Source organism: Camelus dromedarius, chromosome 28, assembly GCF_036321535.1.
Source record: "Camelus dromedarius isolate mCamDro1 chromosome 28, mCamDro1.pat, whole genome shotgun sequence".
NCBI classification, from domain to species: domain Eukaryota; kingdom Metazoa; phylum Chordata; class Mammalia; order Artiodactyla; family Camelidae; genus Camelus; species Camelus dromedarius.
Window position 1 is genome coordinate 27,572,713 of NC_087463.1, and position 122,077 is coordinate 27,694,789.

At 53.7% G+C, this 122,077-nt stretch overlaps 2 protein-coding genes and 1 long non-coding RNA gene across 7 annotated transcripts; 2 read left to right on the forward strand and 1 right to left on the reverse strand.

The window, feature by feature from the left end:
- Positions 1–38,124: 38,124 nt before the first annotated feature.
- On the forward strand, positions 38,125–63,517 carry KCNG2 (potassium voltage-gated channel modifier subfamily G member 2). The gene is made up of 2 exons (XM_031441693.2): positions 38,125–41,456; positions 62,448–63,517. The coding sequence occupies exons 1-2, from the start codon at positions 40,806–40,808 to the stop codon at positions 63,237–63,239; spliced, it is 1,443 nt and encodes a 480-aa protein (XP_031297553.2). The 5' UTR covers positions 38,125–40,805; the 3' UTR covers positions 63,240–63,517.
- A 2,321-nt stretch (positions 63,518–65,838) lies between these two features.
- On the reverse strand, positions 65,839–107,344 carry SLC66A2 (solute carrier family 66 member 2). Of its 5 annotated transcripts, none has more exons than XM_064480467.1 (7): positions 107,271–107,344; positions 106,530–106,868; positions 101,421–101,554; positions 94,590–94,643; positions 80,669–80,885; positions 68,162–68,264; positions 65,839–66,068 (listed from the first exon to the last, which is right to left on the reverse strand). In XM_064480467.1, exons 2-7 carry the CDS (start codon positions 106,730–106,732, stop codon positions 66,003–66,005), a joined length of 777 nt encoding a protein of 258 aa, XP_064336537.1. In that variant the 5' UTR covers positions 106,733–106,868; positions 107,271–107,344; the 3' UTR covers positions 65,839–66,002. The 5 variants fall into 5 exon arrangements, with proteins under 5 accessions (XP_064336537.1, XP_064336539.1, XP_031297557.1 ...); XM_064480469.1 differs by lacking the exon at positions 65,839–66,068 and adding an exon at positions 66,482–67,860; XM_031441697.2 differs by lacking the exon at positions 65,839–66,068 and having other exon boundaries at positions 66,482–68,264.
- A 762-nt stretch (positions 107,345–108,106) lies between these two features.
- Positions 108,107–111,641, forward strand: LOC135319538 (uncharacterized). Its single transcript, XR_010378218.1, has 2 exons — positions 108,107–109,891; positions 110,792–111,641. It is a non-coding gene; the product is annotated as an uncharacterized LOC135319538 (long non-coding RNA).
- The last annotated feature ends 10,436 nt before the right edge of the window (positions 111,642–122,077 follow it).

A 122,077-nucleotide genomic window follows, 5' to 3' on the forward strand; every position in this document is an offset into this window, starting at 1 on the left:
ACTGGGGAGCCGTCCTGCTGGCCCTGTCCTCTGAGCCACTTAACTCGGGGTGGGGGTCCCGTACCAGGATCCTCGTTAGTCACTTAAAAAGTCTCAGCCTCTCGAAGTGCTGAAAGTTCAGGCTGTACATGCAGCAGCGGCAGCTGGAGGAGGCGCTTTCTTGCTCATTCAGACGTTTAACAGCGTCTGTTTGGTGCACAGGACACACAGCCATGGAGCTGACCCGTCTCTCAGAGGATGATTCTCTCAGAGCAGCCCCTGCGGATGTGGCCAAGCCTAACCCCTCGCGGCCCGGCCGCTCCAGGGTGACCCTGGTTCCAGGCTACCAGCTCCTGGCGGCCTGGGGCGGGTCTGCTCCTCCTTGGCTTCTCACGGGGGATTCGGACAGACACCACGTGGCCGACTCGGTGGTGGCGGACGCGAGGGAAAGGGGGCTGCAGGTTGGGCATTTGGCGGTGGGCTGCGGAGGGACCTCGTGGTGGGACTAACTGTGAATCTGGTTGTAAATGTTGAATCGGAGGGTCCAGCTGGCAGTTCTCAAAACAGGACTGAGGGGCACTTGCAGTCGGGCTGGACTCAGTCCCAGGGGTGGGGGGCTCGCTGGAGCACCAGGTGAGGGAGTGCACTAGGGCATCGATGCCCAGAGGGGCCCTGTGAGGGACGTGTCACCCCCCAAGAGGCTCAGGCATGGTGGCGGACGGGGCCTGGGGCTGCATAGCCCCACAGAGGCACGTAGACGCCCATCTTCTCGCGGGGGAGCCCGGTGGCCCAGCAGGAGGAGGTCCACCACCCTCTGGGGCAGTTGAGGGGCTAGGTTGTGACTTGTGACCTTGGCGTGGCCAGCTGGCATGGGGCTCAGGCCAGACCTGTCCATGGCCGGGCACTGCCCTGCTCAGTGGCCCAGCTCCACCTCCCGAGGACCCTGCAAACTCCTGACACCTTTCCAGAAAGACCTTTTCGTCTAACGGGGCCTGGTCGTGCCTGGGAATGTCCAGCTGAAGCTGAAGTGGTAGACCCTGTCTGAGACCAGGTCCCAGAGTCACCACTTCTTGCTGGAAGCAGAGTTCTCCTCCAGAGCCACTAACGGCGGTGCCATGGACAGATGCCTGGTGCTGGAACGGGCCACGGTCCACTGGGGCTGGTTTGCAGCCCCTGCCGACTTTGTACTGTAAATCTTCCCACGTGGTCCAGTTTCAGATATGACCCAGATGACCCGAGAGACAGGACAGGCAGACAGGCACCGAGTGGTTTGTCCTGTAATGCATTCAGTTCGCGGTCAGCTCACAAAGGTTGGTTTTTAATAACTGCACAGCTGCACGGCCCGCCTGTGTCTGCCCTGCACGAACATTAAACAGCAAAATCCTTCATCAGCGTTGCTCTGTTGCTTGTTTCGTGAGAGATTCTCTGCTCTGCTGGTCCCTTTATAGCCCCTTCAGAGCCTCCCTTCTTTTCATAGAATCAAATAAATGCAGAGCTGGACGGACTTTGGAGGTGGGGTGGCCAAGCCTCTGGAACTTGTCTGCACACGGGTGAATCGCCTGGAGTCTCGTAAACGGAGATTCGGTTAAATGGTCTGGGGCGGGGCCGAGCCCGGCACCTCCAGCAGGCCCGTGCAGACCACACTGTGAGCGGCCCAGGCCCTCATTTAAGATCCAGAGAGTTTCTGTAACTCCCCTGAATCATGCTGCTGGTTCCTTAGATTAACTGCTTGCCTTTCTTCTTACCGATTTATTACAGATTTTCAGCTGTTTCCAGCACACTCACCTGCACACACAGATTAAGCAAATCTCAAGAATGACGGGCAACCCCTCTGCAAACAGAGCCCCCGGGATCCTTAGCTGTGCACTCACATGGTGTGCGATCTGCAGCTCCAGGCTGCGCGGCGGCCACGACCAGGCTGGCCTTTCTCACACTCACCACCAGGCAAGAGCCTGGCCTGCATTTATCAAATAGCAAATGTCCTGGTTCCAGAGCCGAGCAAACACCACCCGGCTGGACACATTTCACGGCAGACCTGAACAGCGCAGGCTCCCCCCACGACCACCAGCTCCATCCTGGCCCGGGGGCCCCACGCCTCTAGTCCCGGGCCCTCCGCTGCGACCTCTCCCCACGGGCAGCCTCTGGTCCAAGCTCACTTGCATCTTCAGCTGACCAGCCCTTCCCGGGCTCTGCTGCTGCTCCGCCCCCTCCCAGGGCAGAGAGGCCTCCAGCCAGATGAGCGCCGTTCGCTGGGGAGGCCGAGGCCCCTCACGATCCCCACCTCCTTTAGGGAACTGGCCACGAGCCTTTCCTGCCTCAGAAGCCTCAGCCAAGGAGAACTGGACCAGCTATCCTCCGAGGAGACCTCTGTGGGCCTCTGGGTGCAGAGGGCCTGCCCCCACCCAGCTCTGCGTCTCATCAGGGGTGCAGACCCTGGGCACATCTGCCACTGTAACGAAGACGATGACACCGGAAGGTTCCAGTTACACACAGGTTGTACCTGGACGGAGCGCGGGGCAGGCCTGTTCCCCGGTGTGTGCTTCAGGACCACACCTGCCTCCCGGGAGACCTGGTGTTACTCTAGAACCAGTGGGCTGTGCGTCTCCTTCTAAATCTAAATTTCCTGTTTTATAACTTGGCCAGAGTCCAGTTTGACAAAAAAGAAAATTTTAAAGCTAGCACCATTTGGCATTTTTTCTCTTGACAGCAACTGTTTCTCTAATTGCTTGGCTGTCTTGGAGTCTCTGGGAGTGTGATTTGAGGGCGTCTGGAGAGCCTTCGTTTGCTGAGCTGCACCTGTCTGGAAAGCTGTGGAGCATCGTTTTATTTTTGGTTCTGGTAACCTCTGGTACGTAGGTGCTGAGGGACGGGAAGTTTTCCGGTCACTCCACAGCAAACATAGGAAAATAAGTGAACAGGGCAACCATTCAAATTCCAGCCTCTGACTTCCAAGTCCCTGCAGTGCTGAGAGAGTTCCCTGGGTGGTGTTTCCAGAACTGCATGCTAACCTAAGGAAGGGGTCAACCATGGGGTGGTCCCCGATGCTGCAGGCCCCCTGGAGGTGGGAAGTCCGTCTTTCAGCTGCTGAATCACTCCCAGCAAGGGGCACAGTGCCCGCACTGGGCGGGTCCCTGAATACCACCTTCGAGAGAATAAATGAGTGCACACTGAAGTGTTCAGGGTCAGCCTTAGCAAAGCAACGCTTCCTGAAAGGCCCCCTTTTCAAAACACTGCCATGTGTTGGACAACGCGGCTTTCAGTCACGCCGGGGCGGCACCGGCTGCGGGGGTGGGAGCAGGCCGTCCTCCCCAACCCCACTTGGCCTGCGTCTCTGTCTCTCCACCTGTCATGCTGACCTGAATCCCCACCACAGCCAATTGGGCCGGCCGGCCAGGGTGAATGGGGACCTTGGGGCTCCGTCTGACACCTGGGAGCTGCAGGCTGAGCCCCTCCACCTCTCCAGCAGAGTGGGTCACATGCCGTTACACACATGCCTTCACATGAAGCGAGGTGTCCCCAGGGTGTCACTCACTTGGCTGTTAGCACAGACCCACTCGGTCCGGAGCCAGACAAGGAGTCAGGGAGGCTTCAGCTGAGAGACGGTGGAAGTGTTTAGAAGAAAGCCTTTAAAACATTCTCAAATAGCGTGGCCTTTCCCCAAAGCTGCTTCCTGCCTGCGCTTGGTATCTTGTTATCAAACAAAGAAATGTTATACCCGACGCAAACTTGGAACCAGCATCCTTGCTGGTTACCAAGGGAGGTTTTTTCTTATGACTCCTCACCTGGTAATTACACTTCCCACCTCCGATAGCAAGTGGGAAAAGCACATCTCTGTGGGTGGGAGGAGGGGCGGGGGGTGTTTAAGGGCAGTAAAAACAGCCTGCAACCAACTGGAGGATAGTTTGCCCCCCAGGCAGCACTGCTCATCCGCAGGCGTGACCGTCCACCTGTGATGCCACGTGGGATGGTGACGTCACTCCGATGACATCGCGGGACGATGTCCCTCAGAGCACCAGCCCTGCGGTCCTCAGAGCTGCAGGAGGGGATGTGACCTCAGCATATGAGTCACCCAGTGCGTCCTTTCTGCGAGGGTCCCAGAGCATTCTTGGAAATACCCCCACCCCAATGCCCCATCCTGCAGACACGGCCTCCTGCCGTGCACACCGCACTCCAGATGTCCCTGGGCCCATTGGGCTCTGTCCTGACCTGTCGTGAAATGACACCTCTCTCTTTCCACCCAAATACAGGGCCCACCCTGGTGTGCACTGCAGGTGTCCCCATGGGGAGGGCCGGGACGAGAGGGAGAGGGTGAGATAAAATGTGGCAGGGACCAGCGGCCGGGACACCAGCCCAGCAGAGCCCTTTCTGTCTCCGATGGGGTCCCCAGCTCTGGGTGTCCCAGCTGAGAGCTCGGAAGACACCGTGCATGGAAGACCACCCTCAGATTGGACGTGAGTACACAGAAGCTGCCACGCTCTGCCTTGTGCTTTATCCCAGAGAACACGGCAGCTGGGAAGTACATAGCAGACGCAGGAGGCCCCAAACTCGGGGCCTTCGTGGCTCCGTCCTCGGAGCGCGGCCATGTCACTCTCGCATCTGTGCGGGGCGGCGGGGCAGAGCACGTGTGCCCGGGAGGCTCCCCAGATCCGGTACCCACACGTCCCTGTGCCTCTCTGCTGGGGGTATCCCTGGGGCGGGGCTGGACCCCTCCTGTGGGTGCAGCTCTGCTCCCCACAACGGGGCCCCGCCTGCCTGCTCCCTGCATCCCGCACGTGTGGCCTGTGAGCATCAGGGTTCTGACACAGCTCCATCCGCAGCCCAGCCCCACCAGTGTGTCCACTGTGTCCACTGTCAGCTAAGAACATTCTAGCAACTCTGCTTTCTGGGCTGGCAGTGAAGAAAACCATAGTTTTTGTTTGGTTTTGTGGTCTGTGGACTGAGCCCCCCGCTGCCTCTGAGAGGGGAGGCCGGGTGGGCAGCCCCAGGGCCCCACAGGCGCCTGAGCGTCTGCACAGACCACTGTGGCTGAGCAGGGGAGGACGGACGGGGGAGGGAACATGCTGCGTCACTGGTTTCACTGTGTTCACGGAGCTAAGAGACATCAGAGTTCACATAGGGATTCTACTCCACCCTCAAGGGAAAGGGCACTTCAGTTTTGGGACCTGTGGAACCCGGCCCACCCACCACCATGGAGATCAGTTCAATGACATGCACACAGTTGCCGGGGAGGCCCCACGACCACGCGTGCCCTCGAGGAGGCCCTGAAGACACTGAGCAAGGCCCGGTCACCCCGAACAACATGCCTGCGTCCAAACACCATCCCGTGAGGGTTTTAACGCCTGTCTCCTTGGATGCCAGGAGGGAGAGGGGGCAGAAGGAGCCTCGCTCCAGGTTTTGCTCCTCAGAGAGCTGTCATCTCAAAACTGGGGCAGAGGCTGATGCCTCTGAGAGAGGCCACCATGCTGGACAGCGCTCAGCGCTTCCGGAGAGTGCGAAGCAAGGGGTCAGGGCCGTCGGGAATCATCAGGGATCCTCAGGAAGATGCAGACGTGCGGAGCAAGGTGCCCTCGGAAAGTAGGCCGGAGCAGAGTCAGCAGACTGTGCGTGAGGCAGCCTGAGGGTGGGGACAGGAGACCAGCCAGGGGAGGGTGTCCAGCCAGCTAACCTCCCTCCCGCCACAGCCCTGCCCACACGGAAGAGCTGGGAACTGAAGCCGCCACTGCATCGCTGCTTCTAAATGCAAACGCCATCCGCTCACGCCGCAGGAACTTGGTGTCTGGCCAGGTGCCAGGTCTCCCAGGTGTGGGGCCATGTTGTTACCCCCAGCCCCAGGAGAGTCACTGACCCGATACCTGCATGTGACAAAGGGCGTGCATCCCCACGGCCTGAATGCCTGCACGTCACACCCGATGCCTCTTTATAGGCGTGGCTCCCCTACAAGGGCAGAAGCTCTTTGCGTCACAAGCGTCTGGCACAGACTTAGCACCTAGAGGGTACCTGAGGAAAGTTCATGCATGAGTGAGAATATATTGTTTTACAAGAAGGTGAAATTCACTGAGGGCAGAGTCCACGCACGCGACAGGGGGTCTCCGTCATGGACCTGGCGCCAGTCCCCCAGGGAATGAGTCTCCCCGGGTGGGAGGCCCCCTGCTGGTAAGGGGCAGGCAGGGGGCTTGGTCTCACAGGGATGAGTAAGCAGGCACTGCGTGTCCCCTCCACCCCGAGAGACGACAATTTCCTCGGAGACACGTGGCGGGTGGGAAGCTACCACGCAGCACTGTTCCCACGCCCTCCTAGGCTGACTCTGCTCCTGCGACAAATGCGGCTCAGCTCTGACCCCTCAGGCCTCGGGGCATTTGACCTGCGGCCACACTGATGGGTCAAGTGCTGGCAGACCCGGCTTGAGGAAAATGGTCACCGAGCTGGAATCATTCAGCCCCAGGAGAAGGGAGGACAGGCTGCATTTGTCACCTGCAACGTCACTATTTTTAGCTCTTACTATTCTCCTTTTTGAGGTTTGAGGCTTCAGAGGACTACTGGAGGCCGTCAGCGGTCAGGAGGGGGCGCTGCGGGCCGTCTCCTATTTTCATTCACGGCAATGAATTGTCAGCCCTGAAATAATGAAAATAAACCGGTTTTGCTTTTTCTATTCCTCGAAACTGTATTTGAGACATTAATAAACTCCCCTCACCTGAAAACCAGAGCAGGCCCAGACGACCTCTGGGAGAAGTCCGAGTGACCTGAAGCTGTCTCAGCGCTACAACAGTCTCGCAGACACGGGCTGAGGGACACGGGGTGAGGACAGTGTGCTCTGCAGTGGGTCTCACCTGGTGACTCTGCTGCCCCTCCCCGGGGACACTTGGCAATGTCTGCACAGTTTTGGTCACTCAGCCCTGTGAACCAAGGCCCTGACGCTCCACCGCTGCACGACCCCAGCCTGACTTGCTGGGAGTTCATGCCTCTGGACACAGGGACCCGTTCAGGGATGGACACAGGGCCTGAGCTAAACCATTCCGATCCCTCCTGGGAGTGTTGCCAGAACTTTCTCTGGAGCCAAAGGGGCCTCGGCCCACATGCAGCACCTGCTGAGAAGAGACCGGAGAGGATGGCTGCACCGGGACCCTGGGCCCCGTGACGCCCTGGAGCCTCAGCTCAAGGCCCCCTGGAGCCAGGCCCCCGGCCCAAGCCGGCCAGCTGTAGGTTAGCTCGTCTCAAGTCCCAGCAGCCCTCCTTTTATGTGGCAAGTGCTCCCAGTAAGAGGCAACTTTCTGAAATACAACAGAAGATCGTTCACTGCTGAACAGCACTCCGGGGGCTGGGGGCTCTGGCCAAGCCAGTCATTCCCTCGTCTGATTCACAACTGCACACGTGATTCTCTGCCAGAACTCGTCTCCTTCCTTCTTCCCATCTTACGAGAGGCAGGCGGACACGTTAGGTTTTCTCTGCGACTCTCCTCTGCTCGCTTGTTCTGTGCTTAGAAATAACACTTTCAATCCTCAGTGTCTCCCCGAGTGGTGAGAGCCGGCTCACAGGGCAGGGCTGGGCCTTCCCGGCACAGACCCCTCCTGGGTGCCCTCAGCTTCTCCAGTCACAGCGCAGGAGCCGGCATGAGGACTGCCTGCGGCTGAGGGCAGGCCCCACGCATCGCTCACTCCCCGCCTTCTATGGCTATGAATGTTGCCCAAGTTCTTTGTGGAGAACACAGAAGAGCTGAAATCACTCAGGCCTGCAGACAAGGGGCATGGCGCTGGCGCCCACGTTTCCGTTCTCAGGGCATCTGAACCAGCCCGTCCGGTTCACGCACCTTCAGACACTCTCCGTTGACACATGACGCACAGTCTCTCGTCCTGCCCACGACCTGACCTCGTGTCCACACCTGACCCACGGGTCGGCCCTGGGGACAACCTGAGGTGGACGCTGAGGGGATTTCTCATCTTTCACTATTATCTCCTGTGAACGTGCTTAGACCCCAGTGTTTCCATCCTCGACTCTTTTCTTCAAAGAGGTTTTCAGGACAGGGCAACTGGACAGTTGGAACATAGCATCTCATTTCACAAGGAACAGTGGCATCTTCTTAATTTGCATTCTTTAGTTGCAAGTGCACTTGAACAGTTTTTCCAAATATTTGCTGATATTTCGATTTTTTGTCGCTTTCATCTTCATCCCAAGGTGCCAGCCTTGAATATTCTGAGGGCAAACAGAGCTGAAACATCCCAAGCCCAGAGCTGACAGCAGCCCCAGTGGGGGACCAGCGCAAGGCTGCATGGGCCCCCATTACAGTCCCCGCAGGGCAGGGCAGGGCAGGGCTGAGCCGCGCGCTCCGTCCCTCCCGCACCTGCAGAGAGGACCCAGGACAGGGACGAGCCTCCTGCTGGCAGGTCTCTCTCTCCCCCAGAACCAGCTGCGACTCGAGGCTGCAATCAGGCCAGTCATGGGTCATGAGGGTTGGGACCCGCTACGTCTAGAAATTCACACTAAAAATCTGTTTGTTCTGAGGTGTGGATGATGCAGCCCTTCTGACGAACAGAGTGCCGTTTTACTGGTCTTCAGTGGGAAGCAGAGGGGTGAGGAGCCCCCACCTCAACTCTCGCAGGAGCCGTGAGTGGAGCACCAGCTTCAGGGCCACGTCGGGGAGCCTGGCTCAGCAGGAGGCACGCGTGGCCGGAGAGTCCACCAAACCGATGCCAGGAAACTCGACCCCCAGACAGCCCGATGCTGCCACGTCACCCTCCGGGTGAAGCCCTTGTCTACCGAGGGAGGACAGAATGAATCTCCCCAAGGGCCGGCCCCCACCGCGGCTCTACAGCCACAGCCCAAGCAGCCTTCACACCCCCTGCTCTTCCCCCAGAAGGTCCCCACGGGCCCGACACTGGTGCAGACCTCACCTGCTGGCCCCGAGGTCTCTCCTGTGGCATTTCTAGTGAAGCCCCTTTTGTCCAGTAAAGGAGCCGTCCCGGGCTCACCGCGCACGCCACCTCTACTCCACCCCCGGCTGTTCAACGCCATTTCACCATGTCTTTTAACCTCCACCTGCCCCATTGCTGCCACCAAACACCACACCTGGACCTGCTCAGGGACTCTCAAAGCTGCTGCGGGAAAGAGAAGGACTCATGATTTTCCATCCACCGCATTTCCCCATGGACCGCCCTCCAGCCAGTCAGTTCCAAAATGGAAGAAGATGGTTTAGTCAATCACTTCCCCTGCACCTGGTTCAAACATTTTTTGATTTAGTTGTATTTGCACAAGAAATATGGCCCATTGGCCGGCAAAATGTAAAACTAAACTTTTTATTCAGAAAACTGCTACAACTGGGGTAAATGACAGGGCCCGGGTCCAGAGCACAGGTTGCGGCACTCCTGTGTGGGGGCGTCCTCTCCTGTTAAACGTGGGGCCAAAGACCTCCCCACCTGGCCCGCCCCCACAACAGTGGAGCCCCGTCCCCAGAGGAGGGGGGCCCCCCATCCAACCGTCTGGCCCTTCTCTGCTTCCGACGGGGTCCACCTGGGGCACCCTTCTATAGGGCCCCTCCCATCTCAGCCACGCCCAGACCCGAGGTCTTCGGGGTGATGGTGCCAGAGGCCCGCCCCTGACCCTGGGCTCAGCGTCTCTGAATCTCTGAATTCTTGGGCAGGGATAGGGCGAGGAGATGCCAGGGAGCGAGGGAGAGAGCTGCTAAGACCCACGATGGAAGGAACCCCAACACCCACCCTGGGAAGCACCGTCTGTGTTCTCCGGACGTGTGCAACCCAGCACCCACCATGGCAAGGTGCGCACACACACACGCACATGCATGCATGCACACGCCTCACACGTGCACACACATGCTCGCACACGCCTCACACATGCACACAAGGTGAACACAGACACAAGCACACACACGCATGCACACGCAAGCTCGCACATGCCTCACACGTGCCGTCTACCCAGAGCTTCGTCTTGCCCTTGACATTCTAAGGAAGGTGTGACCAGACCCCTTCTGGTCCCATAGGAGGCACGGAAAATCCTGGATCACTCGGTGTGTTTCGTGTACCAGGAAGCAGCTCTCCCTGTCCCATCTCCACCGGGGGCTCTGTTCTCTCTGCGGCCGATGCGAGCAGGATGGCCCCAGACTGAAGTGTTGTCAGCACTGCGGGAACTCCTTGTAATTAGCATCAGGCCTCATTAATCCTCAGCAGAGAAAAACGACCCCAAAGCCAACGTGGGAGCGTGCAGCTGGCATCCCTGCCAGGCCTTTGTGGACGCCCTGGAGCCACGTCACCGGGATGGTGATGAGAGGGCAGGCCCCGGACGGCTCGAGGATGGGTCTGCACAGGGGAGCGGTTAACAAGGGTGTCAGGCTGAGGGTATATCCAGGGAGAAAGCCCAACAAAAGGCACCTCTGCCCGAGGCGCTGCACCTCCTCACAAGCGATGGTCGTGCTGCTTATCGAGGGAGGCAAGGACAGGAGGAATGGGACACACTGCAGTCAGTCGTGGGATGGAGGGAGTGAGCGTCGCGGGCAGGGGCCCTGGCCCCCCGGACGGGGTTCTGTGGCCAGGACACCAGCAGGACGGAGGACATCTGACCTCGCAGAGCCTCCACCTGGGCACCTGGGGACACCGGCTCAGACGAAACAGGCACCGAGAGCAGCGTCTGCAGTCGGCCAGGCTCAGAACCCTGAAGGAGGCTGGACTTCAGCACCCATTCGCTTGTTTCTAGCTAGAGGCGCTAGCGGCCATCCCGGGGAGGAAGGCTGCGGGGCCGCTGAGAGGGAGCCTGGGGGGGCGAGAAGGGGGATGCGGCTCTGCTCCGGGCACCTGACGGTGACAGTCAACCTACCTCTGAGGGAGGGAGGGAGGCAAGGTCAAGGGCAGTGGGGACGCGACTGCTCTGGTGTCTGGTTTATTTTTGTCTCATCCATTCCATAACTCTCTCCCGTGTGTCTCCTACACTGCTCCTGTCATTTCTTGCAGAAAAATCTTGGTCTTTGTGTGCAATGGCTCTGACTCATTCATTGTTTTCGAGGAAGGCAGCCGCCTCCCATACAGGCTAGGAAACACCTGTTGTCTGTCACTTACTCATCCAGAACGGCTCCTCGTTCTTTCTGGTTTGTGTGTGCGCGCTGTGAAGGGTAGACTGCAGCTTTCTCCGTGTGTCTCTCTTTCTCTCACTGCTGTCCTGGCCTCTGTGACCTGAGCCACTACTTTCTGCAGACTGAAGATGGTGGGGGGGTTCACGTTTGGGGAGGAAGAATTCAAGGCTCATTTAAAGGCTGAGCCAAGACAGATAAGCCCTGCGTAGCAATGTCCCGGCTCTTGCATCTGGGCCTTTGCCGTCTGAGATCCGCTGCTGCGCAGCAGGGCTTTTCCAGCTGAGTTCGAAGCACCTCCCGGCTGCAGCGCCCACCGGCGCGAGCAAGTTCTTACCGAACTGGGTGAGGGCGCGCGGCCTCTCCCACGACGCTTGAGTGGCCAAGCTCCACTCCGTTCACAAAGACAAGAGAAGTGCTTCTCTTCCGGAGGTCACGAAGCCAAACAATTCAGGAAAAAAGCAGTCACCCAAAACCTTACTCAGTATGCTCTGCAGGGTTAAGCAATTCAAATAATTTAAAATGTTACTGCATCAACTTCGAGGCTGCTTCGGAGAAGCACGACACAAGGGGAGCTGAATGTTGAGTTCACAAGCACGAAGTTGATCGAGGTGGCAAAAGACTCCTGCATCCGTTCCACTGAAGATCTAGAGTAAATGACGAGCCGCTCCCGCAGAAGGGCTGCAGTGCTTACCGGAGCGTTTCGTAACAAGGAGAGCAACACTGAGAAGCGTCACGTGAATTGCTCGCCAAGGCACAGGCTCTGAGGTTCACAGACACGCAGCAGCCCCGCCAGGCTCACCGGCCTCCAGCATGAGCATCTGCTCGTCGGGACGAGAGAAGGACCGGGGCGCAGGAAGTGCCCTCACGCCTCGGATGCTGTCTGAGGACAGCTAAGAGACGCTGGTTGCTTACCTCCCACGGTACCTTTCATCAGAGCTCACCCTAAAGATCCTTGTTTGACCAGATTCACAAAGTTACAGCTGCACCCGTTTCAGAAGCATGTCTGTTTCCGGAGTGAACCGTCGCCCAATCCTTGAACAGCAAAGGCTCCAGGCGAAGGACCAGGGCCATCGGGATGACTTCCTGAGGCAAACGCACCGAGTTTGTTTTAGTTACATTTCAGTAGCTTGCGTCCCTACGCAGAGCTCAAGGATGTCAAATTAAGATAAGGAAATGGGGTACCAGAAACACGCAGAGCTCGGGAAGTTAGGGCTGAGGATGAAAGGTGACGAACAAAGGAGGAGCTCTGAGAAAGCTCAAAGGAGCCACCGCTCCTGTGATGGGAGAGGTTTGATCTATCAAAGCGGGAGGGACAGAGCAGCCTCTGGGAGAGAAACAGATCACTCAGCGCTCGCCGGAACTGTGAGGTGACCGAACACATAAAATACTGCCAACACTCGAGAAAGAAAAGCCAGAGAAGAGAAACGCGGAAAGATAAAGGTTTTCCAGTAGCAGCTGAGTGAACCAGGAAAAGGCCTGCGGTGACTCTGGCAGGAGGAACCACCGGCAAGGAGAGGGGCTGGTCTGCAGAGAGGGAGGGTGGCAGACCTTGAAACAGACCTCTTCTTCCAAGAAGAAGACGAGAAAGAAAAGGAAAGCCAAGAACAGGCAGATAAAAGAACGCAAGTGTCTGGAAGGCCGTCGGACTCCAGCAGCAGAGGCGACGTCTGCAGAACAGAGCTCTGAGCACCTGTGAACCCAGAAGGGGCAGACAGGCAGATGGGCAGATGGACAGATGGACAGACAGCGAGTTCATGCCACCAGGGGCCGGGGGTCTTTGTGGGGAGGTGAAAATGCTCTACCACCAGCTGTGATGGTTGGATGACTCTGTGAACATCCTAAAACCCACCAGGTCACAGACATCAGAGGGATGGATCGCACAGTATCTGAATTCTTTCTCAAGGAAGCCCATTCCCCCAAAAGGGGGGAAACGTATCACCTTATTTTGAAAAGGAGCCAAGAAATGAAAATTCATGAAAATTAAAAATACCTAGAAGAAAACTACTAATTTGGAAAATATTGGCAAAGAAAGTAATTAGACATCTATATTTGCAACAGTATCCAATTCCTTCCTCACTTACACGTTCACAGCGAGCACTGACAGCACTCGTCCTCGGTGCCGGGTCTTGTCCACATCGAGGACAAAGAAGCAAAAGTAAAAACAGCCCTGCACAAGGGTTCGCTGTCTGCAAAGATGGAGAGGCAAGTAAATGCATGGGCAAACTTCCCATTCCTTCAAAGAAATTAAGTTTCAGCTACATTCACCACAAGGATTTTCCACTAATAACATACCAGTCAGTATTTGCCAATATGTTACTATCGTCAAGAAAGTGGGTTAAGCTACACCTACAAGGCTGTTTTGGTAGCAGTATTTTGTAACACTGAAAAACTGGAGAAAACTTGGGTGTCAAATAATAGAGTTTCAGCTAAAGTTTGGTACTGACCACAGATGGAGTTCTGTGTGATCATTTAGAAAGATGTTGGAGCCTGGAGAGCTCTGAGGATGTTCATTCCCTGTTAAATCCATTGAAAATCCAGTAAAAATTATGATGCTATTTTTGTGTATAAACTAACAAAAATACATTTTTGCATTTAAAAGGGTCAAAATGTTTTGGTACCAAAATAGGTCCTGGATAGTAACAGTGACAAAGTCTGAATGGTGGAGGTGCAGCTACAGGGATTTCTGACTCTCCCCTGTGCATTTTTCACGGGTTTACTGGTTTCCCACAATGAGCAGGTACTACGCCTCCCAAACATTTCATAAACGTTTGCTCATTTTGTAAAACAGAAGCTACACAAAAACTCAAATGCGTCAACCAGCGATGAATTTAATGTTATTTAGAAATAACATTACTGCCTCGGCAGCTACAAATATCCATTCTCCTGGGCAAATGCCCCCCCCCCCAACCATATTCTGCTCCGCCTGCTCGGCTCCTCTGCTGACAGATGGAGCTGTCCAAAACGCAGACAGCCTCCCACCCCCAAGCCATCACTTCCAGTGGGAGAGGTGGCCTTTCAGGGATAGGGTGGCCAAGCCTCTCTAGCTCTGATATTCAATGAGTGTTTCTGTGGAGGAAAACACCTTCTCTCCAAGGTCTCAGTGTTCAGGCTGGAGAGGAACATCTCCTCTTTGTAAATGCAAATGAGGGATGTCAGTAATCCGATGCATCACACATGCCTCTGGCAATGCTGGCCCCCAAGAGCAGGCTCTCCTGGTCACCAGCCGAGCGTCTCCAGACCCCACAACTGGCCTTCCTCAGGGCTCGGGACCGCGCCCAAGTGGAGAGCCCCTCGTCTGCCCCTCTACCCTCAGGGCTGTTTTGCAGTGTGGTAATGGGGATTGGAGGGGGCGCCACTGTGTGTGTGTGAAAGCGAGTGTGAGCGCGTGTGCCTGTCGCATCGGTGGGCGCGGTGCGCAGAGCGGGGCCCGCGACTCGTGCGCCCCCGAGAGTTCGCTCCGAGTGGACATGGCCCTGCGCTCCCGGCTCCCAGCCGGGCAGCCGCGCCCAGGGGTCCGCTCGTCCTGGGGACCCGCGGCCGGCGCGAGGGGGCGCCGCGCTACCGCAGCCTGGAGGATCCCCAGGGCCGGGCCGGGCCGGGGGCGGCGCGCGGGGCGGTGCCGGACTCCGCGGGCTTCGGGCTCCGGAGACGCCGTGCTCCGCCCCGAGGAGGCCGCCAGCAGGGCGAGCGGAGCGGTAGCCCGCGGAGTCCAGCCCCGAGGTAAAGTTGAGCGCACGATGGGGCCGGGGGTTTATACGGGAGGGTCCCGGGGCTGGAGTGGGCACCGGGGGCGCGGGGTTCTATACTGGAGGATCCCGATGCAGGAGCGGGGGCGCGACGGGCGCGGGGTCTACACGGAGAGTTCCGGGCAGGAGCAGGGACAGAAGACGCAGTAGAATCTACACCCGAGGGTCCTGAGGCCAGAGAGGCGACAAGGGGTGAGGTGGGGAAAGACGTCTACGCTGGAGTCTTTCGGGGCCGAAGTGGGGACAGAGGGCAGGGAGTCTACATTGTAAGGTCCCGATGGAGGAGAGGGCGGGAAGGGCGTGGGGGTCTACACTCGAGCCTCAGGGGCGGGAGCAGGGCCAAGGGGCGCAGGCACCTGTCCCGAAGCGGCGATAATGCGGCGCACGCAGTCTCCACTGGGTTGCGCGAAGGGCTGGGGGCAAAGAAAATTCCGGGAGGGACGTTTGAAGCGCCCCTCCCCCCTCCGCCCCTGGAGCCTGGGCGGGGCTGAGCTGGGCGCCGCCCCCAGCCCCCCGCAAGGCTCCGAGTCCTCAGCGCACGGGCGCCCGGCCGGACGGGCGCGCGGGTTCCCGCTGCTTCGTGCGCTTTCATGGAGGTCAGGGCGGCTGCGGCCGGAGCCTGGTTCCCGCTTCCGCCCCGTCTGCCCGCGTCTGATCTGCTGGAGCACAGGTGAGAAGAAGGACAGGTGGGCAAAGCGGCGTCCGCGACCCAGGGGGGTGACCTGGGTGGGAGATTAGGGTGGGGGCAACCGAGCGGGGTGGCCGGGGATCTCCCCGGCGCCCGCTCTGGCTTGGTTGGTGGAGCACCCGGTCCCTCCAAGAGGGGGCGGGACGTGGGCGAGCCCACAGCCCGTGGGTGCCCTTTCCTCGCCCCTGCCTGTCTCCCCCGTACACACACGGCTGCGCGAACACGTAGCCCCCCGCGCCGCCCCCCTCCACGCACGTCCGCGCTCCCAGCTTGTCCTTCTCTGGCCGGGGCGCGGACCTGAACAGGGGAGAGGAAGCCCCACTCCGGCAGCCGGGAATTCTGCAAACTCGGAGCCCAAGCCCGCCCTGCACCCTCCAGGCCCTAGCTGAGCCCAGGGGGCTCCCAAATTCGCCCACCGAGCCCAGAACGGACGCTCGGGCTGAGGGCAGAGAGAGAAGCCCGGGGTCCGAACAGTGGCCGCAGGAATGAGGGGGTACGGCACCGAGGAGTCCTGGGCTTTGGCAGGACGAGCTGGGGTCTTCCCTAATGCTTCCCCAAACCTGCGAGTCCGGTGGGGACTCTGTGGTGTTTGCGCTCCAGGGGTTTTGGGTGCCTGGTAGACCCCTCTCCCAGCCTGCCTCTTTCAAGGAGGTTCCTTTCTGGTTTCTGGTTTCCTACTCTTCCAGCCAGGCTCTGGAACTTCCTTTGTCACCCTTGTCACCTTGTAAAAAAGCACACCCAGAGCTTGGTTTGGGCTCCAGTCTGCCTGTGCCTCCCTGTCTCCTCCCCCTCCCGCGGCTGCAGAGACAGCTGGATACTGAGGTGTGTGCTCCAGGCCAAGGTTTGGAGCAAGTGGCTGTTGTAAAGGGGTTCTGACTGTTGGTGAATGTGGCAGTGACTCTGAGGAGGCAGCAGTGTCGGGCTGGTTCACCCCTCAGCCCTGCTCAGGGGCAGCTGTGCTGGGGGGGGGGCGGGTCAGTCAGACAGGTCTTCCTGTCTACAAGAGATGTAAGCACAGACTCCATCTCTGCTAAGAAGTCCGGGGTGGATCCCACAAACCCAGATGGGGTTCACCAGACCCTCACCCCTTCCCAGTCTTGAGGATTGGGCGGTGTATACAGCCGGCCTCTGAAGGCTTCGCTCCAGCTAAGATGCCCAGTTAGTCAACGGGTGGATCTCTCTGGGTTCTCTTAAGCTGAACTGGGGGAGCATCGTGCCACATCTGGGTGTTGAACCCTCTTGCCTGGGTCCCTGCTGCTTACCAACCACACACACACTGGGCCTGATTGCACAGCACTGCCAACATAGACTAGGGGCTGCACCTTCACTGGAGACAGGTTGTGAGAACAACTCTGGTTCCTTCCGAGGCTGGTGCCAAAGCGTTCTGATCCCTTTCCTCTTACAATTTGTGTATTCCACTTTGCAAAAGTTTTTTTATGCCTTGAGATTTCCATAATTTAAGGGAAAAAATTGGGTGTTTTTGTGGGCATGGGAAGAAAAGGAGGGAAGCCAGTGCTTGGCTGGCACCGAGGCCTGAACATGCCAGATGCTCAGAAAATATGTGCTGGTTGATTCATTGTTTGAGTTTAATTAAGAGTTTCTACCCAGGGTATGGCTGGGAGCTGCATTATCATAATTACAGGTGTATGTGCCGTGATTAATAGGTCATGTGGAACATACAGTTTGGTAGGAAGCGATCAAATGTTGGGGTTTGTCCTGGCAAAAACAGGTGGGGTCTGTGTCCTGGGAGGCTGGGCAGCCCCTCCTCCTGCCCAGGTACCAGGAGGGCAGGGCGGGTGCAGGGGCATTTGGAGTGGGAGGTGGGCCTGCACCGCATCGGCAGCAAGCACAGATGTGGAGGGTGGGAGTGGAGGGGAGCAGGTGGAGCAGGCCAGGCCTTGTGGGTGCCAGGGTCAGACCAGCCAGGAGAGGGGCACTGGGGGACCTGAGAAAGGAGGTCGGTGAGCTCTGCTGGTGAGACAGGTCCGGGGCCCGAGAAGGACAGCTGCATGTGTCTGAATATCTGGGTGCCTTTGTCCTGTTGGACAGCTTCATGAGGAAGAGGGACATTTTAGGGCTGAGCTGTGGCGCCCCCCCAACACCTAAGAGTTGACTCCTGGTTGGACTGAAGAGGGTGTCACTGGTAGTCTCGGGCGGCAGGGCAGCGAGGGGCCAGGAGGCAGCGGCTCACACCCTGGCCCTCCTCCGGACGGCACCCAGGACGGCCTGGAACCTGCAGCATCACCTCCAGGGATGGTCAGGGGTGCAGGCTCTCAGCCCCCTTCCCCCAGCCTCAGTGGTGATTACTGTGCCCTTTAGGTTAAAGGGGTCCACTCGGGTGCTACAGAAGCCGTGTCCCTTTCACTGTCCAGCAACTCTCCTGAGAGCTTCAGCAGTTCTTGGCCAGAGCAGAGCAGAGTGAGAGAGAGAGAGGGAGGGAGGGAGGGAGGGAGAGAGAAGTGGGACCCTGCTCGGAGCCTCGGCCGTGACCGAGGGCAGAGGCACGCGGCCTGGGCCCCTCAGCTGCGAGACGTGGGCAAGTATCTTGGCTGCTGATACTTCACATTTTCTGATGCCTCCCCTGTCAGATGAGAAGCTGGGCTGAACCACGTCTGCTCTCTGACTTTCAGAGGAGAAACTTGTGAAAGGGAGTCAGTAGTACATTCGCTCACAGGGAAGCACCCAGTATCTAGTTTGGTTGTGTCTTTAGAAAAAGATGAATTGAAATGTCACATATAAACAGTGTAGAAAATCTTCATGTTGCTTTTTAAATTAGTGAAGCTAAGACAGGGAACTACCCACAGCCAGGGGCAGACGGTCCCCTCGGCACCGCCCCCCGCCCTCCCCCCGAGCCCTGGATGGGCCTCTCTTGATATAGCAGTTGCTCCCAGGGAGCACCTGCCCCCCTGGCCACACCTGCTCTGTCCACACCCTTGGTGCTGCTCGGCCTCCTCGGACAAGCAGACCAGCTCCCGCAGCGGCCAGAGCCCTGGGCTGTAGTTCCCAGAATTTAATGACCTTCCCAGATATTTTTAACCTTCTCAGATATTTGAACGATGGGGCTTAATTCTTAGATTAGACGTGGGAAGTGCTGGGCACATGACAATCAGGGTCAGAATCATGGGGCCCAGCAGAGCCTCAGGAACGCTCAGGCTGAGGTGAATGTCGCAGCGGTTTGTACTGAATTCCAGCTTGGAGAGGCACATTTATTTTTGTAAAGGATTAGCCTTTTCCGGTGGGAATGTCTGTGCTGTTGTGTTCCTGACTCAGTCCTCACTGACCTGTGGCCACCTGGCCCTAGCAGGGCTTGGGGACGGGTGGGTGGACAGGGGGGTCTGCCTGCAGCTGGTGTGGCTTCCAGGGGCCTCTGTGCCCCCCGCGCTCCCAGCACCAGTGGACGCCTGCATCTGGGTTCAGTCTGGCAGTTGGGGTGGGGCCTGGGGTTCAGAGTCTCAGCGCAAGTCCTGGTGTCTCATCACTGGGAAGGTGGAAGCACGGGTTTGTGGGCTGTGACTGGCATCTTTGCAGCAGGAATAGGACAGAAAGTATTAGCGTTTCACACATTACGGGCGTAGCTCCGTGTGTTCACGCTACAGGTGTAGTTCTGTGTGTTCTGGGTGGTGGCATAAAACGGGTTCAATGATGGGAAGGCCCTGCCCAGACTGTTCCTAGAGTCTAGATCTCTTCTCTGAATTCAGCTTAGCTGAGAAGCCAAGTGGCAGGGCTCAGAACAGAGCCCAGGGCACGACGGCACCCAGGGCAGGCGGCAGGGGTCGGGGGGTCTCGGCCTGTCTGTGCTGCACTGGCTCAGGCCCCTGCCCCTTGCTAAGTGGGCACTTGGTGGGCTCCCGCATCCCAGGTCAGTTTGGAGCTCCGGGAGCATCCGCCGTCCCCTCCGAGCAGAGTCACCGTGTGCACCGTCTGAGCTGCCCGGTCACTGGCCCTGTGGACTTCTGTCATCTTCCTGAACAAACCCCTGTCTGGAAGCAGCCAGGAGGCGGGTTCTCTTCCTGTTCTTTCTTTTTTGGAGGTCGAGGAAGCATGTACATTAACATGGAAAAAAGTGCGCGCGACAAGTTCTACATCCGTATATTTTATTTAACATCATAGCAATTAGTGCAATGGAGTGAGATGCTTCAGTGAAATAAAATGCATTAAAAATGAATGCTGGTTATGCAGATTAGCTATTTAGTCACAGGAAGGGGACAGTCTTCCTTCTCGGCCTCTGTGACATTTGACTGTGATGCTGTGATGTTATAAGGCCCCTGTCTTACATGTCTCCTTTCTGGAGCATTTAGCTGGTTCACAGTTACTTCAAGAAAATGACCGTTTCTGACTGTGAACAAATTTCCTTGATTTTTTTTCCAGCAAAAGAAAAAGCAGACATCTTGTAAATAAGGAAAGATGGGAGATGTGTATCGTCAGGCTCTTTACTACCCATCAGACTAGAAACAGAGGAATTCTAGAGCCAGGAGAGTGCAGAGGTGTGCTGGGCAGCGCTCATGATGAACAGGGTGGATTTTGGTCCCCTACCATCGTGACAAGTTGTTTTAAGAAGAAACCTACGGGAGTCGGGGGGAAGGCTTGTTGAGTAAGAGGCTTCCGAGGGGCTTGTCAACGGCGGGGAGCCCTGGGCTCCAGCGGGCCTGCGGGGCTGACAGACCTGAGCCCCAGCCCTGGTCTCTGGCGAGGGGGCCTGGTCCCCAGCCAGGCTGTGGTTAGGAGGGAGAGCCACACAGCGGGCCTCCCAGGGCCTGAGGCCGGGCCAGCAGAATCAGGAGCTGGGCCTTCTGGGCTGACACCCTTTCACATGAAGAGAATGTTTCACACCAAAGGGAACGTGACTTTAAGAAGCCAGTGCCCAGCCCGAGGAACACGCGGAAAGGTAACTTGTTACGTTTCCAGACACAACAAACGCAATTAAAAATACCGGCCACTGCCTTTCCTTTGTTATAAAAGAAGTACCTTTTTATCATCGAAGACTTGGAAACAGAGTAACGAGAAGCATAAGCTGGAGAAAAGTCTGTGTGCGCCCCCGTGATTGCACCTCCGGGGACGCCAGCTCCGACTTTACCAGCACTGCTCCCTCCTGGGTCCGAATTTACCTACAGAGCCACACCGCTTCACGCATACGCATGCTCCCACGGAAACATTTGGGTTGCTGGCGTCCGCACGTTCACTTGTTATATAGAATATTTGCGCGTATGGATTTGTCAGACTCTGTTTCCTTCTATTGCTGGCCATGTGGGTTATTTCTAATTTTTCAGTATTCTAAATATTGCTATAAATGCATCTTTATGGATAAGTCTTCAGAAAACTTTGCATTTGGTCCAAATGCAGGAGCTCTGAAGGCTTTTGATTTGGATGTGACGCTGGACGGTTTATCAGGAAAGTCAGGAAAGTCGAGCTGGGGCTCCTGCCGTGCCCTTTCTCTCAGCACATCTCTAATCAACGCTTTAATCTCTTTTTACGTTTCCAAAGTCAGTGTTTTCCTGTTGGAAGGTACCACGTGGTCGTGGTAAACACGTCGGGCGGGGTCCTCCTGGTCATGCGTGTCCCCGTGCCAGGAGACCCCGGTCTCTGAGAACATTGCAGCTTCTGTTGTCCTGTTTGTCTCCCAGGAAGGTTGAGCTTGTCCTCTGTGTCTCACGATGACCTCGTCTGTCCCGTTTTTGGCCAGTGCTCCTCTCTGGGCCACTGGTTGCCTCCACAGTGCTGTCTGGATTTGCCTCCAGCCCTGCAGCATGGCACCTGGCCGGGTGAGCCCCAGCTCTGGGTCACCCATCAGGGCCGGGGTGGCAGACCCGTGACGGGGCTCTAGGGCCAGGCGGGCCTGAGGTCAGCAGACGCTCTTGAGTCTTAGAGCGAGCAGGATTCCATGCTCAGCAGCCCAAAATATATCTCACCATCTAGAGCCCCGAGTCTAGTTGACGGGAGGAGGAGGCATATACAGACATGGATGGACAGCTGCACCTCCGCATGTGTGCACATGCACACACCCACCCAGACACACCCACGTGTACACACCTACACACATGCACCTCCACACACACGCGCGCGCACACACATGCACACCTACTAGACACACCTACACACACACGCATCCATTTCACTTCATCTTCATATAATTAGACGTGAACAGCCAGAGTTCCAAAAACAAATGGTTGTGCACTGGTCTCGGGGACACTTCCTCTCTGGGTCCGTTCCCCAACTTACTAACGCACACCTGCCCGACTGCAGGGCCCGGCCCTGGGATAACGGGGAGAGCTTCCAGTGATGTGGCTGCGTGTCTGCTCTGTTGGTTCGGTGAGTTAGACTGACTGACTTTCGGACGTGGAAACAGACTTGCATACCTGGACTAAATCTCACCTGACCCAGCAACTTTACACATCACTACATGCTAATATTTTGTTTAGGATTTTGTGTCTAAGCTCCTGAAAGTTATTGATCTATAGTTTTCTTTTCTTTTTACCCCCCCTTTTTTTTGTGTGCTTGGTCTAGTGTGGTCTTCAGGTAACACTAACCTCAAAGTGATTTACAAAGTGTTCCCTTATTTTTGTTGAATGGTTGGTAGGATTAATTCTTTTTTTTTTTTTTTTTTTAATATTTGGTAGAATTTTCCAGTGAAACCATCTGGACCTGGAGATTTTTTAGGAGTTCTTAAAGAATTAATTCAGTTTTGTAAGTTACTTTGTTGATATGATGTCATATAGAGACCCTTCCTCTTTTCTAATGTAAGCATTTAGTGCTATGAATTTTCCTCAGCAGTGCTTTGGCTGCATCCCATGTTTTGATCTATTGTGTTTTCATTTCTTTCAGTTCTATGTGTTTTAAAATTTCCTTTGAGTCTTCCTCTATGACATGTGATTCTGTGTGTGTTACCTGATTTCCAAGCATTTAGAGATTTTCTTGTTTTCTTGCTCTGCTTCTTGAATCTGTAGGTTTATATTTTTTGCCGAATTTGAGAGGTTTTCAGACCTTCTTAATCCAAATACTTTTTCAGCCACATTCCCTTTCTTCTCTCCTCCTGAGACTTGATGATACGAATGTTGATATTTTTGTTGTTGTCACATAGGCCCCTATGACTCTCTTCATTTTTTTCCAATCTTTTTTTCTCTCTGTTTTGATTAATCTCAAGTTCACTGACTTTATCTTCTGCTATCTCCTTTGACCCCATGCACTAAGTTTTAAATTCAATTACTGTATTTCTCATTTCCATATTTTCATTAGTGTATTCTTTTAATAACTTCTATTTCTTTGCTGAAATTTTTTCTTTTCTTTTCTTTTCTTTCTTTTTTTTTTTTTTTTTTGTTTCAGGAAACCCATAGTCATTTGGTGAAGCATTTTTATGAAGGGTCCTTTGGAGTAGTAGTCAGATAGCACCGACATCTGGTTCATCTCAGTGTCTGTGGATGGTCGTTTTTCAGTCAGGTTTTGATTTTCCTGGCTCTTGGTAAAGCGAGTGATTGTTATTGTTATTATTTTGTATGAGGGACATTTTTGGACATTCATTCTTTTGCATGTTGAATCCAATTGTTTCATCCATTAGTTTAACACACTATTCTTTCCCCATCAGGTGGTCTTGGCTCCCCTGTTGAAAGTCAGCTCATCTGTGAGTTTCATGTTCTGGGTGTATGAAGAATGCTTTCCTCATGATCCCTGTCCTGAAAAACTAGTCAGTGTTAAGATCTAAGCAACTGCATGGTTTTGGAAGCATTATTTTATTGCAGTAAACTATACATAACATAAAATTTACTATTTTAACCCTTTTTAAGTGTACAGTTTAGTGACGTTAGATATATTTGAACTGTTGTGCAACCATCACCATCCTCTGTCTCCAGAACTTTCTCATCTTCCCCAGTTGAAACCTCACACAGCATTTTCCTTTTGTGACTGGCTTCTATCACTCCGCATGCGTTTCTGGTGTGTTGCTGAGTTGTGGGAGTTCTCTATGTATCCTGGATACTGATCCTCAATCAGATACATGGTTGGAGAATATTTTCTCCCTGTGATCTGATCTGTGTGCTGCCTTTCCACTCCATTGATTGCGTTCTTTGGTGAACAGAATTATTTAGTGCTGATGAAATTCAGTTAATCTACTTTTTGTTTTGTTACTTGTGCTTTTGGTGCCATAGCCAAGAAATCATTACCAATTCCAATGTCATGAAGCTTCTGTCCTGTTTTCTTCTAAGAGTTTACGGTTTTAGCACTTCTATTTAGGTCTTCGATCCATATTAATTGTTTTTACATGGTGTAAGATAAGGGTACAGCTGTTTTCTGTTGTTTGTTTTTTGGTGTTTTTGGTATGTGGATACCCAGTTTTCCCAAGACCATCTGTTGAAAAAGCAGTCTTCCACACTGAGAGGTCCTGGCGTCCGTTTAACCATGTAGCTGAGGGGTGCTTTCCTGGACTCTTGATTCTCTCCCATTTTCTGCGAGTCTGTCTTTATGCCAGTAACGCACTGTTTGGTTTACCACAGTTTTGTAGTAAGTTTTGAAATCAGGGAGTGTGAGACCCTCCAACTTTGTACTTTTTCAGGATTGTTTTATCTCCTCAGGGACCCCCGAGTTTCCGGATAAACTTTAGGATGGATTTTTCTATTTCTGCACAAAATGTTGGGATCTTCATAGAGACTGAACCTGCAAGAGGACGTGACTGGTGTAGACATCGTAGTAATTCTGTCTTTCCATCCATGGACGTGGGGACAATTCTAATTCTGTGTGCCTTCATTCGTTTCTTTCAAGCAACCGTTGTGGTTCTCAGAGGTGGGCCTGACTCCCCTTGAGTGGGTGATTCCTATGTGTTTTGTTCCCTTTAATGCTCATCTTCCGTTTACAATGGCCCGGGCCTTGATGCAGCCCAGCGTGTAAAGCAGGGGCCACACCAGCAGCCCCTTCAGGCACTGTCCCCTTCCCTGCTCCCACACCCTCCCCCTTCCCGGGGCTGTGCTGCCGAGCTCCCTCCCACTGCTCTGCCTGGAGGGCCTCTGGGCGCTAACTGTGGGTGGAGCCCCTCTGCCTCTGGTCCAGCTGTGGCCCCGTGAGCCCTGTCCGGTGAAGGGCAGTGACTGGGACCTCTCCTGCCGCTGGTGCCCCTGCACCCGTGGGACTGACTCCCGGAGGAGAAGAGGCAGCTGACACGGATGTTCCCAGGAAGGGCTCTCCCTTGGCTGACGGGAGGCCCCTTGACGAGGGGCAGGGGCAGCAGGTCACTCCCTGCCGCAGGGTCCTCATGACTTTGCAGGAGCAGGCTGTCAGGTTTTACTTATTTTGACCTGTGTTTATCTGTAGCAGCTGTAGATAAAGGAGAAGAGGAAAAAAGACTTCATATTGCTGACAGGAAACAGCATTTCTTCTAAAAATATTTTTTTCTGAAGCCTGAAGTCACAGCAGCCCCCACACGAATTACTTGGAGGCTGTGTGCAGGCATCTCCTCCGGGCCCTAATTACGAGATGGAGCATGCTTTTGGCCACGACTAAGTGCAGCACCTCTGGGAGACGTGCGATGCTGCCCCAGCTCTGTGTGTTCAAGGCCCAGCCCACCTGCCGGAGCCTCTGGCCCCAAGACAGAGCAACTTCCCGGAAGAAGCATCTGGGGTGCTCCCAGCTCACAGAGGAGGGCCTCTGCAGCCCTGCCTTGCAGAACAGCCCCAGACGGCTGCGAAGTGGTCTGGCCGGGCTGCTGGAATCACCGATGACTCACAGGCCAGCCCCTCAGGCCCGGGGCCCAGCCCGGCGCCTAGCCGGGGAGTGTGTCGGGTGAGAAAGTCAGGTGCCTGCAAACACTCAAGCGATGAAAGACGCAAAATGAGAAGAGCAGAGAAGTCACTGCGACGGCTGAGGAGGGCGTGGGGATGAGGTCCCCTTGGTCCTGTGTGACCAGCGAGGGGCCATTCCACGGGCCGCCAGTGCCAGCCATGGGAGCAGCCTGCAGAGGGTGATGGGGAGATGACCCCAGCACCCCTATTCCGCCAGTGCCTGGCTCTCCAGGCGTCTCCCCAGGGCAGGGCACTCGGCCTCACTCTCCTGGGAGTCTTCCAGATGGCCGTTCAGGTGCAGCTGGGGCTCCAGTCACAGCGCTGGGAGCTGACAGGGAGGGCTCCTCCGAGCAGCCCCCCGTGCCCTCACTGTCCACACCGGGTGCTGCACTGGGCGCTCAGTCTACACGGGCGTCTGCTTTGGTTGGGCTGCATCACTGGTCGGGGTCAGGAGTCTCTGTGTGAGCTGCACTTTACAGATGGGCTCAGAGCTCAGCCCCGGCCAGAGCTTGAGGCCAGAGCTAGAGGCTGTCCACCACATAAAACACGCAGCTGGCCATTCACACCACCTTGACCTGTGTGATGGTGGCGTCAACTACACTCACCACGTGTGCAGCCACCACCACTGCTTCCAAAACATTGTCATCACCCCAAACAGAAACCCTGTCCCCACGAGGCAGTAACTCCCTGCCCCCCTCCCCCAGCCCTGGTACCTCCAGTCTGCTTTCTGCTGACTGGATGCCCCACGCAGCACCGGCCCTCTCGTGACCGGCTTACTTCACGTGGCGCAGCGTGTCCGTCGGCGGCGCGGCAGGTGTCGGCGGCGCGGCAGGTGTCGGCGGTGTGGCAGGTGTCGGCAGTGCGGCAGGTGTCAGTGCTGCTTTTCTTTCTGTGACTGAAAACATCCCGCAATGTGGATGGACCACCGGGAGTTCATCACCACCTGAGGGTGGCCCCACCTTCCAGCTCGTGAAGGTGCTGCTGTGAGCACTGGCTTCCGTGCACTTATTAGAGTCCCTGCTTTCAGTTATTCTGGTTTATACGCAGGAGTGGGATGGCCGGGTCCTGTGGTAATTCTGTTTGCTTTTTTGAGGGACCATCAAACTTTCCCCAGAGGCTGCACGTTTGAGGCGCTGGGCACCCGGCGCCTCCACCCCCGGCAGCCCTTGCCGCGTCTGTCGTCTGCCTCCTGTGACCTGCGGCCTCGGGGCCCTGGCTGGCGTTTCCCGGGTGACTCGTCATGCGGGGCATCTTCTCGTGGGCATTTTGGCCTTTTGTTTGCCTTTGGTGGAGAGATGTCTGTTCAATTTCTTTGTCGACTTTTAAACAGGGTTGTTTCCCTTTTTGTTGTTTAGTGGCAGGAGCTTTTTATACGTTCTCGATGGTAAACCCTTATCAGACCTGTGATTTGCAGATTTTCCTTCTGTCCTGTGGGATGTCTTTTCACTCTGCGGACAGTGTCTCTCAAGGTACAGAAATCCAATTTTAATCAAGTCCAGTTGATCTATTTTTAAATTCCGTTGTGTGTGTTTTTGGTGTCATGTTTAAGCATCGCAGTCCAGGGTTGTGAAGCTTTGTGAAGTTTTTTCCCTAAGTTGTATCATTTTAGCTCTTAGACTCAGATCATGGATCCATTTTGAGTTAGGTGTTACATGTGGTGTGAGCTAGGGGGTCAGGTTCATCCTTTTGCCTGTGGCTGTCCAGCGTTCCCAACGCCATTTGTTGACAAGACTGTCCTTTCCACGTTGAGTGGTCTCGGCACCAGACGTGAGAGTTTGTTTCTGGGCTGTCAGCTACGTCCTGTGGACCCGTGTGTCTGTCCATGTGCGGGACCACACTGTTAATTCCTGTAGTTTTGTAGTGTGTTTTGAAACTGGGAAGGGTGAGCCCTCCATATCTGTTGTTCTTTTATAGGATTGTTTTGGCTATTAAGAGTCTCTGGTATTCTATAAGATTTTGGGATGGCTTTTCTCACTTCTGTAAAGAACATGGCTAGGATTTGGTAGGCCACCCTAGCAGTGGGCTGAGCATTCTGGTAGGCTTTGCCTTTGAGGAAGTCCCAGCACAAATACTTGACCTGGGAGAGCATTGCGTAAAGGCGTCAGGAAAACTTGTCAAGTCCAACTCAGGGGTTTTTCATTCCAGTGCCTCAGGGTTTAAGTAGGAAAAGTTAGATTTTAAAAAGCTTTTTATTTGAGCTATTTTAAACTTACAGGGAAGCTGCAAAATTAGCACCGAGTTTTCCTGGGACCCACCCGGCTGCCCTTCGCGTTAACATCTTGCGTTGGTCTGATACATTGACGCGGTTGGAGCCCGACTCCGATGTCACCAGTCTCCCACCACGGTCACGCTCCAGGACGCGGTTCGGAGCCTACCCCACATCCGCTTTCTGTTTCTCCTGGTCTCCGCAGTGCGCAGGAGACCTCCAGTTTTCCTTTGCCTCTCGAGGTGCTGACACGTCAGAAGGATGTGCTCAGCCTGTGGGAATTACCAGCTTGACACAGCTCAGCTCTGCTGTCAGACGGGTCCCCAGCTTCTCAGGCTGGTTCTGCCCCGCACCCCGGGAGGCTGGTACGTGTTACGTGCACAGCGCATGGCTCTCTGCCCCGTCTGCATTTTGGTTTCTTTGGCAGGAACTCTGGGTGTGAGAGCCACAGCCACGCGGAAAGGTGCCCGGGAGGACTCCTCCTCGTCCCAGCTCCGCCCCCTTCCTCCCTGCCTGCCCGGTAGGGGACCATCTCCGAGCTCTCTGGTTTCTCCTTCCCGACATCTTGTCACCATCAGGCAGACACCTGTGTGTCCCTGTGTGCCACCCGTCCCACCGGGGAGGGCGCACCCTGGCTGTGCCTTTGAACAGCCACCCTGGCAACCGCTCCACTGTGTGGCCCACCGTGTCCATCCAGTGACTCCCCTCTGCCCAGGCAGTCGGCTGTTCCTGTGTCTGGCGGTGGCGAAGGGGGCCGCACGTGTACCTCCGTTTCTTGAGGGCTGACTCCGCGCGGTGGGACGGCAGCCGCACAGCGCGCCGGCTGCGCCTGCGTGGCGCCGGCTCCCCGCGCAGGGCCGGGCGGTGCCCGCGCCGCCCGCCCCCAGGTGGGCGTGGCCTCCTCCCAGCCGGGCCGACGCGTTGCTGGGTCTTCGGCTTTCTCTGGGCTCGTGGATGAGAAGTGACGTCTCAGAGTTGTTCTGACTCGCACTTCTCTGATCGTGAGTGTGCTTGAACATTGTCCCCATAAGCTGGAGGGCCATTTTCATCTCTTTTTTATTAAAAATACATGTTCGTGGTGTTTCTCCCGTTTCTCTGCGGGGTCTTTGGTCCTTTGCCCCCGTTTGTAACGGTTCTTTACATCTGAGCTTTCTCCTCCTAGCTTTTCCGTCGCGAGGTGCTCCTGGCTGTTCCTGCACAAACGAACATTAGTGTTAACGTGCTTCACTCCATGAAACAGCTTGCTCTTTTCCACTGAGGTTGAATTGAGTCTATAAATTACCTTTGGGAGAAAAACGCCTTTATAATGTTATGCTATCCAAGAACAGGGGACTGCTGTCCTTTTGCTCAACTCTACTTTTGTGTTTCCAGAGTGCTGTAAAATTTTCCTTGTAAAAATTGTACACGTTCCTCATGGAATGCATTCCTTTTTGTTGCCGATAAATAAACTTGTCCATCCTTACATCCTCTGTGTATTGTCTGTACATAGAAAGGCTGTTCTTTTGTAGCTACTTCTCTGAATTCTTCTGCTTAGTGAGTAAAAGTTTTGTCACTGGCTCTCTGAGTTTTTCCAAGGACACTGTCATCTCATCTGCATGGGCATGTGGTTTTACTACCTCTTTGCCCACACTGTGGGGCTAATTGATTTTTGTTGCCTAATTGCACTAGTTAATACTTCCAGCATAATGTTGAATAATATCAAAGTTAAATTACATGCATTATTTTCTGTTGCAGAAGGTATAGGAATGAGTAATCACTTGTTTAATACAATTGATTTGAAAAAGAAATTACCAATTAGGAATCGTCATGACTGAAAAGTGGAAGTTCAGCTATTTGGAGGCTTGGCTTTGGCTTACGCTCACTTTCTGTTCAGGGAACTCAGATTTCCTCTTCGGTGCTTGCGAGGAGGCTGCAGGCTCTCACTGGGTCCGTGGGGGTGGCCTCTGCTGGTCTTTTATGAGGACACGGTGGAAGCCTCTGGCCTCCTTCTGGGGACCAGCCTGGGGACCCTCACTTAAGGCCACGGGGGAGTCCACAGGGACGTGGAGAGGCTGCAGCCCACCTACTCTTGGGTGCAGGGGCACCGGCTCATGCAGGACGCGGGGATGGGCAGAGGGGGGAAGGGGTGGCTGGGATCCGCAAGAACTTCAAACCATCTTCTTTATGTTCCCCACGGTTTCAGTAGCTTGTCCGGTAAAAACATCTGCTCCACGGTCAGCATCCAGGGCCTGGCTGGACCAGAGCTACAGCCTCTTAGGCCAGGATGCCCCCCGGGCCCATCAAGGGCTCAGGCCCCCACCAGCCATGCAGGGCAGGGGACTCGGTAGCTTAGGGCAGCGGCTCTCAAACTTCTTGGTCTTAAGAACTATTCAGGTCATCAAAGAGCTTTCTTATGTGGGTTTAGAAACCCCCCAAGCCTTGGGGTCCCTTGACATGCTGGGGGCCCATCCACTGCCTCCAGTTGTCGGAGGTGAGAGACACTCAGGATGGGTTTGGGAAACTCTGCAGAGAAAGACAGGTGTCCCGGGGCGTACCACCCCTTCCCGGACCTCCTTCCCTCCAGACCACAGGCCCCGAAGTGAGCGAGGGGCGACTCCAGCCCCCCACAGCCCCAGGCGCCTTAACAGAGAGGGAGTGTGGATGGGAGTCTCTCTCCTCTGGGCTCCAGAAGCTGAAGTACTTACGTGAATAGCCATTTCAGAGGAAAGGACGGATTTCACAGACATTTGCACGTGAATGTACTAATTATCCTCTTACCTGTACACTGAAACAGAATTAGCAGCTACAGTTGTGTGGGAACATAATAGTCTTCCGAGAACTCATAGGCACACAGGCGGAAAGGTGCTTGGGTCCCCGTGGGGGTGCCTGTGGAGTCTGCAGACTCTGACCGACGATGGCTGAGGGGACCCAGGCCGCCCCTGGAATGGCTGTCCCCCGTGAATCGTGGAACGAAGTCCAGGGCCAGAGTGAGCCCAGCAGTGTAGTCACTTATAGGGCCACGGTGCACATGGAGTCAGCTGGGCTCCAGGCGGCCGAGGGCGGGACAGGTGGCCTGAGCCACAGAGACTCCTGGGCTCCGTGGACTCAGAGGGCAGCTGCCTTGGGGGAGGGAAGGAGGGGTGGGCCAGGGCCTTGCTGGCAGGTGTCCAGGAGGGGTCGGGTCTGGAGGGGGCAGGGGGGCAGAAGGAGCCCCGAGTGGGCCCCAGACAGGCAAAGCACAGGGAGGGGGGCTCCAAAGGGATGCTGCTTGACCATCTAGGAAAGGCCGCTGTGGGGCAGGGCACATGGTGGAGCCCCCCGTCCAGGTGGGAGCCTGAGGAGTGGGCTGTGCTGGGGGGCTTCTTGTGTTTACGTGTCGTTCTGGGCTGATTAGGACGAGCCCACGGGGACAAGGAGTCATTAGGGAGGTGGGTGAGAACACAGGACACAGAGTGGCCTCCAGAAAGACTCCTTTCTCCCTGAAACAGGAGACCGTGTGTGGGGACCTCTAGTTGGACCCTTGAGGCTGTTGTTCTTACATTTTCAGGGTGACACCCCGAGCGCCTGATTCACTGATGAGAGGCAGAGAGGAGACAGGAAAGAGGAGCTTTTCTGAAAAGCTATCCTGTTTCCATTTGTCTTGTCAAAACCCTGCCCTTAGAGTCTGTGCGTTTTGTTTGGGGAAAGTGCAGTCACCATTGCAAGGTCATTTATTTGGTAACTGGAATAAACAGAAACGCCCCCCTGGAAGGGAAGTGCTCCACCTGGGACTGTGGTCCGTGTGGCCACAGCAGATTGCAGGGGGCTGCGGAACCCCAGCCTGGCTGTGCATTTTATGAGGAGATGAATTATTTCCTGATCCTCTGAGTCCATGACCCAAGCAAGGTCAAAAAGCTGTGCCCTAAAGAGGGGTTGACATGTTGTTCCAGGGCTTGGAGACGCACCAGCAGAGGGCTCGTGAGACGGCAGCGGCTGAAAAGGGCCCCCTGGGATGAGCCCCGATGCGAGGACACTGGCCGAAGGTAAGAGGGCCCTGCTGCCCACGGGGAGAACAGGCGTCTCTGAATTAAACCGTCGCTTAAAGAGTTCCGATGAAGACACCTAAAAACCAGCGCCTTCCTCAGAGGTTAACACACAGTTGGGAGGACGATGGGGCTTCGGAGAAAGAACCAGAGGGGTGAGCTGACCTTCACGAGGGCTGGGCACCTCAGACACACGTCCCCACAGGATGGCTCCCTGGAGCCCAAGGCTGCACCGGGGAGGAGGGTGAGACAGAGACAGAGAGAGAGACAGAAGGAGAGGGAGACGTGGCCATGAGCAGCACTGAGTGGAGGACTCTGGCTGGCAGCAAAACCACGAACTTGGGCCCCAGAGAGCCTGTGTCCGGTCCCCCCTCCCGCTGGGCTGTCGTCAGTGGAGACCGGGGAAGGAACCCCCACCCCTCCCCACCAATGATGAATAGTGCCCTCCTGGAGGGTCAACAGAGTCCAGGTGGGGAAGCCGCCCAGTGTGAGGTGAAGCACCTTCCTCACCTGCTCCATCAGTGGCAGAGGAAGCCAACAGGAGGTTCAGATATCCCTCCTAACACAATACCCAGAATGTCCAGATTTTGTTATGAAATCAGTCATCACACCGAGAACCAGGAAGATTTCAAACCAAATGGAAGTGGACCACCACTGACAAGAACACTAAGATGACAGAGAGATTAGAATTATTCGGCAAAGGAGTTTTAGAGCAGCCATTGCAAAAATACTTCGGTGAGCAATTACAAACAGACTTCAGGCAAATAGAAAAATAGAGCATCTTAGCAAAGAACTAGAAAGTCTCAGTGAAGGAATAGAAGATGTAAATGAGAACGACCTGCAAGCCTTAGAGCTGAGAAGTGTGAAAAATGAAATTAAAACCTCATTGGATGGAATCAGCAGCAGATGGAGGGACAGATGGAAGAATCCGTGAACTGGAGGGTCGGACACAGACGTTACCCAGCCTGGACACAGAGAGGAACTAGACTGAAAGATGAACAGAGCCTCGGGAACTGTGGGCTGCACCGCAACCTGCACGCATGGCTCTGAGTCCGGAAGGAGAGGAGGAAGGTGGCAAGAATGAAGATTCATGAAGAAATAATGACTTAAAACTTCTGGCAAAAGACAATAAGTCTATAGATTCAAGAAGTGAATGAATCCCAAATAGTATAAACCAAAAAATCCAAGCCAAGACACATCATAGTCAAACCTCTGAAAACTAAAGAGAAGCTTAACATGCTGAAGCCACGAGAGAGAAGAGACTCCTTACCTACAGGGGAAACAATTCAGACGGTGGCTTTCTCATCAGAAACCGTGGACCCCAGAAGGAGGCAAAACGTCTCCCAAGTGCTGAAAGAGAAGAATTGTAACTCAGAGTCTTACGGGCAGCAAAAATACCCTTCAGGAGTGAAGGTGAGATCAAGGCATTCTCAGATGAAGGAAAACAGAAAATTTATCAGCAGCAGACCTGCTCCTGAGTATCGGCTAACTGGAAGTTCCCTGAAGACAAGGTACAAGGGGGAACCTCGAGGCATCAGGGAGGAAGAACATCGTGAGCAAAACGGGAGTAAATGGAGCTTGCTTTTCCTCTTGAGTTTTCTAAATTACGTTTGATGGTGGGAACGAAAATTACAGCACTCCCTGACGTGACGCTAAAGGCAGGAAGACGAATTATTTAAGACAGTTATAAGCAGCGTCTGGTGTAGGCATGGAAAGGAAAGTGGGGGTCTCCACTGAACTGGTGAACTAACACCGCCAGTACCCATGGTGCGGCGCAGACGTATGACGCAACACCTGAAGCAACTGCTAAAATCTCTCAGAAATGCTCTAGACGGGTCAGCATGGATTCTAAAATACGTTCACGCAATCCACAGGGAGACAAGGAAAGTAAAACAGAAAGGAGGAACAGAAAACAAAAAATAAGTGGGAGATTTTATCAGTAATTACGTGATTACATTATCAATCATTCTATTATGCAGCAATAATTACCTTAGGTATAAATGGTGTGAACAAATACCAATTAAATGGCAGAAATTGACAGAGAGGTTGAAGAATGTGACCCAATTATATGTTGTCTTCAAGAAAGTCACTTCAAATTTAACAACAGAAGCAGATTGAAAGTGAAAAGATAAAAGATGTATCATGCAAACGTCAATCAAAAGACAGTCGGAGTGGCAGCTTTGTACCTGATAAAGTAGACTGGGGCAAACAGGACTACCGGGCCAGAAAGCGACAGGACACGGCAGTAAAGTAAGCCCTCACTGCGCCGAGAAGCCAGGGCAGCCGCGACCAGCCAGGTGTGGCGCCATCAGCAGGGCCCCAAGTGCCGCGAGGGGAGCTGAAGGCAGCTTGGGGTGCAGCACGCGTCCTGCCAAATCCCAGGGGGGACTTTGGATAAACACAAAGTTATTCTAAAGCTTACATGGGAAGGCAAAGGAACCAGAAGAGGTAAAATTACTTTGAAAAGCATAGCAAAGTGGAAGGAATCAGTCCAGCCAGTTTCAAGACTTTTGCTAAAATGGCCGTGGTCATGAGCCGTGTGGTGCTGGGGGAGGCAGTGCCAGATCAAGGGAACAGAACAGAAGCCTGGGCCTGGAGCCGCTCCAGCATGCCCCCCTGGCTCCTGACAGAGGCTCAGAGGTGACCCAGTGGAGGGAAGACGGTCTTTTCAACACATGGTGCTGGAGCAATGAGACACCCGCAGGACAAAACGCGGAGCCTTGCCCTCGGTCCCACACCCTGTGCAAAAATTAACTCAAAAAGTATCACGGATTTAAACGCAAAATAGGAAACCATAAGCTTTAGAGAAGTAGCAGCAGCAGATCCTGGGGATGTTGGACCAGGCACGTCACTCCTGGTGCCAAAAGCCCAGGCAGGAAGAGAAGAAGTGGTAAACGAGACTTTATCAAAAGCGAAAACTCTGCTCCACTGGGCACTCAACCCCAAGGGGCAGGAAAACGCTGTGGAACGTCAGTAGCAGCTTTGCTCATAAAGGCCAAACCCTGGAAGTAAGCCAGAGGCCCCAGCTTGTGGGGTCATCAGACCACGCATAGCCCCCCGTGCAGGACCACGGAACGGATCGCGGACACAGCGACAGCCCAGGGGAGCTCCGGAGAGTCATGCTGCGCGAAAAGAGCCAGCCCTGAAACATTACATAACTGTGGGCCCATTTGCACACCATTCCTGGAACAGCGGGGCGCAGGGATGGAGAACAGACGAGTGGTTTCAGCGGTTGCCACACTAGGTTTGGAGATGGGCCTGGGGGGGCCCTGGTGGGGACGGATGATCTGCGTCTGGACTCTGTCAGTGTCAGCGCCCGGCTGTGAGGCGGGACTGCGGTTCTGCAAGATGCTCCCACCAGACAAGTGGGGTAAAGGGATCTCCACCAGCTCAAAATTGAAAGTTCAGCTTAAAAAAGTCTCTGGGGCAATTCTGTAAGCTCTGATGCACACACTGAGCTTTGTGGACAAGGTCGATAGTTCCCGAATTTCTGTGTGTCTTACAGATTGGGAGATTATATGTGGTTTTCATACATCATAACTGAAAACAATCATCAATCTTCCTGTCACCCACCTGCTAAAAATGGATCTAATTAGAAGTTTTCAGTTCTGTTCACAGATACACTTCAGAAGCCTTTTGTAAGTTGTGTAACTTTGACGTACAGAAAATAAATGCATTTCAACAGAAGAATTGAACACATATGAGTTTAACAGTCAGAGAGCAATTATAGGAATGACCTTAATAGTATTTATCTTTATTTTAAGAATGTGAAAATACTCTAAAAGTCATGTTTTATTAGAATTAGTTACTTATCTTTGGTTCTTTAAACTCTTTTTGTTTTTATTCCATAGATGATTGTCTTAATTCACGTAATGTTTGTCTCGGTGGGACAGTTAGAACTGAAACAAATGCAGGGGCTCACCAGACACGTCTCTGTTGCCGTGAGGTTGGAGGGTGTGTTCACGCGTCCCAGCCCAGTCACGTGCCAGAGGGCTGACGGGAGGAAGCCCTTCTTATTTAGATCACTCTTTCTGTAAGGTCACATGGCCTGCTCGTTCTTGTGCACCTGCGTCATCTCAGAGGTTAAGTGTTCCGACCGGAAAGCGAGGTGTGTGTCTGGAAAAAGACAAGACAAGAGACTGGAGTGGTCCTTGTGGAAGGTCGGGTCATGGCCCCCTTGTCCCACAAACTGACACTTTTGGCCACAGGGTAGCTGATGGTGACAGAACTGGGGGAAAAGGTGGCGTCTGAACCAAACTTATGAGGACTGGGAACCAAAACTGAGTCAGGGAACAAATTAACAGAGCCTTCAGTTGCTGGATTAATTACCTTGCAACACCTACTGTGTGAACAATGTTTAGATGCTAAAGCTTTTAGGCTGAGCTCAAACCTTGCTCTGAAGCCCACCTTTCGGGGGCAGCCTCCAGCCTCCTGGCCCCCCACAGCCTGGTGACGTCCACCAGCGTCTAAATTATCTCTAGTGTCTGTCACTCCTTCCTTGCACGGCTGTTTAATGAGCCGTTTACTCAGTAGGTGCTGTTGACCTTGGGGCTGGTCTGCCCTCTGTCCTGGGGCGCCCTGCACGTGCACTGTGGCACCCCTGGGTTCTTCACACTAGATGCCAGTCACAGCCGGCCATGACAACCAGAAACGTCCCAGGCCTGGCCAGGTGCCCTCGGAGCAGAGTCGCCCCAGCTGATCATGTGCATGGTCCTAACGTGTCTCCGGGATGTTGCCAACAGGAGACACCTTTCATGGGGGCACATTTCTTAGCTTTGAATTTCAGAGACAAAAGTTTCAACCTCAAACCCACCGTGCAGGTAGGCTTTTAGACACATGGTCTCATTCTTAACCTAGAGCCAGGCGGAGAAATCTTACCAACTTCCCGTCCCTGCAGTTTTTTCCTAGTTTACCCATCACTGGGGCGAGCTCTGCAGGCATCCCAGGGCGCCCCCTCTTTCTCTGTACAGAACTGCCCTTGCGGGGTTGAGGGGCCGGGCTGCCCCGGCCCCTGCCCCCGGAAGCTGCGAGTACCTGCGTCCAGCCTGCGGCCGGCAGGACTAACCCTGCTGGGTGAGCGAGGTGACCCGGGCGTCAGCACACACGAAGGGGACCTTGACCACCTCCTCCCTCGGTCGTGCAGTGAGTGCGGCTGTGGCGGGTCCCAGCACAGCGCAAGGTTGTCGAAGGCTCCCTCCCTCACACCCGGCACTGTGGCTCCAGCGCCTGTGGCAGCCCTTCCCCTGCTCAGAAGCGACCCCCAGGCTGCTCACGTGCACGCGGTGAGACCTGCCCCGAGTCTGTGCACCTACCACGCTTTGTTGAGGCTTTCTCTCCCACCCCCACCCATGTCTATTTGATCATCTACTCTCCCCCCTACTCCCCAAGCCTCAGGCCAGTCCCACCCGTGGGGCAGGTGGGCAGGTGGGCACCTGGGCTGCACGCTGAACGCCCTCCCCGAGTCGCCCCGGGGGTGGGTTATAGCTTTGCCAGCGGTGGTTAAAGGTGCGGTTGGAGCAGTGGTTCCCAGGCTCAGTGCACAGACCTGCTCAGTCATGTGCACAGACCTGGATTTCCCCCCAGGCCTACTCAACCAGAGCTGTTTTATTTTTTAGAAATTGAGATGAAAATCCGACAGCATAATGTTTGCCACTTTAACGTGTCCAATTTGGTGTTTTCAGTGCATTAACCGGCCCCACTATCAAATGCCAGAGTGTTTTCATGACCCTGAAAGAAACCTGTGCCTGCTAATCGGTTACTCCCCCCGCAGCCACTAACCTACTTTCTGTCTCTGCAAGTGGACACTTCCCAGGGCACACGGTGTGACCTTTTCTGTCCTCCTGTCACTTGCACGGCGTTTCCAAGGTCCCTCCAGCTGTGTCCTGCGTCAGTGCTCACTCCTGTTTACGCTGGGCTGTACCCCAGGAGGTGGATGCACAGTTAGGTTGTTTCCATGTTTTGACGACTGGAAATAACGCTGCTTGAATATTCATGTGTGCACCTTTCCGTGAGCCTACGCCTTCGCTTCTCTTGGGTGTGTGTACACCCAGGAGTGACACTGCTGGGTCAATGGCAAGTCTGTTTAACTTTTTGAGGAACTGCCAAACTGTCTTCTGCAGCGGCTGCACTATTTTACAGTCCCCCCAGCGGTGAATGGGGGTCCTGACTCAGTAGGTGCCCTACTGGGGCGGCCCTGGTGGGGACGGATGCTCTGCGTCTGGACCGTCGCCAGCACTGCTTTTTCCATATGTTCATTTCCATGTGTTTAATGGATGCGAAGTGGTATCAGCAGTTTTGATCTGCGTTTCCCTGATGGTCACTCGCACTGAGAATTATTGCTTGTGTATTAGCCATTTTTGTGTCTTCTTTGGAGAAATGTCAAGTCCTTTGGGCCGTTTGCCTTTTTATTGTTAAACTGTACGAGCTCCTTGTATATTCTGGACCCTAGACCTGCACCAGATGTATGACTTGCCATTTTTTCCCTCCTGTGAGCTGTCACTACTTTTCTTCAAAATGTCCTTCAGTGTACAGAAGAGTTTAATTTCGATGAAGTCTAGTTTATCTTTTTTTTTTTTTTTTCTGCTTTTGCTTTTGTCGTATTTCAGAAACCATTGCCTCCTCAGGGTCACCAAGATGTCCTCCTGTGTCTTCTGATCAGACTCTTCCACCCAAGGGTCTGTCGGAGCTGCTGTTGCTTGTGGGTTTTGGTGACTTTTCTGAGCAATTTACATGAAGTGTACCTTTGGTCTCGTGCGGCCACTGATACCTCTGTTCCATCAGCTTCATGCTCAGCAGATGGACAGAGATTCTCAAATGCCAGGAACAAAACCAAACACAAGCCAGTCTTATCCGGTGGACTGTGTGTCGGGGCCCCTGCAGCATCCAGCCCCCACTCATCCCAGCCGTACCTGCATCCCCTGCTCTTGCCGCGGAGGAGGGGCAGGCAGGCCCCCCCAGGTGCACCGGCCCCAGGCTTGTGAGTGTGCTCCTGGAATCTGCTGGAGCTTTTCCCGGCCCTTACTCCCCAGAGCGTCTCATTCCCCTGCCTGTTCTCCCAGGAACTGGGTCCACTCTCCTCCCTCCAGTCCCAGGCCTGGTACCCAGAAGGCAGGCTGTTGTTCTCAGGGGTGCCGCTGAGCTGGGAAGCGGGTATGTTAAAATGCTGAGAGCTCATGGTTGTTACTAACATTCAGCTGTTTTTTCTCAAGTGTCCCCTGGCTGCTGCCAGCCTTTGGTTAGTGTCCAGAGTCCCAAAAAAGTCAGTTCTGGTGGTTTTTACCAGTTTTCTCAGTGCTTTAATGGAGGGATGAGACTTGGAGGTCCTTCTCTGCAGCTTTCCAGTCCCTCAGAATTTTAAGTGGAGAGCCAGGAATATCCCTTTTTACAGGTTCCCTTGATAATTCTGATGCTGTTGGCCCACGTCCACACTTTGAGAACACTGCTGGACTGTGCCTCTCTCTCCAGATTACTGCCTCGCTGACATCCCAGATTTACTCCCTGGAAATGGGGTCTGTCCTAGCAACTGTCCTGGTCCTTTTATGTCCCCGGGTTGGCATGCCCTCTCTTCTTGTGTCACAGTGCAAAGACATGTCCAGTGCCAAAGCACTGGCCCCACCAGGTCAAGAAGCAGAGGGGACCATCCTGAGCAGCAGACTCGGGGGAGGAACGGAATTGCCCTCAGCAGTGTGAAAAAGGACCCATGAGTCTCTGCCAAGGACAAAGTCATCAGTGTCACTCATGGACCCTCTTCGATGTGGTTCCTGAATCAGTGACCCTGCTTCCAAACAGGTTCCTAGACGTAAAGGGATGACCCAGCCCAGGGCAGAGGAAGGAAGGTAAAATGAAGCTGTGGCTAAAGACATCGCCAGACTTTAAAAATGTCCATACTCAGGCCAAAAATGATTTCGTCTCATTAACATATGTTGTGAAAGGTCCTTTTAACAAGTGCTGAGTAAACCAACACATTTCGGAATTTCAGATGCTGGTCTGTGCACATGCTATGGCAAGATAGGGACTCATGAAGAGGAATGTGACTGCTTTTGTGAGTTTCTTGAACCCTGGTCTTAGAAGAAGACAAAGAAGCAGTCGTATAAGAAGCCCATCGGGGATCTTAACTTTGCCCAAGCGTTCTTGAGAAGGCGGCCAACCTGACGGCCAGAGCACACATGCTCCCCAGTTAGTGTGGGGACCCATATTCAACACCTCGTAAAGGGGAGCTGGGTTAGCAATTCCCATGCTACCAAAGAGATTTCCCTCTTTCATGTTTTTAAAGCAGCGAACTTAAGTCAGCTCTGGGGGCCATAGGCCCCTTTGAGAATCTGAGCGTCCTCTGTTAGAAAAGTGTGCGCTCACAAAAGGCTTGTGTGCGGTTTTAGAAGGCTCGTAGGTCGACCCCCTGAAGAATTTTCGCGGACAACAAATAGCGAGCTTCTGGTTTAGAGGATCAAGACAGACTGAAGCACTATGAGTTTCTCTGCATCAGCACCTCTTATGCCCAGGTGTACAGCAGAATTATCTGAACGCTTTTAAAAAGCAAAACAAAACCTTTCTTATTACGGGCACTTAAATGTGCACAAAAGCAGAGTGAAAGCACGATGAGCCCTAGTGTCCCCATCAGCTGTGACATTCAGGTTAGTGTCTGCACGCCACCTCCAGAGAGGCCCGCCTAATGACAGTCCAGACATCGTTTCACAGGCATACAGCACTACGGACCTCTGAGGGACACACACACCCCGTTTTTCACATGAGCCATGCTATTTTCATGCCTTTAAAAATGCCTTCAAACCATGTGCAGTGCAGGGTGTTCTCACTTACTCTCAAATAGCTTTTTGTAGCTGGTTCCCTCAAATCTGAATCCAAACAGTGTCCACACACTGCATTCCGCAGTTTGGCTGATGCTTCTTGAGGCGCTTTTGAATCTGTCTCAGTACCCCCTCGTTCCCCCACCACGCGCACGCACACGCACACGCACACACACACACACAAGGTAACCCCTGATGGCTACCTTGGCCCAGTTCTCTTGAGGCAGCATCTCCGGGCCACTTGTCCCTGGTTCAAGACCCCTGTGTGGGCCACTTCCCCCTCTCTGAGAGAGAAAGGAAGGCGGTTCCACTTAACAGGGCTCTGCAGGAAGTCTCAAGGGGTTGGCAGTTTGGATCATGGGCAGACGTCAGGTGTGCAGGAGAGAAGAGCCAAGCAGATTGGCTGGACCGGCCCTTGGTTCGGCTCCGTCCCCAGGCCCATGGGTCGTGCGCGCGGCCGTGTGTCCCGGAGCCCTCGGCTTCCCCTCCTGACCTAACGCGTGCTCCGTTCCTTTGCAGGCCCAGCCTCTTGACCCGGGCCCGGCTCCTGGGGCCATGGCCCTGCTCCCTGGGCACGCGGAGCAGCCGGGCCCCGAGCTGCTGGGCGGCGGCGGCGGCGGGGTCCGTGCCCGGCACGTCATCATCAACGTGGGCGGCTGCAGGGTGCGCCTGGCCTGGGCGGCCTTGGCGCGCTGCCCCCTTGCGCGCCTCGAGCGCCTGCGGGCCTGCCGCGGCCACGACGAGCTGCTGCGCGTGTGCGACGACTACGACGTGAGCCGCGACGAGTTCTTCTTCGACCGCAGTCCCTGCGCCTTCCGCGCCATCGTGGCGCTGCTGCGCGCCGGCAAGCTGCGGCTGCTGCGCGGCCCGTGCGCCCTCGCCTTCCGCGACGAGCTGGCCTACTGGGGCATCGACGAGGCGCGCCTGGAGCGCTGCTGCCTGCGCCGCCTGCGCCGCCGCGAGGAGGAGGCGGCCGAGGCGCGCGCGGGGCCGGCGGAGCGCGGGCCGCCGGGGAGCCCGGACTGCGGCCTGGGGCCCGGCGGGCGGCTGGCGCGCGGCCGGCGGCGCCTGCGCGACGTGGTGGACAACCCGCACTCAGGGCTGGCCGGCAAGCTCTTCGCCTGCGTGTCGGTCGCCTTCGTGGCCGTCACGGCCGTCGGCCTCTGCCTCAGCACCATGCCGGACATCCGCGCGGAGGAGGAGCGGGTGAGCAGGCCGGGGCCGGGGCCGGGGCCGGGGCTGGGCGCGGGCGGCCGGGACGGGCCAAGCGGTTGGATGGGGACCTGACTTGAGACCGCGGCCCGGACGCAGCAGGGCCGAGGCAGCGCTCGCTGGGTGGTGGTCTTAGACACTCCTCGCCCTTGGTGGTTGAAACCACAGGCTCCCCTCCCGCTCGGGTCAGGTTGGCCTGCAGAGAAGGCCTGAGCCAGGCGGACACATCAGGCTGCCTGCTGAGCCCGCAGCAGCTGCTCCAAATGTCAGGCAAGTTCAAGGACTCAGCGTGGCTTCTGGGTCAGCAGGCCTTCTCTGCTGACTCCCCGACAGCCCGGCCCTGGAAGCTTGGACGATTTGGAGCAAAACGCTCTGTCTGGAGAGGTGTGCTCCAAACTCAAGTCCTGTCTTCCTGGAGGGACGTGACCTCCGAACCCTTGCAGGTGCCCAGCTCACGCACAGCCGGGCTGGCTCTGTTGAGATGCTGGGGCTCATTTTGTGAGCAGTCTGCCGCTTCTGTGTGTCCTGTGACAAGTGTCATGCTCGGGGGGTTAGGATGTCACCCAAAGCTTGTCAGCGTCTGTGCACTGAGCACATCACAGAGCGTCCTGTCAGGGGAGGCTCAGGGTTTGTGTCCGGATTGGCGAGGGCGCTACATTATTGAAGGATGTGGCTGAGTGTTGCCTGCACTTTCTCACAGGGTGGCTGGGGCATCCTGCTTGCCCCTCCTCTCCACCAGCCCCAGCTCCAGCTGCTAGGGACCTGGCAGCGCCTCTGCCTTGAACACCCCCTTAGGCAGAGCAGGGCAGAGCTCTGAGCCCCTCAGAGCCCTTCCCGGGTCGGCCGGGTTATGCCCGAGCTCACCTGGTGGGGTCAGCTTATCATTCAGACACAGCGAAGAGCTGTGTCCTCCTGGAGCACTAGCTGTTAGCCGGCTTGACCATCCCGACTGCAGACTAAATTTAAATGTAAATTGTAGGACATTGGTTTCGCTTCCTTCATGGTTTGGGTGTCTGATTTCTGAACTGTCGTTTCCAGTTGTCTTCACTAGGCCCTAGTTTGGGATTCTGCTTCTAAAAAGACACCACGTGTTTGGATTTTCTGAGTAGCAATAACTCCATACAATCGAGGAGGGAAATTATTTACACGAGACTCAGGGAACAGGATAAGTTGGGGCTGCCTCGGCTGATGACAGCCTCACGAGCAGTCGAGCTGGCCCTCGAGAAGCCTCTCTGGGGTCCACTGGTCTCCATGTCACCCACCTCTTCCCCATTTCCAGAAACATCACTTCACTCTATGCAGGCACTGTCTTACCAAATCAGTTACCAGATTAGAAGTGAGGATCCCGGTGTTGGTGGGCACGTGGTGAATGTGTCCCTGTGCTTGTGAGGGGATGCCTACCAAGCCCCCGACCCACTGCGCGCAGTAGGTGTGGCCACTGCCACTGGAAGGAAAAGCATTGTTTCATCAGCTCTGTGTGTGTGATAAAATATACAGAAAATTCATCATCTTAACCATTTTTATGCACAATTCAGTGGCATTAAGCGCATTCACACTGTTGTGCACCCATCACCACCATCCATCCCTGGAATTCTTCCATCTTCCCAAACTGAACTCTGTCCCCATCAAACACAAACTCCCAGCCCCAGGCCCCCACCGTCTACTTTCTGTCTTTACAAGTGGAGTCAGGCAGGGGTTGTCTTTTTGTGACTGTCTCGTTTCACTGAGCACAACGCATGTTCTCACGGTCCACCCATGTTGCAGCCTCTGTCAGAATCTCCTTCCTTCTTAAGGCTGAGTGCCATTCCTCTGCATGCATCACGCTTTGTTTATTCTTCACCCGTCAGGGGACATGGGTTGCCTCCTCCTTTTGACCGCGGTGACTGGTGCTGCTGTGGACACGGCAGAGCAAACCTCTGATGTGTCCCTGCTCTCTGTTCTTTGGGGTGTGTCCCAGGACTGGGCTTCCTGGGTTATGTGGTGATTCTGTGTTTACTTCTTCAGGGAGCCTCCCTGCTGTCTTCCCCTGTGGCCACGCCATTGACCCTTTTACCACGGAAGTTACTGGGCACGAGGCATTGGGGGTGGAGAGCAGAGAAGAGAAAAACTTTGGATTCTTCATTATGCTCTAGTTTGTCGGGGCTTTTCCAGTGGAATTTAACTTGAAAGTCACAGGGCTGAAGTATTAGCTGTATGTGATCTCTGATTTTAATTAAGTGGCTGGATGATTTCTTCTTAAAATTTCATGTACTCTTTCAAAGGCTCTGAGAGGTGCAGCCCCAGTGGCTTCTCGGGCCCCAAGTCCGGGTCCTCCACCTGTGACAAGCTGGAGGCTTCCACGGTGCACCCCTGTTCTCGTCCACACTCAGATGCACCCAGTTTTCTTCTGAAAAACGATCTTGGGGATCGAGGAGTGTGCCCGAGAATTCGAAGTGGCCGGTGCAGCTCTGTCTGATGACGGTCTCTCTCCGTCTCTGGCAGCGGCAGTGTTGGTGGTAATTTTTGTGTGTTGATGCAGGAACGCATAGAGAGAGAAAAGATCACTATCCTCCATTATTCAGGGATCAGAGGAAAGAGGCTCTGTGGCTCCTGCTGCTAATGCCTGAAATGCCTCCCTGAGTGAGCAGGTTCCCTGACCGGGCTGGACAGAAGCCCAGCACCACCTGAGGGAGAGCCCCTTGCCGGCTACCCCAGCCCCTCTTGGCACAGAGAACCCGGCCCTCGGCTCTGGGGTGGCCGGACGGGGCCTTTGGAAGCAGGGACTGGCTCCCTCCGCCTTCAGTCTTAGCCCCTTGGCCCACTGCTGCTGTCACGGGATCTTTAATTGTTACACAGGGTCCCCATCCCTGCCCCAGGACGGACTCTGCAGCCAGACTGCCTGGGCCCCATCCAGCTGGTGTCTCAGCCTCGGTCGCAGGGCTGCAGTGAGGGATGGCAGGTCCACAGTGCTCCATGCGGCTGTGCAGGGCGTGTGGCTGCTCCCCTCAGCCCTGTGCTTGCTGTGGGTCAATTTCCTTGCAGTCTGCTGTCCCCCAGAATCCAGGAACTCACTGTCCACCCAAGGCTGTCTCCTCCCAGGGCCGTCCCCTCCCAGGGCTGTCACCAAGGCACCCAGTAAGTTCCTTAGCCCAGAGCCACAGCGGTGTCTCCGTCCAGAACATGGGGCTCACAGATCTAACTGACCGGAGCGTGTTCTCTGCATTTCACTGTTTATGGGAAGGATGGCTGTAAAAGCATCCTTGTGGGATGAGCCTTGAGCACATCGTGCTGAGTCCTGCTGACGAGACCAGAGGACGGATCCTCTGATTCCACTCACGTGAGGCACTTAGTGTCACCAAATCCACAGAGACCCAGAGTGACTGGGGGGTGCAGGGCTGGGCTGGGCGAGTTGGTGTCTCGTGGCTGCAGAGCTTGGGTTGGGAAGATGAAGGAGTTGTGGAGGTAGGGGGTGGTGGCGGCTGCGCAGCTGTGTGAGTGCTGTGCACTCAGACATGGTCAATGGTGGATTTTGTGTTAAGTGGGTTTCACACCCATGTACGTAGCTGCCTGTAGGGGTGTTTGGATAGAAGAACAGAGCAGAGGCCCTGGCAGTGGCCGGGGCAGCGGCTTGCCCATTGCCCCCGAGACTCTGTTTACAGTCGTCCATCCGTCTGTCTGCCCTTGGCCCACGGGTGCTCACAGGTCAGCCGGGGTGGGAGGCTGAGGGCTGAGCTGCTGCCCGGGGTGGGTGGTGAGTGCTGAGAGCCTAGACAATCCAAGCCGTGGGGCAGAGGAGTCCTTGCCCCAGTGCAGTCCCTCCCCTCGTGGCTGTGGACCCGCGCTCTCCGGCATCCCTTGGCACTGCCTGGGGTGCAGCCCAGGGAGCCGTCCAGGGATGCGCCACCACACCCCTTATTCCAGAACAAGCCTCTGTGCTGTCTGTCTACCACCACAGGGCCGCTTGGGGGACGGTGCCTGGCCACGATGGAAAGAAGGGCGGCCCGCAGGGTGCAGACTGTCTTGAGTCCAGCCAGCTGGGGCGGGCTTCCCTGACACGGGGGCCCGAGGACGCCTGGCCAGAAGGCGGCCAGGATCCCTCCTAATGCTTATGGAGAGCACAGAGCCCAGGCTGGGCAGATGAAAGGCCGTGGGGACATACAGCCCCCTTCTGCCTCCTCCTGCCTCCTCCTCCTTCCCACAAGGTGCAGGGGAGCCGCTGGGCAGAGCTGCCTCGACGACTCCGTGGGCCCTTTGTGTCCAGGTGTCAGTGCCCAGATGGGGGCAGTGAACCCAGCCAGCCCCACAAGGACCCCAGGCAGGCCTGAGGGGCAGATGGGGGCTGGGCTCAGCCTCGGTGTGTGCCCTGCATGACCCCAGAGCCTCAGAGACCCCGGGCTGCTCCTCTGGCTCCTTTGACTCAGGGCGGGGGTTCAGCCCAGGCCACCAGCCTACCGTCCTGAAGGCGACGCTGCCTGCGGATGGGCCTGGCTTACGGGAGACTCAGTTTCTCAGGGAGCTGTTTGCCATGGGGCTGTGATGACTCCAGCTTCATCGTGGACCATCTCCGTTTACAAAGGAGACCCAGCCTCAGTGCTGAAGGGATGGCTCCAGGCTCCTGCGGATGGCGATGTGACCCCAAACCTCCCAATTGCAATGCTGTAGGAGCCCCAAGCCAGAGGGGAGGGGAGCCCCGTTTCCCGCTGCCTTTGGGGGTCTCCAGTGGGCCTCTGGACTCACTTTCAGGGGGTATGTGAATGAGACAGAGCATTTTTCTAGCTTTCTCCCACTGTTGGGCAACATGCCAGGCCTGGGGATGGGGCACCAGGTGCCCACTGGTGTGGGCAGAGCACCTGATTCCTTCAGAACAAGGGACTCTCCTGAGAGCATGTCTGGAGTTTGGGGACCGCAGGACAGAGTGCACTTTGGAGCCCAGCTCACCCTCCATGTGCCTAGTGTTGGCCTTGCTGGACATCGCTGAACCGCACTGGCCTCAGCAATTGGGCGCCTGGAGGAGCAGCCTTCCAAGCTGCTGGGAGGGTGGGACAGAGTACTCGTTCCGGCAAACAGCTCCTGGGCTCCTTCTGTGCGGTGGCGGCCGGGTGTTGCTTGGCGACGGTGCTGGGTACCGGGCGGCTGGCGGTGGGGACGGGCCGGTGCGCCAGCCTGTGGGAGAACAGCACGTCCCCAAGGAGGGCGCGGGCGGAGCCGGTGCTCAGAGCCATCACTTCCTCTCCACGGAGGCTGGGGTTTGGCTCTGCCAGTCGATTTTTTCCTTTAAGCTCATATGATTAAATCAAGACCCGCATAATTAGTTATGGATTTCATGACTGGGATTTCAGCTGTTGAATTCACAAAGACATTTGGCGACAGCATCGGAGGCTGGTGACAAGGCTCCGACTGCGTGTGGGCAGACGCATCGTCGAATCTCCCAGCTCTGAGCTGGAGTGAGAACTTGCCGCTCTGCACTGTGTCTGTCGGGGTTCTCAGAGCAGCAGAACCGAGCCCCGGGGGCTGGCTCCCCTCCTTTCTCCTTTGCGAGACGGCTGCCCATGCCTGGCCGGTGTGGTCTGGGCACAGGCGCACAGCTGGAGAGGCTTTGCCACACGAGTCAGCCTGGGGCCCCCAGGCCTGATGCAGATGGCACCTGGCCTCAGACTTCAGAGCTGACGCTGGCATGACTTAGACTCTGGGCTATTGGCATGGAATGAATGTATTTTGCTCGTGAGAAGGATGTGAATTTGGGGCCGGGGCAGAATGCTACCACCTGAGTGTTGTGCCCCCAGAATTCACATGTAGAATCCTCACCCACTGTGTGTTGGAAGAGGGGGCCTCTGGGGGTGATGAGGTCATGAGGGTGGAGCCATCATGATGGGATTAGTGTCCCTAAAACGGAGACCCACAGAGCTCCCTCACTCCCTCTTCCACGTGAGGTCACAGTGTTGATTTAATTGCATGCCCTGTGAGATGGTGCACCTTTTCATAGGTTCTTTGCCATCCGTGTATCTTCTTTGCTCCTATATTTACTGTGAAAACCGGTCAAGGTCTTGGAAGTAAATCTCCCAGTATTGAGACTACCACCATGAGAAGGTCCACCTGGAGCTCATACCTCTCAGACTTGTCCACTTCAAGTCTCCGGGTTTCCTGCCCCAGCACTACCCTGTGGCGGTTTCGAGTCTTCCCCAGAAGCTGGACTCCCTGTGTTCACCTGGAGAGCCAGAGTTGGGGACAGTGGTTTGCCCCGTGTCCTCCCCTCTCTTACTGATCCAAGAAGAGCTGTTGTTGTTGGAAAACTCTGTTCATCGTTTTAGTTGTTTTGAAGATGGAGTGGTGCCTGCCAGGCACCCTACCTACAGGCAATCCATGTGTGGAATCCCTCCCTTGGCGAGCGGTCCTCCAGGAGGTGGCTGTGCTCTGGGGGAGAGTGGGTTTCAGTGAAGACTGGGGGGTTGTGAGGGTCGCTGTTTTCTGATATGACCTGAAAATGAACATCCTGAGAGAGAAACTCGGCACTTCAGAGAACTGTTACGCGGCGCAGTTTGGTGCAGAGCTGGGAGCAAACAGCCACCAAACCTCAGGTCCTATCCTGGGTGGTCGGCCGGGCCCCCTGAGACCCGCCTCCCACCCAGGCAGCCAGTCCCGCTGCTCCCCTCCCTGCCCACCTGAAAAACAGGGAACTTCAGATTGTTTCCTGGTTGGAAACAGAATGCCCGTTCCTTACGGAAAGCTTGGCAGGTACAGAGCCGTGTACAGAACGAAGTGCGAATAAACCGGGAGGTAACTACTGGCCCCTGGATTACTGCCTCTGTTCCTCATGCCTCTTCAGGAAACTGTGAATCGGCGTGGGCACGTCTAGTTGCCACTTGGCTCCCGTACAGAGTAGCATCCCAGCAGTCGAGGTGTTTTGTCACTTGAGTGCTCCCTCCCTCCTTCCTCCTCCGTGCCCCTACCTGTGGGCCGCAAGCCCGTCCCCCAAGTGTTGCCCCCCAGCGGGTTCCAGTCCCGGCCCGCTGGGCCCTGCTGGTGACCTGATAACACTTTGCCTGTCTTTCAAAAGCCCTCCTGGCCTCTTAACTGGCCTTCGACACTACGAGGCTAACATCTTTTTGCATCTTCACCTGCTGTTTGTTCCCTTGTGTCTTCCTTTCTTCTTCATCCGCCTTCCCTGGGCTGCTTGCTCTTGGGTCTGCAGACCTCTGCAGCATGACCACACCGCATCTGTCGCTCCCCTCCAGCCGTCCCTCCTGCCTTCCCTCCTTCCTCCACTCACACTTCCTGCAGCACCTAAGACCCTCTCCCCGCAGGACCCCTGCTGCTTTCCCTTGGTGCCGCCAGCCTGCCCAGACCCTCCCCACCCTCTGTGCACCTGCTTTGTTGAAAACAAAATTGTAAAACAGAATGACTGCCCTTAAATCATGAGCCATACATGGATGCCTGCTTTTACATTATCATTTGAAGTGTAAGGTCACCAGGTCCACTTGAAACCCTTTATCCAGCTCTGATTCTCCTACCAAGCTCCCCCTGCAAAGTGCACAGTCCCTGATGCCACCTTTGCCAGGTCCCCCTATGGGAGCCTTTTCTGTGTGTTCTGTACTGATTATCTAATCTGCCTTATTATTTGCAGATCAAGTGAAAACCCAAGAGAGTTTGCTGAAAAATTATTATAAATGGGTGAATTTGGTAAGGTGGCTGGCTGCAAAATAAATATGCAAACATCAGTCACTTTTCTATATACAATTGGGAATAGAAAATTTAATGGGAAAACTATTCTGGTCACCTTAATAATAAAAACATGAAATGCCTAGAAATAATTTTAGCAAGAAAGATTCAAAATCTGTAAGAGAAAAAAGATGTGTGACTCTACTGAGACACATAACAATGACTAACTAGCGAGCAGCACCGTGTTATCGAAAATCCCTCCCTAAATTAATATAAATTTGTTACACTCTCAACAAAACCCCCGTGAGTGCTTTGGAACCTCATAAAATAATCTTGAGAACCTAGAGAAATGCATATAGAAGACTAGCCTGTGGGTTCTGCAGAGCAAGGGGAACCAGTGTAAGAGACGCCTTTTCTTTCCATGGAGGGAGGCAATTAGGTGTTTATTTATCGGTTTATTTGTTTTAATGGAGACACTGGGGATTGAACCCGGGACCTTGTGCACACTAAGCACGCTCTCTGCCGCTGAGCTATACCCCCCTACCCCAGTATCGATGACACTTTAATGTGTAACCACCTCAAACCTGTGGGGTCGGTGTCAGCTGTGTATTTGCTGGGGACTCTGGGTGGCACCTGGGCTGGAGCAGCTGGCTTGTCCGTGAGGCTTCAGCAGGGCTCGTGGGCCCCCAGGTCTTGCCCGGGATGGCTGGAGGTCTGCTCGCTGGCTCGCAAGGTGTGAGGGGCCTGGGGGGGCTCCAGCCTCTTTCCAAGACTCTGCTCGGCCCATGTGCCCACACCCTTGTCTAAAGCAGGTGGATCTTAGTTCACGAACTTGTCCCCAGGATGTCCGTACAGTGTTGGCTGCGGCCGTGGGTCCTACAGGAAACATCCGCTGGTCCTGTGGGTCTGCAGCGCGCTTGCCGGTGAGGTGGTTGTGCCATGCGGTGTCCGCGCCTGGCCGGGTGTCTGTGCCTCCGTCCGCCGGCTGGCTGTACTGACGCAGACGGCAGGGAGGCGCTGCTTTGCCTCGAAAAACAGCCTCCTGCTGAATCCAGTCAAGTGGCACAGAAGCGGGGACGCCAGGGCCCTTCCTGTTGGCATGGGGAGCCGCCTCCTGGCCAGGTTGTGGGCGCTGGGGAAGCACTGGCACCAGGCGGCCGCCCTCCTCCCGGCGTCTCTGCCCTGGTGGAAAGGGCACAGCTGAAACTCAGTGGCCGGTGGGTGTGGTAAAGTCGCTGCTGCCCAGGATTCTGAGGGAAGTTCACTCACTGTGCTGTCAGGGCACCGCATGGGCGGGAGGACCAAGCCCGGCTTTGGAAAGAGGGCACCCGCGGGGAACAGCGACTAAAGTCGGTGAATAAACCAAGAACAGTGGCTGCAACCCTTGTTCCATCGTCTGCGACTCAGATGGAATTCAGACTCACGACTGGAATACCCTCTCCTGAGACGGACGCCCTCTTCGTTACTCATGGGCTGACGTCAGGCCCCACGGGAGGGACCCTAGCCCAGCCCCCCGCAGAGTCCTGCCCAGGGCATGTGATCATGAGCTGGTGAGTGGAGGAGCGGTTCCGAATCGGTCCTGAGCCCCTCGCGGCATCCAGGCCTGCCCATCAGTCCTCACGGGAGAGGCAGCGGAGGTTGGGCTGCAGCCGATGGGAAGACAAACTCGTTCCAACTAGGGAGGCAGAGTGTGGAACCTTGTAACAAAGTTGTCCTCGTGTGTTCACCTGTGACAGCACAGAACAGTCAGTGGCTGTTGACAGGAAAGGGAGTGGACAGCCCTGCGTCAGTGCAGATCATCTGAAATGGGGACACTTACTGTTCCCAGATGTAGGACTGTTTGCTGTTTTTAAACAGTTTGCTCTCAAGTGGATTTAATATCCCGTCTACTTTTCTGTTAGCACCACCAGAGCCTTTTGTCACAGAAAATGGGAAAAAACAAACCTCAACCCAGTTCAGTCGTTACTGTAAGTTTGTAGTTAGTGAAATGAGTTAATAAATGTTTTCTTTTAAGTACGTATGGGTGGCAGAGAGAAAACCTGCATACAAGGGCATTAATGAGTGAGTAACTCATAGGGACAGAGCATGTGCCCTTCCTGGTGTCCAGTCTGTGGCGGGCCCCCAGCTGCGGATGGCGGCTCTCTTGGCCCCCGTGGTTGGTGGGTGTCAGTGCCCAGAAAACACACAGGCAGCAGAGGGGCACGGATGTCTGAGGGTCTAATCACAGCCCAGATGAGTGCAGGGGCGTCCGTGAGCCTTGGATCTTTGGGGAGACACTCAGCGGGCGGACCCCATGGCTGGCGTGCGGGGCGTCCAGGCTGAGAGCCCAGCGGTACCCTCGCGTTTATGAGTCACGCTGGCCGCCATGCTGTGTCCTCCCCCTCCCCCTCCACATCAGTGCAGCAAGAGCAGCGGCGCGTCGTCGCACAGACTCAGCAGGCTCCTTGGCAGAACTGAGGTCCCTGCATTTCTGATGCTCTGAAACGAGAACAAAGCTGGACGGAAGCGCGGCCAGTGCCAGGCCTCCTGTGACTGGTCTCGGGCCGCCAACCGCCCCCCAGCCTCTGTTACTAAAGACACTTGGCCTGGTGCGTCCATTTATTTTCACTAGAAAATCAAAGCAGGGTCAGTGCCAAATGGGCGCCTCGCTGTGGAGGCCGCGCCTTCCGAGAAGGTTCTAAAACCACTTCGTTTCCAAAAGTCCCTGGTGTCGGAGGCAGCCTGACCCACCCCCATCCATGCTCCCTGCTGCCCCGGTGGGTGTGGACGGCACCTCGCGGTGCCTGAGCCACCTCCCAGGGTCCTCCTGCCCATTTCCCCACACCCAGACCCCGGGAGCTTCGGGCAGCTCGCAGCTGCAGGGGAGACCGGGATGAGAGCGGGAGGGCACCTGGCTCCCACAGCCCTGACTGCAGCTCTGGCCGCCCGCCTCCAGGAGACCTGAGCAGGTTTGGGGGTGCAATTGGGGGGGGCTGCCACAGGCATCATGGGAGAACCTGCTGTGTATCTCGACCCACAGCTGTCACCCCCACCACCCACCACAGGCGCCTGGACGGCCCCTCTCTGGAGGAACGTAGCTCCTGAAAGCAGAAGGTTCCACCTGCTGGTGTGGGGCCGCCCTGTCTTCTCATCTGCGAAGCCCAGGGGCCGACGAGCCCACCTGCTCAGGCAGCTTCCAGACAGTGCGTGTCGGCCCGGCAACGGAGGGGAGACTTCGGGGAAGAGAGGGTGAAGGCGGAGCCTGGAGGAACTGGGGACCCCAGGGAGCCTCATGGACACCATGGAGGAAGTGCTTGTCCGCAGGCGGACCAGACCTCGAGGAGCAGCCCAGGGAGGAAAGCGGTGGCACCCAGGTGGGAGGTGTTGGCGCATGTCTGCAGGCCGTGCAGCGGCCAGGACGGAGCTGCCGGAAGAGCAAGCATGGAGTTGGAAGCCTGGTCCAGCAGGACCCCTCACCCGCAGGAGTTCCCGGGTGAGCCGACGGAGGGAGGACCTGATGGCCCTCTGGTGTCGGAGTTGAGGACCAGGGTCCCGGGGCAGAGAGCACCCGAGCGCTTCCGCGATGGAGGGAACCAGGAGGGCACATACAAAGGGTGGACGGGCCTGGGGTGCCGGGCCTCAGGGTGGACGGGCCTAGGGTACCGGACCTCAGGGTGGACGAGCCTGGGGTGCCGGACCTCAGGGTGGACGGGCCTGGGGTGCCGGGCCTCAGGGTGGATGGTCACTGTGGTGCTGGGCCTCAGGGTGGATGGACCTGGGGTACCGGGCCTCAGGATGGACGGGCCTAGGGTGCCGGGCCTCAGGGTGGACGGGACTGGGGTGCTGGGCCTCAGGGTGGTTGGTCACTGTGGTGCTGGGCCTCAGGGTGGATGGGCCTGGGGTGCTGGGCCTCAGGGTGGACGGTCACTGTGGTGCCGGGCCTCAGGGTGGATGGGCCTGGGGTGCTGGGCCTCAGGGTGGATGGTCACTGTGGTGCTGGGCCTCAGGGTGGACGGGCTTGGGGTGGCCCTCGGTGAGGCGGGCCAGGCAGCCCAGCGGTCAGTGCTCTGATTCTGACCTCTGCCCTTACATGGGTCCCTTCGGTTTGGAAACGCACTGACTCAGATTTATGCACTTTTCCACGTCAGTGTTAAAGTTCACTGGCAACACTGACAGCCTGGACGTGGTGGGCAGCCTCTGCAAAATTCCGAGTGGAAATGGCTTTCTGCCCACCGTCTACATTGGCCCCAGTAGCCGTCAAGCATGGGGGTGGAACAAAGACTTTCCAGACAGGCAAGGGCTCCGAAATTCACCTGCTGTGCACCTTTTCCTCGGAGGCTGCTGGGGGATACGCTTCAGTAGAACCATGGAGAAACCAAAAAGGAGACGGCGTGGTTATCAGATCCAAGGAGGCAAACGGAGAGGGGCAGAGAGAGCTCCAGGCCACAGCTGCCGCAGGAGGCAGAGGCCCCGGGAGGCAGGCGGGTCTCCGGCAGGAAGCAGAACATCAACGTGTTTGAACATTTCAGGAAAATGCGCCATGACTCATAGCAAGCTAAGAAATTTTAGAACAAGGCCATAAAACTTAAGGAAAAACAAAGCATTTTATGAGGGAAAGAAAGTGTAACGCAGACCACAGCTTGGCTCGGCCGCAAGCAGTATCCACACTGTCCCGCTCGTTGTAGGCGTTACCGCGAAACGTGGTCCTGCTGTTTTTGGAGGAAAGGGGTCGTGGGTGTGGGGGTGCTGGGGTGGGCTGTGTGAGAACCACACCTTCAGCTGCGCAGTCACAGGTGCACACAGCCAGATAGGGCGGAAGTGACCATCAGAGGGAACAACTGGAAATCACTGTCCGGGAGGTGGAGTAGGGGTAGGGGTGCTGTGTTTTTATTTGTCTTCTAGGTGACTTTTTAAAAGTTATATATATCTGCTACTTTTGTAAGACGAAAATTAAATTAAAAACATGTCCAGTCACCAAAACTCACTCAAGAAGGAGTAATTAATGTAAATAAACATAAGCTTATTACAGACATATAATTCATAGTTTAAAAGCTTCCAAAAAGAAAACTCTAGTCGCAGATGGTTTCACTGGCGAATTCTACCAAAAGTTTAAGGAAGAAATAATACCAATTCTACACAATCTCTCCCAGAAAACAGAAGAGAACGTTTCCAATATTATCCTGGCACCAAACCAGGCGAAGACAGTACGAGAAAAGAAACAGCTCGGAGCAGCGTCTCTCATGAATATAGATACCAAATCCAGCAAAATATTAGTAAATCAAGCGTGGCAATATATAAAAGGGTGGCACATCATGACGAAGTGGAGGTTTCCAGGAAAGCAAGCCTGGCACAACTTTTGAAAATCAATCAGTGTAATTCATAATATTAACACACAAAAAGAGAAAAGCTGTCTGATCATCTCAGTAGACGTAGAAAAAGCATTTGACAAAATTCAATATCCATTCATGATTAAAACAAAACGCTTCTACCGTCTAGAAGTAGAAGGGAATTTTGCAGCCTGATGGAGAACCCGCAGCTGGTGGTTTTCCTGAAGACGAAAGATGAACGGTGGCCTCGCCCCCACCATGGGGAGTGAAGCCTCGTCAGCATCGCACCAGAGATCCTCACCAGGCAACGAAGAAGAAACAGGAAGAACAGATACACGCTGGGAAAGGAAGCAATAAAACTATGAACACGAAAAATCCCAAGAAACCCACAAAGAAGCCTGTAGGGCAAATAAGGGCACTTACCTGCGATCAGCACCCCAGTCGTTTCCCCAGGGAGGAGAAAGCTCGTCTCCACACGCAGACCTGCATGTGACCTGCGTGCCAGGCTTTGAAATAGCCCCAGACTGGACGGAAACCACTCACTCCTACAGCACAGATGAAGGGACACACTGGGCCATCCATACAGCGAGCCGGCCAGCAGCACAGGAGAGCAAGCTGCTGGTGCCCAGGTGACCCGAAGAGGGAGACCCAGCTCAGAGGCCGCCTGGGGTGGGGTTGCGCTCACAGCGGGGCGAGGGGGTCGGCAGTTGCGGAGTTAGGGAGGGGCAGCACGGGGCCTCGGGGATGGCAGTGGTGGTCAGCGCTCCACCTGCTTGTCCCACGGGAGAGGTGTCCCTCCACCTGAGGCTTGGGCACATTTCTGACGGTCCCTGAGCCGCTCCCCAAACCGGCATTTCCAGGGTGAGTGTGCACCTGCCGTGAAGGCCCTTACATGTGTTTGTGAGGCGTCTGTGCAGATTTTTTACTCTTGGAATCACCCTGGCCTCCAGTCCTCGGCCTGGGGTGGTGGCTCGGGTGACCCTGTGCTGGTGGGGAGGGGGTTAAGTCTGCGTAGCTCCCTGAGGGAACGACTCAGTGACTTCTGCTAAACGTGAAAGTGCGCCTGTCTGACAGGCCGAAGCCGTCACGGCCCTGGAGAAACGCTCGCAGTTTGGGTTGGTTGGTTAGTTGGTTGGTTTTTTTGGCGCTGGTGGACAATACCGTTTACCGAAGGTTTAAAGGCAGGCACCAAACCCAACACGCGGCCTTGCGATGCCCAGATGTGCGGGGCCGTGGAAGGCACGTGGCCACACAGCCCAGCACCCTGTGTCCACGTCTGTAATCAGCTCAGACTCAACATGGTCACAGAGCTGCTTCCTTGGGGGCAGCTGGCCTTCAGTTCTTGAGCCACAAGTGGTAGAGGAGCGCCCAGTCCCTCTTCTAGAAAGAGAACACATTAAAGGGAGGGGAGGACCCAGTCCCGGGGCACCACCTGCTGGGGCATCACGTGCAGACTCGGGCTGGTGCTGAGGTCCTGGCCGCCAGGGACCCAGTGCCCGGGGAGGTGGCAGTGCCGCGGGGAGGTCCCGGGGAGCCCAGGGAGGGCGTCAGGCAGGCCTGGGGGGTGGGGTTGGTGCCCGGTGGTGGGAGCTGCAGCCAGTTAGTTGGTTGGGAAGGGGCGGGGGTCCTGCCGTCTGAAGAGCCGGTGGGGGGTGGGGGGTGGGCCACTCCCCTCAGACGTGCTCCTGGCCTCCTGCCCTAGAGGATGACTAGGCGGTCCCCTCCTGTTCAGTGGACCCCTCTGTGCCTAGGACCCCTCACCTCTTTCACAAGGTTTACAGACTCTCAGGCCCCGCGGGCTGAGGAAGCCTTTGCTGGAACCTTTCCCCAGCACCCTGCCCCCTCCCAACATCCCAGCCTCCTGGGGGTGGGCCCGCTGTTTTTCAGCCCTCAGCCCCTCAAGTCGTTCCCCATCCACAGCCTCAATGCAGCCCTCTCCACCAGGTTGTCCAAGCTCTTGTCCGGGCCCTCCTGGCAGCTGTGGCCTCCACGTGGCTGGACCCGGAGTCCCTGTGGGAACTTCCACTCTGCACAGCTCCGCCGTCGCCTTAACCTCATCTCCGCCTGGTCGAGGTCATCTCCACCCCAGTCTGTGGGTCCCCACATCCTAACCTTCCACTTCCAGCCCCACCTCTCAGCCTCCCTGCCTCCAGTCTCCGCCCACGCAGCCTCCATCCACCAGAAATCTTTCCTGAGGGCACTGCAGGTCAGTCCTGGGCTGCCTGCATGTCCCTGCCTCTTCTCCCCACCTCTCAGGACCCCCTTGTCTGTGGGGGACCCTCCTTCCAGGGGCCTTCCTCCTCCTGCCAGCTTGGTATTGGCATCTGGTCCGCGTGAGTGGCGGGCCTGGAGCTGGGGGTTCCTCAAGTTGAGCACGCCTGCCCTCAGCCCCTAGCCCACCGGCAGCTGGAGGTAGAGGGTAGGGGCTCCAGTGTGGGGCAACCCAGCCACAGAAGGGGGCTCTGGGTTCTGGGGTTCCTCCGGTGTTACTCCCTGTTCCCTCTGTGGAGCCGACAGCTGCTTGGGATTCTGAGGGGAGCCCTTCTCCTGGGCTCCAGGGGCTGTTGTTACACTGTTGGTCGGAGATATCCCCGCATTTCCTGTGGGAACAGCACAGGGAAAGTGAAGGGCAGTGGAGGGCACCAACCCCCCCCCCCCCACCAGCTGAAGAACAGAAACAGGTCTGCCACTGCCCACGGGCATCTAGGAGTTGGGGGTCCACTCTCTCTCCTTCCAGAAGCAACTGCCCCCATCTCTGTGTCCTCCTCAAGCCCCCAGGACCAGAGCCCTTCCCTCCCACCCCCGACAGCAGATGGACTGAAGCTGTCAGCAGGATACCCCATCCAGCCACATGGTCCGTCCCAGATGGGAACAGCGTGACCAGAGGAGGAGACGAAAGGGACCTGCCAGCACCAGGCTAAACGGGCAGAATTTAAAAGGTGCCACTCGGCTCAGCAGAGGGGCCAGCGCCCTGGGACCCCAGCCCCACCAAGGCCATGTGACAACTGTGTGAAATTCATGGGGGGCACCAAATGGCCTGGTTACGGGGGGCCCAGCTGGCAGCAGAAAGCCTTCAAACCCGATGAACCAGCAGAACGTAGATCTGCCACTGACCCGGTTTTGGCCAAATAGGCTAGACGTGTCAAATTATGATAAGTGAGGGTCGTTTTCTGGGTTAAAAGTTCCAGAAATAGCTCCCTCCAGTTACCCTGTGTGGCTGGTCCTTAAGCATGCGGGTTGGGGGTGGCTCACAGCACTCAGGGACCAGTCTGTCTCTGGGTGGGCGCACAGGGGCCACTCTTCATGCACGGGGCGAGGGGCCACCTTCCCTGGCCGCCCCCAGAGTCTGCATCTCTCCTCTTCCTGCACGGTGGTGTCTGCAGCCTCCTGGATGGGGCTTCCAGCTACACTCGGCCGAGAGCTGCCTGCCTGCTGAGATGCTGTGGAACAGGAGCCTGAGGTCACCCAGACAAGGGGGTGTCATGTCAGGTGTCTCTGGGGCTGTGGGTCACAGGCCCCCAAGTGTCCCTTGGGCTGAGCAGGTGAGGCAGGTGGGGCTGCAGCCAACTCCACCCCTCCTCCACCCCATCACCTTCCATCCCCCAGTGTGGCCGGTCCCCTCCTGAGCCCTTCCTCCTGCCAGGGCTTTCTAACCATGTCCCAAGGCCACAGCTGCCTCTTGGTGCCTGAATCCAGTTTTCCTGCTGGTTCCGTGAGGCTGGAGCTGCTGTGTCCTGAGGCCCCAGGCCTAGCAGGAAGTCCCTGCTGGTTCCTGTCCAGGCCCTGTGCCCAGGTGTCAGCGCTGCCGGGGCGGTGCTCCAGACTCCCTGAGCCCGACACAGGGGCAGCCCCCAGGCTCACCCTCAGGGCTCGGAGCTCCCCCCAGCCCCATGAGGCTCAGGAGGGAACTCAGCTTTTCCACTAGCAGCCCCCATAAGAGGGTCTGAGACCCAGATGGTGTGGGGGCCCTTCATCCGGGCTCAAGCTGCCACCATCTGTTTGAGGACAGACCTGCCCAGTCACGTCCAGGGATTTATACCAAAGCTGTGACCCGCCTAGGGCCCACCCTTGTGTCCGGGGCCACGTGGGGAAGTCAGCACGTGGCCAGTGTCTCCAGACACAGGACGGTGAGGGTGATGAGAGCAGAGGTGCCGGCGTGGTTCCAAAGGCTCTGGAACAGGAGTGCTGGCCGGCTCCGCTCCACACGCACGAGTCGCCGGGGCAGCACGTGTGCAGGGCCGAGGTCCACAGGGGGCCCCAGCTCCCTTGTAGACCAGCGATGAACTGGCGCCTGGCTCAGGAGGCAGCCCTGAAGGGTCCCACTCACTCCATAGCCCTAGAGCACCAAAGCTGGCGCCACAATGTCTGCAGAACCGAGACCCACTATGGGGGAGCCAGCAGGCGGGTCCTCAGCTGCCATCTGCGGTGATGGAAGCTCACACTCTGGCTGGGCGGGGCTCGGAGGTACACGACCTGGGGTTGGGGGGGACAGTGCAAGGCTCCCTGGGGGCTGAGCAGGCCTGGCCCCAGGTCCTCGCACCTCCAGCGTGAGCTTGGCCCATAACACAGAGCAGACAGCATGGGAGGCGTCTGCTGAGTCTGAGGGTCTCCCGACATTTCCTCCAGGCCCTCAACAGTGACAGGGGTCACCTAGGCACAGCATTTGGGTTGGCGGGGTCTCAAGGTCAGAGGTGAGACATGGCCAGGCAGGGCCCGCCTCTGGGCAGCATGCAGTGGTCTGCAGGCTCTCTGTCTTCAGTTCCATCAGCAGATACCTCTGGACTCCCCTGCACGGGGAGTCCCTCTGTGGCCCCGGCGAGTTATATCCACACTCTCCCACACCCAGCCAGCCACACACTCTGGGATTAATTAATAAGTCTTTTTTGTTAAAAAAATAGCTTTATTGATATATAATTCACATACCGTGCAATTTGCCCACTTAGGACAGACAATTCAGTGGTTTTTAGTACTTTTACAGGGCTGTGCAACCATCACCACAGTCTGATTTTAGAGCATTTCTGTCACCCAGAAGAGACCTGTGCCCTCAGCACTCATACCCCTGGCCCTTCCCTCTTGCCGCCAACCTGGAGCAACCTGAGTCCACGTTGTCTGTACATTCCCTTGTTCTAGATCAGTGGGCTGGAACCATCCAGCATGTGTCCCGTGTGACTGGATTCTTTCTCTCCAGGGTCCATCTGCGCTGTAGCAGGAATCAGCACTCACTCCTTCCCAGTAAAGTCCCACCGTGCGGATCCACCAAGTCTGGTTTATCCGTTAACCAGCGATGGACATGTGGCTGGTCTCCACTTTTTGGCTGCTGTGGGTCAGGCTGCCATGAACATTCGTGTACAGGCCTCTCTGTGCACACGTGTGTTCACTGCTCCGGACACACACCTGGGAATGGACTCGCTGGGTCGTGGGGTCGCTCGGTGTTTAGTCATCTGAGGAACAGTTGGACTCCCTTCCCCAGTGACTGGACTCCTGCCCGCATCAGCACGGCACAGGGCTCTGTTTTCTCCGCACCCTCTCCACCCTGTTGTCACCCGACTGCCTCCTCTTGGCCGTCCTGGTGGCTGTGAGGTGGGATCCTCAAGTGCTTTTAATCTCCCTTCCCCAGTGGTTCGTGGTGTGGGTCTCCTTTTCATGTGCTTCTTGGCCATTCATGTATCTTCTTCAGAGAAATGTCTGTTCAGATTCCCTGCACGTTTGTTCACTGGGTTGTCTCTTCCATCGTTGAGTTTATACATGCTAGACCCAAGTCCCTCATCAGACACATGATCTGCATATATACCCTTCCATTCTGTGGACTGCCCTTCACTTTCCAGATGCTCTGGGTTAGTCAGCTAGGGCTGCCAGAACAAAAAACCACAGATTATGTGACGTAAACAACAGAAATTTGTTTTCTTACGGTTCCAGAGGCTGAAGGCTGAGATCCACATGTTGGCAGGTTGGTTTCTCCTGAGGACAGCGGCCTTCTCCCTGTGTCCTCCCGTGGACCTACCTGTGTGTGCACATTAACCCCCTCTTCTTATAAGGACACCAGTCCGGTTGGATTAGGGTCCACCCACGTGACTTCACTGTAACTTCTTACCTCTCTAGAGACCCCGTCTCCAAATACAGTCACCTGAGGTGCTGGGAATCGGGGAACGTTTGAATTTTGAAGAGAAGTTCAGGCCATAACAGTGTCCTTTGAAGCATGTAAGTTTCAAGTTTTAGATGTGATTAGGTTTAATTTGTCTAATTTATCTTGTTTGCTTGTGCCTTTGGTATCAGATCTGAGAAGGCTCTGCCAAATCCAAGGTCATAGAGATTGTGGAATCACTTCTTTCCAGCCTAGAGAGCTTCCTTTAGAACTTTTCATAAGGCAGCTCTACCAGAAAGGAATTCTCAGCTTTCGTTTACCTGGGAAAGTCCTCATGTCACGCTGACTTTTAATGACAGCTTGGCTGGGGTGGGGTTCCCGGCCAGGCGCGCGTTTCCCAGGCGCCTTGAAGGCGTCGCCCCGCTGTGTTCTGGCTGAGATGCTGGCGCGTCAGTCTCTCTGTGGGCCTCTCTTTCAAGACTCTCTCCGTGTCTTCGCATTCAGCACCTCCTGGGTGTGTCTCTCTGATCTCTCTCTGTTTATCTGCCTGGAGTTCATCGAGCTCTGGGATGTACAGGGTTTTCAGTAGGTTTGGGAAGTTTCCCGCCACTGTTTCTCCAGGCCCGTCTCCTTTCTTCTCTCCCCTGTCCTGCTGACACTTGCTGACCACGAGCGCCCGCCCGCTGGGTGGGGCCCCGGCTCCTCCTCTCTGTTCTCAGCCTCCGTGCCCTCCGCCCACCCGCCGGCAGGCTCACTGGTTCTGTCTCCAGATGGTTTGCAACAACTGCTGAGCTCCTCCAGTGAGGTTCTGGCTTTTGTACTTTTCAACTTCAGAATTTCCATTTGGTTCTTTTAAAATTTTCCTTGATTGATTTTCTCCCTCTGCTGCACTGGACTGTCACCATGCTGTCTACCACTTCTCGAATCAAGCTTCCTTAGTTCTGTGAACATACTGATAATGGCTGTTCTGAAATTTTTGTCAACTCTGACATCTGGTCACTCACATAGACCGTTTCTGTTGCCTGATTTCCCCTCATGTACCAGGCCAACTTTACTGTTTCTTTACCTGCCCTATGACTTTTTATTGGAAAGTGGACATTTTAGATGCGACAGTTTAGGACGCTGCATACGATACTGCCCTCTCCTGCCCGCCCCCCTCAGGGCCTGTTCCTGCCATTGCCTTGTTGGTTTAGTGATTGGTTGGATTATTTTAGTGACGTTTATTCTTGCCCCTGCACCTGCCACACACACACCACATACCTACACACTCCCCATACACACCTACACACACACCCCTGCACACCCAAACACCCACACACCGGTGCACAAACACCCACACACAGTGTTCAGCCCTAGCTGTCGCTCCTCCGGGAGGCACAGCTTGGGCGCCCAGTCACCCCAGGAGGTCACTGGTTCTGGTGGGACTTTGGTCTCTTTCCCTGACCACACCCACCTTTCTCAGCCACACCCCCTGGGACTCAGCCCACTTGGAGGGGGCGGGCGGGGAGCCCCTAGCTCTCAGCTGCAGCCTCTGGGGTGGAGCCCCCTCCTCACTGAGCCAGAGGCTGGGGTAAGGGGAGGAGTTTGGGTTCACATATCAAAGACGCTCCTTTTTAAACGAATTCCCGTAGATTTCCTTGAATAGGCGTTTCATTTGCTGTTGTCCTAGGACCGTTTCCAGAGACTTTACGTGGTTGCTTTTTAACGATTTTCTCCAGTTTTGTTGAGAAGCAGGTCAGCTGAGCTTCTGCTCTCATGCCGGAAGCCGAGCTCGGGGTAAATCTTTTTTTTTTTTTTTAAACCAAGAATTGGGCTTTTTTGGCTACAACCCTTGCCCCTGCAGGGGCACACGTGCCTGGGTGGGCGTCGGGAGGAAGGGTAGCCCGGGAGTGACATCCCTCCCTGGGGAACCCAGGAAGCAGGCCACCCTGCCCCCAACACGTGTACCCCCTCTCCCCGCAGGGCGAGTGCTCCCCCAAGTGCCGCAACCTGTTCGTGCTGGAGACGGTGTGCGTGGCCTGGTTCTCTTTCGAGTTCCTGCTGCGCTCGCTGCAGGCAGAGAGCAAGTGCGCCTTCCTGCGGACGCCACTCAACATCATCGACATCGTCGCCATCCTGCCCTTCTACGTGTCGCTGCTCGTGGGCCTGGCGGCGCGGCCGGGCGCGGGCGGCAACAAGCTGTTGGAGCGCGCGGGGCTGGTGCTGCGGCTGCTGCGCGCGCTGCGCGTGCTCTACGTCATGCGCCTGGCGCGCCACTCGCTGGGGCTGCGCTCGCTCGGCCTGACGGTGCGGCGCTGCGCGCGCGAGTTCGGGCTGCTGCTGCTCTTCCTCTGCGTGGCCATGGCGCTCTTCGCGCCGCTCGTGCACCTGGCCGAGCGCGAGCTGGGCGCGCGCCGCGATTTCTCCAGCGTGCCGGCCAGCTACTGGTGGGCCGTCATCTCCATGACCACCGTGGGGTACGGCGACATGGTGCCGCGCAGCCTGCCCGGCCAGGTGGTGGCGCTCAGCAGCATCCTCAGCGGCATCCTGCTCATGGCCTTCCCCGTCACCTCCATCTTCCACACCTTCTCGCGCTCCTACTCGGAGCTCAAGGAGCAGCAGCAGCGCGCCGCCAGCCCCGAGCCGGTCCTGCGTGAGGACAGCACGCGCTCTGCCTCCGCCTCCGCAACGGAGGACAGCTCGCAGGGCCCCGACGGTGCCGGACCGGCTGGGGACTCCTCGGACGGGCTGTGGCCGCGGGCAGGGCCGGCCTGACCCCGGGGAGCCGCCCGGCTGTGACTCGGCGTGGACTCGGCGTGGACTCGGCTGAGGACTCGGCTCCTCGCAAGCTTTAGAAACAGCACCACGGTGCTCGCCTCCCCCGCGCGCGGAGGGGCCGGGGGCGACCGCGGGGGCCCAGCTTCTGTGGCCGCGCGTCCGGTCCACGTGCATGCTGCTCGACCCGCGCTGCGCGGCACTCGGCCCAGGGCCGACCCCAGCCTGACTCGGGGGCCAGAGCCATCCTGTGCTTTGAGTAAAGAGTCTAAGTCCTGTGAGCATCACCAGCCTGTTCACTCTCCTCTTACGTCCCTTTGGAGTTCTAACTCCACGGCTAGCTAAAAATAAACTCAGCACATCCCAGAAATTCCAAGCCTGTAGCAAATGCCAGAAGGCCTCACTTGTCCCCAGGCCTCACCCTGACCCTCCCCTGCTCTTCAGCCCAGGCAGTTGGGAAGCACAGCGCAGGTGGGGCACAGTGCGGAGGGGCAGCCCCCTGGAGCAGTGCAGTCATCGTCCCTGGAGCAGTCCCTTCCTGCTCCTGCAGCATCACCCACAGTAGGCAAAGCCCAAGTCCCTGCCAAGTGACAGGGACGGAGGTGTGACACAGCTCCTTGCTGGGTTCCAGCCCTGACCTCTGACCTTCCTTCAGGGCACCAGCTCCACGGGGATCTTCCTGGACCCCTCCTCATTCTCCCCTGAAAATGTGCAGCAAAGCTGGAGGCCTGCATGTCAGCCAGCCCCACCTCATCCCTTGCGGCGCCTCTCTGCCCCTGGGTGGGCAGCTGCTGCAAGCTGGCCCTGACAGGAGAGCCCTCCAGTGCCGCACTCCTCGTTCTGCACGGCTGGTCCTTCAGGAGGAAACTGCTTCCTTCTGTGCAGGGGAGCTTGCTGACTCACCACCAGGACCTTCACAAATATTCAAAGTTGTTCCTCCAAGGGCCAGGTCAGTGATGCAGTGACCCAAGGGAGCTGTTCCGTCCCCACCTTCCCACCTTGCTGCACTGGTTCTAAGGGTGCCCGAGAGCCCTGCAGGACCACAGGCCACCTCAAGTCCTGTGATGAGGTGCCCATCTGCCCCTGGCTTCCCTGCCCCTTTTCCCCTAACCCACCCTGCCCCTCCCACACGGGCATAGTCCTCCCGCTGGGCTCTGCTGGCTGTGGTCTCGGTTTCTCCATCCGTGTAAGGGGGCCAGGAACTCTCCAGGTCCACGCCTGCCTGTGTCTCACACACACCAAGTAAATCCACACTGAAAACACTTACTATGGGACGGAGCTGTGTGATTCCTGCAAGATGTGCTGTTCACACAGCTGCTTCTTTGGCAGGCTGCTTCAAGCGCTCCAAAGCACTGCAGGAGGGAGGCCAGGAAATGCGCGCGCGCGCACACACACACACGTGCTCTGCAGTCCTGGCAGATTTGCTGACTCTGGAGGGCACTGGCGAGTGCTTGCTCTGGCCAGTAACCTGCCCCAAACCACTGGGCCAGCTGAGTGGGGCAGAGCACACTTCTCTGTGCCTCAGGTTCCCCACCGGCAAAACCAGAGTGACCACAAAGAGCCTTCTGGCTCCACATCCCCAAGATGCAGAACTCTGGTCCCTCCCAGAGGTCTCTGGTTTGCCTGAAAATGCCAATAAGGCCATTAAGGGGGGTGATTTGTGTCTGTGACATTCCAGGAACCACCAAACACCCTCTCACCCTAATCCTAATCAAACACATCCTTACCCTTACCCTAACCCTCAGGGCTGCTTTCTGCACATGCTATACATTCTTCCTTGTGCCTGGACAGGCCCTCTGCCCACCCTGGCTAACCCACGTGTGCTTTGGGGGTCCTGGGGGGGCCACTCAGACTGAACATGGTAGCTCCAGGACTGAGCATGCTCCACTGTCAATGTTGGGGGGTCTAAAGTTTTATGCCACCACAGTAGGCACAGTTCCTCATTGCAGGGGAGAGGACACCCCCCACGCCCCCTGCCCCTAGTTTCTTCTCAGCCAGGTGGACACTGGGACCGCGGCGGCAAGAGCAGCTGTGGGCTGGGTCACAGCACCGTTTGCAGCTCCTTATCCACTCTAAGCTTTCAGAGGCTCAGCTGAATGAAATGGACTTTGTCACTCAGCCCAGGACCACCATTTTGCCCCCTTTCCAAAGTGCTGTCCTTGCTCAGAGGATGACCCATAAAAATAAACAAGGCATGTAGGGCTTGGGGGGAAAAGTGACCCTCATGTATTTTGGGGCTGGAAATCCCACTTCTTGGGGGGCTATTAAAAACTTCTGCCCTTTCCCCAGAGGATGGCTGTGTCCAGAGCTCAGGGTACAGAGCCCTCTCAGCCGGAGCAACAGCTGGGCCTGTGGAATAGCTCTTCCTGCCCTGTCTCTGAATGAAGTTCCAGGGAGCCCTAAGAGGAACACAGGTGCCCTTTCTGGGCCATTTCTCTGCTCATCAGTGAAGTCACAGAAAGAGGCTTCAGGTAGGTTCTCGGGAACAAAGATGAGTTCCCCAAAAAGGCACCTCTGTGTATCTTGATTTTTACTATCTGAATTCTTACTATATTAATTTTTAAATTAAAGTAGCCGATTTCAGTAACACATCATTAGACGAAAATAAAAATGCAGCCCAGAGCAGGACCCCTGCCCCACTTCATTCAGCCGCGGGCTCCAGGATCCACACTCAGGCTCCCGCCGCCTGGGGAACGCCACAGCGTCACCACCTTCGTCAGCTCCAGGGCCAGTGCAGAGGCTGGGGTGACTCGTCCAAAATTTTTAAAATATATCACTTTCACATATTTTGACTTCCTGATTTTTTTTTAATCTTGCCTCCAGTGTACTCTACATGAAAAAAAAAAAAAAAAAAACGCTCAGCACAAATGGCTCCACCCCTACATGCCATACGAATTGTCAGTGTTCCTTTCCTCTTGGCCTTTAAAGGAGACACTCTCCATCCTTGTGAGGCACCTGCAGTCCAGGGAACTGTGTGACTTGGCTGAGACCAGGGTGCTGGCACAAGGTGGTCACTGACCAAGGGTGGTCTCCCACGGGGCCAGAGCTGCACTGCGGGGATGGGGCGCGGGCCCAGCCCTTCCCCGGAGACCTGGGGGGTGAAATGAGGACAAGATGGATTCCCTGCTCTGTCCCGGGCCCCCACGCCGCCTCCACTCTCGAGGCTGCACTGGGTCCGCGTGCGGTTCACTCAATGACATTCACATTGCAGACGGCCGGTACTCCCATGTGCGGCACATCAGTCACGGTGGAAGCCAGTGAGGTTTTAATTTGGAGGCAATTACTGCTACAGACATCTCCCTTCATTTATAAAAAGTAAACATTTTCAAAGCATCCTGCAGGCCAGAGAATGGAGCAAGACCCTCAAACATTCAGGAGTTTTTGAGGAAAACTCAAGAGGAAGAAACAGCTATGCAGGTTTTCCACTGGCCACCGCAGACGGTAGAGCTTTGGTGCTGGCCGCAGACAGCGTGGACACTGCAGAACCACCCTCCGCCCAGCAGAAGGGGAAGCACTGCCTGTGGGAAGCCCACAGAAGCATCTAGAACACTCGCCCTGTGGGGTCCAGAGCTGGCCCAGGGCTGCTGCGCAGGCGAGATGCTCGTGTAACTGAAGGGGGAGGCCAGTGTCAGACAGCGGCCGCACCACAGCCAGACGCAGCGGACATGAGGTCTGTGTAGACGGGAGGACGGCGGCAGGGCCCCCGTGCAGGCCTGAGAGCTCAGAGTGTGTGTGGGTTGGGGGGGGACCCACATTAGAAGCAGGGACACCCCGCACAGCACAGGGACACTGCCTCACTGCCCCCCTGGTCCTAGAAGTGGACGTCTAAGGCTGTGTGCTGCAGGTGCACAATTCCCAAAATGACAGGGATGGCCAGTGCGTCTGCCCAGCCCCAGACCTGGGCCCCCGGCCTTCCCAGGAGCCCACAGGGGCTGCTGCATCCCCCCGACACCCCCAGGACTCATGGAGAACTCCAGGCCCTGGTTCCAACACCCCAGCACTCACTCTGGCCAGGGCCCATTGGCAGATGAGGGCTTGCCCCTCGCCCCAGTGGGGTCCACACCAGCATCTCGCAGGAGGAGCCCAGAGTAGCAACAAGGCCCCTGGGCCCCACTGCTGAGCCGGGATCCAGTCCTGTGAGGCAGCTGTGCTGAAGGTGACCCTGGAAAGGCCACCTCTGGCCACACACACAGGAGCACACGTGACAACTTTAGCATACTCCAGCACTTCTCCACGTGGGCCAGGCGCACACAAAACCCCATCCCTGCCATGACTGACCCTCGGCCACCCGTGGGCACCAGGGCCCCACCCCCAGGCCATTCTGAGACAGCAGGAACCGCATGCAGGCTTCTCCGGGCACCACTTCTCACTCCGACCCCACCCCCACCAAGTCTGGCCCGAGTCAGGGATCCCTGGGCCCGGGCTGCAGGCCTTCTAAGCTCCACCAGCCACGTCCAGTCCACTGCGGCTGAGACACGAGTTTTCCCAACACCCTTGGTCCTGCAGAGCCCGGGTCTGCCTCTTCCAGGCTCCGGGCCGGGGCTGCTTTGCATGGACATGGGCGAGAAGACTTGCTTTCCCATCACCTTGAGCCCAGGGGTGCAACCCGCTCGCACGCGTCCTGGGGTGAGAAAGCACAGACATCAGTGCCCGGGCCCCCACCAGCCCCCCCGGGAGCCCAGAGGCCGAGCGCGAGCCCGACAGCCAGGACACCATCTCAGGGCGCAGCGGTGCCTGCCTGCCCCACGCGGGGAGGACAGGTGGCTGGGCCGGTGCCTGCAGCGAGCAGTCCCATGTCCTCATCCTCCCCGGCTGCCTCAGAGGGCCTTGGCGCTGGCAGGGTGCGCCGTGTGGGGGGCCGGCTTTGGGGGATGGCGGGCGAACGCGTAGGCCTGCCCCAGGATGGCCAGGTCCACCAGCACCTGCAGCAGGCCGCACACTGAGAACTGCAGGGGTGCCCCGTTCAGCAGGAAGTACGCCGTCTTGAAGGTGTCGCCACTAGTCCACATGAGGACCATCTTGATGCTACGGAGACACAAGCGGGGGTCAGCGACATGCCAGGTCAAAAACATAAACCACGGGTCAGGGATGTAAACCAGGGGTCAAGGATGTAAACCAGGGGTCAGGGGACATGCTGGGGTCAAAGACATAAACCAGGGGTCAGAGACATAAGCCAGGGGTCAAAGACGTAAACCAGGGGTCAGCGACGTAAACCAGGGGTCAGGGACGTAAACCAGGGGTCAAGGACGTAAACCAGGGGTCAGGGATGTAAACCAGGGGTCAAGGACGTAAACCAGGGGTCAGGGATGTAAACCAGGGGTCAGGGGACACACCAGGTGGTCAGGGCAGCCAGACCCACCCTCCTGTCCCTGCCACGAGGCCACCGCGTGCATGGCCACAGGGACAGCAAGGCCCTTCAGCTGGAGGAGCCCCAGCTCTCCAAGGCAGGGAAGGGGCAGGGACAGGGGCTGAGCACCATGGCCTCACACACACTCTGTCCTTGCTGGCTGCAGGCCCTCCAGGTGTGTGCCCTCAGGAGACACGCGGTGGCCTCAGGCAGGGCAGGGACGACCATCACCTCCTCATGCCCCTCCCTGCCCAGCGGCCCTCGGCCCCCAGGTGGTGGCCCCCTCCCCGCTCCGCACCTGGGGTGCTGAGGAGGAAACCAGGGCGGCCGGCGAAGCAGAGTGAAGCAGCTGCTCTTGGGAACTCCCGCCCCGCCCAGGCCCCTTACTCAGAACAACCTGAGGGTGAGTCTGTTTCTAGTCACTGGTGCCGCTGCCCCCCTAGCCTCAGCTTGGTCCCTGTGGCACAGAGGGGACCCTGGTCACCAATCACTAATGTCCACACACACCTTCCCACACGTGGCATCTGACGCTTGGCCTGCGAGGTAATGAGCATTAGCACCATCATGTTTTCCTGCATAAAATGTAAATCAGACCCAGCTGCACAAGCAGGCTGACCTCTTACGGCCAGTTACACCAGTCTGGGGCAGGGAGGAGGGGACTCCCAAGAGGACAGACTGCAGGTCGGAGCTGCAGACACTGGGTCAAGGAGCCGTCCGGGCCGCGGGCACAGCGGGCACCTGAGCTTCTGGAGGAGCCCCATCCACTCCAGAGCCTCAGCTCTGGGAGGCCTCTGAGCCCCAGTTCAGCTCTCATCCTTTATAAAACCAGGGCAAGGAGCCGTGTCCTCTGCCCAGTCAGTGCAGGGGTGCCCGCTGGAGGGTCAAACTGAGCATGCAGAACCAGGCCAGAAAGTGGACGCTTCTCCTGACCTCCACCCACCCCCGGGGTCCTCACTGGGAGAAGGAGAGGCGCAGAAGGCCAGGCTCCCGCTGGACTCTGGGCCGGGCTCCCCGACTGCGCAGCCCAGGGCGGCGTACTTGGCTGGTCTTGCTGGCTCACGCAGTGTTTAAAGATCTTTTGTTTCTAGTTAGCTGGTGACGAATTCCTCATTAAAAGTCCAAGTCATCCTAGTCAGCCCTTTCTCTCTGGCTGCTTTCAACATTTGACTTCGGTTTCTGGCAGCTTGATTGCGATGTGATGCATGTGTGGGACTCACTGAGCTTCTTAAATCTTGTGTTTATCTTGCCTCAGATGCTGGAAGTTTTCAGCCATTATTTCTTTAGCTACGTTTCCTGCACCACATCCTGCCTGTGGCCTCAGATGAGGTGACGCTAGACCTCTTGGTGCTGTCTGAGTCTATTCCTCTTTTTTTTTTTTTTCCAGATTTTTTCCTATTGTTCAAAGTGGATGATTTTTATCCATCTGTCTTCAAGTTCACTGACTCTTCCTCTGTCGTCTCCACTCCACTCCTGAACTCACGAAATGTGTTTTTTATTTAGCTATTATATTTTTCAATTTAAAATTTTCTTGTTGATTTCTCTTGCAGCTTCTGTTCCTTTGCTGAGTTTCGCATCGGTTTCAAGAGTGTCTGCTCTTCCTCCTCAGAGCAGTTACAACGGTGACTTTACAGTCTGGTAATTCCAGTGCGCATGTCACCTTGGCTGGTTGTCTTCGTTGTCCACTGGTTGTCTTTTCTTTTGAGAGTTGTTGAGATTTTCCTAACTGTTCATGTTGAATAATTTTGCTTTGTATCCTGGACACTTTTAACCTTATGTAAGGAGATCCGTCTTGCTTCAGCTCTATGGAGAACGTCGTTTGTGTGTTCTCGCCGGGAACTGACATGGTTAAGTTCCAGCTGCAGGTTCTGGCTGGCTTTCAGTGGACGTGGTTCAGTTCAGCTCATTTTGGACCTGCATGCATGGGCAGTGTTGGGTGGCTGGCCCGGGACTGGGTGGTGGTCTACCCCACAGCACCCCTCTCCAAGCCTCTGGGATGCAGTCAGGGCCTCATGCATGCACACCGAGCTTGGGGGTGAGCCCAGCACTTCATACACAACTTAGAGGCCGCTTTCTCCACACATGCCCTCTCTTCAGTCCCCTGAAACTCTGTGCTCTCAGGGACCTGCCCACTTCTCCCTTGTCCTCTGGCTGGAAAGCCAAGGCTTCAGTGTCCGTGCTGTGCATGTGGCTGGATCTGCCTACACGGCCAAATGGAGGGAGGATGGAGGGGAAAAGCACCGGGGTCCCCACCCCTTCGGGTTCATCCTTCCGCTGGTGAGAGAGGAGGACACACCCCTCAGAGCCAGGGGCCTGCCCGGCCGCCCTGCTGCTGCCGCCAGCAGCGAAGACTAGAGCTGGCACGGGGGCTCGCCTGGGGGCTCCGACGGGTGAGCAAGGCCAGAGCATCGACGACAGATGTGAGGCGTTTCGTCACACCCCCTTCCCTCTCCCCAGACCAGCAAGAGGGGCTTCTGTTGGAGCTTTCTGCCCGGCGCACCGTCTGGACTTCAGGCTGCGTTCGAGTCCAGGCTGGCCTTTGTGGAAAAGCAAAACAGGTCACATCATTCATCCTTCAGCTCTGGCCTCCTCCCTGCCCTCTGCCTGCTCCAGTGCCCAGGAGGCTGCCGCGCCCAGAAGACCAGAGCCTGATCCCCCATTGGAGCTGCAGAGGCGCCGGCGCGCCAGAGCGAGGCTGCTCACCACCTCCCTCAGCTCAGGTCACTTCCATCTCAAAGGAAAGCCCACACGCACAGAGCAGGCATCTCAAGCAGCTCCCACAAGCAATTACGATTTCTGGAAAAGGCGTGGAGACAGGAAGGAAACCAAGGTGTCACAAATGAGTCAAGTTACATCTCACAGAATTAGGAGCTAAGGCATGGCCCCGCAGAGACACCGAATTCAACAGGAGACTCAGGACCCTCCCTCCAAAAACAAAGAGCCCCTAAGGAGCCCAGGGAGCCGGGTCAGGGGGCAGCCCAGAACCCCTCCCAAGTTGGACTCCATGCCTAGGCCAGGCCACAGAGCATGTGGAGACACCACGGAGCCGTCCTACACAACTGTCACCTCCCACTGTGTCCCCAACCTCCCCACTGCCACCTCCCACTGTGTCCCCAATCTCCCCGTAGCTACTTCTCACAGTGTCCCCAACCCCCAAAATCGCCACCCTGTGTCCCCAACCTCCCCACTACCACCTGCCGGTGTCCCATCTTGGCTCCTGTCCCAGGCCCTTTGTCACCTCCTTTCTTCACAAACATGGGCACAAAAGGCCAGGCACAAAAGCAGGAAATGGTCACATGTGACTGGGCCCACGTCACAGCATCAGACGCTCCAGGAGGAGCCGGGACAGCACCTGCAGCCTCTTCGTGTCTCTGCTGGAATCAGAGTGAAGGTAAGGACACGAAGCCCAGTCCCCAGCAGGAAAGTCAGGATAAAAGCTTCCTCTGCGGAGTGCACTCCCCTCCCCCGTCTGCAACTGGGCCAGCCTGCACACTTACAGGTGACAGCTGGGATTGCTTGATTCAAGGGAGGTTCCATGCAGCCATGGGTCAGGCTGGTGCTCCAGAGACTGAGAACCCCAAGATGCACCTGGCACCTCCCCCTCCGGGGCCCCCAGGGTGCCCGCTCACAATTCCTCACAGGCTGGATCCACACATCAGGTCCATGTGTGGACACAAGGAGAGCAGCTTCACCTCTGCCCAGGAAAGGGTGGGGGCCCCCCCAGAGGCTGGAGCCACACAGAGGCTGGAGCCACAGGGGAGACCCAGCCCCAGGAGGCCGTGTTGGGGGTGGCTGATGCCCCTCCATCCAGTGGGTGGGCCCAGAGCACGTGAGACAGTCACCCCAACAGGAATTCCACAGCCGCTGAGCTCACGCCTGTGCCCACCAACAAAAATAGAAACAGGCACTGGGCTCTCAAGTCCCAGCTCCCCTGAGAGCCGGCCGGATGCAGCCCTGGTTGGACAGGCGCCGGTGGCCGCAGTGAGGACAGCACATGCTATGTGACCTGAACCAGACCTGAACAGGAGCAGCTCTGGGCCTGGTTTGCCGAGCACTGCCCAACCAGGCCCCATGCCGAAACAACACGTGGTGGCCTGCATGGAGCCCCTTTGGTGGAGGAGAAGCTGAGGCACAGAGAGGTTAGGTGATTCACCCAAGGGCACACAGCAACTCCCTTGCACGGCAGGAAGGGCTGGGGTACGGGAGGGGGAAGTAGGAGGTTCAGCGGGAGCCTGTCCTGAGTCAGTGCCCCTCTGGGCCCTGAACGCACAGGTGCACCTTGACCCTGGCAAGTGGAGACGTGAGGTCATCTCTGAGAGCTGGGCTCTGCCTGACGCACAGGAACATTTTTAGCTGCCCAGATGCCTCACCTGGCATTGGCCCTCAGTCAGCTTTTGCATGGGGACAGGAATCTGACAGCCTTCAGGGGCCCCACAACAAGCCCCACATGTTGAGGGCTCCAGGCGGGTTTGGGGAGCCCTGCAGTCAGGTCAAGTATCAATCAAGTTGTTTCCGCCCTGTCTGCACAGGAGACAGACACCACCCTGAGTGCCGGGAGCCCTCGTGCAGCAAGTGGCTGCTCTGAACAAGCCAGGTCGAGCCTCACACCCTCTGGTTACCCCAAGACCCTGCGGTGCCCTGCGGACGTCTGCCCCAGCCCAGGCCCACCCTATCCCCAACATGTGTCAGGTCACCTGCACCTTCAACAACTGTGGGGGGGGCAGAGCCCTGAGGCCCAGCTACCACCGCTCAATAGCGGAACACGGCGGGCAGGTGCCCGGGAGCTGGGCTGGGAGAAGCGGGTGCCGTCCCCGCCATCCCTGCCAGGAGGAGGGAGGGGGTCGCGTGGTTCACGCATGTGCTTCGTATTAATCCATCTCCACAGGAAAACTCCTTCACTCTGGAGTTTCCCTTACACAGACCTCTTTGAAGATGAATAAAGTTTTATAGGCAACAAAACCATAATCAGGCTCCCCTCCTGCACTACAGTCCCTCTGAGTTCTCAGTCTGTGCTCACAACACAGTACGAGTGTTGATCCTTTACACAGAGTGAGGTCACCTCCTGCATTAACTCCAGCTCAATTCCCAGGAGCAGGTGCTGCAACGCCCACCTGAGGGGGGAACCTGTGACCCTCCTGCCACCTCCCTTCACCTGCAGGGCCCGGACGTCCCCTCCCTTCGTCAGGTGGAGTGCAGGCAGCTGCAGAGCCAGATGGCACCTCTGGGTCCCCCACATGCAGAGGGCAGGACCTCAGGCCATGGGCTCAGCCATCCCCGCAAGCCTGCCGGGCTGTCCTGCAGCTCATCTGACAGGACAGCAACGTTGAACAGGCACCTAACCTAATTATGTCTCCCCATAGCCGGTTCTCTGGGATGCCAGTGGCCTGTTATTAGGTTAGCCTTCTTAAGGAGGAAGAACACAGTCTTAACCTGGCCTGTGCTCAAAGCTGATTGAATTAGCGACCCACATCTGTGACAGAGACTGGCCTTCCCTCCGCTGGCTCGAGGCCCATCTCGCAATCTGACAGCTCATGTGGTGCAGGTCTCGTCCCTGCCAAGCTGGGCCCCCCAACACCTGCTGGGCCTTCCAGCCGAAACTCCTCGCAGCACCAACTGCAAACTCCTTCTCTACCTGACTTCCCTGGGGAGGGGGGGCTCCTCCTTCTGCTTCAGCCTCCTTGCACCCAGTACACATTGAGCAGGCAGGTGGATGGTGTCAGGGGAAGGGGCGTGGGAGGAGAAGGACCTCTGGTCACTGAGGGTGACGACCACAAGCATCCTTTATGCCCTGAAGTCAAGATTCAGTTGCTGTGTGTGGCCCCCAAACCCTTTTCAAGTCAAACACTCTGAGAGCCAGGCCTCCTGCATTTTGTGTCATCGGGCGACAATCTTCTGGGTCAGGAAGTGGAGCAGAGGGACTGGCCGCACCACCGTGGCCCTTGTGCAGAGCACATTGACCTTCCCGACACCACCTCTACTGGATGAGTCCCTGCAGCCCCGAGGGGCCTTCTGCCACTTCTGCTTTGTGCACAAATTCTCCAGGAATCAGCACCGTCAGCCCGGTGCCCACGCCGGTAACTTCCTACAGTCATGAACCCTGCCTCACGTGTTCTCCTATTTTCCAAAAGTGATTTAGAGAATCAACTATTTCATTCCTTCACTAGCTCATTCAATAAATATTTACTAAACTGCTGTAATTTTCTGAACACTCCATTAGATGTTAGTGAGAGAAACAAATGGGACACAGTTCTTGCCTTCAAGGCCTGCATCAAGTAGACAAGACAGACAAATGAAAACACCAGTATGTATTGCTGTCAGATGGCAAGGATGTTTCTGGAGGTACATGGGGACAGCGGTCAAATAAAAGAAGGATCAGAAGGTCAGTCTAAGACAGCTGCAGTCAGAGTCTCATTCACAGAGACAAAGGGTCAGTTAGAACAAGGTGAGACACAAACTTCAACATCTCGGAATGGCAGAACTCTTCCCACCCCTCCCACAAAGTACAACGAACAGCCCTAGATGTTACAAATAAACACATGAAGACTCTCAAAGGTGGAGAGGAGGCCACATGAGTCACAGACTTGGAGCTGAAGGAGCAGGAAATGCCAACAGGCAGGACCAAAGGCCCCAAGAACGGCTGCTCTCTCTCTGCGAAAGACCAGGACAGGGCAGCTTGGGAAAACAGGCAACTTTGAGACAATAATTGCTCTACTGCAGACAAACAAAACAGAAGAAACGACAGCCCTGCCACCATTGGTGACAGCAAAGGAGAGGGGGACCCTAGACTCTTACCCCTGCCAGGCACCCCAATCCCTCTACCAGAGTAGGGTCAGGAAAATCAGCTAAATCCAAAGGTTTAAATAAGATCCAGGGTCTCGTAACACGGAAATGTCTAGGTTTCAGCTGAAAATCACTTGTACCAAGAACCAGGAAGATCTCAAATGGAATGAAAAAAAGACAATGTTTAGATGCCAAAACTGAGATGACAGTGATGTGCGAAAAACCAAAGATTAAGAATAGCCACTTTAAAGGCGCTTCAGTGAGCAATTATGAACATATCTGAAACAAATGAAAAAATAGACAGCCTCAGCAAAGAAACAGAAAGCTTCACAAGAGAAGCAAAACATATAAAGAACCAAATGTAAATTTTATTATATTGAAAAATACAAACATCAAATTCATTAACCAAAAGTTAATGAATTGGCTAAGAAATGCTCATAAGAAAACATAACAAAACAAAAAATAAGAAATGATCACAACAAAAGAACCACAGCAAACAATCTCACATTCATATCATCAAAGACCTAGAAGAGGGGAGAGGGCAGGACTGGGAAAGTAGTCAAAGAAACTTGGGCTGAAAACGCCCCCACATTAGCAAGAAGTGTAACCCTAGAGATTCAGGAAGCTGAGTGAATCCCAAATAGGATAAATCCATATGAAGACACACACCACAGTGAAACTCCTAAAAACTAAACACAAAAAAAATCTCAAAAGCAGGTAGAGCGGAATGAATCTTATTTATCAGGAAAGACAATTAGAAGGACAGTGGGTGTCTCAGGAACCACGGAGGCTGGAAGGAAGTGGCACAGGATTCTCCAAGCACTAAAAGAAGAGCAGTCAGCCCAGGATCCCACACCAGCAAAAACACGCCTCAGGTGAAAGGGCTGCCAAGACGCTCTCAGGTGGAGCACAGGAGCAGCGCCTGCCGCCACCTGACACACTCCTCAAGGCTGCTTAAAGGAGTTTCTCAAAACAGGGATAAACAGATAAACGAAAGGAGTCCTGGAATAGTGGGAGGGAAGAAGGATCATCATAAGCAAAAATAAATACAACGGACTTTCCATTTCCTCTTCAGTTTTGTGCGTTATGTTGATTGAAGCAAAATTATAACTAAGTGTTTACATTCCAAGAAAGAAAAAGTTTTACATCAATAATCTAAATAAAGATAGGACCAAATACCAATGAAATTTAAACAGAAAAGTCAACAAAACAAAGAGCTGATTCTTCAAAAAGATCAGTAAAACTGACAAACTTCTAGGAAGAGAAAATATACAAGTCATCAACAGAGGAAGTGGCTGCAGCCCCTGCAGCCCCTGCAGACATTGGAAAGACACGAGCGAGCACCGGAGCACCACGGACACCGCCACACACTGGAATCCGGCAGCCTGCTAACCCTGCCGGCTCTTCAAAGACCTAAGCTATCACAGCTCACCCAGCAGGAATCCGAAAATGAGAAGAATCCTGAAACCATTAAGGAAATTGAATCCATAATTTAAAACCTCCCCCCAAAAAAGAAATGTTCAGGCCTAGATGGTTTCATTAGAGATTCCAGTAATGCTTTAAAAAGAGTCAATACAAATTCTGTCCTATCTCTTCCAGAAAATAGGAAGACTTGACAATTCACTTCATGAAGCTAGTCATTTCCTTAAAACCAAAACCAAAGTAGTACAAAAAGAAAAAGAAAAAAGAAAGAAAGGAAACTACAGACCAATGCCCTCATGAATACAGGCACAAAAATCCTCAAAATATTAGCAAGCAGATTCAGAAATACATACAAATAAATTTAAACACCACGACAAAGTGTGGTTTATTTCAATAATGCAAGACTGGTACAATACTTGAAAATCATCAATGGAATCACCAGTGGCTTAAAAAAAAATCACACAGTCATGTCAATCAGTGCAGATAAAGCATTTGACAATATTCAAAACTCATTCACTGTGAAAACTTCCAGTAAAACAGGAATAGAGAACTTTCTACACCTAACGTTACATCTAGTGGTGAAGCCTTCAGTGCCCTCACCGGTCAGGAACAAGCAGCGATCCACTGTCACTACAATTATTCAGTGCAGTGCTGGAGGTTCTAGTTAGTGCAACAAGACAAGAGAAGCAAATAAAGGACAGGCAGATCAGAAAGGAAGAATTAAGACCATCCCTATTCTTACATGACTGTTCATGTAGAAAATTCAGAGGATCTATAAGAAAATTCCTGGAACTAATGAGTTGAACAAGGTTGTTGGATACAAGATAAACATATGAAATTAATCCAGTGGAATCTAAAAGCTAATACAAATGAATCCATATGCAAGACAGAAACAGACTCACAGTCATAAGAAAACAAACTTAGGGGAAAGGGAAAAAGGAAGGGATAAATTGGGAGCATGGGATTAACAGATATAAGCTACTATACATAAAATAAGCAATGAGGGGTTACTGTACAGCACAGGGAACTGTATTTAATATCTTGTAATAACACATAGTGGAAAATAATCCGAAAATATATATATATATACAAGTGAATCACTTTGCTGTACACTTGGATCTAACACAGTGTTGTAAATTAACTATATTTCAATTTAAAAATTAAAAAATAAAAGAAGTAAATGAAATACTTTGGTGTAAATTTAATAAAACATGTACTAGACTTGTATCCTGAAAACTGCAAAAGGTTGATGACAGAAATCAAGGAAGATCTAAGTAAATGGAGAGATGTACCACACTGATGGATTAAAACACACAACAGAGTAAAGATGTCACTTCTTAAATTGATATACATGTTTAATAAAATTTCAACCAAAATCTCAGCAAGATTTTTGGTGGTATAGACAAGATTATTCTAAAATGTATATGGAAAAGAAAAAGAATTAGAATAGCAAAAGTGGTTTCAAAAAAAGACAGTGGGAGGAATCAGCTCACCCAGTTCCGAGACTCGTGTACCTGCAGTACTAGACGCGTCAGTGGCGGGGCAGACACGTCAGTCAGTGGGCAGAAGAGAACCCAGAAGCAGATCCACACAGATGTGCCCAACTGACTGTTGACAAAGGTGAAAAAACTTTCAACCCAAGTCTCATGTCTTAGAAGATAATTAACTCAAATGGATCACGGTTTAAATGTAAAATGCAGAACAATGAAACATTCAGAAGACAGAGGACAAAGTCTTCAGGGTCTAGGGTTAGGCCACAGGTACTTAGGCGTGACACCAAAATCCTGATACATAAAAGGTAAAGCTGGTAAACTGGACTTCATCAACATTTTTAAAATTTGCTCTATCAAAGATCCTGTTAAGAGTATGAAAAGATGATACACATACTAGGACAAAGTACCCGCAAACCACATGTACAACAAAACACCAGTATCTAGAATATACTTTTTAAAACAAAAACTATAAAAAGTTAACAGTTTAAAAAAATCCAATTAGAAAAATGGGCAGAAGACGTGAAGAGACGTTTACCAATACAGACATACAGACAGCAAATATGCAAATGAAAAACGCTCAGCATCATTAGCCATCAGGGAAATACCAGTTACAATCACAACGTGATATCATGACAACCTGTCTACATGAAAAACAGTACATCAAGTGCCAGCCAGAAAGTGCAGAGACTGCTAGTGGGAAGGTAACATGGTTCAGCCACCCTGGAAATAGTCTGGCAATTTCTCTGAAGACTGAATGCGAAACTACCACACAATCCAACAATTGCATTCTGGGCATTTATCCAAGAGAAAGAAAATTTATGTTAACACAGATACCTGGGCATGAATGTTTACAGAAGCATTTTTGTAATAGCAGGAACCTGGAAATAACCCAGATGTCCTCCAACAGGTGAGAGGCTGACAGATCATGCACACCCCCACATGAAGGACCGCGGACGGACCTGGGTACAGCAGCAACCCTGAGTCTCCGGAGAGGTATGCTGAGTGAAGACAGGCAATACACACTGTGCGACCCCATTCAGACGCCACTCCTCACAGGGCCCGAGCACGGAGGTGGATTGCCCAGTCAGCTCTGGGGCGCCTGGGAGGGATGCAGAGGGGGTGCTGCTGGGACGATGCTCTCTGTGTCTGCACCAGCTCAGTGTCGGCCCCCTGGCCGTGAGGCTGTGCTGCGGCTCTGCCGAGCGTTACCACTGTGCGAACAGGGTAGCGGTCCGTGGGCTCTCCCTGTATTATGCCTTTTTCCAGGAAGTTCTAATCTTTTCATTGTGGCAAAATATGCAACAGAAAATTTACCATCGTAACCATTTTCGGTGGCATTAAACACATTCACACTGTTGTGCAGCAGTCACCACCATCCACCCCCAGAACCCCTTCACCTTGTGAAACTGGATCACTCTGCACCCGTCAGACAATAACTCCCCACCCTCCTGCCCCCCCCACCCCGGCATCACCGTTCTACTCCTGTCTCTGTGATCTGATGACTCTCAGCACCTCATGTGAGTGGAATCGCACAGTGCTTGTCCTTTCTGTGACGGGCTTACTTCGCTGAGCACAGTGTCCTCCAGGCTCACCGGTGCTGTAGCGGGGGTCAGAACTTCCTTCCTCGTTAACGCTGAAGCACTTGCCGCTGTATGTACAGACTACGCTTTGCTTATCTCACCCGTTGAAGGACCCTTGGGCCACTTCCACATTTCATCTACTGCCAGCACGCCGCCATGAACACAGAGGCACAAAGTCTGTTCAAGACCCCGCTTCCGGTTCCGTGCAGTGCGAGCCCAGAAGTAGACTTGCTGGGTCACACTGTGATCCCATCGCTGGTACTTTGTGAGGAAACGCCATACTGTTTTCCACAGCAGCTGTACCGTTTTGCATTCCCACCGATGGAATAAGAACGTTCCACTTTTCCCACATCCGCACCAACACTTGCTGGTTTCTTTTTCCTGATAGTCGCCATCCAGGTGGGTGTGAGGTGGCCGCTCATGCAGTTTTCATTGTACAGGCCTTTCACCAACTTGGTTCAGTTAATTCCTAAGCATTTTCTACAGTTTGATGAGACTGTAAATGAAGCTGTTTTGCTTCAGCAGGGAGTGCCTGAGACCTGCGCTGAGGGGAGGAAGCTGTTGTGCCATTTCCTGCATCAAGGGCTCGAACATCCTGCCTTCGGAGACGCCCGTGGACCTGGCCTCCCGCCGTGGGAGCTTCACGAGGGTCTCAGCTGCCCCACCTTCAGCCACAAACAGGTCTGCTCGCGCAACAGGAGGCCAAAGACCAGTGTGTTTAACCCTAAACTGCTCTTTAACTGGCAGTTTTCCAAACACGACTGAGAGTGAGCAGCAGATGCTGCAGGCCCGGGGAAAGCGGCCGCCTACCTCATGCCTTCGGTGGAGCGGAGGCGCTGGTTGCGGTAGAGCTGCGGCAGGCCCAGCATGGCCTCGGTCAGCACGGCCAGGAAGCCCAGGGTCTCCACAAACAGGGCCGAGTCGATGGACAGGTACGTGACGTAGCCTGCCACCCCAGTGAAGGCCAGGACGCACTGCACGTAGTCCCCGAAGCTGCTCCAGTGCCAGAAGTGGTGCGGGTCGAAGTCTAGGGCAAGAGGGAGAGAGACGTGACTGGGGTGCAGGCCAAGGATGGTGTGGGGAGCAGGACGTGAACCGTGGGCTCCATCTGCCTCCGTCAAGGCATTTCTAAGGGAGCCTTGACACGGATATTACCCACACAAAAATGCTAACATTCTTCAATTCCACCTCAAGTAGTATGGACAGTTAGGGCGGTGCCGGACTGTTCCAGAGCCTCCGGGACCTCTCTCCTGGGCTAGAACCCCACTCCTTCCCTCCGCAACTGTGGGTGGCTTAACCTCATGCCTGCATCTCTTCAGGCCTAACAGAGGAATCACAGTACTTGTCTTGTAAGCTGGTTCTTGTGGTTACGTGAGTTTATCTCAGAAACCCCCTCAAGGACTCAGCCTGGAGCAACAGCCGGTGAAGTGCACAGGATCACCCACGCCCAGCGACCTGACCTTGCCACTTGCGGGGCAGACGCGTCCTGCAGAAATCGAATTCACGCACTCACGCAAATTAGCAAACCACAGAGCCTCGTGGGCTCCGGCCGAGGAACCCGGGGGTCCTGGCACAGCGGTGGCTGCAGGGAATGTCAGGGAACAGGGATAAATCCAGGGGAGCGTGGAAAGGGTGTGATGTGCCCAGCCTGACCCGGCCCGCAGGCGGCAGGGTCCAGAGCCAGGGCACCCCGTCAGGAAAAGACTAGCAAGTCCTGGGAACCTCGTGTACAGCATGGTGACCACAGTTAATAACACTGTATTATGTACTTAAAAGTTGTTAAGAGGAGATTTCAAATGTTATCACCACAATTTTTAAAAAGGTAATTATTTGAGGAGATGCAGGTATTAACTAATTTTATCGTGGTCATCATTTTGCAATATATATGTGTATTAAATCATAACATTATATATTGTAAATATGTTGTATGTACATCTTAGGCCGTGTCTGCTGGTCACACCTCGATGTGTCACAGGCAGGTTCTGCGGAGTCATCATAGCCAAGCAAATCGCCCACACAAACTGCCAGGCACGGTGCGTGCTGAGGGTCAGGTCACCGGGAGAGCAGATGCCCCGTCAAGCCCCCCCCGACCCCCGCGCTCCCAGCGCGGGCTCTCAGGAAGAACGAGAGAAACCAAAACGCGAGGCCAAATCGAGAGGAGGCCGGCCTCCTGGGAGCACGCTGGGCTGCAGTTCTGTGGTGGACATTTGCCCAAACACCCGATGGTACTAAGTCTGTAAAGGACCACCAGTGAGAAAGGGAAACCAAACTGACCTGTGTTCACACACAAAACCCACAAAACTGAATTTCATGTAGTTAAACTCGTTAGTGGCAGAAGTACAGCCTCAAAGACACATCAGTAAAGGAGTCCTTCTCAAAGCAAGGACCTCACATTTCCCTACCTCCAGCACTTCCACCCCTGGGACTGGCGTGGAGACCCCGCAGGCCAGCAGGCCCCACGTCACTGTTTGTGCCAGCTGAGAGGATCTGACACCCAGGAAACTGCCCCCTCGAAGGATGAGATGCAAGCAATTCATTTCAAGAACTGAGAGACACGTATCTTTTTACCGTGACTCACTGTGATGACCTTCAGTAACGAGCAGACTCCCGAGTGTTCAGTCTATAAACTTCGACCATGTGAGTTGGAGTCCAGGTTCTGAACTGAGCTCAGGCACCACAGCTGTCAAGTCACCGCTTGACAGTCCAGCCACCTGAAGATCTGTTATTGTGGTGGCAGTGACAGTGGTGATTTGGGCCGCTCACCAGAGCCACAGCCACAGCCACAGTCACCACTGAGGACCAAGTGAAGGCGCTCAGGCACCTCAGGAAACCTCCTGAAAATGCTCTCGCCTGGGGTCTCATGGGAGCTCAGCCCCAACGTGAAACAATCACCGCCTCATGCAGCGGTGTTTCCACGGCGATGGTGTCCAGGGGATACCAGCTGTGAGCTTCCAGGAGCCTCCCCCGGGGGCTCCCTCGGGATGGCCTTGATTCCTCCAGCAACGGGCTGCGACCAGAGGCTCACCAAGAACTCAGCACCCAGAGCCTTTACTGGAGGCTGGTCATGTTGACACCCCTGCCTGACACACACCAAAATTCCAGACTTCCAGAAGGAAAGCAGATATTCAAACGGCTGAGGCACAGAGTAACTGCCATCAGTTCTGGGAATGGTGGGAAGTGTCCCAAAAGCCAAGTTCCTAGACATCAGCCAGGGGCCAGCTTGGCAAGTGGGCCTTTCTAAGGACAGCAGTCCCAGGCTTGCCGTGTTAACACTTTCGACACAATCACAAAGACATCAATTCTTCCCAAATTAATCCACAGATTCACAATAATCCCAGTCAAAATCCTAGCATGCTTTTTGTAGAAACTGACAAAATTACCCTAAAATTCAGAAAGAAATGCAAAGGATGTAGACAAAGAACAAAGCTGGGGGACTAACGCTAACTACCTGATTCCAAGACTTACTACCAAGCTACAGTAATCAGGACAGTGTGCTATTGGCAGAGGAATAGAGCAATAAATCAATGTAACAGAATAGAGTCCAGAAACGGATCCCCCAAGCACAGACAGCTGATTTTCAACAAAGATGCAGAGGTGATTTAGTGGGAAAAAAGAAAGTCTTTGGACATCCATATGCAAAAACAATGAAGTTGGATCCATACCTCACACCATAAACAAAAACTAACCCAAAATGGACTCTCAGACCCACCTGATGTAAAGCCTAAAACTACAAAACTACCAGGAAAAAAACCTTTGTGACCTTGGGTTAGACAAAGATGCCTTAGATATGACACCAAAAGCATAATCCATTAAAGAACAAACTGATACACTGGACTTCATAAAAATGTGGAACTTCTGCTTGTCAGAAGGTACCATCAAAAGAACAAAAAGACAAACCACAGACTGGGAGAAAACCGTGCAAGCTCTGTGTCTGAGGAAAGACCCTGCATCCAAAAGAAAAACTCAAAAACTCAATACAAACAATTCTTAAATGGACAGAAGATTGGACACTTCAGCAGTGAAGATGTACGAATGGCAAACAAGTGCATGAAAAGGGGCATCGTCAGTGAAACGCAAATGAAAACTGCAGTGAGATGCCGCCACAAACCTACTCCAAGGGCTAAAAATTAAAAAAAAAAAAAAAAGGTCCATACAAAGTACTGATGAGGATGCAAAGCAACTGGAAGTCACACGCGGCTGGTGGGTCGCAGGATGGCAGGGCACTTTGGGAGACAGGGCGACAGTTTCTTAAACAGTTAAACACACACTTACCATGTGGTCCAGCCAGTCCACTCCTAGGTATATACCCAAGAGAAAAGAAAGTACATGTTCATATAAAGACCGGCACCCAGGGTTCATTCACAGCAGTTTTACCTGTAACAGCCCAAAGCTGGAAATGACCCAAATCTATCAACCAGTGAATAAACAGAAAAATCGCAGTACAATCATGTAACTCAACAATAAGAAGGAATGAACGCTCTACAGCCTGGAAAACTCAAAGTAACTATGCCGAGCGAAAGAAACCAGACAAAACAGGGTACACACTGTATGATTCCACTCACATCAAGTTCTAGAAAATGCAAATGAATGTGCAGAACGCAGATTAGTGGTTGGGGCGGGGGAGGGGTTACAAAGAGGAAACTTGGGGCTGATGGGCATGTTTACTGTCTTAATTTGGGTGAAGGCTCCATGGTTGTATACATGTCACAGCCTACCAAAATCGCACCCTTAAGCATGCTCCCCGTGTGCTGGCCACGCCTCAGTAAAGCTGCTGACGTTACATGGAGCTGCCTGCAGCAGGGGGGTTCAGAGGGGCCCGAGGAGTGAGCACGCAGCCGGGGGACAGGCCCTCCGTCCACCCTCCTGGCGCATGTCCCACTCTTTGACCCAGTTCCCAGATCTGCATGTGGGGTCAGCAAGCAGCAGCCAAGCCCGGGGATCCATGAGGGCCCTGGATACACAGGCTATGGAGAGGGCGCATAGGTGTGGGCAGGAGAGGACAGAGTGGCCCCCCTCAGGCCTCAGGGGGCTTCAAAGTCATGACAGAAGTGAGGGGTGGGGGGAGGCCGGGTGGAGGCCCAGCTCAGGAAGGGCAAACTATGAATGCAGTTCCATTTCTGCCCATGAGACCCTCACCCTGGGCTGAGGTCTCTTGGTCCCTTCTTGCTGATGGTAGGGCCTGAACAGCCTCTGTACCCTGACCGGGCCACCTCGGGCCCCACGTCTGAGGCAGGAGACTGTGGGACAGATGCAGCAGCACCCAGTGCATGCCCTCAGCATCTGGCCCTCTGACCCAAGATCAGCCCCCAGCCTCAGAGCACGAGCTCCCCAAGACCCCCAGAACCTCGGATCCCAGTCCTTCATCTGCAGACGAGTCAGAGGAACAGCCCTGACGCTCTTAGAGAAAACCAGTAACAGCAGATGGGTGCCCCAGGTACAGCCACAGGTATCCTCCAGCCATGTCCTGGGCTGGGCCCTGCCAGGGTCTCCACTCTGGCCTGCACTGGGGCCCTGCCCAGGCGGGAATGGAGGCCCCATGGAGTACCCTCCTGGGACTGGTGGGCACGGGGACCCCCCCACCAGCGCCCCTAGGGACCGTCCTAGAATGCATTCCCACTGCGGGGGTGGGGGGCGGCACTTTGTTGTATGTAAGTCATACCTCCTGCAGTTGGTCTTTTAAAATGTACAAACCCCTCACCAATCTCTGTATAATAGCTTCTTTGTTGTCTGAAATCGCGAGGTCCTGTTTCAAAGAGAAGGGAGGCTTTCTGCGAGTGTGAGTGCGCCCCCACCCCGGAAGCCGGGGCCCTCTGGGTGCCTGCGCCTGGCGCAGAGCAGGGCCAGAGCTGAGGCTGCAGACCCAGGAGGCCTGCGGAACACCAGCCCCACAGCCTCCGGCGGAGGATGCGAGGCCTTGTGGGCCGCCGGGACAAGGCCACTCCGTCAGGATGTCAGGGCCAGCACCAGACCCGCCCCGCGGCCGGAGACGGAGAAAACCCAGTCCGGCAGGGGGTGGCGGCCGGCTCCCCCATTAAGGCCGAGACCCCGTTACACGCAGGTGGGTCTGCGCCTCGGTTCCCGCGCCTGCAATTTACACTCACCCAGGACCTGGTGGCCCACGCACGCCCCCGTGTGGCCGGCCCGCCGGCTCCGCTCCCGGGGACAAGCGATTGAGGACCGCAAGGCCCTAGCGGTCCTGCCCGGGTAGAAGAGCGGCGTGAGCCCCACGGCGAGAACACGAACAGCCACAGGCACCCTGCATGCACCCACCTCCAGGGGCGAGACCACCCTCCGGATGGCCCCTGTTCTCACAAGACCCCACGAGCCACGGTACCATCCTCATCTGTAAAATAGGGAACTCCTGATGGTGAGCCCCGCGGCAGGAAGTAATTCAAGCTCACTTCTCGGAGATACAAGTTCAAGTGCAAGGGAGGGAAGAGGGAACCCGGAAAGGCCAGAGTGATGGGCCGGGAGGACCGTCCGCAGTGATCTGGGGAGATGTCACATCAGACCCTCCAGGGGGACAGGGCCACCAAATAACTCACCCCTTCCAGGGTGACAGCAAGAGCAAAGGACCTCCATTTTCTTCTCCTGTATTTTTAAACCAAGGGAGAGACAGGTGACTGAAAACTTGTAAACCTCCTGGTTGGGCAACTCAGCTACAGCAGCAAGAGAGCCCTGGAGGGTCTGTGCCGAGGGACAGCGGCAACATAAAGGGACCACACCCAGGCGGAGAGAGCACGAGACCACAGAAAAGGCCAGCAGACGCTCACCTGCAGCCGGAGCCTGCGAACAGAAACACCTCTTTCCAAAGCCACAGCCAGGGGAAGCTTCAGCCACTTGGAACTAGAGGAAAAACAGCGCTCCCAAACACCAGACCCCACTCTGACCATGCTGACAGCTGCTCTCCCGCGGGGGCGGCAGCTCCGCCTGGGCTAGTGCGGCCCTGAGCGAGGCTGGGGCACACTGTGCCCTGAGTGCAGAACACACACCTGATTCCAAAGCCTCGATGAGAAGAAAAGAACAGAAAATATCCTATTAGTAGTTGATACAGTGTTACACGCTGAAGTGATAAAGTTTTGGTAAAAAGTGTATTGTTAACATTAATTTTGCCCATTTCTTTTTACCTTTCTAATGTGCTACTTAGGAAATTTAAAATTACCCACGAGGCTCAAATTCTGGCTGGCGCTGCATTTCCTCGAGACAGAGCTTTGATGTGGCCCAGGCCAAGGCCAGCCCAGTCCAGGCTTATCTGCCCCACCACACCGTGCCACCCTGACAGCCCTGGGCTGTATGTAGCTTCAGAGAAAAGTCAACCAACCCGCCCCATTGGAGGGTGCAGGGCTCCCTGAGGGTGGTGGGTAAAGCACAGCCTGCCACCTGCTGCTCTGTGGCCTCCTGCTTGTCTACCCAACCTCTCTGTGCCTCAGTTTCCTCATCTGTAAAACAGGGAAAAATCAGGGGACCCTCCGCAGAGCCCAATGTTGGAATTAAACGAGCAACTTCATATAAAAAACTGAAACCAGTGCCCAGCACACACTGCGCACCCACCCTCAGCTCTGTTTAAGAACACTGACCATGTGCTGGTGCCACGCCTGCCTCTCCCACCATGGCTGGGCTCTGCCGGCTGCAGCTAGGCCCCACTGTGATGAGAAGGTCCGCACTCCCTAGGTCCCACCAAGCCCTGCAGGGACCTGCATCACTACCAGTTTCTGGTGAACAAATCCAAGCCCAGTGAGGCCAGGCCTGGCCTGTCCCCCAACCCGGTCAGCCCGTCCTGTTCTACCCCAACTCACAATCACTCCCCTCCCCTCAGAGGGTCCAGACAGAGGCCACGCCAGATGCACTGGGTACATCCAGTGACAGAAAGTAAGGAGGCACCCCAGAAATGATGGCCAGCCCATCAGCAGGACACAGGGGCTGACCAGACACGAGTTTGTTCACTGAATGAAGTGGGGGGGGCCTTTCTGCAGTCCTTAAAGTCAGGAGAGTTCGAGGAGGAAGGGGATCTATGTGTCCTTTCCAAGTGCCGCCCCAGAAGCAAGTGTTAATCACAAGCGGGAAAGACCCTGCCAGGTACAGCCTGGAGGACCAGCCGCCCTGGGGAACCACCAGTCTGGACCCATACACAGGACCTGCTCCTGACTGGAGGGGCTTGAAGACACCCAAACATGAGGGTGATTCTGAGGGACCCTAACTACTGAGAAAACTGGTGGGACCACCAGCTAACCCACCAGGATGGTGGGGAAGCAGGGAGCATCCCAGTTGCTAGGAAACGGATATTGTAAGTTGTGAGTCAGACACATCCTCAATAGTTCAAAATGAACTGTGTTGTATGTCCCACCTTAACTCTGTTGTTGCCCCCCCCCACACAAATGCTTAAAAATCAACCCTCCATGAAAACAAAACTAACCTCATCACTTCAAAACCCTGGTTCCAACTGAAACCCAGCCCCCTCCCCTTTTTTTTAAATTACGTTTTTAATGAAGATACTGGGGATTGAACCCAGGACCTCAAGCATGCTAAGCTCACGTTGTATCTCTGAGCTATACCCTCCCCCCCAAAACCCAGCTCTTAAACCCACTTCTGTCTCATTCACCTATTCATCTGATTCTGAAGTGCCTACTCAGTCCAGGGACACAGCCCTGACCTCCCACACCCACGTCCTGGGCTCAACCTCCATAGGAGTGCAGGGCCATCTGAGAAAGCCCAGAGCAGGGCTTGACTGGGCTCCACATGGGGGCTGACCTGGAGGGAAGCCCTCAGGTTCAGGCCCTTCACAGCCCCAGCTTTACGTAATCCAAATGACCAGGGACAACACAGGACTCAGCAAGGATAGCCAGCAAGTGTAAGTGCCCTCCCGGTGTTCAGAGCCTGGTCCACATTACAGACCCACCTTTAATCCCTTGCACCCCCAGTACCACCCTCACCCAAAGCAGGCAGGCCACAGCACAAGAAGGTCCCACAACCAGAGACCTAGAGACGCAGCCAAATGCCCCACTGACCCCCTAGCTGGGCAAGACTGACCAGAGAGAGGGGACACGACCCCTCTTTGAAAAATGCTGCCAGGGAGGTGAGCTCCACTTCAGGCTCAGTGGTTGGTTGGCCTCTCTGACTCCTATCACACCTCCAGGCCCTCCCTCACTGCTAGTTTCCACTCAGTGGGGGCCCCCAAATGGACAATGAAAGGGGCCAGAAGCTGAGGCCCTGTGTTTCCTGTTCTGCTGTTCTGCCCAGCAAGCTGGGTCACTCGGGCTGACAGGACCAGCTTCTGCACTGAATCATGACACACCCGCATGGCTGGGCTCAGCAGAACGAGGACAGAAAGGCCCAGATGGACTGGATAGTTTTCCTACAATTAAAACAGTACCTTCACTTTAAAATTAAACTTTTAAGGCTACTTCTGAAGACTCATGGAGGACACGGCCTTCTGGTCAGGAGAACACCCTTCCTCATTACCTACTTGACACTAAACCCACAGGCAACGCCCAAGGCCCCTGAGTCCATCCATCAGTAAATAAAAACAAAAAAGCCAGCTGCTCTCCTGGCCTGAAACATCCTCTGTAATCCAGCCAGTGGGGTTTCAGTCAGGTTAAAAACAGCAGAGGGCCGGGCACTGCTGGGATGGCGATGTGAGGTTCTCTGCACGCTCTCTCCCCAGCAAAGCGAGCCTCACTGCTGTGCATTATAAAAAAATGACCATTTTAAAGTTTCTGGGACGTGTCCTAAGGGCATATAGCAATGAAGAAACATCTATTTAGGAAAAGAGCCTTGAGACCTGGCCTGATGCCTCCCCAAACCCCAGTGTGATGAAAGCACCCCTCCAAAGGGGGAGCCAAGAGGGACCCCTCGCCCCAGCTCCCAGTGCAGGGTGATGGCTTCTCCCCAGGACAAGCAGATAGAGAACACCATTCCTGCCTCAGCACATTCATGGGGTGGAGGCTCCACACCAGAAGGGAATGCACAGAAGGCCAGGGGCTACAATCCCCAGTGCCTGCACTTAAAGCAGTGTTGTTGTCCCAAGGAAGGCCACTGCTGCCCGGCCTCCAGCTCCAGGGCGCGAGTTCAAAGGCTCTACCCTGGCAGTGGGGACGTGCAAACAGAGAGCCCTCCAGCCCTCCCTAAAGAGGGTACCTTGCTTGGAACAGAGCATGGGCAGGTTCAAGCCTAAAGACACAGACAAAAAGTGGGTAACCTGGCAGTGGACGAACAGAGAGGAAGTTGGCAGCCCCACGATAACAACAGGGAACAGACCCAGAGCTTATCAGGGAGAGGCGGCTGGACAAGCCTGCTGCGACCAGCAGCTGTCAGGACCTGCCTCAGATTGCCCCGCCTGACTGTAAGGACCTTACCTCAGAGCTGGGCAGGCCTGGGCTGCTATCAAAACCAGTGGAGCAATCAGCTACTAATCGGTGGTGACAGACCACCGGCAAGACAGCTCGTCCACAGACAGCCAGAGGGAGAAGTGATCCCAGGAGGGCACCCATCTAGCCAAGTCACTAAATATACAAACAAGCAAACAGGCCCCGCAACCATAGTCGGGGTGGGGGGCAGTATCCAGAGTTCTTACAATATTTTACCTAAAATAGCCAGTTTTCAACAAAATATTTGGGGAGATGAAAGAAACAGGAAAGTGATCCACACACAGAAGAAAAAAAGGAAACAAACTGCTTTTGAAAAGGCACAGCCATTAACTTAGCAGAAAAGACTTCAAAGCAGCTATTATAAATATGTTCAAAGAACTAACAGAAACTGTACATAAAGAAGTAAAAGAATTTACTGACAATGTCTTATCAAATATAGAATATCAATAAAGAGATAGCAGTTATTAAAAAGAGCCAAATGAAAATTCTGTAATTGAAAAACCCAATAACTGAAATAAAAATGCACTTTAGGGGCTCAACAATAGGTTCAAACTGGCAGAAGAATCAGCAAACTTGAAGACAGATCAACAAAGATTATGTGGTCAGAAAGGCAGTAAGGAAGTACAGTTCAGAAAATCGAGCAGAGCCTCAGAGGAGCAAGGGACCAGCACGTGTGAGGGGCGTCCTGAAGGAGGGGAGAAGGGAGCAGGAGAGTTGTCAAAGCAATGGTGGCTGAAAGCTTCCCAGACTTGATGATCTGCACACCCAGGATGGTCAACCTCCTCCGAAAAGAATAAATACAAAGAGACCCACACCTTCCCTCACTTTAGTCCAAATGTTGAACGCCAAAAGAAAGACCAACTCTTAAAACGAGCAAGAGAAAATGACTCACGAATTCAAAACACTGAAAAGAAACTGCCAACCAAGATTCTTACATCCAGCAAAACTTTTTTAAAAATGAGGGCAAGATAAAGACATTCCCAGGTAAACAAGACTGGGAGAATTCCTTGTTAGCAGACCCAGCTTACAGGGAATACTAAAAATAACTTCCTCATGCTGAAAGCAAGGGACATCAGGCACTAATTCTAACTCACATGAGAAAACAAAGAGGTAACTATATAAGACAGTGTGAGTGCACATTTTCTCTTACCCTCTCTTAACTGATTAAAAACTTAAGTTTCTATAAATGTGAAGTAAGTTCTAATAAGATGCATACTGTAAGCCTTAGATAAATCACTAAGAGAATAATATAATTTAATGAGATATGATATAATATAATAGAATGTAATATAATATAATGATATATATATGTTTAAAGTTCATTAAAGGAACTGAAATATTACACTAGAAAACATTCACTTAATACAGTAGAAACCAGTAAAGAAGGAAGAGTTGGGGGGAAAAAGACATGAGGATGCACAGAAAACAACAAGTGAAATGGCAGACATAATGGCAAACATAGTAACATTAAATGTGAATGAATTAAACAATCCAATCAAAGAGCAGAATTGCTAGAATGGATTTTTTTTTTAAAGATCCACTCTGTGCTGTCTACAGGAGATGTATTTTAGATTCAAAGATACAAATAATTTAAAAGTAAAAGAGAAAAAGATGTATCATACGAACAGCAACCATAGGAGATCTGCAGTAGCTACACTACTATCAGAAAAAAAAAACTTTAAAACAACAACAAAAAATGACTAGACATGAAGAGAAACTTTATAATAAGAGGACCAATCTGCCCGTAAGCTAAAACTATAAACATATATACACCTAACAACAGTGCCCCAAAATACAGGAAGCAAAAACTGACAGAAGTGAAAAGAGAAACAAATAATCCAAAAACAGCTGCAGACTTCAGTGCACACTTCTAGTAATGCACATGGCAGCGAGACAGAGGACTGGGGAAAGGACGACTCGCACAGCTCTGCAAAATCAGACACATGGCCCTCCACCTGCAGCAGGCAGCAGCAGAACACACGTTCTCTCAAGTGCGCGTGGGACGTTCTCCAGGACAGCCCCTCCACCAGACCATCCAACAAGCCTTCATTCAAAATGGCTGGAATAATACAAAGTATGTTCTCCAACTACAGTGGAATTAAAGCAGAAATCAATTACAGAAGAACATCTGGGGAATTCATAAATGTGTGGAAATTAAACAAACACTCACAAACAGCAAATCAGTCAAAGAAGAAATTCTGAAGGAAATTTAAAAATATTTTAAGACCAATGAAAACAATATACAACATACCAAAATGTATAGGATGCAGCTAAAGCATTCCTTAGAAGGAAATTATGGCTGTAAATGCTGTATTAAAAAAGAAGAAAGAAAAAATAAATCAATAACTTAACTTTCTAGCATAAGAAACTAAGAAAAGAGCAAACTAAACCCAAAATAGGCAGAAGGAAAGAAATAAATACTAGAGTGGAAATAAATAAACTAGAGAATAGAAAAACAATAGAGAAAATCAAAACCAAAAGTAGGTTCTTTGAGAAAAATCAATTAACTGGACAAACCCTTACCTGGAAGAACCAAAACCAAAAGGAGGGTGAAAAAGAGAGGAAACTCAGATGACTGAAGCCAAGAATATACGTACACATACGTGTGGCTGGGACAGGTGCGGCACACCAGAAACGGACACACTGTAACTGATGGTACTTCAGTTAAAAAATAAAAAAGAATTAAAGAGGGACTGTTACTACCAACTCCACAGAAATTAAAAGGATTGAAAGGGAACACCAAGAAGAACTGTGTGCCAACAAATTAAACAACAGACTAACTGGACAAATTCCAAGAAAGAATTTCTATTGAAACGAACTCAAGAAGAAATAGAAAATCAGAATAGATTTATAACAAGCAGAAGACTGAATTAGTAATTCTAAAACTTCCCACAAAAAGCTCAGGCTTGGAAGGCTTCACCAGACAATCCTGCCCAACGTGTAAAGAACTGATAAACTTGCAACAAGTGGTAAATAAGCCCCAGAGATTAATGCACCATATAGAGAATACAGACAGCAATATTGTATTATAACCATCAAACTTGCTGAGAGACTAAAAGTAATTATTCCAACCACTAAAAAAAAAGGATAATGTAACATGACACATGCTAGCTCTGTGTTATCATACCACAATATTCATGTATCAAATTAACATGTGGTACACCGTAAACTTGTACAATGTTGTATGTCAAATACATTTCAATTTAAAAAATTTTAATTAATAAAGAATTGATAGCAATCCTTCACAAGCTCTTCCCAAAAAACCAGAAGAGGAACACTTCCCATGCCCCACTTCTAAGGCTATAGCACTATCCTGGTACTGAAACCAGTCATCGCAAGGAGAAACACAGACCAAATTCCTCATGAATATGGACACAAAAGCCTCAGCAGAGTATTAGCACCTGATAAAAACGGTTCTACAGCATGATCAGATGAGACCGATCCCAAAAATGCAAGGTTGGTTCAACACACAAAAATCCATCATCAACGCAATACACCATAATAGTAGAATAAAGCACAAAAACAACATGATCATCTCAACACACACAAAAAGCACTTGACAAACAAATATCCTTTCAAGATAAAAAGAAAACTCTCCAATTCAGAACAGAAGGGCACTTGCTTAACCTAAAAAGGGGCACCTGCGTAACACCCACGCTGACATCGTACTTAATGGGACTAAATGCCTTCTCACTATGAGCAGGGGCGAGACAAGCACACCGACTCCACCACTCCTGCCAGGGGAACGAGGCAAGAAAAAGAAACGAACACATCCAGACTGGAAAGCAAGAAGTAAAACTGCCTACCCGCAGACGACACATCTTGCATATAGAAAAGCTTCAAGTGTCCACTAAAACGCTATTAGGATAAATGAGATCAGCAAAGTTGCAGGACACAAGATCAATATGTGAAAATCAATTTTATTTCTACAAAGAATCAATGAAGAATCCACAGTGAAATTAAGAAAACAATTCCATTTACCATAGAAGCAAAAAGAATAAAATACTTTGGAATAAATTTAACAAAAGAATTTCAAAACTTGTGTTTTGATCATTTCTTTCCTTCTTTCTTTCTGCCTGTCTGCGTCCCTCCCTCCCCTCCCCCACCTCACCCCTACACACACACACACACACACACACACACACACACACACAGTAAAAAGGGCAGGTTTCTAGGCGCTACTTCATGCTTGGAAACAGCAGGCTGTGGCTGGTTAGCTCGCAGGAGACGTGGCCACACTGGGTGAATGGTGCACGTGCACGAGGGAGATGCGGACACAGATGGAAGCGATGACAAGGGAGACAGAGCTGCAAAGAATGAAAGGGCCAAACGTGCCAGTGGGCAACCTCATGCAGCGTGGTACCTACCCAGATATGATCGCCTGGGGGGGGCTTTGACTTCTTCATCTTTATTATCTGCAGCTACATTTAAAAAGACATAGAGAAAAAACAGAAAGGAAGAAGAGACAAAAACAGACTGGTTTTAACATGGTAAGTCCTTGTTGTGTTTCTCTTTTAAAAGACCACTGGGACAGAAAGACCACAGGATTTTGGCTTCTGTGTGTTAGGACTTTCTGAACCATCTTTCTCCAAACCAACCCTCCTCCAAAGTAGGTGCTCAGGGCAGGGGTAAAAAGGAAAAGTTACCACATTTTCATTGACTTTCTAAGGTCAGAGGCGCTGTGCTGACAGAGATACAGCAGACCCTGCCTCTGCGTCCCCCTGGAAACTCTGTGTGCAAGTCCTGGTTGCAATACAGCTGTCCCGGGCTCACAACTCTTCACAAGGTTGCTCGATAAAGCGGTTTCCAGAGGGCACTCAATGGAACACCCACCGTAAAAGGAGAGCCAGCGCAGCACATGAACTTGACAGCACGTGGCCGAGGCAAGGCCACATCACACTGAGTCAGGGAGCATGTCTGGCAGCTGTCTCTGTGTGACAATGTGATTCCCAGGCACCTTCCCCTGCCCCGCTTCACCACCCACCCAGCACCCCACCCCCACCTGAGACCGCCCTAGTCTGGGCCCCTGGGACAGCGGCCCGAGGCCCTGGAAGACACAGCCAGAGTGTCTCAGGTGGCGTCTGCCTGCCGGTGGGGTCTCGGGTGGAGGGCAGCTACAAAGAAGTGACTGAGGTCAGGAAGCAGGGTGGAATCAAAGGTTGTGTGCCACCTGCCCTGGGCAATGTAGACTCTACTCCAAAAAGGGAAATTTTGCAAGTAAACAGCTAAAAGCAAATACCAGAGCTGCTGCCTGGACCTGGGGACAGCGGATGCTGCTCAGGAGGGGCTGGGAAGGCTTTAAAACCAACAAACTGCAGTCTCCTTTCCACACCCCCTCCCTCCCCAGCAACATCCTGGAGCATCTAGGTTCTGGCTACCCAGACTTGGTCAGATTTCCTCAGGTTTTTGCTTCTATTTGATCCAGACCAATTTCACCATTCATTGGCACCTCCTCTAAAGACCAAGGTCCCAAAGGAGGGAGGGTGGGGGAGGGGAGGGAGGGAAGGCGGGGGAGGGGAGGGGGCACCAGAGGTGGGGAAGTGAGGTGCACAGGGGGCACTCAGCTCAGCTCCCAGTGCAGCTCAGGCACAGGTCCCCTCCACTTCTGTGGGCTCATCCTGCTAAGCCGACACGAGCCAGACTTCCGAGCCAGACCTCCGGGCACGCAGGTGAGGCTGCAGCCCCGCGGGGTCAGCAGACACACATTCTGGTGGGCGCGGCAGTCAGCAGGCCGGGTAAGTAGGTTCCAGGTGGGAAGATTACATCTCATAGCGGGCCCTCCTCTGTGCACAGTGCCAAGGCGCCCAAGGGCTCCTGGCTGGAAAGCAACATGCTCAGATCTACATTTTAGAAAGACAGCTTCCTGCAGGGCTGACTGGAGGAAGGTGAGTTCTGAAGCCAAGAGACACAAGAAGTGCTTTCAACAACCATGTCCTTGATAGGTCTGTGCTGCGCACGTACTCCTGGCTAGGCACTAACGCTCAAAAATGGCCCTAGCAACATTTCCAGGCCCACGTTGTCCTCAGAACCTCCCCTCCCTGCCACCTGTAGGTAGTGTCTCTGTCCCCTGGACTGTGGGGGCCTGTGGGGGCTCCAGCCTACAGAAGCAATGCTACATGATTTCAAGGCTAGGTCTTTAAAAAGATACAGCTCCACCCAGGTCTCCCTCCCCTGAATCCTGGTGCCACGTCGTGAGGAAGCCCAGGCCATGTGAGGAGGCCACATGAGGATGTGCTGGCAAAGCCGGCTGAGGTCCAGCCAACAGTCAGCTCCAGCCCAGACACATAAGCAAGGAGTGAGGGGCAGCGGGGGTGCTCAAGCAAATGGCCCAGACTGCAGATTCACAAGCAAAAATGTCCTTTCAAGCCACCATGTTTTGGAGTCACTTGCTGAGCAGCCACAGAGACTGGGACCACAGATAACAAGGTAGAAGTTTCAGCAGAGCTGAGACAGGAGGGTCAGTCCCTCTGGGTGGCCAGAGGCCAGGATAGGGCCAGGAGAGAGGGCTGGCTGGTGACAAGAGGCAGACTGTCAACTGCTCCTGGGGGCTTTCAATCCTCTCCAGCGGTTGAGATTCACTGCTGTGGGCACCTAAAGAAAAGTTTGCCTTAGAGAGACCACCTGGGGGCAACAGTGCATGAGGGTGGTGGAGGGGACGATTGTTACAGGTGGGACAGAGGACGAGCAGGGGACAGGAGGCATGATTACAGTGGTCCAGGCAACATGGACATAGGAGACCCTACGCCACTGCCAGGCAGTAGGCAGGACTGATACAGGGTTCATAACCTGACGTCCGAGGACACCAGTGATCCCTGGAGATGCAGAATGGTTTCTGGAATGGTTCCTGGGGAGGGGGGTCCTCTGCGTTCATTCTCAGGATGGCATGTGACTGCGTGACCCCCCCCGCCCAACATTCTTTACAGCTTTACTGAGATGCAAACACATACCACAGAAAGTTCACCCTTTTCATGGTTTTCAGTACATTTACAGAGCCGTGCAACCACTACCACCGTGGAATTTCAGAACATTTTCATCACCCTGCAAAGAAACTGACCCCCGGCAGCAGTCACCCACCTCCCCAGCCAATTCTGTCAGAGTGTTTACTGAGATTTGGCACAAATGTCAAATAAATTCAACCACCTGAGCTTGAGGCTCAGACAATTATTTTTTTACCAAATAAAATGGGACAAATGAACCCACGCGTGTATCCAGGTGGTGGCTGTGCAGCACAGCGTCTGATGGGAGGACTGTGTGACCCTGAGGACCCCCAACAAAACAGCTTCTCAGTAGCCTTGTGGTCGGCACTGGCCTCATCTAGAACCTGCTGTGAGCGGTAAGGGAAGCAGGTGGTGACAATGTTCTGTTATTCTTCGGTCCTTAGCAGCGGGGCTGGGGGTGGATCAGAGCCTTGATAAGGGCACCATGAAGGGTCATCTCCCATAAAACCTCCCTGCTCCGCCCACAAGGAAAACTACAAACAACACCCGACCCAACAGCCATTCCCGGGCCCAGACTGGGTCCTCCAGATGCCATGGACTGGCCAGGTTCCTCGGAGCAATGGCTGATTCCAGGTTTGGGGCAGGAACTGGACAGCAGGGACTCGATGGAAAGCTCAGAGCTCCTCACCACACCAGGGTCAAGGGCCAGTGAGGCCGCTGTGCTGAGCCAGGAGGTCAAGAGCCGACTGAAGGGGCTCCTGCCGGCCAAAGGGACAATGGGGCCCCAACCAAGTGAGCACAGCAAAGCTCACATGCATGTGCTCAGGACGACATAGAAACAAACGTGCTCACTGCCGCAAGATGCTGGGAACCAATCCTGAAAATTAGCAAATAAAGAGAAATAAGCAAGGGTTTACCTGCCTATCCCTTCCAAACCTTAGTGCTGGGTAACCGAGCAGCATCTGTGGGGAAGTCTCTGCAGAGAAGCAAAGGCGGACAGGGCATCAGTGCTCTGTGGCCGTGACTGATGGGCCCAGCAGCAGGTACCATGGCTGCTACCATCCAGAGGCCAGCTCACAGCCGTGCCTCCTGGAAGAAGAACACAGCTGTCCTGTGAAAACAAAAGACCAAACCTGGATCCGATTATCTTTTTAAAATGTTCTCTACAGAGCGTCCCAGACAAAAGCGGCTCAGCAGCCTGATTACGTCTAGATTCTGCATCTCTGACTCACCCTGCACATGCTGCTCCTGGCCCACTGACCACAGTGCAAACAACACAGTTTCAACAACAGATACATTCCGAGGAAAAAGAAGTTGAGAGCCTTTGGACTAAAAAGACAAGTCAACAATAGCAAAAAGTCATGGAGTGCGACCTGTAACAGGATCCTAATTTAAGGAAACAAACTAGCCAAAAGGCTAGGAAATGGATGATACAGTTAGAAACTCACACAGAACCATGGATTTCTTATGGGTGGTGATGGTATAAAGCCTTATCTTTTACAGATACATTATAAACTATCTACAAATAGAAAATGTCTGGGATTTGCTTCAGAAACAGCAGAAAGAGGATGTGAGCGGGGTCCAGGGTAACTGCGGGGGGGGTCCTGGGCACACATGGAGCTCCGTTCCGCTCTGCCTACTTCTGTGTGTTAGAAACTCTCCGCAGTGAAAGGTGAAACGGAGATGCAGCCCCTTCAAGGCAGGCACCTGACCTCACTCCTGGTCCACAGCCCATCCCCCTGGTCTCCACAGCGCTACCCACCTGGGCATCTGAGGAGGGACCCGCCCCCAGTCCCGCCTCCACAGATACAAGGGCACACAAGCTTCAGTGGAATGAGAGGTTTTAAAACACCAGATCCTAACTTTGAAAGTGATCCAAGTTTTGTGATAGGAGACTGCCTGGAAAAGAAAAAACTGGAAAAATACACCAAGAAGTTCAGAGCAGTCACCTCCAGGCAGTGGGACAGAAGCTTTCAGTTCTCTCTACACCCCTCTGTCTTCCCCACAACGTCTGCGATGAGGGTGTGCTGCTCCTCATAGTAAGATAACAAACTGGATATGTAACTTTGTAAGTAACCTGCTTTTCCTTCTTAATACCATCTACGTTTCTTTAACCTTAACATTCAAGCTTGATGACCTTCAAAATTGAAAACCTCTATAAAACATGGGGGAGAACACTTGAGCTCTTCTCCAGGCTGCCTGACCGTCCTACGAGAAAACTGAGAACAGGGCTATTCAAAAGTTTCTTCATGAGTTATCTTAACGTACATGGCCAGTTTGCCAGAAAGTCTGCCTCCAGAGGCCGGGCATCCTCCCCAGGGGCTCAGCGCAAACCTCCAGGGAGCGGAGGCCGGCCACCTGCCCGGGGCTCTCAGAGCTTCCTGGCCTGCGCTGCTGGGCTTTCCACAGCCCACCTGCCCACTGCTGACACATGAGAGGAAACAAACCCACATGTGTCATTAACACCTTCCCCTGCGAAGATGCCGGACCCTGGGTATCTCAAACATAGCAAACGCAAAAATAAATAAATCTGATCTGGACTCAAGTATTAAAAGTGCCAACTATGAGAATCTCAAGAATTCTCAAACTCTCAGCTGGTGTGAGGGGGCTGGGAGCGGGGATAGTTTAGAGAGGATTCTCCCCGAGGCCACAGCACAGGGGGCCCTACAGAGTCCTGCATCCAACACCAGAGCAACAGCACAGAGTGGTGTAGGCTGAGGAGGGCCACCGCCATGAGCGGCCATTAAATATTAAATGTTAAATATTAACCCTAGTCTGCTGCATGACCTGGAGGCCCCACACCTGCTATATCTGGCATCACACATCATCACTGCCCACACGATTTCAGACAAGGTCACCAGCCCCGTCTCATGTTGCCGGGCCCAAGGCAGAGGAACAGGAAGCAACCAGGCCATGGAGTCCTCTCCAGGCCTTTCTTCCTTCCCTGGGGGGGGATGAACGTCACCAATCACCCCATGCTGCCCACTCTGCAGGCGCCTACGAGATTCTGCACCAAATTAAAGGTGAGGTTCAAAGGGTACAGATCGCAGAGGACAGGGGCAGAGGCTGTCGAGCAGAAAGCTCTCAACTTGGAGAAAATTAAGAGCCAGCTCATCCCCTTGTAAGGGATCCAGGTCACAGAAGCCCTGCTGTCCAGGCGACAGAACCAGCACGACCTCTGGTGTGATCGCCCAAATGACAGCTGGGAGGACGGCCTCAATGGGGAGAAAAAACAAAAACACACCAGAAGCAGACAGTGGACAACACTCTGCAGTCTGAGTGACACTGACTGGTCTCGGCTGCTCATCAGAGCCAGAGGCTGGCCTATTTTCTAGAAAGACTGAAATCAGCATACACTCGTGTCACTCTGAAAACAGAAGCCACACAAGAGGACTTGCTCAGGGAAAGAGAATAACCATCAGGAATAAAAAGAGCGGGGCAAGGCCTCAAGTCCGCATGGGTCCCAGATCTAAACAGACTCTGGAGAAAACGCTTCTCTAAGCAACAGCGGAGACTGAACACACACGCTCAGACAAAGTCAAGGTGAGAGCTCAGATCTAGTGACTAGAAGACCCAGAAGCGCAGCACCAGCCCCCCAGCCAGAGAAGCTACCAGCCTGCACCTCCGACAGTCTCAGCTTGGAGGGAGTGTTTCAGAAGAAAAGGCAAAAACAGGACAAGTATTTCTACCTTCTGAGCCTCCAAAAAGCAGCGTGGGCTGAGCACGGGATGCATCCCACCGTTGCTCGTGGACCCCACATGCCCATCCAGGGCCCACAAAGCATGACTGCAGGTGAATGTTTAACCAGGTATGTGAGAAAGACCCCAGATAACTCAGCCTCAGGGGACTGGAAAACGGGAAGGCTGTGTTGTGTGTGACAAGGTCAGAGATAAAGCTGCCCCGGCAGGATGCACCGACTCCGCCTCGTCCAGCCAGACAACGACCAGCAGATGCACCTCCCACCGCGACTCAGCACCCACCGTGACAGCGGTCACAGGGAAGGCTACGTCATGAACAGTTAATAGCTCGCCCAAGTTCCAGTGAAAAACTATCACCTGCAAGTGTCTCACAAAATACAGTGTTGAGTTCAAGTCACTGAATGCACTGAAAACACCGGCATCGGTGACAGACGCCAGCACCACTTAGTGAAACAAAAACCACCCAGTTGACGTTGGACTGAGGCCACGCCGGCTCCTGGGAAGCCTGGCAGAGCTCTCCTGCTGAGTCACTGGCCTTTACTGCCAAAGCTCTCTAGCCCACCTGCGAAGACGCGGCGTTTCAGGTTCAGCTCGTTGGCCGTGCGGACCTCAGTGCAGAGCTTCAGCATCAGCAGCATGGTCAGGATCATGATCACGCTCTGCCAGAGCAGCGGCGACTCAAAGTGCCTCCCAAACCTGTGAGGGAAGAAGTCGCAGCGTCAGGAAGGTGCCTGCTCAGGCCTCAGCCAGGCCCCCACAACCACATCCTGAACAGCTCCCAGGAATGCAGCCCCTGGCCTCCCAGGCCTTTCCTCTCTTCCCTGTGGACAAATCTGCAGTGGGACAGAGCTGGAATGGGAGGGGCTGGGGGCACCCCTGGATGGCCAGATGGGGGCAAGCACCGCCTCGGCCCAGAGAGCCCTGGGAATCACGTGCAGAGCTTCCCCCAATGCTGCTGGGACTCTCCCAGGGACACTGACAGCGTGTGAGAGGGTCTCCTGAGCCACCTCCAGCATGGCCAGGTGTCCAGCACCCTCCTGCAGAGGCCCAGCCACAGCCAGGTTCTAGACCATCTGTTTACCAGGAAGCCCTGTTCCAGAGTTCAGGGAACAGCAGCAGCCCTGCCTCCTGCCTGCGGGGAGAGGGGTCTCTGGGCCAGAACAGCCCAAAGTGTGAGCAGGGGAGCAGGGCCAGGCACCAAATTTCCACTTACCCCTTAGCCGAGAAGGCAGCAGCCCCCACCCTGAGCCTACATCCCTGACCCCCACCCAGGCCTCTTCTCCGAGGCCTGCCCCACCTGCCTCTCTGAGCTCCAGGCCCTCAGGCCCCCAGGCCTTCCCGCTGACTTTTTTCCAGTGTGTTGAGCATCTCACCGACTCAACGAAAAGCTTCTGGAGGCCAGAACCACAATCCAGTGACTGGCACCAGCTGGGCTCATCAGCAGACCCCAGACCCCAGACTCCAGGGTCTGACAGCAGCACCCACCATCTTGCACACACTGGCTGTGGGGCTGTGACATGCAATCCAGGCCAGCCACAAGCACAGCGCCCATCAAAGCCCAGGCCTCAATTCTAGCCTGGCAGTTCTAGAGCAGAGACCCCCGGACGAGCTGCAGTGTGGTCTGACACATGTTTCCCAAACCTGAGCTGGTGGCCGAAAGGTCAAAGTCGGGAGGCCCTGGATGGCAGTCTGATCTCCCAGCTTCTCCTGGACAGGAGACATGGGAACAACCACCCAGCTCCCCTCCCTGCTTGCCTCTCTCTCACACCTGTCCCTCCAAGGAGAGGGTCACTGAGAGTTGGCCACTGGGGCCACGCACGTGCTCTGCCACAGGCTGCACTGTGACCCACCACCTCCCAGCTTCATCTCTTCTATAAAGTGCAGCTAAAACCCCTATGGCTGTCTGAGGACATTTCTAGCCAATTCTAGAAACTGGTCCCCACTGGTCACCTAGCTGACCTTAGGGGCTGACTTATCCACAGGTAAAAGTCAGAGGAGACAGAGAAGGTTCCATGTCAGGTTGGGGAGACTGGAGCAGGTGGGCATGACAATAACAAATTACTCTACGGGTCCCCACACCATGCTCACACCAGTTAGTTGCAAGGCTGAAGACACGCAGTTTTGGCCATTGTGTAACAAATGCCACTTCTGGCATCTTAAATGTTCAATAGAAACAATGAGTGACCAGAAAAACTGTGGGAAAAAGTATCAAGGTTTGTGCTTCCCTTATACTGTGCACCAAAAGTCAAATCTAGGTGAACTCAGTATTTACAGGAAAAAAGACATTTAAAGTGAAGTGAGAGAGGACAGGTGAATGTTTAACTGCCTTTAGGGTAAAGACAGGTTAAACAAGATATTCCAAAAAGCACTTTTCACGAAAGATATACAAGTGACAAGATAAATAGGAAACAAAGTTCAATGTCACTAGTAATTTTAAAAAGCTAATTAACTTAAAAAGATACTATTTTTTACTTATATTAGTTCAGCTTCTTCCTTCAATGCTAACAGTCTGCACTGGCATGGATGTCACAGAGCACTTTCTTTCCTGCCCTGAGAACACGGTTGGCAAAGCTCTTCTGCTGCAAACGCTGGAGCAGCCCCCTGGACAACATGGGGCCTCGGGCTCAGAAGGGCCAGTCTAAGAGATTCTCCCTTGGTGGCAGCGCACTGTCTGGCTCCCAGGGAGATGCACACTACAGAGAATGTGCCGTGTTCCACCAAGCCTGAGCCAAAGTTTCTACAGGGACCACCTTCTCCACCTCTTCAAAGCTCACATGGAAGAGAAGCTGTGCATCCACTTCCTTGTGAATGATGGCCCTTCCCTGGCGACACAGTGTCACTATATCCTGAATACAACTTTACTATGTCTCCAGTACAATGTCGCCACATCTCAGATACAATGTCACTGTACTTCTGATACAGTGTTGCCACATCTCTAGTACAAAGTTACCATATCTCTGATTCGCTGTTTTCATCATACAGGGACGGGAACTCAGTGAATGCATGAGGCTCTGGGTCAGAATACCCTGTGGCACTGTCCTCACACCCTGGGCCCCTCTGCTTCTCCTTAACAAAATCGCTTAGCCCTCCTCCTGGCCCCACAAAGGCCAAATCCTGCACATCAGCATTTATATGATCTGCTGAATGCTGATTCTGCAAAAGGATGGTAAGGACTGTAAGAAACAAAGACATTAGTTTCACAAGTTTCAGAAAACCTGGGATTTCCACAGATTGATCAGCCCTTCCTGCAGTCCTGCAGAGCCACTTATGTGCCTTACACCCCAACTCTCCACGGGGCTCCCCAGGCAGGCTGGGGTCCTGAGGACTGCATTGCTGGCCAGCCTTGGGAAACAAACTCTTCATTTCTTCCAACTCCAGCACTGTTCTAGTGCAGATCCAGATCCCGTCCCACCTGAAACCCACCACAGCACCCCCTCACCCGCCACAACCCATGTATATTCATCTGGTACGTTCCATACAGCACTTCTGCTAAAGTATTAACCCTGCAGCGTGTGGCCCAGTGTTTGTCTCATGGGAAACCTTCAAAAACCTATTAAATCAAGTGGGCTGCTAATCTATGAAGCCTGGAGGGACCCAGGAGTGGGGGCTTCAGAAGCTCCAGAGAGAGGAAGAAAGGGGAGCAGTGCATCAGCCTCAGAGCAGTGGGATTTGAGGACCAGCTGGGCAGAGAGGTGCACATTTGTCACAAGTCATAGACGGAGCCCTGATTTCTGCTGGGCTTTACCACGCAAGCCCTGCCAGGTGTGAAGTGAGGGGAAAGTGCATCCCAGGTCAGAGAGACCCTCGAGAAGAGGCCAGCACCCTCCGCCAGCCCTCCCTTCATCCCCAAAATTCCACAGGCTTCTGGAATCCTGGCTGAAGCCCTGTGTCTTCACACGGTAGCCACTGAACACCAACTCCACGGGAAAGGAGCAATCGGATATGCAGACATAGGCGTGCCAGTGGACACAGTTTAGAATTCCACCAAAGGCCCTTTCTCAAAGTCTCAGGCCCTGCAGTAGAGAGAGAACTCTGGGTCCAAACACCTTAAGTGCCAGTTCAGCCCAGAAGCACTGATGCGATGGCACTCAAGAAACTGGTTTAATTTCTCATCAGATATTTACATGTAAATTAGATATTCTATTTTCTTTTTGCAATTTTAAATGATAAGCATATTGGAGGGAAAAGATCTCTCAAAGGAGCTATTTTCCCATAAAGTAATCCAACCTCAGGCAATCCTCCTCCAACAGAAAACTTCCCACAGCCTAAAGGAGACGTGCTTCCCAACCTAATACCCTGAGCCTGGGCTGGGAGCTCCTGGGGCAACCCCCACCCTTCACCTGCGTGCTCACCACACCCTAGCATGCTCAGGGTTAACAGCGGTGTTGCACACAAATTATAGTTTGTGACCTGCTTCTGTTCAACCTGAGGCTTAATTACAGCCATCTGAGAAAAGGGAAGTGGCCCGGGAAAGGAGAAATATTCAGTATGCTATTTTTCAACTTGTGCCAAACAAAAAAAAGTGCCCTCCGACCCCTCCCTCAGAAGTAGACCAGCCCAGAGACAGGGCTCAGAGGACAAGTTCTCCCGGGCGGGGAGTCAGTCGACTCACCAGCTCACTTTCTAAAACCCCAAACCAGGCAAAAACCCCGAGAAAGTGATCAAGGGCTGCCTGGCACTGAGCAGACCGAATGTGAAGGAGTCGAGAACTTCTGGATTCAGAGGACTCACACCCTGATGACCTCAGTGGAGACATCTACACAAATTCATCAAACTGCACACTTAGATTGGGTGGCTTTATTTAATGTAAATCATACCTCAGTAAAGCTGACAAAAATCAGTTAGCAAAAAAGCACAATTACTCAAATAGTGACCAAAAAATCAAAAGGAGGAGCCAGAAGCAGTGCTCTGGACACCAGCTGCCCAGAGCCCTTGTCCTCGCCCCTGCCCAGGCTGTCCTGTCATGCTGGGACTGTCTGAAAGGAAGGAAAGGTCTAGACTTTTCTGGCCTCAGAATGAGGCTACGAGACCTCTTCTCATTTCCTCTTAAAATACACCCTTCCAATTATGTCTGGCTTCAACAATTGTTAAAATTACCTCCGAGTTCCTTACCAGAATGCAAATAGTAATAAGCGGAAGTTGGGCTGGGAGGAGGAAGAAAAAATAGTCTCAAGTATTATCCAGAAAGTTGACTTCCTACTTAAAAAGAAAACAGCACACACGACAGAGAAGGCAGGAAGGACAGCCCTTTACGGCAACCCCTGAGCTCGCCTTCCTGTCGGGCTCAGGGGTCCCCTCCTGAGGGGCCTCGCTGGCCAGTGGGATGTCCTTCCCATGCTGATAATCACTGGCGTCCATCTGATCACTCCGTTCTCCCGCCCAGCCCCCATGTGAATTCCTGAGGGCAGGGACCCCGTCCTGGGACAAAGCCCCGCAGAGAAGGCCCTGGGAAAGTCTCCGATGAACGTATGAGCCCCACGAAATGAAGAAGCAGATCTGAGATTACGTGAGCTTCTTCACTCCAGTCCCACCATTTTCCCTGGGAAATAATCTCACCCAGTTCACCAGCTCCTTCCTAGGAAGTACAGACACTTCCGCCCCGCTGGCCTCACTCAGAAAAGGAAAAGGCCATCTCTCCGGGAGCACCCCCGCAAGAAAGCCCCCAACTTACCAGAAGAGTATCCGTAAAATATTGGCCACCAAGAGCACCAGACACACGTAGGTGGAGAAGCCCTCGGCGTTCTGAGTCCTCCGGATGTCCCTGTACTGCGGGATGTACGGCACCACCCCTCCGAAGACCATGGCCCCAGCCGCCCCCCAGGAAACCAGCTGGTGCAGCGGGACCAAAAGCCAGTCCAAGCCTTCTGCTTCCATCCCGAACGCCTGTGTGGCCCTGCTGGCAGGCTGACGTCCACTTGGGCCAAGCGCCCTCCGCGCTCACAGGCTCCCGGCACGCGCGCTGTCACCCAACATGCCGCTGCTGCCCGGCGCAGTCCTCCTCCTTAGGAGCCTGGCAAGAGAGGGAAAGCGGTGAAGGACTCGGAACCCTCCTGGAGGCCGAGTGGGGCCGCGCTCGGCAGGACGCGCCCCGGGCGCACCGCGGGGCTCACGGCTGGGGGGCCACCCCCTCCCCGGACACGCACGGCTCCGGGAGCCCTTGGCGCGCACACCGGCCTCCGCTCGGGGTTGGGGGCGGGGCCGGCCCGGGGTGAACACCAAGTCCCGGGGTGCGGGCTCGGTTTTGGGGGAGGGGGTCGCACAGGCCGGGGGGATGGGGGACCCCCTGCCCCAGGGGTCCCGGACCGAGGTGGACGCTCAGTCGGGGAACGTCCGCCCGCACCCCGACCCCAAGCCCGGCGGACCCAGCGCGGCGCCGGCATCCACGCGCTCCGCCGACCCCGCCCAGCCTCACCCGTGCGCAGTGCTCCCCGCCGTCCGTCCCCCGTCTGTCCGTCCGAGCGCCGGCACCGCCTCGGCGTGACGTCACAATGCGTGGCCCCTCCCACGCCGGGCGGCCGGGCGGGCACCGCTGGGTCCTAAAGAGCGCCGACAGGTGGTGAAAGTGGAGGCGGGCGCAGGGATGAGGTAAGGGGTCGAGGGTCGCGGCGAGGCCGCTCCGCCCTCCCAGTGCGCGCTGCCCCACGGGCCCAACCGGCCTGGGTTAGGCAATACCTGCCTGGCGGGGCCGCTCCTTCTCGGCCAGGCGCCCACGTGGCCGCGGCTCCACCTGTCCCGCGGCGAGTGGTCGTGTAGACGCGGCGCGCCGCCCCCGAGAGCGGAGGATGGGGTCCTGACGCCGCCCCGGGGACGGCCCCTCGTGGGGGTCTGGCGTCCGGTGTTTCCAGGAGTCTTTCCACCGTCCATTGTCTGACCGGGCCTGTGGGGCTCCCTACCTCGACCCAGGGGATACCTGACCAGCGGCGCTCAGAAGTATGCAGAGGGCCGGGGAGTTCAGGCCAGGCTGGGGGCCGGGGGCGCTCTCCTCTGGGGAAACGAAAGCCCACCTTGCCGCCTGGAGCCTCTGAAGGTCCACCTGTCTCTTCCGGCCCAGGCCAGCAGCAGCCAGGACTGGCCTCCCCAAGTGCGTGAGATACTGAAGAAAGTGCTGGACATTGGACTCTAACCTGCTAAGTGTTTCATAGCTTTAGCTCAACCGCACTTTCTGTGAGGTGCGTCAATATGTGCCCGTTTACACAGAAATAGGAATTGCTGTTTGTCACCTGACCAAGGTGAGCCCCCAGGGGCTCGGGCTCGAGGGAGGGAGAGGGAGGTGCTCAGGACACCGGTGCTGGGGGAGGGGTGGACCTGAAGCCCAGGTCAGGTGGGCGGGGGCAGGGAGGACCCTGTGAGAAGACCTCCCCCCGCCCCGCCCCCGACCCAGGACCTTGTGCGGGCGGGGCTCAAGGCAGAGAAAACCAATTGCAGGCCCTAGATTCTGTCTACAGAATAGCTCCCCTCCCGGCTTCCATCTCCACCACAGCAAACCCAAAGCACCCCAAAAGGGAAGGCCTGGTAGAGGAGAGAGGAGGGCCCCAGGGTGGGGGTGGGGAGATACCTAATCAGCCAGCCTCCTACCTGGACAGTTTCGTGGGAAATCATAAGAACAGTTACAACCTCACTAAGAGCAACTCGCAAACAAACCTGGCGATAAGGCAGGCCCTTGATCAGACAAAGAGTATCTCTCACTCTCCAGCCGCTGATGCCAGTGTATTTCTGAGTCATCACTATTCAAAGTATCCACCAGAAAGACTGAGAACACAGCACCAGCAATGTCTAGGGAAATGAAACACACACACACACACACAGAAGGACATCCAGGCCACGCTGGGCTAAGAAATATGGATGCTCCTCCTCAGCCAGATTGTCCCCCAAGCTCTGGGGCCTCCAGAATGGTCTACTTTCTCTCTTCTGTAAGCAACAGAGTAAGAATACAGGCTTCCATCCCATCTCACTGGAGCACTGGGGTCACGGCATCTGGCCCTGTTTGTCCTGGCAGATGTGGACAAACAGGTGCCAGCCCCTGGCCAGATGCCACTCTGGATCCATCAGGTGTGCTAGGTGGAGGACCCACACTAGCGAGCACCTCCAGAGTCCAGCCAAGGGCATGCAGTCTTGCATTCTTGGTCCAAGGCTTCACCTCACAGAAGTGGCTTGTAATCCTTTCAAACCTGTCTGGAATCAGAGGGGCACCTGCTGGTCCAGAACCATCAGTCAAGCAGAAGGAAACATGGCTCATCTGCAATGCTGCATGTTCCCTGGCTGCCTGCATCCCCAAACAGAAAAAAGAAAAAAGCCAACCAAGCCGTGCTAGGCTCAAAAATAGCCAACCATCATCTACTAACCCCAGAACCTGTGAATGCTACCTTATGTGAAAAGGAAAAAATTGCACAAGTGATTAAGTTAAGGATCTGGAGATGAGGAGGGGGCCCTGGATTGACACAGCCCCAGACATCAGTGCCATCACACATATCTTTATAAGAGGAAGGCAGAAAGAGACTTGAGACACACAGAGGCTGCGTAAAGATGGAGCAGAGAGATTGAAGACGCCGCCTGAAGTTGGAGGGAATGCAGCTACCAGCAAGGAATGGTGGCAGCCACCAGAAGCTGGAAAACCACAGAATGAATTTTCCCAGGAGCCTCTGGAAGGAGCACAGTCCTGCCACCACCTTGATTTCAGCCCCAGTAAACTGATCTCAGACTTCTGGCTTCCAGAACTGTGAGAGGATAAATTTCTGCCACACAACCCAAGCACGGGGCACAGTCTTTCATTTCTGGGGAGAACGATTTCTGCAGTTTTTTGCCACCCAGCTTGTGGTAATTTGTCACAGCAGCCACCAGAAACTAATATGGAATACTTAAAGTGATGGAGAAACTCTTCCTCAGGAAAAAACAAAACCAAGGGAATTTATTGCCAGCAGACCAACCCCGTAAGAAATGTTCAAATGAGTTATTTAGGCAAAAGGAAAATTATACCGGGCAGAAACTTGGATTAACATAACGAAAGGAAGCGGCCAGGAGAAGGAATAAGTGAAGGTAAATCTTTTTTTTTCTTATTCTTAATCTAAAAGACTACTGTTTGCTTAAAGCAATAAAGTAACAATGTACTGGGTGATTATAGCACATGAATAAATGAAATGAATGACAAGGGATGTAAGGGAGGAAATGGGAATATTCCCTTATAACGTACAAGCACTACACATGAAGCCGTAAATGTTATTTGAAACTGAACTTAGATAATTTCAAAATGTATATTATAAACCCTAGGGCAACCACTAAAAAGGTTTTTATTAAGCACAAATAAAGACAGGAGATAAAATGGAATCATATAAAGTATACAGTTAAAACCAAAGAAAGCAGAACAGGAGGAAAAAGAAACAAAGAATAAATGCAATGAATAGAAAAGAGTTATAACTTGGTAAATTTTAATCCAACTGTATCAATAATCACTTTAAATGTGAATGGTCTAAACACACCAATTGAAAGTCAAAGACTGTCAGAGTGTATGAAATTCAGAAATAAACCTCTGCAAGTGCCACTGTCCCTGGGATATTTGATGTCCTGTGCAGTAGGAACACAAGGAAGAGGACCATGGAGGTCAGTGAGCACATGGGTGACAGGAACAGCTGTTCCAGGTAGTGATGCTGGCCCTTTGCCCTCCTGAGGGAGCTGCTTCTGTGCTGCAAAAGTTGCAGAGCATCAGCAAGACCATGTAGTGATTTATTCATATGTATTTGAGTAAGTACATAGGAAATGAGTCTAGACAGATAAAATATAAATTCTTAATAGTTGTCTCTAATGTGACTCTGTATTTTATACACTTGTCTGTGGTTTAAATTTTTTAGTGAGTATATATGACTTTTCCAATTGAAAAAAATATACATCTCCACTTTACCAAAAGAAAAAGTGAGTTCCTGCATTGCTTGTTCTCCCCAGAAATGAAGGACTGTGCTTGAGTTTTGTGGTGTCCGAATGTGTCCCCCCTTCATCCCTGAGCCCAGCACACACCTCTTCTTGGACACCTGTGGATTCAGTGCTCCAAGGCTCTAGCTGGGACAGATGGGCACCAGGTGTGAACTTTCTTTCCAGCTTACAGGTGCTATTTTTGGAACTAGCTGAGAATATGGAAATGACACCAAGAAAGGCAAACTCTCACTGAAGTCACTGGACCCGCTAAGCTGATGGCTTGTGCAGAGCCAGCACGAGGACACTTGGGTGAGAGTCACCTGAGAGTCCATGCCTCCCATGTCTGCTTGTCTTAGAGAATTCATTCTGACTCTGAACATAGCTAAAATGGAATCCAGGGACTGTGGACAAAGCACCCAGCGGAGATTGTTAGAGGGCAGTGAAGCTGGGCAGCTGGGAAGAGTGGCCCCAGGCACCAGAGGCCTTCGTGGACCTGGCTTTGGCCTCTGCCTGGTGACTCAAGTGTGGAGAATGTCCGTCCATTTTCATGTGTTCTGAGCTTGTGCCTTTACTGCTGGAGGCTGGGCTCTCTGCTGGCCTCCAGTCCCACCTCTTGCATTGGTGCAGCCATGTGTCTGAGCTCTGGCCACCCCTCTTGCTCACTCTCACCTGCTGGCCAGGTGCAAACAAGGTAGTGGAGAACTCCAGCAGGAGGTAGCCCAGTTCCTGGCTGGACGGATCTGACTCTTGACTGGCAGCATGGGGCAGAGCCCCCACCCCTGCTTGCCAGCCTCAGACTAATTGAAAGTTTTGTTTCGTATTTAGCTGCTGCTTTTGTGGTCTGTGTGTTTGATTCCATAAATATGTACTCCTTACCAGACTCTGCTGTCTTCCCCGATCTACATCTGCACCAGTGAAACGCCATCTGATTTCTACACCCTCACAGCACACTTCAAGACTCTCCTCCTGTAGATTTGCAGTCAGTTGCATTTGAGGAATTTTTCCCCTGAACTTAGTTCCTGAAATTTAATATTCTTAACAAAATGAGTTTCTCTTCAGTGATTCTTGCTTCCATATTAATGAATTTATTTCCCATGGATGCAGAACTAAGAATTTGACCCCTAATTAGGCAGTATAGGTGAAAAATCACTCAGGTGCTAGGTGTAGAATGACAGATCCTATTTCTCCAGTAGAGACCAGGTTCTCAGGGTTATCAGAGAGTTTCTGAGTAGGTTCCCATCAGACCAGAGAGATTCCAATTGAGAAAGATAAAATATATATTTAAAAATATGAAAGCTTATGGAAAGAGAGTCACAAGTTTCCTAGGTCCTGGAATTCTTAGCCTAGGGTTTGAAGCTGGGAAAATGTACTATATATATATATATATATATATATATATATATATATATATATAGTGATAAAAAATATATATAGTGATAAAATATATGTAACACGAAATTTATCATTTTAACCACTTTTTAATTGAAGCATAGTTGATTTACAGTATTGTGTTAGTTTCAGGTGTAATTTTAACCATTTTAAGTGCAGCGTTCAGGGGCATTAAGCACATACACACTGCTGTGTGACCATCGCCACCGTCTCCAGAACATTTCATCTTCCCAAACTGAAACTCTGTTCTCATTAAAGGCTAACTCCTTGTCTCTCAACCTCCCCACCCCCAGCCCCTGTATGTGACTCAGAGGCTGCAGCTTGAAAACCACTCTGCTTTAACCTCCAGACTTGACCACTACTCCTGGGTGACTCTGCCTCTTTTCCAGGCCAACCAGGGTCACCAAGGCCATCAGGCACTTTGCCCCACCCCCACAGCTCCACTGCTGGAAGCTTTCATTTCTCTCTCCTGGTGATCCCATGAGCCCCCCACCCCTTGCGATGCCTCTGCTTTCCCTACGTTCCCAGCTCACCATGAGGACTGTCCTGGTCCCCGCTCTCCTCAGAGAGCCTGCTCGCCTCAGAATCTGACGGGAGCTCCTGGGGCTCTGATCCAGAAGGCTGGTCCTGGGCCATGCCCACCAGATCCACCCCGGGGACCCTGACCAGCCACTCAGACCCCCACCGCTTTCTGGGCTGAGGCCTGCCCTTTGTTTGCACACATCATTTGCTAATCCCCCTGGTCAGGCTTTTCTGGAAGCTTGTCTTGGAAGACAACCTCAGGCCCAGTGGGCAGCCTCACAGACAGGCCCTTTGGAGAAGAGAGGAACCCAGGCCAGTGAGAGACAGCCCAGTGGCCTGGGAGGAGCAGAGAGACAGGCGGGTGGCCCCCTCCAGCGTGTCTCCTTCCAGGCCCTGGCTGGCCCAGCTCCCTGCGGGCCATTAAACACCAGGCAGATGGACGGGTGTGGGGTCGGTCTGTGCAGCGTGGAGGAAGCTGCGCCCGGGGCCCAGGCCCGCCGTTAGCTCTGGCTCTGCAGGCCCCTACCTCAGTCACAGCTCTTCACAGTGTCCGGAAAGCTGTTTGGTTCCACAGGGGCGCGCCCTAAGCGCGGCAGGCGGAGGTGGGCCCTGCCGCGACTTGGTGAAACCCTCAGATCGGCGGGCCGCAGAGGAGGGTGAGGGCAGAGGTTCCAGAACAGGCTGCTTCCAGCCTGCGGAATGTGAGGGGCTCCGGTGCCCTGCACCCGCCACCCCCAAAGACTAGAACATTCCCCAGGAACCCTCCAGGGCTTGGCCAGGCCCTGTTCGGCCATCGCCCCTCTCTCCAAGGAGGCTTTCCCGCTGTGTCCTCAGGGGCCACCTCCTGGGTGCGGGCCCACCCCCGGGGGCACTGGCCGCTTTGGATGCGACTTGGGAGACAGAGAACACAGAGACTGCCCCACCCCGCTGTGAGAGTGGCCTTTCCTGGGGGCCTCCTGCCTGGCCCACCCCCTCCTCCTCCTCCTTGGCACTTGGCACCTGGCACCTCCTTCAAAGAGAAGTCAGAAGCTATCTGATGGGATTCCTCAAAGGGGCCAGTGACCCTCCCCAGCCCCCTCTTTCCCTAACTAGCCAGACGGAAGACCCCCCCCCTCACACTGCGCTCCCTGCATCCTCAGACTCTCCTGGGAGAAAAAGAGGAAGGTGCTCTTTTAGCTTCTTGCACACAAATAGCCATGCTTTTTAAAAGTTACTGTATTTCTCTGAAGAAGGCATACAGATGGCCAACGGACACATAAAAAGATGCTCATTATGGCTAATTATTAGAGAAATGCAAATCAAAACCACAATGGGTTATCACCTCACAGTGGTCAGAATGGCCATCATCAAAAAGTCTGCAAATAACAAATGCTGGAAAGGGTGTGGGGAAAAGGGAACCCTCCTACCCTTTTAGTGGAAATGTAAACTGGTGCAGCCACTGTGGAAAACTGTATGGCGTTTCTCTAAACAAAAAAAGAAAGAAAGAAAACTAAAAATAGAACTACCATATGATCCAGCAATCCCAGTCCTGGGCATAATCCAGAAAAGACAAAAACCCTAATTCAAACAGATACAAGCACCCCAGTGTTCGCAGCAGCACTACTCAATAGCCACGACATGGAAGCAACCTGCATCCACCAACAGATGGCTGGATAAAAATGTGGGTGTTTATACACACCATGGAATGCTACCAGGTCATGAAAAAGAATGAAATGTTGCCATCTGCAGCAGCGTGGATGGACCTGGAGATCATCATACTAAGTGAAGATCATCATGCTAAGTGAAGTAAGTCAGACAGAGAAAGACAAATATACATCACTGATATGTGGTATCTAAAGTATAATATGAATGAATCCATACAGAAAACAGACACACACATGGAAAACAAAATTTTTGTTCACCAAAGGAAAAGGCGGGGAAAGGGGAGGGATAAATTAGGATTTCGGGATTAACAGATACACATTACTACATATAAACTAGTGAGCAACAAGTATTTACTTCATAACACAGGGAACTGTGTTCAATATCTTGTAATAACCTATAATTGAAAATAATCTAAAAAATACATGTGTAACTGAATCACTTTGCTGTACACCTGAAACTAACACAATACTGTAAATCAACTACACTTCAGTTTTTAAGTTACTGTTTTAACACCTCTAGTGAGATATAATTCACATATATGAGGTACAATCCACCCATTTAATGTGTACAATTCAATGATTTTTAGTATATTTGAAGGGTTGTGCAACCGTCACCACAATCTGATTAAATATCTGAAATAGATCTGGATATCTCTGCCCCCCAAGAGGAAACCCCTAAAGTTCGGCACGGTCCCCCCTTCCTTCCTCCACTTCCTGTCTTTAGGGATTTGCCCACCTGGACCCGTCAGGTGAGTGGATTTCGATCCCCTGGGACCCGCTTCTCTCCCTGAGCACCGTGTTCCTGAGGTGCATCTGCGTTGTGTGTGCGTCGGGGCTTCATTCCTCCTTGTGCCTGAATGCTGTTCTGTTGTATGGAGGGACCACTCTTTGTGGACCCATTTGTCTGCTGATGGAGATCTGGGCCGCCTTTTGACTATTGTTGACGGTGCTGCTGTGAACACTTGCATGCATGCTTCTGTGTGGACACATGCTGTCATGCCCCTTGGTACACGTCCAGAGGTGGAGCTGGGGTGACATGGTGACTTCATGTTTAACTTTTTATAGGCACACTGGCTGCACCATTTTAAGTTCCCACCAGTGTGAGGACCCAACTCTGCCACACCCTTGCCCACGCTTGTTACCTTCTGTCTTTTCATTCCAGCCGTTGCAGTGGGTGTGAGGTGATCTGGTGGTTTTATTTGCATTCTCCTTATGACTAAGGTTGTTGGGCGTCTTTGCATACGTGGCTGTGTTTCACACACTTTCAGCAACCAGGTCTCCATAAGTCACTCGTCTAGGCCTCTGGGACGTTCGGGTGTTGGGCTGACTGGGACAGACAGTCCTGCCCCACAGAGCTTTGAGTCGGTGGGGGGCAGATGTGTAAACAAAGATACCTGCTAAGAACAGGGTCCTGGGACTTCACCCACAAAGTGACCCCGAGCCACAATCCAGCCAGGCTAAAGGACACTTGAGGCAGGGAAAGTCGCTGTGAGGTCTTCCTTCCGATCTTCCATAAAATTAAAATCAAGATGCAAACGTTGGCTGTGTGTCGGGAGTTGGTCACAGAACATAACTCTTAATCTTAAAGTTGACTGCAGACATGGCAATGATTCCGAGAGATGGCCGAGTCTCTCATCAGAGAGATGGATGATTCCAGGGCCCTGACGTTGATGGGAGTTTGGGCTGTGTGTGTGCTGCAGCCAGATTCCCCCCATCCCCCCATTAGAGAGGTGACAACATCGCATAAAAACCACGGGCACAGAGAGTGGAAGGGCGGGTACTAGCGGCTGGGAGCCTAGAGAATTGATGTCTCATGGGTGCAGAACGCCGGTTTGGGAAAATTAGAAAGTTGCATGGGTGGATGATGGTGATGGATGCACAACCACGTGAGTGTACTTAAAGCCACTGCACTGCGCACTTAAAACTGAAAATGGCAACTTTTATGTTGTGTGTTCTTGGCCACAATAATAATAAAAAGAGCGTGCCAACTCTGGGCTCCAGCGCAATGAAAACAAAGCAAACAGTGGAGCGTCGCCGGGCGAGCTGCGGACGGCCTGAGCCCAAGGAGGTCCCCCCTGCCAGGGACAGCACCGCGCGCGCACCTCTTCGGCCCCGCGTTCCCGACGCGCACATCCGCACCCCGCCCTGGAACTGCCTCCTGGGCTCCTCAGCGGCTCCGCCGGCGTCGGGAGCATCTCCCGGCCCTCGGATTCTGCCTCCGCAGCCTGGGCGGCCATCGTTGCTGGGAGCTGCGGGTGGCGGCGGAGCCGAACCAACACATCCGCCGGGCCCACCACCCCGGACCCGTCGGGCGCATCCCTGCGCCCGGGTCCCTGCCGGCGCCGGTCCACATGGACGCGCGGGGACCCGAAGCCCCCGGCGGGCGCGCGCTGCGGGACGCGGTGAGTGGGGACCCCCGCGGCCCTCCACCCCTCCCTCCCCGCCCGACCCTCACCGGCACCGCGTCCCTCCCGGGCGGACCCGGCGCGGGCGCTCTGTTCGGGGCGGCAGCACCTCGCCACCCGGGTCGCGGAGACACCAGCCCTGCGCCAGGAGGCCCTCCGCCGAAGAAGAGACAGCCGGCGAGCGGGGGCGGCACTTAAAGGCTGATGAGTTTGTCTTGGTGAAAGAAATCGGTTAGATGCACATACTTAAACCCACATTTTCCTGACAAAGTGAAAAACTTCTGATGCAAGGCGAGGAACTCGGGGTAGAGGGCCGCTTTCGCACACAGATGTGGGCTCAGGCTGGAGATCCGCGTCCATCCTCGTCGTCTCTGAAATGGAGGCATTACACGGGTGTGAGGAGAGAGTTATGTCATAAATGGTACGAGATTTCAATTTGTAAACTATAAGGCAACATAGAACACGGCCAGTAGTAACAGTTGCTGTTTCTGTGTTGCCTTGTAAACAATTTCTGAAACCTAACACCAGCTAATAAATACCCCAAAGTGCAGGGAAGGCAAGATGCCCGCTGTGGCTGTGCTCCGGCCGAGGGTTTCAGCTACTCTTAGGAATTCTTTGAGGAACGCAAGGTTAGTAAGCTTTTCTCCTGTGTTAGCTTCTAGACATTTGATAGTTTTAATGCTTACATTAAGTGTCTGATTGTTTTGAGGTACTCTTCAAGTATGGCGTGAGGTAAGGTTTGGGCCGGCTTGTTTTTCAGCTGTGCATTGGCTGTCAGCGCGCCAGCACTGTTGGTTCACAAGATCTTCCTCACCCCTTGAGTGGGAAGGCCTCAGACCTTATCAGAAATCCACTAACTACACATATGGGTGGTTCTACCCTGCATCAAAAGTAAATGCTTTTCGGTTTTCTCATGGTTCATTTTTTTCAGGCAGAAAATCTATTTAAGGAACTTCAAGAACATTTTCAAGCTCTGGCTGCAACATTAAACCTCAGAAATATCCTTTTCTATCTTATAATAAATTCTGCAATGCTTCTGGAATATTGAGCTGCCATGGAATATCTTTTTGCTGTCTGCTATTGTGGGTAATTGTTGGCCTGGGATTTCCTGGTGTTTACATTTGTCTTTACCTGGCATCCAGATGTGTTAATCATCACTCACAGGTAGTTACTTCCTGCTTGACTGGTAACACAGGGCACTTTGCATGGTAAGGATCAAACCCAGGGACACACACACAGTAGACACGACCCAGTGGGGCTCTTCCAGCAAGCTCTGGATGCATCTGGATAGTCTGCTCAATGGCACCCACACTCCCCCAAGCAAGCAGAACCCTGCGGATGGACCAGGGAGGGTCTCCAACACCGGGTCTGTTGCAGGGTTCTCCTTATGTTGTTTCGTTTTGTAACTTCAGCAGATCACTGTTTGGTAAGACATGAATTCAGAGTTAGGATAGAATGTTTCCTGTTTAAGAAAATCCAGATAAGGGGAAACCTGCCCTAAGACTTGCCCAAGCGAATTCACTTCACTCAGTGAAACTCCTTCCTTAAAAATGTGTGCAAAGTACTTGCAGAGGGAACCACTTACTTGCAAGTTTTGATCCTGTAGGTGATCAGGGAAAAGAGGATTCTTAAACATGATAAAAATTACACAATAGCAAAATTTGTTTTAAACAGAGTTAATTCCCGTTTTATTTACATACTGATTAGAGCTTGGTTAAAACAGTTAAACGTACCAGACAACCTCTTATCCCCAAACTCATGTCCACGCAGAGGGAGCCAAGATTTCAGAACTGGGTGCAGAGTGCAAAGGACACGCTACAAAACCCTGAGGGCCACTGTTCACTTGCACCGACCTTAAGTTCGGTACTTGCTGTCTTTCATGCCCTCATTTTAAATGCACTGCAGGGCATCTTCAAGGTCCCACTGACGCAGTTTGACGTGGAGGTGCCTCTCTCCCCTGTGCTATTCTCCTTGACATTGTACTGGAAGAGATGGGAGGTTGGATTGAGGACCTACAGAAGAACGTAAATGACTTGATGGTGCAAGCTGGGATCGAAAGTTCTGTAGCAGAGCAAATGGTAAGGCCTTATCAGGACACTAATATGTTTGCCTTTTGCATATCTTCTGCATGCTTTCATCTTGAAAATGTTAATCCCATGATTGTTCACTAAGGGAACCACTGCCTCTGCACTACGTGAAAAATCTTCAGGAATAAGAAAAGAATTTACAAATGCTCTTTTCTAAATGGACCAGAAACATTCTTTGTCATAGGTCCTTAAAAGGTACACATTTTAAATGAGAAACTACTGTTTTAAATTGAATTTTCACCCTCATCTCTCAAATTAGTCTTCAATCAAAACACAAGTCATGATGAATGAGAGATTGGGAATTACGACTGGTGGCTTCTGTGTGAGACAGTGTGTGCACGTAACTGAAAAAGACACATGAGGCTCTCACCCCATTTCCTGAGTGGTTCCTGAGGATACCACCCCACCCCCCGCCCCAGGATGCAAACATTTCTTCTCCAGCAGAATTTCACACTTAATCTTTATCATTTAATTTTTTAATTTTTATCTTTATTGAAGTATAATCGATGTACAATATCACATAAGCTCCAGGTGTACAATATAGTGTCACAGTATTTAAAGGTTACACTCTATTTATAGTTATTACTGAATGTTGGCTGTATTCCTGTATTGTACAATACATCCTGGTAGCTTATTTTATACCTAATAGTTTGTTCCTCTTAATCCTCCACCCTCATACTGCCCCTCCCCCTTCCCTCTCCACACTCATAACACTAGTTTGTTCTCTATATCCATAAGTCTGCTTCTTTTTAAAAATATTCATTACTTTGCTGTATTTCTTAGATTCCACATACAAGTGATATCATACAGTATTTCTTTCTCTGTCTGACTTATTTCACTCAGCATCAGAGCCTGCAAGTCCATCCTCATTGCTGCAAGCAGCAAAATTTAATTCTTTTTTTTACGGCTGAGTAGTATTCTGCACACACCTTGTCATCTTTACATAGCCATCTGTGGATGGACACTAGGCTGTTCCTGATTTTAGCTGAACAATTAGATGCCGCTGTTTCCCTGCTTTCCCATTTCCTGGTCAGTCGTCCAGGTCAGCAGGCAGATCGTCCATGCTTATCCTGCTGAATGAATGAGAGTGAGTCCACCTGTCAGTGACTTACCTTTATGTTTCTGTTTCTACCTCCGGTGTTCTGGTCAAAGGATAACTGGAATCTGTATCCTGCACACATGAGCTGCAGTCTTGGGGAGGGCGCCCCACCTCTGTGAACGATTAGCTCTACCCAGGGAGGTCGCAGCAGACAGCCCGCCTGCCCTAGAGCCTCGACCACGCCCTACCCCCAGGGCCAGGTTCCCAGGGCACCTGCTCCAGTGCTGCACATGCTGCCAGGGAGGGGATGCCGGCTGGTAACTCAGTTCCTTCCCATCAGCACCCAGTTGGTTGTTTTAAATGGTTAAGTAGGTTTTAAAATGTCACTATTTTGATGCACTTACAGCCATTATTTAAAGCTGCATGAGAGGTCAGGTATCTTAAAGTCTGCTTAAGGCTGCTGGTGCCTTTTAAATTAACAGACCGGCTTAGGTCTGCTCGGCTCCCTCTGTGCCTGTTGGTTGTGCTGGGTCAGTGCATCCTAACATAGGGCTTGTGCCGGTGGATTTCAGGGGATTCGGCAAAACCCCTAACCTGCGTCGCTGCCATGGGGAGGGGAGTCCATGACCCCAAGATGGTAAAAACTAGGCAGATTTGGCTTCTGTGGCATCTGAGCACCTTCCCCGCGTGTGGGGAGGCAGACGGGCTGCTGTGAGAGGAGAACCTCGCCTTGGTGGCGTGAAGCAACCCCACGGTCTGTTCACCTTCAGCCACGAATCCATCTGACTCCATCCGACTTAACTGAAAATCACCTAACGTTCATGTTTTTGTACCTACTGAACTTTTCCTATACAAAACTCTTCTAGGAATTATAGAAAATTAAGGTACTTTTATTGAAAGCTTTGGATTCCAGTGTATTTAACTGTACAGTAATTGATACATAAAGCAACCACTACTTATTTTTTTCTTACAGACCTGAAGACAGTGGACCAGTCACTTGAAAATGTGAGAAAACGAAAACTGTACTTTTTGAGTAATAATCTACATAATACGATTCTGATTTTTAGTATTTAATTTAAAAATTCATTTTAGTAAAATGAAAGATTAAAAGAACAAAGGCAATGCAATAAGGATGTGATTCAGATCATTAACCACTTAGCAAAGATGGTTGTAAAATGGAAAAGTATTTTTCAATGCATACCTAATACTTATAAATCATGGAAGAAAAGCATACACTATATTAGGTCAATTTTTTTCCTGAATTAAGTTCTTTATAGCTCTTTCTTTAAAATATCATAAGCAGTTTTCTGATAGAAGTTGCTTTTTTAATAACTGCATTCCAATTCAACAACTCCAGTCACAGTTTTGGGGAAGACTCGTTTTAATCTGCCCAGAACAAGCATATTCTGACAGTACATTCTCCAAACCAAACAAAACCAAATCAAAGGAAAACCAAAGAAACAGGTGATGCAGGAGCTCCGTGATGTGTAGGCAGTCACCAAGAAGGCACACAAAGATCACATGTAAGTTTATTTTGTTGGAGATGCTTTCAAACTATTGTCCATTTCAGCTCCCTCTCAGCCGAAGTCAAACAGAGCTACGACCACCTAAAGAGTGAGTCAGTTCTAGGTCTCATTGTAAAAAATAACATTATTCCTGCATGTAACATAAATCAGACGCTTTATACAAAAGTCAAAATAACTCACGATTCTACAGTTTAGAATTAACCACCGTCAACACTTTCTTCTGTGCAGGCGATTTTATATAGTTGGTCATATTGTTTATAATTTATGTTCTCATGTCATGAACACTTCTCCCCATGTGAAAGTTTCATACTTTTTTATGGTTACTAATGTTCTATCGTGTGGCTGAAGTAACTTAACCATCCCTTTAACCATTCCTTGGATTTTGAGGTTATTTCCCAGTTTTGTGCTATTGTACATAATGCCAATAACCTGCTGCTGGGAGGAGATTTAGGAGAGAAACCCAAGGCTGTGATAAGGAAACGACTTAGCTACATGCACTGAAGGGTCATGGTTTCTACAGACTCTCCAGAATTTAAGTACAGGATTTAAGTACATTAGGTACAATCTTAGAAGGAATAAGAAACAGCTCTTACTGTTTATATTTAAAAGAAAGGCTCCAGAAATCATTATTTGACTTTTTGTTGTTGTTGTTGTTAACTAGAAGGACAAAAGATTTTTTCCTTAGGTGTGTAATCTTTCTGAAGC

Bases quoted from the DNA above. Each gene is read 5' to 3' on its own strand.
- KCNG2 (XM_031441693.2), top strand. From the start codon at position 40,806: ATGGCCCTGCTCCCTGGGCACGCGGAGCAGCCGGGCCCCGAGCTGCTG. The intron at 41,457-62,447 runs GTGAGCAGGCCG...CTCTCCCCGCAG, and splicing joins TCCGCGCGGAGGAGGAGCGG to GGCGAGTGCTCCCCCAAGTG.
- SLC66A2 (XM_031441697.2), bottom strand. From the start codon at position 106,732: ATGGAAGCAGAAGGCTTGGACTGGCTTTTGGTCCCGCTGCACCAGCTG. The intron at 94,644-101,420 runs GTGGGCTAGAGA...TTTTAAATGTAG, and splicing joins GAAACGCCGCGTCTTCGCAG to CTGCAGATAATAAAGATGAA. The intron at 68,265-80,668 runs GTAGGCGGCCGC...GTGTCTCCGTAG, and splicing joins CGCTCCACCGAAGGCATGAG to CATCAAGATGGTCCTCATGT.